The sequence below is a fragment of the Mixophyes fleayi genome, chromosome 6 (assembly GCF_038048845.1).
Source record: "Mixophyes fleayi isolate aMixFle1 chromosome 6, aMixFle1.hap1, whole genome shotgun sequence".
NCBI lineage: Eukaryota > Metazoa > Chordata > Amphibia > Anura > Limnodynastidae > Mixophyes > Mixophyes fleayi.
This window is the reverse complement of record NC_134407.1, coordinates 143,758,926-143,887,482: the sequence shown is the minus strand read 5'-3', so window position 1 is coordinate 143,887,482 and position 128,557 is coordinate 143,758,926. Positions and strand designations below refer to the sequence as shown.

Sequence of the window (128,557 nt, the reverse complement as noted above, 5' to 3'; positions counted from 1 at the left end):
GGAGATGAACAGTTCAATAAATCCAAATGCAGCTGCGTAGAATCACAGCTCACTATAAAGATGTCAACTAGCCAGTATAGACAACAATGTAGATGAAATAAATAGCGAATGTTGTTCCCATGGGTAACCGCCACAGGATAGTAGAACAAGCAGCAGTAGTCAATAATGCAGGCCAAATAGGTAGCAGATGTTGATCACGGTGATTACCATAAATAGTGGAACTGGTGCACGGAGAACAGTAAAGTCCAGAAACACACAGCAACGATGAGCCACAGCTTAACACAGATGTGGAACGGAACAGCAGCAATCAACGGTGCAGACGAGATGAATAGCGGGCATTGAACATAACGATTACCACTGTAATAGGACTGGTGTACAGCAATTAACAAAGTCCAGATACAAGCAACGATGAGGCACAGCTTACCACGAAGATGTAGAACACAGCAGCAGGAGTCAAAGGTGCGGACCAGGTGGACAATGGAAGTTGATCACAACGATTACTCGGAGATGTAAAACAAAACAGTAGTAGTCAGAGGTTTAGACCGAATAGGCAGTAGATGTTGATCACAGCGATTACCACAAGTAGTGGAACAGGTACGTTGAGATCAGCAGAGTCCAGACACACAGCAGCGAAGAAGTACAGCTTGCCACAGAGATGTGGAGCACAGCAGTAGTAGTCAGTAGTGCAGGTCTCTGGTAACCAGAGACGAGACAAGTCCTGCCTACAAGACTTGTCCCGTGCTGCTCCCCACTTATGGAATTCCCTACCACGCTCAATCAGACTTGAAAGAATCTTTCAACTCTTTAGATGCTCTTTGAAAACCCATCTCTTTTTAAGAGGTGACCTTGTCCCCGATAATAATATTCACACTAATACACCCTCACAACTATCCCAATCTCCACTCTGAACCACATTTACTCCTTTTGTTTCAGCTGTGCCCTCTTCCACTTAGACTGTAAGTTGTTTAATGAGCACGGTCCGCCATACCCTTTGCTTTCATGTCTGCATTTATTGTGTCTACCTTGTATGTCCCTGTTTTATGTATGTACTGTTTTCCCTACTGTACGACACTGCGGTACAGTAATAATAGTATGGTATATACGACTTTTGCATACTCTAATATCTGTCAAGACAATATTCTCTTGTGTATATAACATTTTGTTACATTCTTTATATAATGTATGCTAGGCACAAATTCTGCTGTTTTTCAGCTTGACACATCTTGACATTGTAAATACGCTTTTTTATGTGCATCTTTTCCCTATGTACATTCTAATCACATATGCGTCCACCTTTGAATGAGCCCTAGTATGAGCTCAGGGTGAGGTGTTTACTTCCTTTTACATAATATATTTGCACAGTTGGGGTAATGTGGTTTTCGTGTGTTCATATTAAAATGTGAACTCAAACCTGGTCCAAAGTGAATATTAAAAAATGTGTGGGTAATCAAGCACGAGAAATGCCTTTGTGTGACAAGAGTGAAACTACTAATAGTGTCAGTGGTGCCTCAGCACAGGGGCACAGAGGATAAAGGGTGCCCTGTGGTATTGCGTGTAATTTGTTGTCATTTTTTTGTGTTCAATTTTTTTAATCTACTTCTATCATCCACCACCAGAATAATCAGAATAATATACAGTCTTGATGGGGGAGAGCCTAGCACCATTAAAACACTACTTCATGTGATGTAAGTGTGATCCCTACTTCTAATTGGCTGTGATCAATTACAAGCAGTTGTCATGTCAGGTGTGACAGTGAGACCAGTGCACCATATTGGTGAAATGAGGGATTAACATTAACCCACCATTGATGCGCTTATTTTGCACAAAGTATGAACGCCTTTTGTTGCCCAGACTCCACAGGTTCCAGGAAAGATAAAGACCATCTTGAAAAAGGTGAAAGCTGAAACCCATTGTTGTTAGGCTGAGAGTAAGGAGAAAACTACCTGAACATCAGCAGACGTTTGACAATCAGCACAGGATATTTCCAGGATATTGTCACTTAATAAGTACTGTACTTTATTATTATATTGTATTTGTATTATACTTAATATTGCACTGTTCGTAAACTTTGGCTATAAGATGACTGACTGCATATTGTAATTCTGTTACCTATGACTTATGTTAAAACTGTTATAGTGTGGTTTAATCCTTTCATGAAAGTTCTATAGCTCTGTTGGTGATTTGACTTTAATAAATTTAATTTTTTTTATTCAGCCTGGGTGTAAAAATATGTTCGTATGATCACAGTATTGAAGTGGTGGCAATTGTTACAAAATGTGCACTTAATTTGCAACTATTTCAAGGGCCATTTACCTCCACCTTTTCCTTAATTTTATAGGATCAATTTCTCAAAATTTTATGGATTATAAGAGAACAGCACATTCTAGGCCTCATTTAGATTCAGACGCAAGTCCTTCTGTTGAGCGCCAAAAGCTATTTTGGCCAAAGATCTGTTTCAGTTTGGACTTCGTCTGAGACGGATCTCTCCATTGCACGTCTCTGCGCCTAGAGAGGTGGAACGGAGGAGGTAGTGGGCGAGCCTAGCAATAGCAATATAAAGTCGTGTTCACTTTACCTGCTAATTTGAGTTGAAAGCAACCGTAGATAGGTCTCTAGGAGACCTATCTTTTGCGGGTGCTTTCAGCTGGTGCAAGAGACCATTATGTATTAAAAAAAGGGTGTGTACCCCTCCCAAACAGCATAGCCAACCCTTTTGCTGTTGTGCTGTTTGGGGGGGGAAGGGGGGGGGATAAAAAAATGTATTTATTGATTTATTAATTTTTAATTATCTGCTTTACAGGGCGCTGTGCATGATACACTTGAACACCGGCCCATGCGGCAAATAAAGAGGCGGGTTTGTGCAATTTGCACAGTATTCTAGGTGGCATGGATCTAAGAATCAGCGCCACTCTAAATACTGTGTAAATTATGGGATGCAATTTACACTTATGATTTCACTATAAATTGCATCCAACTCTAAATGAGGCCCTCTATGAGCAAGTGTATATTGGCCGGTCTAATTGTTATATGTGCAAGACACTCCATTGGCAACTACCTTTTTTGGTGTTCAAGAACACTTGGCGGCCCAGAGCAGTTGCGTGCTGACACCATGGAGCCCAGAACATTGGTGCACTAACATTTGGGGGCCCAAAACAATGATACTCTGACACTTTGGGGGTACAGAACTATGGTGCACTGACCTTTGGGGACCCAGAACAATATTGTCCTGACACCTGCAGTCCCAGAACAATGGCGCGCTAATACTTGGGGTCCAAGAACAATGGCGCGCTGACGCTTGGGGACCCAGAACAATGGTGTGCTGATATTAGGGATCACAGAACAATAGAACAATGGCATCATTACACTTGGGGACCTATAATAATGGCACACTGACACTTGTGGTCCCAGGACCATAGCATACTGACACATGGTATCTCAGAACAATTCCAGACTGCTACCAGGGATCAGAGAAAATTATCACACTGACACTTGAGGTCGCACCTCAAAAAACATTGAGTACCACTGGCTTAAACATGTTGCACTGTATTGTTACTTATCTATTCTAACTGCCTGTAGGTTTTCTTTTTTGTTACTAAAATTTAAATATATACAACTAAAAAAAATGCTGCATATCTAGGTAAACAATATATCTGACGGTTCCTCCCATCTAGCATGCAGTATAAATAGCAATTGGATTATGTTCAGAGCCCAGCTATTCTCAATGACATATATACTGCCAGCAAAACTCTCTACATCAGCCATCCCAGTTTCCATAGTTACTCTGCATTTGTGGCAGAACATTTACTTTCTCATTGCTCAACCTGACCAAGATTATAAATGTATAGCCATAAACAAGTAGTACAAGCACAGAATGCATAAAACACATGGTAATGTAAGGGCAATGTGTCAGTTGTATCCCTTATGTTTGCTGTAAATTAACTGTATTAGGAATAGGCAACCTGTTGCTCTCCACCTGCTGTGGAACTATACGTTCCCTCATGTCCTGGCAGTCACTATTACACAAAAACGCAAGTTGTGAGAAGTCAGTGGACCTCATTTACAGTATGGACTGGATGTGCCCCACGAATTGCTTTGATTTTGCAGCTATACACATCAAGGGGTTCACTTACTCACAGTCTCTTTGGAGACTTCTCTGAAAACTAGAAGTGTGCCTTGATTTGCAGAAAGGTGGAATAATCTGAATAAGTGCACTGTACAAAAGTGTAAACCTCACATCAAAGTTCAATCTCCTACCAGTTTAAATCCACACCTTTAGTGGAATACATTTTTTACATTTTTCTCAAAATACTGTTCAGTTAACTTTACTGATGACTTAATGATGATGCTAGTGAGGTGACATTTTCTACTGTTTTTGATACATATGGCATTTTTGAATGTGTGAAGCTTTTTATTATATTGATTGAAGTACACCTGGAAATGATACTGTACAAAAGGACAGTGCAAATTACGTCTTTACAAGTAACTGGCAGCACATAGCTGGTGTCAAAAATCATGTGTTTAATAATCTCGCGTCACAAAATCAAATCTCATTTTTGCACTGCTCCACAAAACCAGGTGCACTGGTCAGATACTACTCATTGTCATTCTACCTTCTTATTGCTCTTTTCTCCTCCTTTCTCTTTATCCTTTTAAACCCTCCACTTTCCTCCTGTCCCTCTCACCCTCTCCCTTTATACCCCCCCCCCCCACACACACACAACTCTTTTTCTTTTACTCTTTTTTTTCTTCTATTTCTTTACCTGATACATATTAAATTGTGCATTGCTGCTGGTGGTAACCAAAAAGTCGCTTTCACTTTATGTATATGCATTCCTAGGGCAAGACTGTTATGGGCACTGTATGATGTTTTCTGTGAAATTACCTGCCCTTTGTCTGTTTGCTTATAAGAAAATAAAAAAAAAGCTAAGTGCATGGGCAGCACGATGGCTAAGTTGTTAGCACTTCTGCCTCACAGCGCTGGGGTCATGAGTTCAATTCCCAACCACGGCCTTATCTGTGTGGAGTTTGTATGTTCTCCCCGTGTTTGTGTGGGTTTCCTCCCACACTCCAAAAACATACTGGTAGGTTAATTGGCTGCTATCAAAATTGACCCTAGTCTCTGTCTGTCTGTGTGTATGTTAGGTAATTTAGACTGTAAGCCCCAATGGGGCAGGGACTGATGTGAATGAGTTCTCTGTACAGCACTGCGGAATCAGTGGTGCTATATAAATAAATGGTGATAATGATGATGATGGTATACCTATTTCATACATGGCAACCAACACCCTTGCTTTGCCCATATCCTCCCATTGGCCTGTGCTCCTGAGACCCAGTCAAGGCAAACATTTTGTGGACTAAACCAATACTTATGAGAATAAGAACTAGTGACATCACTGAGATATGAGACACTTTGTGAGTAGTGTGTGCCTCATGCCTCAGTGATGTCACTAGTTTCTAGCTTCATCCTGGACCATTGTAGACATCAATCAACTGGCTGGATCGGAAGGAACAGCAAGCTCCAATTAATTTTCTGTTGTAGATGACATCATTTAATCCAATTATTGAATTAATACAAAAACACGCCTATTTAACAAAACCAATATGGCCTGTCTCAAACCTAAAGGTAAGAAAAAGGGAGTGACTGAACAAACATTTAGATGTTCTTTTGCTGTGTGCACAAATCGTACATGTTATGTAAACAAAGTAATTTACAAATGGCCTGGAAAACCTGGGGGTACAGCATGCAATGGGCACAGGCGTGTTGATCAGATTTCCACTGTGGTGGATTGGTCCAAGGGAGTTTTCTCAATAGAAAGCCCCCTCTAGATGTCATTGAACCATTTATTGTTTAACTTTTTCTGTTAGGGCTATTTATTAAATTTTAATGTTATTTAATTTCAGTGCTGGTTTGGGGAAAGTAGACCTAATTATTAAATGTGTGTGCTATTGATGTAATGTCAGGGCAGGAAGGAGGAAGGCCTAGAGTGTTCACTTGCTTCTCGGCTTTCCAGGAGGTGAATATAACAGCTGTATTCTGAAAAGAGCTCCAACATTTCATGATGCATACAAGGAGCAACTGAGCTTAAGACACAAGCAACAACAGATAGTCAAAGCTGCAGGAACAGGTAGGAAAAAGCTGTCTGACAGCTGTCCTGAGTGTGATGGGACAGTCACAATTTTATGGCACTATCACACAGTGTCAGGACTACAGGGACATTTGGGAGGCATGTGCCGCTTCTCGCATATGTCTTCCCACTGAATTAATGGATTACTTGCATTAGATGAGGGTCTTCATTAACAAAACTCTACATTGAGAAACAGCACTGTTTGTTATCCATATATCGTAAGCATGTACACTTTCCTAGCTATTGCTGCTATTAGCAAGATATTTCTTAAAATGGGCCTAAGCACAGCATATTTCTCAACTGTCCCAAATTAGGGGGGACTTTTGTCCCAGCTGCCAGAATGTTCCTCTCATCGCCACTCTGCACAACAGAACATCAGTGTACAGGTGCACACAGCAATGCAGGGGTGTATTTAGAGTATAGGGGTTAACTGTGGCCTATAGCTTCAGATTAGCTAGACATGTCCTAGGGAAGGTGGCGCACCTACAATGTAATGTGACTATGCCCCCAATGTGATGCATTCCAATGCAGGTGTTTCATAGAATTCCTGTGACAAAAATCAAGACGCCCCAAGCTTGAAAGACTGGATCAGGGAAACGCGTCGGTGGGCATGACCAATTTAGTTACAACATTTTGCTCAGGAATACTGAGAAGTATGGGGCTGACTATGATATACCTGATTGCCTCCTGAATTGTATATCATCCCCTCACCCATGGCTTAGGTTCAAGTTAGTTTTTTATAGCTGCACATATCTCTCTTTTGGACTCTATATTGTCACTCCTATAGATCTGGATTGGGATGGAAGCATCATCTCACTGTTTACCAAAAGGGACTTTTTATACCCACATTCAGAACTTTAGTTAAAACTGTTTATTGTATTGTTAGGTTTTGTTAGAGGGTTTGTAGCTGTAAAGTGAAACTGTTAGCTAAACACACTGGAGGCAGCCATGTTGTGTACTGAATCAATGTTCATGAGAATTCATCTTATCCATTTGCTGGGAACCAGAGACACCTCAGGCCACAAATGACTGCCACTATTGTGTCCATTCGACAGGTAGAGTAACAGTACTGTTCCGTGTGAGCTGATAGGCTGCATTCTTGTGACTATTTAACTCATAATGATTGTCTTTGCTGTGTGTAGGCAGCAGCTGAACTTTAAATTGCAAGCTATGTTTTGAATTAATATGTTTCTAGAAGTTTGCAGAGTTGTAGTTGTAACATACAAAGTAAAAGTACATGTTCTTACAGGACTTGATAAGTGTCCCTCTTTATGCCATACAAAATATTTTAAAGTATGAAAAGTAAAGTAAAGGCTGTAGATGTTCATACTTACTACAATATGTTCCAGATGGAAATATTTTGGAGTAAGAATTATACCATATTCAATTAAAAAAAATTAAAACCACTTTCAAATTTTTTGTTATTTTAACTTGTATGTCAGCTCTGTAAGAGTGATTTAATTTTGATCTTAATCTAAACCATGCCTTTTTACCTTAGCCTATATTTCACATTTTATATCAGTTTTTCTTAATATTCCCAATACTTGTATAACACGGCTGATTTAAAATAATTTCTAAAGGTGACCACACAAGCTGTGATGGTTTGGGCTCCTGGGGAGCTATCAGATGTAACATACAGGATCATTCATATAATCAGTAACTTAAGACATCATAACTCACTGATTATTTATTTTGTTCATAAGTATTGTATAATATATACTATTATATTTAATTTCAAAATAAATCAGGTAAAACAAAAAGAATAAGAAAGACAGATATCCAGAAGTAGAACTTGAGTTTTATTTCTGAAGTGAAGTCAGGTTGGTTTTTGAAAGTTCCCTGAGGCCGGAATCACAGTATTTGAAAGATTATCACAGAACAACAGCTAGTCTGCATCAGCCTTCAATGCAACCTTTTATTATTATTATCATTATTTTTTTGTTATTTTACTTTAAATATTAACAGGAATTTCTTCACATAAACAATCACATAACAGACTCACAAACATGACAAAATAAATATACAAGTTCACATGTTCATTTTTTTTACTTAAATAATCAATAAATAAATACAGCATTTTATATACTGTTATCAGTGCCTGGAATATTGTGGCCTTTTGTGGTAGAGAGGACTACAGTGAATTGCACAAAATATCACAGAAGTCTTCCCTAGCACATAAGGGATTACATAAATTAAAGAAAATCAATTACAATAAAACAAAACAAAAAAATTATTTTTTTCCCTTTGCCCAATAAAATTAAAATAAACAAAAAAATATCAAAACTCCTGCTTTATAAAATATCTTTAAAAAAGTCCCATTGTTTAAAAGAATAAATAACAAAATATATAAAAAATAACTAGGTTTCATCAAAACTATTAGCTGTAGATAGCGTTTTTATTTTTTATTATTTTTCCCATGGAATATAATTTGTCAAGTTTTTATTTATTGTTTTCACTTTTTTTTATTTACTTTTTTTTTGGTCTTTTCCCTTATTACCATGTGGTCTCCAGTTAAAAATAAAAATAAATTAACATTACATTTAAATAAATATCAAATGTTCACATATGAATTTGAATTAATAAATTATAACAGAACTTGCTAAAAATTAAATAATTTACACAATAATTAAAACTAAAACTATGTCTCCGTGGAAGTGCAGCTGTTCTATAGGTAATATGCTAACTGGTTTGCATTCACAAACAGGGTGGATCCTATTTACAAAAGCAGGGATTCCTTTTCAAGTGCAAAGTACACTTGATCTTAAAAACTAGAAGTTTATTTTTACAGAGGTTTAAGAGTTCTTTATGTCCCTTACTATTTTCCCCATGGATTTAAAATCTCCCAGTTAAGATTCTGCACCGTATAATGCGCTCTGGATGATTTCCACGGAAAGCCTCAGTGCACTAGTTGATATTCTTCTACAGGCCATTACTTGGAGCTCACGCAGGTCTTAAAGTGCACAGTGAGAAGTTAAATAATCTTTCGAAACCTTTAGTGCTGTATGTCGTGCAAGAGACTACTCCAAACATCCAAGTAGTATTCTAGCTGTTGGAAACTATGGATGGTTCCTTAGAAGGAAATGGTATAAAGGCATAGTGTATATTGAGACGTAATGATGCACCATGGGAATATTACAGTGTATTACTTTATGCTTTGTGGGGCATGACAGTGCATATCTGTAGAAATTTCCTGTGAAAATAAATATAAGCTTTCTCTTCTATTTAATCTGGTGAGAAAGTTTCTTCTGTCAGTTGTATTATTCTTATGTCTAAACGTGACAGGTCTGGACGTTCTCCTGAAGCATAGATTTACAAAATAATGATAAAATAGACATGAATAAATCTCGGGTTGGGTTCTGAAATGTTTTTAGATCTAGGAAGATCCACTTCATACTAGTAGTTGAAGGCTCTACTGCAGAATTCTGTGGTGCATTGAAAATAATCAATAATCAGCTCTCCAAATAAATAAAAAAGTACAAAAAATTCCCTGTGATTACAATAAAAATGTCCCAAAAATAAATACAGTTCAGCATGTGAGACGTCAACATGTCAGGTACGGCAGACATTCATACACCGTGGGGGGTGGAAATAGCCCTGGATGTTTTTGCTTTATGTGAAAATCCACACAGAGTACGGATTGCTGAATAATACCAAGCAGATTATTTCTGCTGAGCCGGCAAACCAATCCAAAAGGCAAGCCACCATTCCTTTAGGGTGCATAAATCTGTCTGCTTTACATTTCCTGCATGTAGCACACAATGGACAAACACAATACATAATTCTAAAAATGAGAGATACTGTATCATGACACAATGAGCTGGCCCTTCCACAATCACATTTGCCATTTCTTTCTGACTGCAAAATCATCTTCACTGCCAGATCGATCAGCAACACATTTCGCCACAGCTAGGTACTGACCTCCAACTGCTTAGGCTAGGGTTAAGACACAAAAAAAAAGGACTATGCAGTTGGTAACTCCAAAAGCTTTCCCTGAGAACCTTTAATCCTTTGCGCTTCTGTTGGAATTAAAGAACTGCTCTTCAAATGTTTCTTGTGGAAAACAAAATAAAAAATATTGACAACTCTTCTCATGAATAATACTCGTCTTTATCTTCCCCTGCCAGATAATTTGCAAAAGACACAAGGAGTGAGATGGCCCAGACAGAGAGTCAGCAGAGATAAAGCTTCAATTTTGGCTTCTGGTTGCGTTTGGTCCATGTACAAACCTCAGGGATTTGCTGCAGTTAATTGATTACTCTGTGTTTTTCATACACAGGTAGCAGGGACATGGGCCGGTTTACAGTCATTTGTCAGCACTAATTACAGGTGGGAAACTCCTTTTTGTGAATGACCCCGGACTACCTGTCTGGTATCCACATTTGAAAGACAAAAAAAAGTTCAGTTTCTGTCCAGCTTTTTGGGCTTCTTCATTTTCATTTTTTTTTTTTATTATTTTGGTCCATTAAGTTTTGTGATTTAATGCACAATGCACAAGGTCTGTGAACCTGAACACTAGACAAGAGAATCCTCATATTCTCTCATTAGACCTGGATACCTTTGACTGCTTGCTTGATACTCTCAAGCAATGCTTTGTTCTCTGGGTTTTGGTAACACTCTTGGTTACTGTACATGTCAGTCAGAGTATTCACATAGGCATCAAAATTCTGTTCACTGATTGGTTCCTGTAAGAAAAGATAAATCTCCTTTACTATTCACCATATCAAAATTGAACAGTTACAGCAACATATTTGACAGGTCCTATCACTGGATATTTGGGTGCCTGGTCCCTGAGCTTTGACACCCATTTGTCTCCTGAACCTCCCACTTAGTAAAACTGTGTGTGGCCACGAGTGTGTGTCACTGGAGTAGCATTGGTTACAGGCACAGAAACCTAGGATTTCTGATAAATGCTGGGGACGAAGTATTCTGTAAAGTAAAATATGATGACAGACTGGAGTAAGGCTGGACAGTACTCTACTTTATTTCTACTCTAGTACTTACCATGTGTGGAATGCGGATATTTGTAAGACTTCGTATGAGGGCCTGGCTTAGCCCGGAAAGTTCTACAAACAGGGCATCATTCTGCTCCTCTATAACCTTATTCTCATCTTCAATGTTCTTCAGATTTTTCTCCATTGAGGTTATCTGTAGTAATTACAAAAATAATAATTATATTAATCAGAAGCAGGTTGTCATTGTGGCCTTCTTCTGCTTCACTGCTGCTATAGCTATAGATTTCATTGTAACAATGCTCCCCATCATCGTCATCATCTATTAATATAGCGCCACTAATTCCGCAGCGCTGTACAGAGAACTTACTCACATCAGTCCCTGCCCCACTGGAGCTCACAGTCTAAATTCCCTAACACACACAGCCAGAGAGAGACTAGGGTCAATTTGAAAGCAGCCAGTTAACCTACTAGTATGTTTTTGGAATGTGGAAGGAAACCCATGCAAACACGGGGAGAACATACAAACTCCATACAGATAAGGCCATGTTCAGGAATCAAACTCATGACCCCAGTGCGGTGAGGCAGAAGTGCTAACCACTAAGCCACCGTGCTGCCCAACATTGCAGCCAGCTATACTATGTGTCTATTTTCTTGTACAGTTTACAAAACAAATTAGATGTACAAACTTTGTTTTATATAAATGTGCATGTGTCACCACAATCTTCCTGCATCAGTTTTATAGGAACTACTCACATGAATCCTCTGTGCTATTGTGAACCCTGCTCCTTCCACTCTTTACCTCTCAGTCTGTGACTTTTCATTTCTCCCCATTCCCCTCCTCACATCATGACACTGCTCATGTCACATGCAGCCCTGTCATCACATACATAATCTTACATGTGCACACTGCCTTCCTCCAGATTACCGCACTCAAAATAGATGAGCAGATGAGGAAGTTTGAATAATACAGTAACTAAGGTGTTCAACATACATTAATTAAATTAAATAGTTGATTAGTTGCTATGGGCAACACCACATTTTCATTTTGCACCAGTTTTGATAAAAGTCTCTGACTGCTTCTTCGCACACTTCTGTGGTAAGCATTATGCACAATGGAGGAGAAGAGAATATATTTGGTGCTGACAGACTATAAGACACACAAAGCACTGACCTGAGACTGTAAATTCACCATGTCAGCTTCCATCTCTGTGTTAGATTCTGTGAGTTCATTTATTTCCTTGTTGAGCTGTTTGATTTCTTCATCATTTTCTAAGACTGTGAGAAGAATTCTGTCAGAATGGTACAGTAGAGTGACTCAAGGTCAAACACAGGGCGAAGCAGCTGCTTGATCGGACCACCAAGCCAGATCTTTACCAGATTTGTCCATACATGTACAGGTATGTGCGATTGTGCTAATTGCAGGGATGTGACATAACACAGTTGGATAATGAGCACATACACAATCAGATGAAGTCATCGTCCAATTGCATTTACCATCTGTGCTAGCCTACTTTAAAAGCAGTCTAATTGGGCGTGAAAATTGCTGTGTGTCTGGGCATCTTTATCTTTCTATAGGGGCATGCTGGTAGATTATATTAAAAGCTTTGGGTGCTACTACTTTAAAAAAAATGGACTGTAAACATGATCAGCAACTAAAGCATTGTGAATTTGTGACTTACCATCACTGGTCTTGAATTTTGTCCCAAGAAGCTCATCCCCTGACAGTTTTCCTTTTTTCCCAGCAAAAGAAGCCCTCGGACAACCTGATAAACTATAAAAAAATAGAAAATGGGGTTTCAGTATCGTTCAGCATAAAATGCCCAGTGCAAAGACTTTTTATATACTATACAATATAATGACACCACTGGATTATGTAGAGTGTTAATTGTTACAGATAAGGATAGCGGTAGGCTCAGGTTTCGAAAAACAGGTTTGGAACAATGTTGGTCCTCATACTGACTGCTGCAGAATTGTCACATAGTCCTGCATTAGCATTTCCACAAGAAAGTTCATTCTCCAACCATTTTGCCATACACAAAAAGTTAGAAGTCTTTAAGAAACTTTTTTTTACCTCCTGTGTGTTAAGAAGCTCCCGTTGGCATGACCTGATCCATCGCAACCAGGGGTGGGGCATGTGGGACCCTCATTCTTAAGGGATTTCCAGGAAAATGCAGATCCGTTGAGGGTGCCCTCCTTCTGTCTTCGAGCAGCCAAGGGGCATCCAGACGCACTGCGATGGGAAGCGTATTTACCACTGATATGTCCGAGTCCGTCACATCCTGGCACTGGGCATCTGAATAGAGAAAGGACTATATTTAGATAAATGTATATTCATAAATATATCACATTTTACAAAGACACATTTAAAACCAATGTGAATTGGACAACGTATCAGTGATGGCACAAGTTCTTAGTGAATTGATAGACAGAATATTGGATCCACCTACCAAATAGCTGCCTCAGTCAATTCTGGAGCTCACCCAATATGCACTGTAAAATACTCTGATTTCAAGATGCACACCCCCTCTCAGCACTGGAGAGCAGCATCCATACAGTGAAAGACCAACTCACTATGCAGAGGTGCACTGTACAGAAGTCACATCAAACGCAATTATCCCATCACTTTATGATCACCCCTTTAAATTGAACACTCCTTTCTGATTTTCTCCTACAATAATGCTCGGTTTAGCCTTATTTATGGCCTAAATAAACCATGAGATCATCATCTTCATCAATTTATATAGCGCCACTAATTCCGCAGCGCTGTACAGAGAACTCACTCACATCAGTCCCTGCCCCATTGGAGCTTACAGTCTAAATTCACTAACAAACACACACACAGACAGACTAGGGTCAATTTGTTAGCAGCCAATTAACCTACCAGTATGTTTTTGGAGTGTGGGAGGAAACCGGAGCATCTGGAGGAAACCCACACAAACACGGAGAGAACATATAAACTCCTTACAGATAAGATCATGATCGGGAATAAAACTCATGACCCCAGTGCTGTAAGGCAGAAGTGCTAACCACTACGCCACTGTGCTGCCACGAACAGCGTACATTACATGTGTCATTTTTGTGTGTGTGAAGCTTTTCATTAAATTGCTTGGACTGTATCTAGAAACGTGTGTCACCGCTGACATGCCGGATGGCTGGTGATGGGGAGTTATTCATCTTCTCATCCTTTTGCCATAGTGTATGGGTGTGGTGTGTCATTTTTTAATAGGGATTTTTAATTTTTTTTTTCAATTTTGAGTACATTAGACCAAGAAACAAGAAAAGAAGATTTATTTTAGTTTCGTTTCCAAACTAGATTACATAGAATCAAGAAAGAAGAGATTTATTTTTATTCAATATAGTGGTGAACAAGAGTTTTATTTCATTAAAGTTTATTTGAATATTGTGGCTTTTTTTTTAAAATCTTTTTTTGGTCTAATGAGCAGATGTCTTAGAAATGGTTAACTATACTGGTACCACTGCGGTGGTAAAGTTGTTTATTACCTTGGCCACAACAGCACAGAGGGCTAGGGAAGAGCCCCGGTGCTTTTCAGTTTAGGGCTGGTAACCTCTGGAAGGGGTCCGTCTGAAGTTGTTTTTTGTAGCCTTCTCCCTCGGAGCGCATTTGGAAATGCTCTTCTGCGCCAAAGAACATCATGCAGGAGCAAGATGGATCCTATTAAAAGTATAGGATGCAATCCAATCGTCCCTTTGTGGAGTGGCTGTACATGGCGAGGAACACCCCTGATAATCTCACTCAGAAAAATGATAGTTTGTTTCGGCACTGACCTGCAAAATGGAGAGCAGCTATGTGCCTACTCTGTGCTTCATTAGAAACACCTTGACTCCTCCCTGAATTCTTCCCCTCCGCTGGAGCAAAATTCTGCTCTTTCGCAAGTGATACTATGCTCCACAAACCTATGCGGCCTGTTACTTGAGCAAACTAAGGGGCCTATTTATGAAAGGTTTCCCCCCTGTAAAATCCCCGAAAACTGTTGTTTATTGATTAAACATTAATTTGCTATCTATGATAGCAGCATCACAGCAGATATCATAGATATCTGCTGCTTTGCATCTCCTATCGTTTTACTGAGCACTCCCCATAACAATGTATGGGGAGTGCTCAGTAACGCTATTTAACAATGAATGTAATTAACTTTTCAAACATGATAATGTACGTCAGCTGAAGCTGGCGTACATTATCATTAATGAAAAGTTTCAGTGCTGTCAGCTCTGCTCCGAAGAGCAGAGCTGGACAGCGCATGTGTGGAGGGATCACATGATCCCTCCCTGTCACTCACCGCTCACTCTCTGCAACTATAGTTGCAGAGCGAGAGCAGATATGTCTGTGCGCATGCCCGAGGGTTTCACTCGGCGCATGCGCACTGGAGTCAGAAGAGGAACCCCGTTCATCGCATGCTGCTTCAGAACCGAAGAGACCATGGTCAATGCGATAAGGATTGAAAACTATTTTTCATATTCTGCGAGTTTTGATAAATGTGCCCCTTTGACGGACAGCGCATTTGCGCTGCAGAGATGCCGTTTTGCGCTAAGTAACTTTCCTTGCCTGTGTGAGTCCACCTTAAGTCACTGGCTCTGCTAGCTGTATGAGATTATATTATTTATTTTTCTAAAATCCTAAGTGCTTTCTGAAGCAGAAGTAAAGAAATAGAGTCATTTTTATCAAGTTAATCTGAGAATAAAATGCTGATCTTGATTTTAATTGTCTGTAAATGCAGCACAATTTTCTACTAATATCCTCGCCAGCAGGAAACTTGGAAAATGTCATAAGAAAGCTGTGTGTTTGTACGATGAGGAGAAAATTAGCAAACCCTCTGGAGACAGAGCCCGCTTTCACAGTCACACCTTAATGGCACTTATGCTACCAGCCTTACGTGGTTAATATAACTTTCATTACATCTTTGTGCAAGTAATAAACAGTGTCAAACATCTGTCTGCTCTGTGGTAACCCCTTAGAGGGTTTTCTCAGATGAACTTAAAAGGAACATGGATGTGTGCGCAGAAAAGCTGCTTGTCATGTTCTTGCCCATTTGCTGCTGGATAATTATAAAAAGAAGGATTTGCTTTAACATCTGCCGTCGTTTATTTGAAGAATGATTAACATCGCAATGGATCCTGAACTGCTCCTCTCACAATGGGTGGTCTCAGAGCCCAGTCTTGTTCCAAGCAGCTTTTAATACCCTGATGGAGCGACAGAATAGCTTCCATTCCAGAATGCTTGGCCCAACCGCTGGGGGTAACTATTGATAGAAGGCCGGTTGCCTACCACCCAGTGACAATATGCACTTGGCAGCCACGGGAGATTATAAATATGTCGCTGTTGCGCAACACTTTCACCATAGCGACTGCCACTCATCGCCGATGGAAACTGGGATTTAAAAGCATTTCATTTTTCATTTCTGGCTGTAATCACCCTGCTATACACAGTCCTTGAGAGATGCAAATGCTTTCAAGGTGACACTCACATTAATACAAAAAACATCACAGAATAAGTTATGAATAAACCAGCTACACTGCAGACTTGATGCAGCATGCTCTCTGGAGTTTACACACACTTCCACGGGTTTGCAAACACAGTTGTTTGTCTTGAATTTAGGCAGTGATATATACAAAGGTAACTGACGTGATCTCAGGGGTCTCCACATTAAAGGGAAAATGTCCTTTTTGTAAGCAGTGTTTATTTTTCTAAAAATATTTACGGAAACATATCAGTGTAAGTCACTTTACACAAATGTGATGGATCAACATAGCAATCTGGCTCTCATCCAAGGATAATAAAGGGGACTGGAAGAAAGTGACCCTGACACCTGAATTCCACTATGGTAAGCTGGTGGTTTAGCAATGCTAGGAGAAGCAGTCACACTGACTTCTAAGACTAGCACTTGTGCAGGGGCAGGCTGGGCTGGGGGCAGGGAGGCTACTGTCCACCGGGCTAGTCCCATAGTGGGCCACCTTGGGCTGGGTCACTGGGCCACCTACATTTTTTTTTCCTTTAAAATGTTCCTAAAAGGCTGCTGAGTTGAGTCCTGACCCCCGGGCTAAAGATCGCCTACCCTCCCCTGCACATGCGATTATATTGTTCTGATGATCAGCCTATGCTAATATCTTCTGGGTTGTAACCAGCCACTACCGGAAATCACTGCATCCTCCATCGTTAAAAATTCCTACCAGACCACCAGATATTCAGGCATTAAAAATATATTACTTGTGGGCACTGCCAGTCTAATGCTGAGTAATTACCGTATATACTCGTGTATAAGCTGAGTTTTTCAGCACATTTTTTACGCTGAAAAAGCCCCCCCCCTCGGCTTATACTTGAGTCAATAAGTTTTCCCCAGTTTTCTGTGGTGCTCGGCTTATATTCGGGTTGGCTTATACTCGAGTATATACTCGTGTATAAGCCGAGTTTTTCAGCACATTTTTTACACTGAAAAAGCTTATACTCGAGTATATACGGTATGTGGGGCACTGTTGGTAAAATGTGTAGAACAAAGAAGTGACCAACAAGGGCACCAGTTGGTCTAACTGGAGCTCTGATCTACTTATTTGTGCCACATGAATTGTGTTATGTTAGGTAAGTGAGATAACTGTTATGAAATCCAAAGGAACAACCCAAAGTGAAACAATCAAAAAAATAGTTTGCAATTCAGCATTGCTGAATTATAGAAGTAAATGTATTCTACACGGTAAGAACAGTCCAACAAAACAAATATCACCTTTTAAAGTAGCCCTGAGGCTGCCAGTGAATCAAAATGTTTCAGGTATGTAGTGTTGTGTGCAGTGCCAAGCTGAGATATGGAAATGAAAGGGTTAAAAGCTAAATCTAATTTGTATTAGTGTCATACCTGATTTTCATGGGAAAATCCTGATTTTTTTTTCGATGTGACTTACCGGGAATGGTCCCTGCCCTTGCCTGAAATGAGTATGGTGGGGTGTATTGTCCCCATTTTCCAACAATTCATTTATTGGCTGTTATGGATTGTTGGTTTAGCATAAAAAAGGAGACTCACAGCCTGCACTGTGTGTCTCAGTAAGGTCACTGGCTTCTCGCAAAATGATAGGCTGCATTTTCATGACTATAGATGGTAGATCCACCAATAGTATATAAATATAAATGCACATTTCTCCTTTATGTAAGTCAATTAAGGTCACTTTTCAATTCTAATATATACAAAACATATTTTGTCAGTTTTAAATTGTCTTCATCTTTAATTTGCTTTCTCTTGCAATTATTATTTATTCTAGATAACAAAACAAGCTTTTGTTCTCTCCACATTCTTATGTTCTACTCACTTCATTAGCTCTGGGTCGTCCTTGTCATCTTTCGTGGGTGTAACTTTCATTCCGCTTTTCTTGGCACGAGGACAACCTGACAAGCTATAAATTCAGAGAGGAGGATGTAATTATTGCCATATGCTGTGCTCAGATACAGTGCATCCTATTCCCAGACTGTTCACCTGAATGGCCTCAGTGAAGCTATATTGAGAACATACTACAGAATTAGCTCAGTGAATTAAGCATTGCCGATTCCCTGGGGCTATTATACAGATCACTCTTCACATAATGGTTAAAATGAGAATTATGCTGTTTATAGGAACATCTTACATTCAGAGAATTCTTATTTTTAAGACCAGCTCCACCAACATCGAAAAACTGAGTTCTTGGTGGAATTATGTGAGATATGTAAAGTAACAAAATGTTACTTACAACACACCAGTTCATCAGGTCCACTTTGCCTTTAGCGGTACAAGCAAGAGATCATCTCTGATGGCTTGGGGTAAGATTGTTTTAATACTTCCCATTGGTTGAACGCTGCTAGGATTTTGATAAAAGCACACTGGGATCTCCTGCTTGAACTGTTAGAGGCATTGCAGGACGTAACCTGACACAGATAAGTGTTTCAGGCAACTAGTTTACAAATCTGTGTATGTTTATCAATATGTAGCATTTAGTGGAACAAACAACTTACAGTGGTTGTCCATGCTCTTTAGCTAACCTTCCCATGTATCTCTTCCCCCCCCTGCCCCAGAATCAATCCCAGTGAACCACTGCCAAACTGAATTCATTTTAGACATACAAGCGGCTCGGATGGGTGTGTGCAGTGTATGTGGCATCCCAGTGGATTGGCTGTGGCTCTTGCCTAGTTGGATAATGCAATCACTAGACACCTCTAGTCCTGGCCCAGATATCTCCCTGCTGTTACATGCATAATACATGCATTGTGATAGTGCATCTAATGCTACATGCTGAAATGATGATTATGTCATTATTATTTTCTAATTGGTTCTAAAAGTATAATCAACATCATCACAGTATTACAATTAGTATTATAACACAAATCCTTTTTTATGGCTGTATTCAGTGAGCAATAATGTAATAAGGGGGGAATTCAATTCCCCCCGAAGTACCGCCGCGTTAAAGATATTACCGTTATTACGGTAATATTAACCCGGCTTTCTGCTCCCAGCTCAGGGAGCTGTGAGCAAAAAGTCGGCGTTAAAACTACCGTGCTAACGGTAATTATGCTCAATATTACCATAATAATGGTAATAATGCGCAGGTCGCATTACTTTTAACAGTATCGCGTACAATTGAAATCCCCCCTATTAATGTAATACTGGTGGCTAAAAATACTTCTGCCACATACTTACTCTACCACTAGCTACAATTGTTATTCCACTACATTATGCATTAATTATTCCTAGCACCTCTTAGATTGTAAGCTCATCTGGACAGGGCACTTTTAACTTCTGTTTCATGTCACTGTACATAAGTTGCTTTTATTATGATCCCTTCAATGTGTAGTGCTGCCTAATACATCTACTTTTATTAATAAAGGATAATAATAAAACGCATATTAGAGTGTAGGGTAGTTATTAAAAAAAGAACTATAATTAGTAATTAGTATTAAAAGCATTGTTATAACTTATGCACTATAAGGAATATCAAAGTTATACATTATAATAATGACAGTTGAAGTTTTGTGCTTGTGGCCTTGTGCTGAGTGGATTCTATAGGTTACAGAACGCCCGGTGACTTATACCAAGAAATAGGCTTAGGCAGCCTGTAGCTCTCCAGCTGCGGTGGAGATACAAGTGGCTGGAGAGTCACAGGTAGCTTCCCTTTAACCTGCATACCTCCATCATACCTGACAATGCAATCAACTTACAGGAAACAGGGACTTAATTGTGCACAGTTTTACCTTATGATATGTGATTCCAGCCATAAACATCTCACTTTAAATTAATATACATATTTTCGATAAATTTCCTACTAATGAGTCCTTTTTCCGACACCAGCCTCTCCTGCATGTATGCTATCCAGCTACGATCAGGAACATGATGCAAGTCATGGAAAGACCTCGTCCCAATGGATTTTGTTACTTAAATCAGGAAGATGGCCTAGGAACATAGTGTGGCTTATAAAAAAAAGAGGGTAATTACTTCCCAGAGGAGCTTACCTCCGATGAGATGCATAATTTCCTGTAATGTGTCCGGAGCCGTCGCATCCTGGGGTGGGGCACCTGGAGAAAACAAAACAAAAGATGAAAGTCAGAGAAGAGGTGGACATTCTCTATGTTCTCAAAGATTAAACTCATCATTAACATACATTTTCACTTTTAAACAAGATTTTTATACATGTAATAATACAGACATAGATATTATTGTTACTCCTATAGATAACAGTCTCTTGAGGACTAGATCTGAAACTGTAAGTTTAATTTACTAGCCTCAGATTCATATTATATTGACTGCACTGCTCAGGGCTGTTTTAGAGTGTACCCGTTGCCTACACAGCAAAGGGCTGAATATTTAGGAGAATGCACTGAGATTCACTGTGAACTAATGACACCACTGTGCTTCATGCCTCAGTGTGCCTCATGCCTCAGTGATGTCACTGGTTCCTAGTGAATTGACAGGCTGAATAATGGTTTAGCCCACAAAATGACTTCTTCCAGTATGTGTACATTGGGTGCCAGGCATGCTCAAAACCACCCTAGCACTACCTCCCACAGGAGCAGAAACAGCTTAAGGACTAATATACATATATGACATCTAATTTGCAGCAAAGTAAGAAAGCAAAACGTGCAAGGAGTGCAGAGATTAGCTCTGAATAAGTTGAGACAAAATCTGCTCAGAGCTCAAATGACAGAAGTTTGGAGCTGATATCTAACATCTCTCACATCAATCTTTTGTTTTTTTGGAAATGTAACCAATCAGTTCATTGGGTCAGTCTCAGCAGATTTTGCAAGCAGGAGGGGCAGAAGAGAGGGTTAAGTGGAAAGGCAGGAGTAAGAGCAGCAGTTCAGCTCAGCGCAAACATACTTGAGATCAGCAGAGTGGGCAGCCATGAGGTTTCTGAGACTCTTGTCAGCAAGAGGACAACCAGAAAGGCTGAAAGAGAACAGATAGAAATCTGGATAAGCCAAAATAAAAAAAATAAAAAAAGAGGAGTGCGGGATAGTACTAAACAGCCTGCAAGCCAGAGCGGAAAGGAGCGGTCAAGAGATGTCTAACCTGCGGTGAGAGGCATAATTTCCAGTAATGTGTCCGCTTCCGTCACATCCTGGGGTAGGACAGCTGTGTGGAGAGAAGACTGTATTTTAACATCAAGCGCTAGAACAAATCAAAGGCCAAGAAAACGTCCAAGAACTGTTGGAGCTTCACAACAGGACATCTGTGGGAGCTGTCCATCAACAGCGTGCTGAATGTCTTATGGCATGGAGACTGCAGTGCTGCATTATTTCCTGGGGCTGTGATTTGCAAAATCTCCCAGAACAAGTTACACACAATGAGGGACATTTATGAAAACTTGTGCACAGGTAACTGCAAAAAAAGTATATAAAAAAACTAACCTATGGCATCTAGTAAGATTTTAACTGTAATTTGTCTAATACACGTTGGGACTTTTGGTCACCAATGTTCATACATGTCTCTCATAGTGCAGACTTATGGTCTTAATAAGCACAGAAGAAGTGCTCTGACGCTTGTATATGGTCATCAACATGCATGTTCCTATCAGGATATATCACTGACTTTGGCACACAAAATCATGGCGTTCGCAAAGACATGTGGATTTTTTCTCAAATGCAGTGAATAGGTCAACACAGGCAGCCTGGAAAAATTCCCCATCTCTTTGGTTGCAACCAAAATTTTAGAAGCATTTATCCAGGTGAAATAGGCAACCGGGGCCTGTCCTTTATTTTACAGAGTGGCGAATGAATTGCTCCGATATACAGGGACAGCAAAATGCTAAGCTCTAACACTTGCCACGTTTGCTTTGTTGCTGTCCTGCCCCACAATATTTTATAAAGTTTGACCATAAATATCCAAACACCATGTGACTCTTTGAAGGCCATGAAAACCATCACAGGCTCGCTCAGTGTAAAGTTAGACAACAGCTGTGTGCTCAGAGCCAGAAACTTCGTACTTAATCACCAGACACATTCAATGCACAGATCACCATGCACACCAAAACACAACAGAAATAACAAGGATAAAAAAAGAACATACAAAACACTGTACAAGTGTAATACAACAGACACTGAGTTCCCAGCCTGTGGGACCAAGGGCAATATGAGACTGGCAAAGACACAAACTACAGAAAGAAAAGGCAGCAGTCTACTCGTGGGGGGAGGGCAAGGCAGGTGGCGTTGAAGAGATAAAAACTCAAATTACCATTTCCATCAGTAAAACGTTCTAAAGTTTCTTGGAATCCTAAAATTAAATACTCTCTTGTCTACAATTCTTTGTTCCAGACAAATAACTCTGTGAATGTCTAGCTTCAATCGTAAGTTTTCACACTATTCTAAATCTATTGACTCACAACAAGCTATACAATCTCTTCTGGTTAATTGAGGCAGGTAGAGGATGATGCATTGCTGGCCTGGATAATCCACTAGGTAACTGAGGCAAATGTCTAGAGTCTACAACAAAAACTAAGCTAAGGTGCAATAATGCTGGGGATAAATTAGTCGTTTATTTGTGTAATATGTGTCTACAGTGAAACTTATACATTCCGGTAATACATATGTGAGTGGAACTAGAAGTTGTGATTAAGACTGGAAAGGGGAAGTTAAAAGTTTTGAGTCCCAAAAAGGACTATGCCTAGGGCCCAACAAAGCAATGATCTCTTGGGGAATGCTGAGCTTTTTTTGGGGATAATCTTTTATAAACATTCTACATATTTGAGCATTTTTCTCTTGTTCCTACTTCATTGCTGATGTTACCTTTAAAGTACCATTTTGACTTGGAAACCACTACACAGGGAATTCATTGACGTCAGGTAACCTCAATTTTCATGGAGCATTGCAATTCATACATTCTCTGGAGTGTGTATCAAAACACCAAGAGTAGCCAACTATGCAGGACTGGATAATAGTGGCAAATTGTTTAATTCCACAAATAAGCAAATTTGGCATTGCAAGGCCTTCCAATATCACTGGTCCTCTTGCTGTAAAGATACATCACTCACATTGCTACTTAGTTGTGTTCTAAATTAAGGATTTATGCAGAACTTACTCATTCAGGAGGGTTCCTGCTTTTTTTCCTCCATCGCCCCCTTTTGGACTTGCGCACCCCCCATCACGTACTGGCCGAATATCCCGTTGTGCAGCAAAATATCTAGGAAAATATTTTTCAAGTAAGTCCAACGGGAAAGCCATGTTCTGCCAGACTTAAAGTATACCCATTGCCTGCACATAGAGGAGGAAGATATTATGCAGGCTAAACCAATGTTCATGAGAACAGAGCTGATCAGTTCACATGGAATTAGGCTTCAGGTACATCATGCCATATGCCTTAATGATGTCATTAGTACATTGATAGGCTGCGCTCTCATGAATATAGATTCAGCATACAATATGGCTGCCTCTGCAGTGTGTAGGAGATGGCTAAACTTTAATGCAGGGGTACGTCTGGGCAAAATGGGGACCCTTTACATGACTTGAGGGAAAAAGAAACCGACTTACCAAGCTAAAGTGCCCTGTGCTGCAGAACATTTTATCTGCCCCATTATTCAGCTTAGAGCATATGATCCTTGTTATTGTATTTCCAGAATCACAAAACATTATACTATAACCCCAGTGATTGTATGCAATTGTGTATGCAATTGTGCTGTAGTGGATGAAGTGCGGTAACTCTCCGTAAAAATGTCTTCATGTCCCTAGGTGTTTCCCTGATCTCCTCTTTTATAAACTGGTGTTAAACAACTGCACCTTAGACAATGAATGGAACGCCAATATTGCCAGTAGACCCACTTACCTGCCCTCCCAACAAGAGTATGTTATGTAATAGTTGGGCCCTTCTGAACAGTTTTACAAATTTCCCTACTTGCCAAATCAGTACTCATGTGTCTGGTTCTCCATCTAAGCTAGTGTGTCTCACATACTTTAATAATTCAAGGGACGTTTTACTTACGTCAGCAGCTCTTTTTTGCTGTCCTTGGAAAGAAATTTCAGTTTGAAATTGCTGAGTGTGACATCGCCAGGGTATTTACGCTCTTCAAAGTTCTCCTCCTGCATCTCCTGGTCATCAGCTTCCGATGAAGCAAAAGAGGCTCCTGCAGGTTCGGACTTCAAAGAAAGATGGAGTTTAGGATTTACTTTTTGCTTAAGTTGAAGTTTTCAGGTGAGTTATGAAGAACAGCCACAGTAAGGCTTGAAAAAGCACAGAAGTCATACAGTTTATGGCAGCAAATGGCGCAGAATATATTTTGCAAATAACTGAAAATTGCTAGGGCTGAATTGTATGAGTAGAAGAGAGGAGGCTCTTACTTCTCCTTCCTACCCAGTACCTTCATATCAATGGTATTAGATGACAGAATTACAACTGACCATGCTGCACCAGGTGCTGCAATAAACTTTACCCAACAATAGCTATTGTGCTTTAAGTATCAGATTATTAAAATGTACCCTTAGCACCACATAGGGTGTTCTCCACAACCTACTTCTTCATGCTCCTCTTCTCGTTGGCGATTTGGTTTGGTATAGTCAATCGGCCCATCCCAATCATCTTGACGAGAGGTCTGGCTGGACTGGGGTGAGGTCATGGTGCTACTTGTGGCACTGGTACAGTTTTGGCGTTGAGATTGGTCTGGAGATTTCATACTGGGACTACTACTGCAACTACTGCTGCTGGGGAATGTGCTCTCACGTTTCCGATGCTTGTTCATACTCAAGTCCAAAGTGCCATTTTCATCTACTTCAATGTCCATAGACTGCAATCACATAAAAATTGATTTTTTATACCACAGCATCTTCAGTAGAAGATGATTTTAAGTAGAAAAAGGAAAGAGGGATATGCCCTCCACAGTAATCAAAGAGGGATAACAACCAAGGTGGCAATGATTAAGAGGTGAACAGAGCTATGCCTACCAGCAAACACAGCAATTTCAATTTTTAACTGAGCATGTCATGTCCATATATCATTTTGTTGACCATTAGACAATCTGGTAAAGATGCACTGGAACTCTTATCGGAAAATAATTAAATTAAATTTACGTGCAAGTTACAATATAATTAAATAATTTAATACACTCGAAGAGTACCTGTCACCTACGTATAGCTGCCCATTAAACAAGAATCTGAAGAGACAACACATAACTTAAGGTATGATACATTCCTGTGTGTTATAGCTGTATAGTTACATCTGTATTCACCTGTTTACATGTCAGCAGGAAGTTATTCATCTTTTGGACAGCTATAAATAGTCAGGAGAATTAATGAGATTGTGGACATCCCACGTACTGGCAGGAGCATGCTCACTCTGCTCCTGAGAAACTTTCTGTGACATCAGCTTCCAGTACATTGATTTTGGATGATCACATGAGATTAGTGTCATTTCTGCCCACACCACAAAGCCGGTGGAACATGGTAAGCGGGGTAAGCAAGGCGGGAGGGGGAGGGGGCTCACCATGCCTGTGAGGCGCTCCCCTCCGCCTGCTATCCCTGTTTGTCCGCCAGCACACAAAAAAAATAGAAAAAAACCCAGAGGCGGCCTCCCCCTTCCCCTCTGCTCCCTTCTCACTGACAGTGTCGGGCGTAACGTCATGATGTCCCGACACTGTCAGTGAGGAGCGGCGCAGAGAGGAGCCGCACACAGAGAGAAGAAGAAAAGACTGAAGAAAAGAAGACAGAAGAAGAGGAAGAGAAGAAAAGGTCATAGATAGGTAAGTAAAGAAAAGAGGGGACTATATTGGAGGGCGTATGTGTCAGTGACTTTATGTAAACTTTGTTAGTGATACAGTTTACTTGTGATGTTTACACTATAGGTTGCTATAATTATATGGCCTCTGAGAAAGATTCCTTTACTGTCTTGCTAGGTTGGCTAAAAAATTTCTAATTTGCATAATCCTGAGACCATCATTAAGTGTAGTTTTATGTATGTTTAACACAGCGATAACTACATTTTATGTAAAATAAGGCTAACATACATTTATTTTTTTTGTTATGACAGAAATTAAGTTATTATCCTTGTGTCTTAATTGTTATACACTACTTATATTGGCCATTACAAATTAAGTAAACTTCCATAAATGATGATGATGATGAGGGCGCACAATGTGATGAAGAAGGGAGGAACAGTGATGATGGTGATAGCAATGTTATGCAGGAGACAGCAATGGAGGGCGCACAATGTTATGCAGGAGACAGCAATGGAGGGCGCACAATGTGATGAAGGGGACAGCAATGGAGGGCGCACAATGTGATGGAGGGGACAGCAATGGAGGGCGCACAATGTGATGAAGGAGGGAGGAACAGTGATGATGGTGATAGCAATGTGATGCAGAGGACAGCAATGGAGGGTGCACAATGTGATGATGGAGGGGGATAACAGTGATGATGGAGAGGGCACAGTGTGATGAGGAGAGGGCACAGTGGGATGAGGAGTGGGCACAATGAAGGAGGGGGATGATGAACTGCCACATGTGATAAGGATGCACAGTGTGATGAAGGGGCAGTGTGATAAAGATGGCACCATTGCACACCATGTGACGTTGAAGAGGGCCCAGTGTGACGTTGAAGGGGGCACGGTGTGATGAGTGTGATAAAGATGCAGGGTGTGATGTTGAAGGACACAGTGTGATGATGAAGAAGCACAGTGTGATGATGAAGCGGCACAGTGAGATCATAAGGCCGCACAGTTTGATGTTGATGGGGGGTCCAGTGTGATGATTGAGAGGGCACAGTGCAGAGGAGGGCTGGCAAATTTTAGCCCGGGGGCAAGACTGGACTCAGCAGAATATTAAGAACATTTTAAAGGAAAAAAAATTCGGGTGGCTCAGTGACCCAGCCCAAGGTAGCCCACTCTGGGACCGGCTGTGTCCCCCAGCACAGCCATCCCTGGCACAGTGTGAAGGAGGGGGCATAACCAAACTGTTTTGCCAAAAATTTAAAATCTTATTACTGTGAATATATAATCTTTATTATATTAATCATATAGCAATTCAAGTTTGCTGTTTAATGTATTTATTTGTATTACTCTCTTTATTAAAGTTCATTATATGATTTGCTTTAAAAGAAAAAGCAGTACTGAATGAACAAATAATTTGTAAAAGAGGAGGGCGCAAATTTATTTTTTGCAGAGGGGCGCCAGACATGCTAGCACCGACTCTGCCACACCAACAGCTAATTTAACTAATGCCTAAGGCATTTAAAACACAGAGAGGGAGGGGCACAGTTTTACAGCTGATATTTCTCAACAATGATATGTGTATTAATAACTGTACATTGCAAATAGGCTTTTACTCAGGCTGCACTATAAATGTTAGATTTTTCAAAACTTCAAGAGAGATATGCTTTAAATTGTCCAGATTTATATTGAGATACCCAGAACTCGTAAATCACTTCCATGGGTACAGTTACGTTGTACTCACTTTGCCTGGCAGGTCCTGCTGCTTTGTACTGAGATTCTCTGGCATCTCCCAGCATCTAGTGGAAAGATTCAAGATGGCTGTCGCTGCCATATGAGCAGCCTCCGCATCGTGGGTATAATCAAAACCAGACGAGGAAGAGGAAGTACTTTTAACGTAGCTGCTGGATGGACTGTGACTGGGGGATGAGGCCTTTGGAAATGGTTTAGCTGTGCAGGTAACCCAAAGGAGACACAAACAGATATTAGCAAACTAAGCTCTTTCTGAAAACACACACACACAGTGGGGGTAGGAGGAGCTCATTAAGTATCATTATGCAATGTACGTACATACACTGGAACCCATAGCAACCAATCAGATTATAGCCATCATCTATTGAGCACAGTTGAGTAAATGAAAACAAACATTGGTTACTACGGGTTACAGCATGCTTCTTTCAACTGCACCATGTTATTAAATAACCTCTTACGACATATTCCCTACAGAAAGACAGAGGTTTCTAGACTGTGGTGACCATTTTCCTTAATGTGACTACAGAATATTCAGCTGTGATGGTAGAAGCTCATGTGTGTAGTACCACAACTTTCTAGTAAGGTTCTTAATTTCTGTTGTGATAGATATTCATACCCCTAGCAGTCCAGTGATATAATCCTAAATTACACTGGGCAACGTGACTGAATGGGACTGCTTTAGCAGGCAAGGGTCGTGTCCTATTTGTCCTGATTTTTAATTTTGGAACGTTAACCTGCATGGCTATTTGGGGGTCACACAAAACATTTTATTTTGCAGTCTCTTCTTTGTGCTCACAGTATAGAGTATAAAGGATAACTGCCCACTTCTTCTATTGTCTCATGGTGTAAAAAGTACCCCCAAACACAGGAATAGGATACATCCCCCTTCATCATCATCATCATCAAAATTTATTTATATAGCGCCAGCAAATTCCGTAGCGCTTTAGAATTGGGAACAAACATTAATAAGACAATACTGGGTAATACATACAGACAGAGAGGTAAGAGAACCCTGCTCGCAAGCTTACAATCTATGGGTCCCCCTTCCATTATATTAAGCTTTCACTGAGCACCAGAGATACAATGACTTATTTTATAGATAACAGACTTTAAAATAAAATCAACTATCATTTAAATTAGCTATTTAATGGGAATTATAGTTTTTGTGTATTTATATTTTTAAAAAAAGGTTTTGAAATGCATGTTTGTGTTGCACTAGGTGTTGTGTAAAAATACAGTGTATTGAATACAACAATATATAATCACTAGCAACTTACACAAATATCTAATAAATTGCATTCTGGGCTACCTCTGCTATTGCATATATAGTATAAACTGCCTCCTTTGGGAAATTTAAACAGTGGGAAGTGTCATCTTCAATTTGCTTCTGCTTCCTTGATTAAGTTTTTCATTTAAGAAAGCTTTCCAGCTCAGATGGATTTTCAATCAGTGAATTAGTATGAGAACAGGAGGTTGGGACGATCTGTCCTCGCTATTTTGCAGGAATTTATTTTGTCAGTACAATTACCTGGAGAAATGCTCCCCTAATGTTGCAAATGAGGCAATCTTATTCAGCAAGAGAATTTTTTTTTGCTGAGGAACAAATGACTTTTCCATCAGTCCTAACCCGGACTGTCAGCGGCAGTTCCACATCTGGCACCTGGCCAACGTCATCATTCTGTGCTGTGTGTGTTTGTGCTCAGCGAAAAGGAGTGCGTCCCATTGTGCTGCAAATAACCAGGCTGTCTCTGAGGCATGAACACATTTTACTGAGCCAGCTGTGTCAGGATTACACAAGGATCTTGGAAAGTAGGATTTGTTATGAAGAGAAAGCACTCTTGAGGCTACTGACATCTGCAAACAGTTTTGCTAAACCTTTCTATACTCTTTATAATGCTCTAAACACAGATTATGTATGCAGATTGCAATGCCATTCCCCAGTTCTACCTTAAAGGGAGTTTCCACCTGCAGTCGACTTTAGTTTATTGGTTTCTACATGCTCACCTGCAACGGTCTACCACATGCATGGCTTTATCTGTTTTCATCAAACCATTTATATCATCCAGGTTGAGTTGTTTAAAGTAGTGTATTAAATAATCATTACAGTGCAGATACAACCAATGCATTAAAGTTCCCTGAAGGTGGAAACCTGTTTGGTGGTGAATTCACCCATACATAGATTGCAGTTTCCTGTTTAGTTTGTTACGGAGAGGGTTTGTTTACTGGATATTCTGAACTATGGAGCATATTTAGAAACGGTGAAAAGTGGGTTACCACCGGTGATAACATTAGCTGGCCCGGCAAGGTTTTAAATTAAACCTTATTTTATCCCTCAGCTGCACAACCAGTATTTAATTGATAAATTGAGGCAATAAGTGATTTTTTTTTACAACTGCGAAAAGCAGAAACAAAAAAAAAAAATCAGATATGTTGCAGCATATTGATAACTAAGCTCCTATGTGTTTTTGTTTTTTTTGCACCAAGGTCTTGGACCTATGATAACTTCATTCACGATCACCATTAATTACAACCATGCTGCCATATTCTAAATACAATCTCTCTTTTGCCCCCTGGATCCCATCCCCTCCCACCTTCTTCGCTCCCTTTCCCCCACCACCTGCTCCCACCTCGCTCACCTCTTTAATCTCTCCCTCTCCACTGGCATCTTCCCCTCCTCCTTCAAACATGCTCTCGTATCCCCCATTCTTAAGAAACCTAATCTCGACCCCACTTCTCTCTCGAACTATCGCCCCATATCTCTTCTCCCTTTTGCCTCCAAAATTCTCGAGAGGCTCGTCTGCAGCCGTCTCACCTCCTACCTTTCTGAATACTCCCTCCTTGATCCTCTCCAGTCTGGTTTCCGCCCCCTCCACTCCACTGAAACTGCCCTGGCTAAAGTCACCAATGACCTAACTCTCTGCAAAAGCCAGGGGCCACTTCTCCCTTCTCATTCTCCTTGACCTCTCTGCAGCCTTTGACACCGTTGACCACCCCCTCCTCCTTCACATCCTCCAGTCTTTCGGCCTCTCTGGCCCAGTCCTGTCCTGGTTCACCTCTTACCTTACTCACCGTTCCTTCCCTGTCACCACCTCTGGGTCTCTCTCCCCCCCATCCACCCTTCCAGTCGGGGTCCCTCAGGGCTCTGTTCTGGGACCCTTACTCTTCTCTATACACCTCCTCCCTGGGTGAACTCATCAGCTCCTTCGGCTTCAGCTACCACCTTTACGCTGACGACACTCAACTATACCTCTCCTCTCCTGATCTCTCTCCCTCCTCTCTAGGGTGTCCGCCTGCCTCTCTGCCATCTCCTCCTGGATGTCCTCTCGATTTCCTCAAACTTAACCTTGCCAAAACTGAGCTCATAGTTTTTCCTCCCTCTCATACCCCATCCCCTTCTGACCTCTCCATCACTGTCGACAACACCTCTATCTCCCCTGTCCCCCAACTTCGCTGCCTTGGTGTCATCCTCGACTCCTCTCTCTCCTTTGGCCCCCACATCCTCTCTCTTGCTAAATCCTGCCGCTTCCAGCTGCGCAACATCGCTCGCATCCGGCCCTTCCTCTCCCAAGATGCCACCAAATGCCTTATCCACTCTCTGATCATCTCCCGCCTGGACTACTGCAACCTCCTCCTCACTGGCCTCCCCCACTCTCATCTCGATCCCCTTCGATCCGTCCTTAACGCTGCAGCTAGGCTTATTTTCCTCTCTCGCCACTCCTCTTTTGTCTCCCCCCTCTACCTAGCCCTTCACTGGCTCCCATTCCCCTTCAGAATCCTCTTTAAGCTCCTCACACTCACCTACAAGGCCCTCGCCAACTCCACTGCGCCCTACATCTCCACCCTCCTCTCTATTCATGCTCCATCCCGCCCTCTCCGTTCTGCCTCTGACCGTCGCCTCTCTTCCCCCCTTATAACCTCCTCCCACGCGCGTATCCAAAACTTCGCCCGCGCTGCCCCCCTCCACTGGAACAAGCTCCCTCCCTCCATCAGAACTTCCCCTAATCTGTCCAGTTTCAAACGGGCCCTAAAAACCCACCTTTTTCTTAAAGCCTTTCTGTCTCCCACTTAACTTCTTACCTTATCTTCTGCCTCTGTCCCCCTACTCTCCCTCTCTCCCCTGCGTCTCTCTGTCTGTCCACCCCTCCCCTTAGATTGTACGCTCCTCTGAGCAGGGCCATCTCTCCTCCTGTTTCCACCACTTCTAACTCTGCTCTCCAGCTACTTAGCCCTCCTCCTCGAGGGTCCTCCACCCCACGTCCACTCTCGCTCCCTCCTCCCCCCTGGGGGTCTCCCTGTCTTCCGCGCCCTCCTTCTTGGGCCTCGTCGTTTGCGGATCCTCCCTCCCCCTTCCCCGCCCTCTCTAGCTGTGCATTGAGCGTACTGAGTTGCTGTGTTTACTGTACTGTGCTGTCTCCCATTGTATTGTGATTTTGTTTGTCTCTGTACGGCGCTGCGGATGCCTTGTGGCACCTTATAAATAAATATTAATAATAAATAATAATAATAGGTCTCATCATGGAAAATCATGACCTCAAAGTGTTCATTTGCTTTGTCAAATGCTTGCTCATACTTACATTTAAAGGCTTTGGGTGAGGTGTCGCTTGTCTGAATCTTTGGGGCAAGCAAGCGTTTGCCGAAAACCTGAGCATCAAAACTTGCATAATCGAAGGTAACCTTGGAGTACTTCTCCAGTTCCTTGGCTAAATTGGCTCTTGGCGTCGCAGGAACCATGTTGGGTCTATAGCTGCCATACTGGGGAATCTCCAGCTGCTTTACAAAGCACATGGGCCTGTCATATATGAAGCACAAACAGAGTGTGTCAAGAGGTCTATAAAATGTAATACAAATATTCAACAAGTGGCTCTTAAAGGTAATAGTGTAGGACATTTCTATTGTGGAACTGTAGCTGTCATTTTTCAAAGTAAACATCTGAATGGGTTACAGCTCCTTATTTTGCACAGTCAACTCTTTACCGGTATGTACAATGCTCTTTTGCTCTTACCTGAGTATCCTGTCTGAGTTTGAACTATTTTTGGTGAGATCTCCAGGCTGTTGTTTCTCATGGGATCTGGCCAATTTTTCAGCTGCAGCAATGGGGCATCCAGATAAGCTACAAAAATAAAATGACATAAATTGAATTAAAGCCAATGCCCACTTTATTCTGCCATAAAAGGCACAGTTAAGTACTTTTTATAAGTCCCTTGACTAAATCTATTAGAATTTCCTGTCATAAAATGTTTTAATGGGCTTGAGTTCCCATCGATGGTACCTTCTGTGGGTGTTCCGGTTGCTGTTCACGTGACCCTGTCCTGTGCAACCGGGGGTCGGACACTTTAGTACATTCTCGTGCATGGCCAAAACTGTGCAAGAAAAACACAGACAATATGTAACAAAAGCAGTTTTTATTCTACCATACATGAGCTTTGGCGCTCCTGCTGTTGTGGAAATTTAAGTAATGCCTTGCCAGTCTGCTCTATTACCACAGGACTGCTTTGGTGCCTGGCTTTGCATGGTAAGATGGCATCTTTTCCAAAGGGGCAACTGTTTGTTCTTAAACGAAAGCAGATTGGAGCAAACACCATGCATAATCATCTAGTCTTATTTGTGCGTTATTCTCAGTGCCAAAATTGTAAAAGCAAGATTTTGTCATGCATGCAATATATTTAAATGAGTTACAAGAGATGGAGCAAGCTTCAGCGCATTCCCTACTTTGAAGGGTTGTGCAAGGCTTATTCTCCACGCAAAAGGCCTTGATTCAAATGCCAGCTCTAAGGTAGCGTTAACCACTACTTTCATTGGAGTGTTGTTGGTGCACAAGATAGACTAGATTGTACAAAGTACCCCATGCTTCAGTGATGTTACTGGTGCCTAGTGAATTCACTGGCTGCATTCTCAAGAATTAGGTTTAGTCCAAGATTATGTACAACTAAGAGCTTACTCTCTGGTGGTATCCTGTCTTTGTGGGGACATCCTGAGAGGCTCCTGTGATGGGGATATAAGCCTGTAACATGTCCCGTACCATCGCAGCCCGGCGTGGGGCATTTGATTTCTCGCTTTTCCGGCCTTGCTGCATCTGAGAAAGAAAATATAATCATCAATATGAGACTGTCAGGGAAAAACACATCTACTTTTCTGTAAAACTGGTACATAAAAGGAAGAGACTGACTGTATTTGTAGTGAAGCAGATCCGTTTATTGACACATTGGTTCGGTCAGTGAAGCGGCCATTTTCAGACACTTGAAAACACTGTGTCAATAAAAAGCTTTAGCACAAATACTACTATATTATATATACTATATTATACACAATATTGTCAAATATTCTGGGTACCAAAATATTTAGTATCCTGAAGGATGCACCCAAACACATAAGAACATATATTTGGAGCAAGAAGAAAAAACAAGGAATGGGTAAATCAGGGCACTCCGGGATGTTTGAAAATTAAAAATTACAATCCCTATTAATATTCCTTAAAATGAGTACGTATCTCTTGGTTCCTCTCGGTTCCTAGGAAGAAGCTAGATAAAGTTAAAAACAATGGTGTTTCCATGACGGGATTTATATAAATGTGAAATATAAGTGAATTAAAAATTGCAGAGTATCTGGCAATAGCTCTGCCACCAATATTATATGTATCAATAAACACTTTCATTTGTGACAAAAAATGTGTTTCCGCTTTTATTCCAATTCAAGATTTCTACAATTGCTATATCCTTTTTTGATAAAGATTAGTGATGTGTACCGGCCACTTTTGGTGTCTCGTGTTTTGTGTTTTGGATTCGGATTTGCTTGAGGTTTTGGGTTCGGATTTGTTTCGCAAAACACCTGACGAAAGGTTTTGGATTCGGATTTATTTTGAAAAAAAACATAAAAAGTGTTAAAAACAAGTTTTTTTGTTTATTTTCACTCCTACGCTATTATTAACCTCAATAACATTCAATAACAATCATTTCCACTAATTCCCAGTCTATTCTGCAGAATCAGTGAACTTTGTAATATTGCAGTACCAATGGACTTATACTGCAGGATTGTTTTTGGATATTTTGTTTTATAACTTTTTTAAAAATTGCTGTGCTGTGCTGTGCTGTTTCCCCAGCACAGCACGAGATATAGCAGGACAGAGGACCACCTAACACACCCTCCCTCTACCCTGATCAATGCCTGAGTGAAGATGGCGGCGACTAGCGGGGAATTTATAGGATCCGAGTATCGCGAGATCCGACAGCGGGATTATGACTCAGAGCCTCAGTTTCAGTTTTGCAATTGGCGGGAATACCCGGATCTGTCTCGGATCCGGCTCGGATCGGCAACGTTCGGGTGGGCTCGGATTTCAGATATCCGAGCCCGCTCATCTCTAATAAAGATATATCATTACTCATGACATTATCTGTATTGCCATAATCATAAAGAGCCTATTGCAATTAGAATCATTATTCAGAGCACTCATATATTATATAATGATTTTTCAGGAGTATTGATATAATATGGCATATAATGGTGTCGTTGGTCTATAATATCATGATGCAGATTGCAAATGTCGTATTTTGTTTTCATCCCTGTTTCTTATTATTGCTTAGGCATTTGAGTGCTGGTCTGAGAGGAAAATATAATGGTCAGACCACTGAATAGATCGTGACATCTCTCAAGGATTTTAAAATAATAAAATTAATTATGTAATAATTAAATTGAAGGCACTCTTCAGTGTGCTAATTTTAGACACACTTAGGTTCAGATGTGACTGAACTTAATATTGTCCAATATTCTGAGTGTTTAGATCAATTTAGATACGAATATGATTGTCTACTGATCACTGTCACGACAGTCTGAATATTCTGATAGGTAACGAAATGACCATGCCGATCACTATAATTAAATTCTAATCTGTCTAAACCCTAGGTCTATAGACTAGAGCTATCTTCCCATATTAATAAGGGTATTGGTAGGCATTAGGATTTGAATATTAGGAAATAGCAGAGCGAGAGTATATGAATGGTGGCATGTAAAAATGCTGACACGCGTTTCACTTATTAAGCTCCAGGGTTATTTCTATTTTATAAGTGTTCTTGGCCATTTTACTTTTAATATGAAAAATAATTTTACAATTTCCAGGTAACATCTTTTCTTTCAAGCATGAAATAAATTGCTTCCTGTGGTTCAATTTGCATATGCTAATATGGTTTGCAGATGCTAAAGGTCTTGCTAAGGCTAGTAGGGGTCAGAAGCAGCAAGCTAAAAGGTAAAAGGGACATAAGGTGCTCTAAATAATACACACATTCACTTGTGCAGTATTAAGATCTGATAACATTAAAAAGGTCCTGTCATCTGCTCACAGTCGAAGCAGCCATTTTGTGGGTTGAATGAATATTCCTGAAAAAGCAGCCTATGAATTCACTAGGAACTAGTGAGATCACTAAGGCGCATAGTAGGGGCAGCCAATTTGTGTGGTGAACCAATATTTATGAATGCAGGCTATCAATTCTCTATCAATAACAGGGGCAAACGCAGGATTTGTAGAGGGGGGTTTCCACACCACGCCACCAGTGAGCATGACCAGCATCAATGGGGGCGTGGCTATAATTTTAGACAGTACTTGGCTGCTCTCCAACTCTTTCTATCCCCATAATATACATGGGCAATGCTGCACGCGCTACTGTTAGGTGCACACAGCTCTCCCTTTTCAAGCAAAGCTGGGTGAAGTGGAAACAGGGTCCAACCACCCCAATTATACAGTGCCCTAAGCTTGGAGGGGGTTTCCAGGCGCTAGGAAACCCCCCCCCCCTCCGTTTGCCTATGAATAATTAGCCAATCAATGAACTACAAACTAGCAACATCTCTGATGTCACTAGTTCCTAGTAAGTTGTATAATACCCTCCACTATTTGCAGGTGAAAGGACCACTTTAAAGTTCTTTATGATTGCCTTTTCAGAGTCAGAGAATATGCTGACAACATTTTTTCAGATTTTTAATAAAACTTGTATTCACAGTAACAAGGTAATTTAAGTGCTGAAGCCGCTAAGCTGAGATACCGAAAAATGTCATGTCAAAGCTAAAAATGACACAGGAAATCAATGGGCAAGATCGTTTTCCCTTTCACGTTGGCTAATCTGTTTCCGGTAAACTAGCAGACAGCCACACATAGATTATCTTACATTTTCGCAGCACTGCTGTGAGAGTCATATTCTTACAGCTCTCAAAAGGATAAGGGATAGGAAGTGAAGGAAAATAGCAAATGCTTGTAAATCGCTTATGAAGCAGAAAATTTTACTTATCACCCCTGGCAACAGTATAATGAACTTCAATCAGCAGAAATACATTACGTACATATTTTTTGTAAAGCATGTTAACATCTACAGATAGGTAACACAATTTTCTAGCACAGATTTTTGCATTGTTGGATGTGTTTGTGAATGTGTTTAATTTTATTCTAATTCTCAAGCTTGGTAGGATCATTTTTACTTTCCGAAATAAAACTAGGGGCTATGCCCCTCCAGCCCCCCCCTTGTTTGATTAATGACTGCTTCAGATTTAGGAAAACATTGGTTAAAGTGTATTTGTTACTTACTACTGAGGCAGCCATTTTGTAGGTTTAGCCAAAATGAGTAGGCAGCCAATCAATTTCCTAGGAATCAGAGTCATCACTGAGGGTTAGGCACAAAGTTAGTTCAATATAGTACAAAGTGCTTTATGTCTCAGTGATGTCACTAGTCCCTTATGAATTGATAGGCTACATTCCATGAATATTGTAAAATATTCATGGAATATGTAAATGTTAGCAAATAAGATATTAATTGAAAGGAGATCATTTGTTTTAGTTTAAATATTTATATTCAGTGACGTTATCAGTTATAACGGATTAGAAGCAAAATCATCACTATACTATAGTGCAATACTACATTAAATGTTAGACTATCGGTACTACAGGGAATAATGTGTAGTAGAACCATATAAAGATATGAGATTAAAGATCAAATGATTTTCCATGGGTAACTGAACACACAGGTACATTATATTATCCTTATATTTCACTACAGATGTACATTATTCACTGCGCAACTTTTGTTTTTTGATCTACAATAGGTTTGAAGTAACCTAGAAAGAGGTTTACCGTAAAAGCTTTTCCTCATGGTGTCTATTGATCGATTTTGCTTGTCATCGGTTTGGAAATTCTTGATGTTGTCTGTGGTCGTTCTGCTTGGCTCCCGAACAACTTTAACTTGTTCAGCTTTCAGAGCTATCGCTTGTTCTAAAAGCCCCAGATTCCCTCTCGTCATCATGTCGTACATCTCAGACTCATCTGTTACAGCTGATTTTTGCGAATGGCTGTCATCGTCCTTATCATCATCTGACCTGACCTCCACAATTACTGAAAATTCAGGTTTTGGGCTAAACTGTCCGTCACAGTGGATTTTAGGGGAGTCCTGAGAAACATGGGGCATATCTTGGCTCATCATTTCAGAAGTGTGTTCTTCTTCTTCTTCATCATCTTCCAGGTCATCATCATCATCATCTTCATCAACCTCCTCATCATCCTCTTCATCGTCGTCTTCATCATCCATGTCCTTCTTGCAAGCTTCCTCACACATAACATCATCTCTGGGCTCAAGACATGACTCGCTGCTCGGCTCGCTGGTTACCTCAATGACTTCTTCAGCATCTTCTGTCTGTATGATGATCTCTTTGTCACATACCTCTTCCACTGCTGTTTCCTCTACCGCCTGCTGGACTATCTGCAACACGCCAGAGCTCGGCTTGGGGGTCTCCAGTTCACTTTCTGGCAAATGTCCTTCTGATACCAATGTTTCTTTTGCTATTTGGCCCAAGTTTAAAAGAGAATTGGCAATGATTTCCTGATAACTGCTGTAAGTGGCTTTTGTGGACGTCTTGGTGTTAGGTGGAAGTTCTTCGTATGCTGCTGTAGCAGAAGAGCTTTCAGCTGCAGCTGAGAAAACACAAAAAGAAATAGGTTATCTTTATCCGGCCTGTAATTATTCTGTGAAATACACACATCTTGTAATTATGTCGCTCGAGAGCACATCTGGAGCAAAACCCTGATTAGCAGCGTCACAGACTAATAATAAGAAGACTAGTTAGTGAATACCCAGCAGGTCACAGAGATCCTTTTTCTATGAAATCAGATTGCACTTTCAATTAATGTCTTTTGTACTGTTCTATATTCACAGATAAATGAGTATATGTTAAGCAAAGATGATACATAACAAGCTGATTTTATGAGTTCTTTTTTTGCCTGCAAATTATGGACATTTTTAGAGATGTTACCCCACGATGGTGTGTTTATCATTTCTGGTAAAGCACACCCTACCTGCCTTATTGCTAATACGATCAAATGATCTCTATATTGTCATTGTAGGTAAAGGATAGAGAAGCACCTTCTCTGGGGTCTGGGCTGGGAGCCTCTTTGGGTTCTGTGCTCTCAGATTCCTCTTCTGTTTCCACCAATGTTCCTTCAGAGTCTTCTGTCCCAGACTCATCGTCTTTTGCCTCTGTCTCCTCGCTGACATCACTGTCTATGTTGTACCCCTCATCCAGGGCAAGCTTGAGAGGGTGTGACTTCCTCTTTGATGAGAGGAGGTCAGTCTCTGCTGGGTCTTCCAACTTGCGTTTCCGGGCCAAGGGGCAACTTTGTAAACTGCAGGATGACAACAGGAAAGATCCTGATGAAATAATCCATAACTTATATTTACAGACCTATTCAATTAACATTTTATGGTAAGTCTTATCTCTTCAAACAAAAGCTTACAGGAACATTACATGTTTTCATGGATTCAATGAATTACCTTCTATGTCTTGCATACTTTCCACTGATGTGTCCTGAGCCTATACAGCCTGGGGTGGGACAGCTTCAGAGAATAAAAATGAAATAGAAGATGATATCAGTTTAGCAGTCCCTTCCCAGCTTCTTCTCCTGCTGCTCATTCTCTAGCTCAACCTGATGAACCATATGACCTGGTCTCCGTGTGCTTCAAAATTAATGAAATACTTCACCTCCCTTAATTAATTGAGTGCTACATTATAGTTGTATAGCTACGTTTAATTAAAGATTTGTATGTGCCTGGCTACAGAGTAAAGACACCTTCCGTGTCTACATTAACTCTGTGACTACAAAAGGAGACAATTAATGAATGCTATCTGACATCAGATGTAGAGGATTACAGCGAGGGTAAGAGGAACAAGGCACATGCAGATTACCGTGTTCTTAACATCTGCCTCCACTACAAGTACTGTGTTTATGTTCTATTGGAAGACCAGTCTGTGCGCATGAAAGCAATTGTCAGTGACATTTATGCTGCCCTTAGTCTTTTTGATTTTCACAGTAGTGGTTTGCTTTATATTTAATAACAAAATCCTTACAGAAGGGCTGCAGGGAACATATTTTTGCTAACTACAGACTAAATCTAAATAGCCAATACATATGTTATCAAGTACTTTAACACAGGGCTATTGCTTGTGATTGTATTATCTGCAATATGGTTTATTAACTAAAACTTTTATCAATATGTATTTTATCTTTATATGCATATGTTGCCTACACACAGTGGGGGTCATTTATGAATTGCAGCCAACACACACCGTACATTTTCACAGTTGCATCTGAATCAAGAGCACATAAAGATGCATGTCTACACCCTACTCTATGAAGACACCGCTGCGACCTGCGACCTGTGCGCTTAAGTCTGCGGAGAGGCTGGAAAATCTCCAGTGATGCATTTTGCAAACGTGCAGTGTTAACGTCACATCAAAGTCCGACCTCCTACAACTTTAGTATCACCACCTTCATTAACTAAAACTTTCACTGAAAATGCTGCTCAATTTAGTCTCATTCATGGCTTAAATAATAATAATAATAAAAGTGCTGAGACAGCAGGATTGCCCTTAGAGACAGCATGTGCGGAAAATTACATTGCTTGGAGTGCCTTCGTGTTATACCGAAGTAAAACATATAGGCACAAAATGAGTGCCATTAAAAGTATATGGTGAAACTCCAGGATACCAGCTCTGGCCTTGTGCAAAGCCAATCTACTTTTGTGAAGTGGGCTTGGTCTTTTGTCTCAATGCACAACAAGGGACACTTCTACAAAGACACCCTCTCCATCTCTTTAACTCATTTCAACAATCTCCCTCCACTAAATTTCGTTTCTCACTGCTCTGCATAACGCTGTGAATCCGTGCGCCTACTCTGCACTCTACTAAAAACACCTTTACTCCTTCCCTCTGCCTGTACAAACCTCTGCTGCTCTGCAAACCACACCGCCTTGCTCCATAACCCTATACACCCCAGCAGGAACCTATGCAAAAGGAAACACGTAGCAGTTCCAAAGCTACTTTTGCACTAATCATGAGACATTTTGCGCTGTGTAAATGACTTTCAATGGAGGAAGCCAATTACCAGCTGAACCAATATTCATATGAATAAAGTTTTTGTGCCTCAATAATGTCATTAATTCTTAATATTTCAATAGGCTGCATTCTAAAAGCACCAGCAACTTAGTAACTAGGCGCAACATGGGAACAAACACTAAATATTATCAAAAAAATCATGTTCCAATGAAACAAAGATCATCTATTTTCTTACACAACATTTATTACATTTACTACAAAGCTGCAGTTACCAGGCTAGGATGGTAAAAAACAGTCACCACATTTAGAAGATTGGAATAATACAATTATTTGTAAGATAGTCCCATAGCCTGACTTGCGAGAGTTCATTCCTACCTCACTTCTGGTCCCATGAGCTCGACTGCGATGCCTGGGGAGAGACCAATGTGCATCAGTATGGCAGTTACAATATACTGTTACTTATATCAACATATTGCTTCTGTATGATATGTCAAGTTTATATATAACAAAAGGCTGTATTGAGCAAACCACTTTCAGAAGGGGTAGGGTGAATTTAAAGAGGACGACGGTGCCGATGACAATGTCTGAAAGGAGCAGGAGAATACAGCAGCATTGTACAGGACCACAGGAGGCATGTGGGTTTAGTATTACTACTTTACTACTATACAAGCAGTAAACAGTTACTTTTTATATCTAGATGGAGAACATTTGCATTAATTGTGGGTTGTTCCATAACCACACATTTATTTTTAATACTACTCTGAAGTTCTAACACAAATGAATGTGATACTGATAATATTCTGTTCAGGTAGTAGAAAGAGGCTTATGTGAGTGTCTACCAAGATGGGAGGCAACTATTCTGTTCAATTAATCAATATTGTTGACAATGCAGCCTGTCAATTCATTAGGAACTGGCAACATCACTGAGGCAGGAAGCACTAGTTCCTTGTGAATTGATAGGCTGAGTATGTGTCAGTATCTGTCAGTAGAGCTCATGTCCCCATTAATAACATATATGTAAACTGCTGCAGAGGGGTGTGGTCTTAATGTGGCTACCATAGGAAGTGCCAGAGAAGCAGTAGGCTAGGAGGTAGTAAAAGAACCCATAAGTTTCCCCACCTCCTGGGATGTGAAGCCTGGTATTCAGATAACAAAGTGTTTGCCATCCCACCTCCCTGTTAGTTTTGTTAAGATTCAGGCAGATCTGTGTTCTGTGTTCTTCTCACAGAACCAGCGTGTGTGTCCTTGCATCTCATACTAGTGAGGCTTTCAAAGGCAGCCCCCAGAGACCCCTTTACATCCTTCTCTCTACCGCCTGCTCTCTGTAGATGAATTCTTGTATAAAATTATGAGCTTTCCAAAGTTCACATTGAATTAATTATAAAGCAGTGTATTTTGTGGGTGCATTTTGTGAATGAATCTATTGAAGTGTGATGTGACAGAGACATCTGAAAGGAGATTGAGCCCTCACCTCTGATTTTGGATCGCGTGCGAGTCCTTTTGTCGTCATTTTCTACATTCATCTGAAATGAGAGATTTCCAGGAAATATTATAGAATTTATAAAAATGATACAAAAAATGGAGGTGAAACAGAATTGTATGCGCTGAACTGGGGCAGCAGCAGTAAAAGTGTGCTATAATGTATAATAGTTGTTTGCAGAGCCTCTTGTGAATCAAAATCTACCTGTTGCCTCCAGGTAGAGAGCACCCTGCTCCTAATGGCTCACTCACACCAACACTTTCATTATATGCAGACCTGGACTGGCAATCTGACCATTGTGGTCTTTGCCTTAGGCTATTAGTGGGCTGCTCTGGGCTCCCAGACTTTGTTTCCCTTTCTTGGCCGCAGACCTGTTCTTAACAAAAAACACAGGCCCAGATAAAATCCTCTCCTGAAACCTTTGTTGTGTTACCCCCTCTATAGGTTATTAACAGGCCATTTACCCTCCACCCAACAAGTCCCTTGTATGCTGCAACACATTAGTTTCCTTACACTCAGCACAAGCAATATAAAATGTCATAGCGTTCTGCAGAAAAAGAACAGGAAGGTGGTTTGATTCATGTAAATGGTGAAGGACAGTTATGGTTGCCTACAGCTAGTTCAACTTTCATATCTCCAACTTCCACTATCTCTCCTCATTCCAACAGTACCACACCACCATAGCTGCACAGAAATGCCAGTTACCAATGGCTTCATGATTCTGCCTTACAGTAGCCGCACACACTTCCACTAGCATCAACAATTGTTACTATAGTATATTATATTCAAATTGTTCCTAACACCTCTTAGATTGTAAGTCCATTAGGGCAGGATCGTCTTTACCTTCTGTTTCATGTTATTGTATGTAATTGTTTGTATTATGATTCCCATGGTGTACAATGCTGAATAATATGTCAGCGCTTTATAAATAAAAGATAAATAATAATAATTATAACAATAATAATAATAATAAAGCTTTACTTTTCCAGCTTAATGAACTGACTAATGCTGCTGTCCTCATCGAGGTCTACAGGGACAGTGGTAAGCTCCAATAATTAGGTTAATGCCAAAGAAATCTATGATTTCTCCTACACGAACGCTTTAGTTAAATAACAAAAAGAGGTGATAGAGTGTTGGGCAGGTATTTACGCCGGTATTTTGGCTCTTCAACCCTTCTTAAATAGACCCCACAGAGAAAAGGGGTTAATACAAACAAGATGTGGGACTGGGCAGTGAGTTATAACTAATAAAACTGGTCTCAAACAATGTTTAGGAATTTGGGAGTTACTATAGTGTTCTACACAGAAAAGATGAGCCAGATTAAGAAAAATGAACTGGACTGAAGGCAGGTTACTGTAAAAGAATGGTTTGGCAGTGAACAAAAGACAATAATTTCTACAGGTGGGGTATACAATGGGGTCATCTAGCAAATACATTATATAAAATAATTAGATTTATATCACAGTTTATAAACCCTAAGGCTCATTTTGTAATTAAATGAGCTGTTTAAGAGACAAGCAGGATTATAACACAGTCATCCAAGAGAGAATTTAAGCAAGCGTTCTTCAATTCTAACACTGATTAGAAGTGTCTCCATATTACTCTCTCCAGGGCACATCCAGTAAACTACTGCTTTCTATGTGTTTGCAGAGTAGAATGCATTCTTTTTAATGTATTCTATTAGGACGTTCTCTGGGCAGTTTCATTTCCTGGGGAAGAAAATCCTGGGGAGCGATCTTCTTTGTAATTATTGTGTATGCTTGTATAGTAGAACACTGCCTGATTTGCATCATATGCTCCTGTTGTCACTAACCATTACAGCTACTGAGGAATGGGTGCATAAAACTCACGCCCATTACATCTGACTTTACAGAGGGTTCCTTATTAGTAAACACAAAGAAAATATTGTGACATTTTGCATCATAATATTGAATTTAATTCCATACCAGAGATAGTTAAACAACAAAAAAATATGATGTTTTTTATCTGTGGGCAATTAATTTAGAGCATCAGTGGCCCATGGGCAAAGATCACCCCCCATTTATTGCCCTCCCCAAGCTAAACCCTTACAGACATACACAAATTTGATTATCCCTAAGCTGCCGAGTTCATTAATCATTGATTCCTGCCCAGCTCATTTACCTCAATAATAGATGCATTGTGCTACTTTGATGGGGGCCTTGGGCAATTGGCCACTTTGGTCTCAGATCCACTTGTCCTGTCTGCAATCCTTGATGGCACACTGCCCTAAAACCACACATCATAATATGTGGCCTCATGTCATTTCTTCATGGAATACTATTCATTTTAATTAAAAATGTACATTGTCCCTGGGATTACACATAATAATTTCAAGGAATAACTAGAATTAATGTAAATAAAAGTAATGATGGTAAATAGTAACAATACAACATCAATATTGCTATAGCCAAGCAGCAAAGAAACAAAATAACATTTAATTCTAAGGTACATACAAGAAACATTGAATGACAGCTCTTATCTTGCCTTCATTTCTAAATTATTAAAAAAACAACTAATGAAATATTTTAAATAAGTACAGATTGAATTATTTTATGAAACTGTGAAAATAAATATATGTGGATCCATGGCAGCAACATATAGATATAGATCCTGATGACAACAGGAATCAAAGTCACAAAAAAAGTAATGTTTTTTTTAAAACACTCCTGTGACTGTAAACATGAGCTAACTTTTTCACTTTTATTGTATGACAAGCAGTTTTTTTAAAATCTAATTGTGAATTTGAAAGGTGTAAATTTGGTTTATTTTGATAGTATCCCCCCAGGGTGTCCTCCCTGCAGATTCATTTAAATATCCCACAGCAGGCCATTGTTAGCTTCATTCAGAAGACAAATAAACAGCAGTCATATCCTGGTCAGTTGACACAAAGGATTCCTCTGCTTCCTCACTTCACATGACATTCGTGTGTGTGCGTGTGCACATTCATTTGTGTTTCACTGCGTCTTTACTGTAGAGAGCATATTCATACACACATTATTATATCCTGTTTTCTTTAAACTGCTATTTTAACTACATGGAATATGATATAACGCTGACAGATACTGTTTTCAGATTCAAAATTTAGTAAACAATAACTGTATTGTTTTTTATAATAGACTAGCATTAGTGCCTTGAATTATGTATATTTCATTGAACGCCAAGTATTTTCCATGGAATGTATCCTGTGACCACTGGGAGAGTAACAATGCAGGTATATAAATAAGATCAGTGTGTTTACATAGTGTTCGCAATAAATAACAGACTCACAGAACTGCGTGTCTGTTTTTAGCTTTGCAATCACAAAGTAGCCAGATAAGGATCTTTTTGGTAAGAGCATAAAGTGTGGACCCACAAGGCTTTTTTATTTGCACAAATGGACCTATTGGCCTGCCAAGGTGCACACTCGGTCATCAGAACTACTCCTGGAAAATCATTCTGCACCCAGTTTTGTAGATCCATATAAAAATGCACATGATGAAAACATACCTCCCAACCGTCCCTATTTTGGCAGGAGATCCCAACTCGCAGGGTGCAAAGGGTTGTGACTTAACCACAAATAGGTGGAGTCTTACAGTAATTTGCCCAGTCGTGGGCGGAGTTTCTTTGAGCAGGGGCAGGGCTTATTTTGTCCCTATTTTGTCATTCTAAATATTGAGAGGTATGTGAAAAGTGTGAAAAAGTCACTTCAAAGTCCAACATACTAACAGTTTAGTACCTCCCTCTTCATTGATTTTATGGTTTATATTTGTTCTAGATTGGTTCCGTTTAGCCTCATTCATGTCTTAAATTAATTATAGGTGACAATGGGAATGTATCACTTTTGTGATGAAAATTAAATTGCACCAGGAAAAGTGCACATGTTAGGTGCAAAATGAATGTCATTACAAGTATAGGTTTAGGCTCCATCTTCGCTATCAGTTTTGGTGGAAGACTTAAGTTCTTATGCAGGGAGACTAAGGCTATGAACCCTCAGAAAAAACAGGGAAGGTCGCTGTAAATGTGACTTTTCCAGCCTTTATCCAATTCAAATGATTTCATCCTGCAAAAGTAAACACCTCTAATACGCCTACCTCCTCCATCAGGCGGTGACATTTTGCACCCCACAGACACTGCAATCCTGGCCTGCAAATCCATGCGCAAAAACTGGTTAATTAGTGCAAAAGTAAGTGTGTACCAGTACAAAAAAACATTTGCGCTTTCTGCATATCTAAAAATGGGCCTTCATGTGTTGCATCTCTTTCCCAGTTGCTCTTTTTCATGTAACAATGTATTCCTAATCTCAGCACAGAATGACCTTTCACACTTGATACATTTCTGCTATATTAATATAGATAAGATAATATAGATAATCTATTTGGATAATAGATAAATAGATAAATAAAATAAATAGATAATAGATTAAATAGATAATAGATAAAGCCAGCATAGTTCAACAATTGTGGAAACTATTGTATCATGCATCACTCGCCTCTAAGTGCTAAATATTGTGTTAATGAGTTCTCTGTACAGCGCTGCGGAATCAGTGGCGCTATATAAATAAATGGTGATGATGATGATGATGATGTTAACTGTAATTTTAACTAGGCATGCAAACGTTAGTTTCTGGCTAAATGTACAGACCAATAAAAGCCTTCAGATGTTTATTTTATATACTTATTTTACAGCTGTGGATTGAACGCAATTGACAACTCTCTATCTGCTAAAGAAACATACCAGAGAAAATAACACAATTTTAATTAATTAGTAGACATGATACAGCAATAAGCTGATTGTAAAAGGTTATCCTCATGTCTAAGTGAATTTTGCCTCCTATAACATGACTCAAATTGAGTCATGTGACATGAGTAGGAGGGGCTTGTTTTTGATAGATAAGTGAACAGAAAAGGTGTCTCTTGTCCCTGAGAAAATACACCTAAAAAGCATTACTGACATAAATCCACCAACCGCAGTGACTGCTGAAGGAACGATACAGTTTTATGCCACCCAGAAGATCTGGAGCAGCTGTGATCTTTGTCCTCACCTTGGACTTCCTGCTGGTTAATCTTTGTTTTGTGTGACAGCTGTTAATTTTCTCGCCACGCGTCCACCTTTGGTTCAGCAGCTCACCCCGGAATTCATTTTCTGTGGGATCCAAGAAGAACAGAAAGTTATTAAGTGGGGGAGACATAAATAAAAAGTTAAATATTCTCCTCCCTTCTCATTTCCTTTATTGTGATACTTTACAAACATCTAATTTTGCTCTTTGTTCCATACCAACTTTTAGGACCACGCAGAGTGTAATAACTGTACAAATTCAATAACATATGAAACCAAATGATCAGCATTGTTTTATTTTTACAGTGAAAAAACTGAAATGTTGAAGTATCTTTTACAATAAGGACACATCTGGTTATTATGCCGTCTGGCCATAATTTAATCTTCTGCAATCCAAGTGAAATGTTTTACTGTATTTAATTGTTGTATTATATATTTAACAAGGGCACTCTGAAGCTACTACAAAAAGAGAGAAAAGGCAGGTAGAAGGGAGAGCTGCATACGCTTATGTTGGGATTTATATATAAAGGGTAAAAGGACAGATTCATGATGTAGAGTGACACTTCAGTGGTGTTGTTGGGGGTTGCATGAAGCTGGGGGGTTGGATGTAATGAATACTGAATTCTGCACAGTGATTTGCTTGCCTACAAATCTTTCACAGCTGCATTTATAAAACCTGAAGGATCATAGTGCAGCTGGGGGGTGGGGGCTCAGCTATTATATTCGCTCTGCCCTCCTTCTTCATTCCCTCTTTTGCATTCACTGTAATGAATCTCGCCTGCAGTAAAAATGGCATTTTCCTCCAACCAGTCCCAGAGTGCCAGACGCCTTCACTCCTCTTACTGTTCTTATAACATCAAGTGTTTTGTTGTGCGGTAAGATATCACAACATGCCAGTCACTGAGGCTTTAAATGCTAATTGTGAATTTTCCCTGTTCACAAACATAAGTGTTGGTGAGTGACAGGTGCCAGCACACCTCCATTCATACCAGGCTCAAAATGTATTGTCTGTTCAACAGTAACCGATTGCAATCTTTGATCCAGTATCAAATATTAGCTTGTCTCATGCTTTTGTTATTATTGATTTTTGCATAGCAAACAATTTTACACAGAGTCGTACATATGGGATTTGTCAAGTACAGTTTCCCTACCTAACAGAGCTGACAGTGTATTTTTTGATGCTTTGGACTCAAAGTGACTTGTACAAGGTCACGAGAAGATGACAATGAGATTTGAACATGAGCTTCCAGCAAATCTTTTAGTGTCAGTCAACCACTGAGTAAGAAAGGGTTAAATTATAGCACAGCATGTGAACAATTGCCCAAGAGAGTAACTGCAACTGGTCCCAGTATCTGTACTTTCACCATTTATGGAACAAAGTTTCGTTCATCATATTTATGATTAACAGCCTTTTTTTGTCAAAGGTTATGCACCTTTTCCTTTCTGTAATGCACATGCTGGGGGGGTATAAAGTTGCAGGGCAGTATCACCAAATGTAAGATTGTGTCTAGCTTTAAATGACTCATTCTAGCATTCAGTGCCAACAAACTAAGACAAAACTGTATTCATTGGCACAAATGGAAATCACTTTACAAAAAGAACTGATGATGAAAAAATCCATTCAAATCAATGCATCAATCTCAATAAGCCCACCAACATGTAGGCTGTCGCTGTATTTTAGTAAAACATATGATATAACCATGAAAAGCTGGGTTTCAGTTAACTGCCTGTCCACAAACCTCCCACAACTGGATCTGTGAATATGACAACAGTATTTTCAGCACCCTGGAATAATGTGTACATGCCCTCCCACGGATATTTTCCTGAATCTACGAGATGCACATTACACTTTGTGAGAGCAGTGTTATGACTAATAGTAATAAAATGATAATAAAGGCAGAATCATGCAGAAAAAAGGATTGTTCATCAGCCTGAGGGTGGGTGGGTAAATCTATGAATGAAATCTTTATAATGACTTTCTACTCATAGAAATTAGTAGTAATGTTTACATTCTTCATATATATATATATATATATATAGTTAAGTAGATATCTATATATATATATATTTATATATATATATATATATATATATATATATATATAGCCATAACTATATATATATATATATATATATATATAGATATATATAGATATATATAGATATATATATATATAGATATATATAATATGTGCACAATGTTCTTTCTATGTCGGGGCTTATCTGACTTCATCTTCACTGCCTACTTGCCATAATTTGATATATACTCAGCTTGTTTGTAATAACTGTCGACAAACTCGATACAGATCTGATTTTTCAGCATTCAGTCTGAACGACTGGATCTCCCCAATTCTACATGTCTGTTGGTAGTTCAAAGAGTAAATAGAGCCACCATTTGACATTGGTATACACGTAAGACTGTGTATCACACATGGAATAACTGGAGTGTTTATATATAACTAAATATGCTCATCTTGCTCTCTGCCACTCCTCTGCACCAGGTTGCTATGTTAGGAGGGAGGTGCTTCTCTAAGTCAACACACAGCTCTACAGACTTGCTCTACAGAAATGCAGTGTGTGGATTGGTTGACTCATACACAGGGGCAGTTTAAATCACTGCAGTCTCAGCTTTTTGACCTGTATCCGATCCAAACAGGAAACTGTACTAAAAATAAGGGGGAAGCTTCAGCCGTCTGTAATGGAGTTGGAAGGTGCTGGGTATTTTTTATTTGTTAACAGAGCTGCAGTGGATTGTCAGGATTATACTGAACAATGTATTACACCTCTATCTGAACTTTTCAATTATGTGGCTTAACTTCGCAGCAGTCTCTTTTTCCAGACCTTTTTACTAGTTCCATGTAAACTAATAGGCGTAATAATGACTCACCCTACAGAATGACTGCATCCACTGTGTGTTACACAAGGTTCAGCAATGTCACATGGAGACATGTTGCCATATGGAGTAAGCACTGCTACTGTACTCAGTGGACAGTAAGTTTGATGAAACCAGTTAATGCACTTCTACGTGAAGGACACCAGGGAAACGTCATAGCTTGCACTGCATTCTTTCAAAACTCCACAAATTATAATATGATCTGTCATTTGGCAAAATATATTTTGCTGTGTTTTCAATTGAGTCTCATTTTATGACAGCTGAGAGTTCACAACTAAAATAACATGAAGCCTGAGCTACAACATTCACAAGTATACAAGAAAACATTTCCATACCTTGAGAGAACCTTAAGACACATCCACACCATACCTGAAGCAAGACAGGCTTGACTTGAGGTGATTTATCTGTGTGGAGTTTGTATGTTCTCCCTATGTTTGCATGGGTTTCCTCCCACACTCCAAAAACATACTGGTAGGTTAGTTAGCAGCTGAAAAATAAACACTAGTCTGTGCGTGAGAGAGAGTTTAGACTGTAAGCTCCAATGGGGCAGGGACTGATGTGAGTGAGTTCTCTGTACAGCGCTGCGGAATTAGTGGCGCTATATAAATAAATAAATGATGACGATGATAACCATTCTACCAACCAGACAGTCAGGTCTCTTGTTCTGACAGCCGGGGAGTATGTACCTCTAATGATTCTAATGCGCCAACCGCAACCATGGGGGACGTAACATGCACCAAACTGGCGTGGTCATGTCCCAGACGTAACATGCACCAAACTGGCGTGGTCATGTCCCAGACTGGATCACACCAAGAGTTGGAAGTTTTGTCCCGAAGTGACTACTTGAATTATGTGCCAAACTGAGTAGGAGACTGCAAGGAAATGATGTCATCCGTCCAGGTCTACATAGATGGTAATAGAGGAGGCTGCCTGTAAGAGATTACTGACAGTATGAAGGAAAATAACTGCCCCATTGATCCCAACTGTACCTCAAATATCTTCAGTTCTACTTACTTATTGAAACGTTTACATATATATTAGAATTTTGTTAGTAGCTCCTTTATATACTCTAAGTCAAATCATATTTTAGTTTTTGTAGTCCTGTAAGATGTAGACTAGGGATCATATAAAGTGACTGCAACTTATTATTCTCTTTTGAACTAAACCTAAAGTTAATTTGCATATATAATGTAGCACATTCATTTATAACCAAATGCTGAATCTACCCTTTTATTTATACACATTCTATTTTTTGATAAAAGGGACATTTTTTAATGTTGAATGTTTCCTGGCCCCTTTTCTTCTCTGTTAGGTCTCATAAGAACACCCCCCTCCCCAATAAGTCAGTTTGTTGATATGTGGAACAATTTACTAACGAGAGCCATGTCTGTAATGTGAATATTTAGCGGGCACTGAGTAAATATTAGTTTAGTGCTGGCAGACAGTTACACCATAAGACATAATTCTCCTTTATTATTGATAATGCACATAATTCAGCAGTTCTCACCAGTGAGGACAAAAAACTCTCCGACGCTTCTCGGTGAGTAAACTGTAATTTCTCTGCCGAAATACATGTATTTTATAGGAGAAATGCTGGCTGTAAAGCAACATGTAGATATTGAGTTACATAAAAGCTGATCTAAGATATCTGGTTTCAGGGATATCTTGCTTCAGGGATCAGATGCAGCCAGATGGAGCTGCATGGTGCTGGATGAGTGAAAGTTTCTAAACTTAACAAGAAACAAAGTTTACCTCAGAATTCACATATGTATACATGAAAAAGAAACATGATTGACAGTAGTTGGTCCTTCTATAAAAAAATACTTCTCTGGGTATAAAGAAATATTTTTCAGAGCAATAAGCATAATAAGTAATTTTCCATACCTAATCTGATGTGGTATAAACAAACTATGGTGCAGCAAGCCTATAACATGTCTACATATGATATCATGTATTTTACCATTCACAAACATAGACTGAAAAGTTCCTATACCAAGATACAATTTGAGATATGTGTTCCTGAAGGAAAGTTACTAAGAAGTGTGATGGATACATCAGATGAGAATTCAAATATACTTTAATGTGTAGCTCCTCTCCATAGGCAAACCAAGGGGTGGGGGGGGGTTCCTAGTGCCTGGAAACCCCCATCCAAGCCTGGGGCACTGTATAATTGAGGTGGCTGGACCCTGCCCAACTTCACACGGCTCTAGCAGTAGTGCATGCAGCACTGCCCATGTATATTATAGGGATAGGAAGAGTTGGAGACCAGCCAAGCACTGACTAATATTATAGTTACGTCCCCATGTATGCTGGTCACGCCCACTGGTGGCGTGGTGTGGAAACCCCCCTCTACAAATCCTGTGTTTGTCCCTGCTCTCTACATACAGTAAAGGCAGCCATTTTGTAGGTTGAATACAGTTTACCAACTCACTGGGAACCAGTGTAGAGGAATCCATTTTGTAGACTGAATCACTAGGATCCAGTTAGTTCACTGATGTGTGAGGTACAAAATATGATGTTCACTTCGATATTGGATCACAGAGCCCACAAAATGTCTGCCTTCACTGTGTGCAGATGATGTTTCTACTTTAAATAAACCTCTAAAACGGCAGACTGTGTATGTGACTATACTATTACAAGGTCTAAACTATTAATATTAAGGTGAACGCCAATACTTACATTAATAATATATTTATTATGCTCAAGTATATAACAATAACAAGACCCTGGGAGCTTGAAATTAATTTCATGTATTCTAGCTGCTAATACAGCATAGTCATTTCTTTGTATATATCAGACTCCTTTGTAGATGTTAATGTTTTATTTAGCTTTCTTGAAATAGATGGTATTATTGCAATAATAAATGTATAACTACATTTGCACTGTACTGTTCTGCCTGCCTTGCAGCAGAAAAACATTGATTTGGTTGATGTAATATTATCCGATATCTCATGGGACGGGGGCTTCTTTCTAAGACCACCTGAAATCAGAACTATTGTTTTATGCTTCTTAGCGCACTGACATTCACAGGATACAATAGCCCAGAACAGTACAAAGTGCAATGTATCAATTTAGCCTTCCAGCTAAATGCAGAAGCTATGCATCACTGTGTACTTTATACAGGAGCTGAATGAAACCCTGAGAGACCTTAATATTAATCATCAAAGTGCAGAAATAGATTTTCTCAGTCACTCTCTGTGTGCACACATCCATCCTTCTGCTGGAATACATTTTCCACACTTGCTTGTTCTATTATTCTGCACGCAGTAAAAAAGAAAAAAAAAAGGCAGGAAGGCGTGAAAGCACCAATAGGAGGGGGCGCCTAACAATCTAGCGCATTGTAACAATAAATTATTACTCCATATTTCTCTACCCACTTCCTCGATGATATTTGTGGCTTGCGGACAAATTAGGAAGAAAATGCATTGTTAGTGTGCAGGGGGGGAAAGAAGAGGTTTATCAGTATTCCTCTCACAGTTATGGAAAAACTGTCCTTTTACAGGACTGATCTCTAACCACTTCCAAGCAGCTCTCTTTCACACAGCTATCTGCATTTAATAGGGAATAAATAAGAATACTTTCCTTTAAATGCATGTAATATGCTGCTCACACTCACAGGATTTAAGTTTTACAGATATATAAGTTTCTTACAATCTGTGTCTTATATGTTGATAGGTAATTGGTAAAGAGGTTTGTGACACAATTGTATTTATTTGTGCTCTAAAAATATGTGTATACAGCAGTTAGATTTAATCAGGATACAGGATATTCTTGCTGGGTGTCTGTAAAAGGCTTCTGTCTTGTCTAAAATCACATTAAGATACAAACAGCTCTATGAAGAGGACTCGCCAACTACACACAGTGGAGGCAGCCATTTTGTGGGTCTAACCCAGTGATAGCTAACCGGTGACACTCCAGGTGTTCTGAAACTACAAGTCCCAGCATGCTTTGCCAGCTATCAGCTATTTATCTACTGGCAAAGCATGCTGGGGCTTGTAGTTTCACAATACCTGGAGTGTCACAAGTTAGCCATCACTGGTCTAACCAATATTCAGCCTATTAATTCACTAGGAACTAGTGACATCACTGAGACATGAGGCAATTCCTAGTGAACTGACAGGCTACAATTCCATGAATATTGGATGACCCCACAAAATGGCTGCCTCGCCTGAGTGTAAATGATAGATCCATGTTAACCCCAAAAATGTAATCTGTTTTTCGTGGTTATTTGGACAACAGGTGGCACTCTATTTCTGTCTATGGGCTTCCCACTTGCCTTGATATGATGCAATTAAATATTTTTTACTTTAATTCAGCAGAAAAATTAATATGGCAGATCCGAGGTGCAAGTCAAGATGAACAAAATAATTTGCTACGTTTGTCGGATAGTAAATATTATTTTGTAAGTGATATTGTTTAAAAATGTAGTTTAAATTATTCTTAACATAGTATATATAGAAAATTGTAAAAGGACATAACTAGCAATTTACCCCCAAAACATCTCTTTTTACAATAAGAAAACTTTTCTCTGTTTGAACCAGAATAACTGCTCTCTGGGCAGAATAACTGGATATTTGAAGATGAAGTGAAAATGCTGCTATGTATTAGGTATATTTTCCTTTTGCAGTAACATATTTAGAGGGAGAGGCATGTAGTAAAGACTATCCTGTGATGGAAAGTTTATGTACTAGTGAGAATAAATAACAGGTCACCTTCAGGTATATGTTCGGCCTATAAATGTCTCTCTTTTATTGTCTCTGAAATTACATGACACCAGAAATATGTTATCTGAACTGAGGGGGGGAGGAAGTAGGGACAAAATAAGCAATAGAACCTCCGACAGCAGGTTGGGAAATGAGAAATTGGCAGGTGGGTCAAGTGGTCCTTATCTCCTGTCACTCTATGCCTTTGTAACTGGGGAATAGACAACAGACGTTAACCATCCATCTGTCCGCTGCTGACAAAGTAAAGGTGACAAGAGGAGGTCTCCTACTACAGGGATGACAAGAATACTCCCTTCCGGGCCTTGTTCTGCATCGTTTTGCCTGCTGTCAGAGCCCCGCCCCGCCTACCTGTCTGCTCTCTGTCCATCTGTCATCACACACAGGGAGGAAGAAGAAACTAATTTGCAAAGAATAGGACAGATGTAAGTCTGATCAAACATTAGGCACGTTCAGGCTGATCAACTTTCAGAGCACTGCTAAAAAGCAAACAGAGGGAGGAAGACTATTTTTCACCTGGTAAATACCTTATCACATTGGACTGCATATAAAAACTACCTATACCATTTTTTAAATAAAAAAATAATTGCTTTTATTAATATTCTTTATCTATATTCGTCATTTCCCATTGGTATTTCCTCTCTAATGCCAGAATTTCCAATATGCAAATCACAAGTAGGGGATCTAGAGCCAGCATGTATTTTTGTAGTCTACAAAAAGAGTTGGATGCTGAATTTTCAGAGCAAGACAGAAAATATCATTGGAAAAGTTATTTTATTTTTTTTGATGGCTAACATATAGGCATCAATATTTGGGACTTTTTAGGTTGTATGATGAGGCCAAATTATTGGCCAACAAGCCACTGAACGTGGTCCTGCATTATTCTCTTTCATCAATTGTAATAACTGCTCCTTACTACTTACTAATGCCTTTACATTACTGAGTTGTACATGTCCCTGACTTACTTTTTTATTGCATTCTATACGACAACAGTCAATATATAGGAAGACCATTATTAATTATAAATACAACAACTGATCACAAAGCGGATTCACAGACATCTTAAAATGGTCAACACAAATCCTTATATGATGTTTTAAAGACACCAGTGGTCTTTTTTTTAAGTTGGATTGAAGTGATGACTTTAATGGTTGTGAAACGTCAGGTATAGAAACAACGGCAGGCACAGCTACACAATGGGTGGTGCGGACACAAGGCAGGGGCAGGTGGTCAGACATAATGGGCCACTGCTTTTCTCAAGAACATTTCATACAATCAGTACAAGAATTATGATGAATTATACAGGTCACAGTGTTGAAGCTGCTGAGTGATGCTGTGAATTACACACACTAATAAGACAATTTAGACAACAATCGATTGTACAATGCTTGTGTCAGTGCTACTTTAAACCAACGTTTCTTAACGAAGACCGAATTATCTGGAATAATTAGATATACTGCAAAGTTTATGATAAAACATAGGCACTGTAGTGCAGAGTTTCTGTCTTCTAGTTAAATCTCTACACTTCAGAGCAAAGTAATGGGAAATTCATGGACACCAGGTATTGGTACTTACTGTAGAATATATAAAGTACAGAAACAGAGCCCACAGTCTTATCATCTTTGTATATTAAGAATGATGTGTAGGTCAGCTTGATAATGGCATATACATGGATGGAAATGAAAAAATCATTTAAATACCTGAGCTGCCCACAAATTATATCTCCGTACCTGCCTATTCTTCAGATATCCAACATTAATCTCCACCAATGCCACAGATTTTTTTTTTTCCCCCTAGTACTCTCCTTCATTACTTTGTCTCTGATTTAGCATCTGAACCCTTTCACGTTTAGTAATAACCAAATGCAAGCTGTGTACTTTAATCTTCCAAACACAGGCGCACTGCTGTGAAAATCATACACATGCAGCTCCCCGTCATTGCATGCCCCCATCCTTTTCCATTTATATGCAAATGCTGACCTTTCACCCCAGCTGGCTACATGAAGAATTTTCCTAAAAATGCAAATAAAAGCATGCAATTTACCCTCCTCCAATGTTCTATTCCATTTTTTTTTATGTGAGTGAGTGTACGAGAGGCTGAGCGTTGATGGCAGAAGTAATTATTTTTATAAATCTATACTGTCGGTAGAGTGAAGCAGTCAGCTGCTCCTTGCTCCGTGTGTGCTAGTTGTGTGGATGGTGTAGTTTGCTGCACACAGTCTCTCTGAATACATCTGATCCAGCTCTATTTCATAATGTAAGAGCTGTGCTCAATATTTGTGTATTTTTTTAAATATTAATTCAAATTAATAAAGCACCATCAATACCAGAGGCAAGCAGGTGTAAATAATGACATATTATAGGATAAAAAGTTTGTCTTAATCATTAATACTACCTTACATTGTATTTACCTGTATTTTACTACTCCTGTACCTTATGAGAGCCCCCACATCGGCTGGGCTACTGGTCCATGCATCTGACTCTTGCAGACAGTCCAGTCCCCCTGTCCTGCTGTTTCCGCCAGCCTCTGAAAAGTGCAGCACTTTTGCTCTTTTTTTACATTACCTAAATACAGTTGGATTTCTGTGTATCTTTGTGAACAATGTTCATTATTATTATTATTATCTATTTGTTTTGTTTGTGCCAGGGAAAAAAGTTTGCAATCTAAAGGGAGTAGAGATCATTTCTGCAGCAGAAATAATTTGCATGTCTCCGTCCACCATTCATTCAGTGATGATTACATCCCTCCCTTTAGCAGGTGTATGCAAGTACTTTTTGTTTAAAAAAGGGGTTTACTATATTTATGTAAATTGGGGGCTTTTTAGTTCCCTTTAGTACATCTCAATCACACCATAAAACGTTCTTGTCGGCAACTCACAATGTAGGCTGCTATTTTGTGTGCTGAACCAATATACATGAGAATACAAACTATCAAAGAAAGTGACACTTTGGGCTAGATTTACTAAGCTGCGGGTTTGAAAAAGTGGGGATGTTGCCTATAGCAACCAATCAGATTCTAACTGTCATTTTGTAGAAAGTACTAAATAAATGAAAACTAGAATCTGATTGGTTGCTATAGGCAACATCCTCACTTTTTCAAACCCGGAATTTAGTAAATCTAGCCCTTTGTTTCCAATGCTCCAGTAAAGTCATTAGTTCCTAGTAAATGGATAGACTGAATATTGGTTCAGCCTACAAAATGATGTATTATAAATATACAGCCACAGAGTAAAGTTTTGAGAAACGTTGAATACCCTCAAGGACTGGTATGAAACAGATTGATTCAATTGCAGATAATTTCCCGTTTAGATGATATGAAAGATAATCTGCCTCAATGCTAAGAATGAAAGCTGCCCATTACTGTGACAGTGTAACTCCAGCCAGAATTTGCAGCCTTCATATGTCAGCTCTTTCCAGAGTGACAATATCTACAAGCTAAATGAAATACAAAATGATTTTCATGCAGCATCCTTGGGCCAGAAACCGGGACAGTGCTTTGTCACACAATAGCGTGACATGTTAAGGAGTTTGGCTAATCCCAAGTATGACAGATGTATGAGGCAGGTCTGCTAAGAGCAGATTATAATTCATCTGTCCTTTCTACACCCCCTTTTGTTCTCTAATGTTTTGGTTTATAATTTTGTGAGAAACGTGTGAACTCTCTAGCAACATAAAAAGGCAAAAATTCTCAAACAAATATATGTAAATAAGCCACATTGTATACTTTTAAAGATTTCATGTAGAATATATCTCCTCCTTAAAGAGGACCTGTCACCTTGACGCAGTGGAGGCAGCCATTTTGGTTGTTGAGATTATATTCATGAGAAAGCAGCCCATCAATCACTCAGAACTAGTGACATCACTGGGGCATAAGGCAGCTTGTGCCTCATGTCTCAGTGATGTCACTAGCTCCAGGTGACTTGATGGGCTGTTTTTATCATAAACTGATTCAATCCACAAAATGGCTAACAACACTGTGTGTTTCTGATGGGTAATACAGCAGGCAGTGGTTTATCTAATACAGTGCAGATTGCAGAGGTGTTTTGTAACTTGTATTAGCCATTCCCATAATAGCTTTTATTTATCTAACTTGCAGTAGGAGTCACAAAGCGAATAGCTGATTGGTTTTCAAGTTACAACAACAACTCAATGAGCCCAACTGTGTTCTCATCTCTTACAGAACTCTAATACCAAACTAAAAGTATTTTAGAATACTGAAAGTTTCTTACAAATGTAGTCTTCCTGAACAAATATTTAACAAAAGGGAAACCAGCCTGTGATGTTAAATGTTACAGAGAGCTGATATAGATTCCCACTTCCTGATTTTGGAATTAGAATTTAGAAATAGAAGCAGCCATAGGCAGAAAGAATGCTCAGCATATTAAATATTATATAATATGGGTATTATATGGAGATGACAATCCTCCAGACATTAATAAAGCTTAAATATTTAATGTGAAGAGTTCATGTTTTGGGGGCCAGATTACTTTGTTTTATGAAAGAATTACTGCAGTAGCGCAAATCACGTTGTTATGCAAATAGGTGCAAGTCTGCTATAAATACACATGTACTGGCCGAAATCTAGTAGAAAAGTGTCATGCAACAGAATCTAGGAGGATTTCAGGAAACATGTTTAAATGGTGAAGGTGGCTTGCAGGCTGACAGTTTCACAGCCCTGCACAGGATGGCCAGGTATAATTGTCCAATATATTATTATTTTTACCAAATTGGCTATGTACTGTGTGTGGCCCCACCATACCAGATCAAAATCAATCTTCCAGGGATAAGAACTGAGTCAGCCCATAACCACGGCTAGATACACATATATCTGGTTGCTAGATCAAGCACCTAAATGGTTAAATCTGTGACATTTGGAATCCACACTGCTCACAGATCCACACACATGGCAACCTTATGCTGAGAATCATCTAAGGTACATAGTCAATCAGTTACTATGTTGGTATAGAAAGATCCAATAATATTTACATTATTAATCAGATGGGTCAAAGGATGTGTAACCATATGACCGTTTCAAGGAACCTTATTCTGAAACATGACCTATTGTTATATGTAAAATAAATGTATGTGTTGTAGAGGAAACAAATGGCTAGATTGTGAAAAAAAAAAGCATTATTATAAGAGTTTTGCTAGTTCATGTAAGATTTATAACATTTCCATGACCATTGGGGGCAGTTTGACATTGGCGTTTATTGATGATAAGTAAGAAGCATGGCAGCTTCCATTCATGTTAACGCAACATTCTGAGTTCCTATACCAACCACTGAGGGAGCACTGTTTGGTCGACTGCAAAGCTCATTCAAGGTATGTGTAAAGTTTGAAATATTCAGTAAGTATAGCATAGCATTGTGCGTTAAACAAGTTGGATGTATGAACTTTGTTTATACAGAGGTGTATTTGATGCTACATACTTGCTACAACTGTTTGACAAGAACTATTGACTACTGTGTGCAACTGAGGGACCTCTCAGTCTGTGACTTTCTGTCTATTTCCAATTCCCTCATCAAATTATGACACTGCCCTTGTCACATGCAGACCTGTACTCACTAATATGATCACAGGAGTGGACAGGTCACTGCCTCCCACAATATCACCACACTCGTCTCCCGATAAGATGCTAAGACCCTAGTCAAGAACACTCTAATAAAAGAAAAGACATTAATTGTATAAGAAACACTATATTGAACACAGTGTGAGATTAACATGAAAGCTGATAGAGCTGCGTCAAAAAGTAATCATTATCATTGGGAACTCAGTAAGAAGAGGCACTCTTAAGCCATAGAAAGAGGCCACATTTTTTCTACTGGATGAATAAGCCGGCCTGGGACGGAAGAGCAATTCCAAGTAGGAAATGAAAGACAGCTGTGTTCATTGAGCAATCTGGACAAGCTGATTATAAAATGTAATGGAAATGGAGGCATAATAGGGGCTGTTTATCCAGTAAATACTGGCTTTTAAATAAATGACTGCAGAGGGATAAAAAAAACGGTTAAATATTGAAAATGTGTAAATACGGTAAGCGTGTGTGCTGTGCAGAGGGCGGAAATCTGCACACTCAGCTACCTCTGCCCATCATGTGACTTCCAGCAATAATTCACAAGCTTCTTGGGCAATTTCATCCCTATCTAATTACACTCAGGCGCACAGCAGCCTCTCTGCCTCTCATATTGTTGTTTTGAGGTTTTTTTTTTTCATTTCAAACTAGCATCAGTGTTAATAAAAAGGATCAGCCTTGAAATGACAGAGAATAGAAATTATCCGTCTCTCCCCCCTTTAAAATATTCTGCAAACTGCTGCTTGCTTGAAACTGGCAGATACTATTGCCAGGAAGGAAAGTTCTCCAATGCCGAAAACAGGAATATGCGCCATAGCTAAGTGCTGTATTATTAGTTGTCTCGGGTATACACAACATAAAGCTCTCAGCCAAGTGTCCATTTGTCATCAACTAAACTTATTTAATAAATAAAGATCATCATCATCATATAGCACCACTAATTCCGCAGCGCTGTACAAAGAACTCACTCACATCAGTCCCTGCCCCATTGGAGCTTACAGTCTAAATTCCCTAACATACACACACAGACAGAGAGAGAGACTAAGGTCAATTTTGATAGCAGCCAATTAACCTACCAGTATGTTTTTGGAGTGTGGGAGGAAACCAGAGCACCCGGAGGAAACCCACGCAAACACAGGGAGAACATACAAACTCCACACAGATAAGGCCATGGTCGGGAATCGAACTCATGACCTCAGTGCTGTGAGGCAGAAGTGCTAACCACTAGGCCACTGTGAATCGCCAGGTGTTACTGAACTACATCTCCCAGGTGGCAGATCATACTAAGAGCTGTAGTTCAACACAAGTTTTTTAGCCAAAGCTTATGGTTTTATAGTAGAGCAAACAAACAAAAAATGTAAGACATTCAGTTCATGCCTCACATCTTGCATTTTGTAATTGTGGTCATGTCATACAGTTTATTTGCAAAGAGCAATGACATGCTGTTTCGCATACCAACCAATGAGATATTAGTTTTTGGCAGTGTACCATAGTCTGTCTAATGAAAGCTGAGACCTGATTGGTTGCTTTAGGTTCATTTACTGCACATGTCCACTATTTTAGCAGATGTTATTATATTGCCCAATACCAGCTTCACATACAGTTTTACAGATATATTATTATGTTTGTCATTGACAATGCACAACTATGGAATGTTGTGGGAGCAACAATTTACTGTGGCAATAGCAGGAAAATGTTGGCATATTGAATGTGGTCACACATTGTGATTATTGTTGCAATGTCTTTGGCCAAACAGGAAATGGTATATTTACTTTCATTTAATAATGCCAACAGTTTCAGTATCAAGGAAGATGGTTGAAACCTGTATTTACAACCATCTAATGGCAATTTCTATATTGCCCACAAAATATCATTGCTATGGCAGCAGATGATAAATTATGTATATTTACCCCCCTTAAAATGAATAAAACATGATGCACTTTGGTGTCATTGCTGAGCCAAGCCCTGCAAAATACAGAGCAATTATCTTAAGTGACAACAAAATAAAAACTCTTCTAAGCGGACACTTTGATGATGACTAGTACTGTCCATACTATGACCAATAATTTGTCTCTATCATTAATTATGGGTTATCATAGTTGAATCATAAATAAGAATATGACTGATATATTATAGTACCCTCATGCTCATGAGGAAAGCGACTGACCAGCAATGTGTACTAACATTTTGTGGCAATCTTCGGATTATAATCAGAATTACTGATTATAATTATAATAAAATAATTATTTTTACAATAATGTACTTTATTTTGCTTCCAGGTAAAAAACATATGTTGATTTCCTCACACTGATGTGAAACGGTTAACTTAACTATGTTTTATAATCCAGAAGCAAGGCCTCTAATTCCAGCAACATAAAAAGGCCCTTCCATTCTGTAGAGGCTTGGGCCTCATTCCTCAATCAAGGCCAGGTCTCTCTCTGAAATTCCGGGCCTCTCCTCTTACTGCTTTCAGTTTATTGGTGTCTGATGAAGTCTCAGCTGTTTAATTCCCAGTAATTATGGATAGCTTGAAAGGTCCGGTGTCACCTGGTCCTACAGCCACCTCTCAGCCCCCCTGTAACCTCGCTCCGAGTGATGAGCCGTGGAAATCAGCTCCTGGAGAGTTCATTTGTAAAACAATGGAGAGCAGAGCCCGGAACAGCTATAAAAAGCTTATGAATGTATCAGGCAACAAAGGGAGATTGAGATTGTCAGGCGCTCGTCCTTTACGCCAACATAATAAAGACACAAGTGGGGTACAAAGAAAGACACTTAACCCACAGCGGTGCTTCTGGGTCTCCATGTACTCTGTTGTATACTAGTGATATGAACAAGCTGAACAAATTATTTCTTCACGCTGAGCTCATATTCTTTCAGGTCCCACATATTACATATGTTTCTAAACCAGACCAAGATATCAGCATCAAGGGAGACTGGCTGGTAGTTGTTAATAATATTATGCTGCTGCTTCCAACAAGCATGCTTCTGTCACATGTGAGAAAATGGATGCCTGTTCCCCACGATACAGTAATAGTTACACGTAAGAACAATGGACATATAGAACCATGTGCATCCACAGGCTTTTCTACTGAACACAAGGACAAAGTGCAAACATTTAACTACCTTTGTCCCACTGTATTTTCATGCATGACTGACATGGGACACAGTCGCTCTGGGTAACTGTCAGGTACTGCAATGCAGTCAATGCTTTCAGCTATAGACCATTAATCCAGAGATCTTTGGAACTTCTGGACAAGCCCTCAATGGGTAAGACCATCTATGAAAACTAGCGAACATAGAGATACAATTCCACAGACTCATTCGAATTAGGTGGACTAAATAAATACTGGTTGAAATGTAAAATATATGGGCACAGCAACACATTGGCATAACTAAGTATAAATTGAGAGTTCTCATGCTGGATGAGAACCCCATTCCCCGGAGACTATAAGTAAAAGCCTGGTGTGTCACTTTAGAAATCCACTCCAGGGGCGCACGCAGGGGGGGTTTCTGGGTCTCCAGAAACCCCTCCCTTCCACTAAAGAAGTGCCCCTACATAGCGGCACTGTACTATACAGCAGCCGCAGCACTGTATTGTATATAGCACCGCCGCGGACGCTTCTTTGACAGTGCCGCGGCTGCTGTATAGTACAGGGCTGCCGAAATGGAGCTGCTGCGAGGGCGCATGCGCAGCAGCTCTCTCGCTTTTTTGCTTTTTTTGGGTGGGTGGGGGGAAACTCCCCCTTAAAAATCCTGCGTGCGCCCCTGCACTCATAGGTACACTTGTTCATTTTAGTGAAAATAACATAAAAGATTAAAGTGTATCTGTCACATATACATTGCAGAGAAAGTTATTTTATGGGCTGAACCAATATTCAGCCTATGAATACACTATAAATATGTGACACCAATAAGGCATGATCTAGCTTCCTAAGATGGACAGCTTCTAGTTATCGGTTTGGACAACTAGTTCCTAGGGATGTTTTAAAGTCTTAACAAAGGTAAAATCCACTTTGACCCCCAAGGTCCCACATTTGATGTAAGAGAACGTGGCTGGTCCAGGCTGACATAAAGGTAGTGGATGTTGGCCCTTAACTCCGCACACCTGTGAGCCTCTGGAATCAGAGCAGGGAAGTGCGCTTTAGTTATAATGAGTGAACAATTCTGTCACGTGGTTCGCTCAGGAACAGCGGGGGTAGAGTGAATACAACTGCCAATGTTATAAAGGAAGACCACGTTCTTAGGCGTGTAAGTGCTACTGCTGCCCTTGGGGTTGTTCAGCAGGCCCTCTAGAGTTACTACATGAATCTCATCAAACGATTCATGCTATCACTGAGCTGGCAAATGGGTGTAATTACTGAAGAAACTGCATCAATGTGTCCAGTTCTGACTAGTGTCCAGTCCTGTATATGAGTGTACATGAGAGAGTGAAAGCATGATGTTGGGCCCTAACAGAGTGAAAGGCTGCTTATGAATAATCCGCAAATTATTTTGAAGATTTAGAAAAAGCAAATGGAGCACAGTTATGCCTTATATCGCAAAATAATATTATTACTATTATATTGTGTTACTACCCTTCTTGACACTGCTATAAAAACTGTCAAAAGTATGCCCCAAGTTGAGTCTCACATAAAACAAGCCTAATAAACACAAAACCTAGACAAAAAATAATAATAGTATATCCTAGTGCTACGGTATCATCTACACATGTCATATTGACCTATGATTACACAATATCATTAAACTACAAATAAATGTTTAAATGTTTTGAAGCTACAGAAACTTGTGTTTCAATGCCCCCAAAGGAGGAACTCTTATTGGTCAGGGTATAGTTAAAGACCTAACTAAGTCACTGTACATGTTGAGATGGTGGCAGAGTTCCTTACTCTTAGCCACAGGCTCTGTGGTGTGGATTCCTCATATAAAAGATTCATGGAATACCTCACGTGAACGATAACAAAGGTTATACTTTATTCTTGTCTGTTGAAAATTTTAAAATCTTACAACTAAAACCATATTTTAAAACATAAACACATCTACAAAGGCTTTCGACTAAAACCCTACAAGACCAACTTTACCACATCTCAAATCTTCTGAAAATTTTCCCATTATGTTTATTTATTTATACATTTTTATGAGCATTATCTTAAACTGCTATATGTATCTGATAATAACAAATACATTTAAGTAAGCATGTAACTCTGTGGCCCGTGAATGTGTAAACTAAAAAAAACAAAAAAACTAACTAAAAAAGTAAAACTAGTGCTGCCTAAAAAAAACTATGTGTTAACAATTAATATAGCCACTGAAAAAGTTAAAGAGATATTTAAAATATATGTCAAAAGTTAATTAAAATATAAATGACATAAAAAAGTAAATAGAGCACAAAGCACAATATAAAACAACTTTTGTTTAGCAAAAAATGTTTAAATCGATGCATACGTAGAAGGAGCACCTGCAAATACACATGTTAACTAGGAGATATTATAGGAGATATTATAAAAATACATGAAATCAGTGCCAATGGTAATGTATATAGCTAGTATATTGCTATAGTATGTTTCTTGAACTTAATAAAATGAATTTCTGCAGGGGACAAACCATTGTATCCTGTACACATACACTCACACACAGATGAGCGATGGCACTGTTGGTTGCAGCGCTTGCCTCTCGACACACAATAATCACAGGACACAAAGCATTATGGGCAGGGAGGCGGCTCACAGCTTTGGTTTCTATGACAGCATAAAAGGCTCAGAGTGCAAACCTCTGATTCCTGGATTCCTGCTTCTTTGTTTGCCATTAATTAAAGTGACCATATGGAGCGAGCTGATAATGGCAGCAGATGATCCAGAGGAGAGAAAACAACAATGAATTTGTAGCAGGAAAACTGGCCTGCAAAAGATTTCTAGCCCTATGTAGATATAAATATGATCTAGGGGGCCTGACAATCAATGTCAGATAATGTAGTAACGCAGATCACACAAATGAGAACACGCAGGCGCACTAATGGCAGCATAGACAGATAATTGCTACTACTGGTGAGAAAAAAACCTTAACAATGAAACTAAATACTTTTCCTGATTTTAGACAGAAAATAGACTTAATGCATAAATGATGCAAAAAGATTTTCAAACTACCAAACATCAATAATTCTAAATACACTAAAAACCACTCCATAGAACACAAGCAAACTTTACCTTACTTTGTCAGATGCTAGATTTTCTGAAACTCTGCTTCACAAATTTTATCACAACATTTGAAACATAACAATGTAAACCTTCCATTCGGTTTTTACTTTCCCATCCCATTTCCTCTCAATAATACTGCTTACAGTTACGTACTTTTAACCAGGAAAAATGTTAACTGTTTATTTCAAAATTAAAATAATTTTTTTTTTGTAAACTATCCTGAACTACAGCTTTTCAGAACACACTGACTGGTACAAATTATATTGCAGAGTACAATACAAGTAAATTAGTAAATTTAGCTGTAAAACAGAAAGCTGACAAGCATGGGAGGTGACTCCCTCTCTATAAATGTGTTTCCATTTATGTTGTTGCTCTAAACACCTCCACGAGTTATAACAGGGTTTGCATGACCCAGAAATCAATAAGGCCCCAAACACAATATTTACCACTATTCTGTAACTCATCCATAGAGTTTACTCAGATAAAACTCCATACTGGGGTGTGATGACAGTAAACCTACAAGACGATATATAGGGCCCCAAAAAGGAGATCTTAGCGTCCCTACTCCTAGGTCAAATAGGAGGTTATCACTGGTCAGGAGCTGTCCAAGGTCTGAATTTTTTGTTCTCTATATGTCAGCCACACAACACAACGTGACTTACCTTCTTCACAATGACATCAGAGGGAGCAGTCATGGGATGTGCATGGCTAGAGGGCTGTGATGGAGAGCAGTGCTTACTCTAATAGTAAGCTGTTTGTTGGTCCCACTTAAAGCTTTCTTCTTCTTCCAGTGAGCAGTCCTGATGGCTGGGGGCTCATTCCCTTGATGACCAGGGTCATTAACAGACTAAGATGACACAGGGTGGGGGGCTCCGGAACTCCAGCTTTGCAATGTATCTGTTTACTCTCCGAGGTGAAGGAAATTTACAGTACAGCATCAAAAAAGATGGAGCAGCTCACTTCCTTCGGGGAGACAGTGGGCAGGCCCAGCTCTTCACATCAACCTATTACTGCCTCTGCTACAGTCAACAGAAGGTGCCTGGCTCAACCAAGCTGATTAATAATTAATATGCAACATTGTTGGAGCTTCTTCAATGGGGAGGGCAAACAGGGGGGGCTGTACACATTACAACTGTCATCCTGGCTCCCCCTATGCATTGAGAGCTTTTGGTATAGCCCAATAATTTCTAACAGAAACACCCAGCGGATGATAGATGTCTTGTGTGTGCAGAGCTCAGGGAAAGTTCCACTCTGGGTCCATTTCTGGTGAGCAGGGGTGACCTTTCCCCTGAAACAGAGGGCGCAACTTTGCAGTGGTCCTTCACGATACTGAGAGTCTCTCTACCAGCTCTTTAAAGTCCCAGCTGTACAGTAAACAACTACACATGTCACCAGAATCAAGAAAATGGAGCATTTAACTCTTTATTGGCTACCCCTGTACAAATAGTCCTGCTCTAGAAATACATGAGTGTGCTGATCACTTTCTGAATCACTTAAAAATTGCTATATTTCTCTGCAGACAACAAATACATATGATAGGGCAGATTAAACTGACAATTTGTATGCATTTACATTTTTATGTCACTATCATATGTCTATATGCAGTGCTATAAATATTTTTTAATGTGATGTTACTTAATTTACATTTTCTGCATTGTTTATGAACAAATGTAGAAAAATTAACTAAATGAGTTTATGCACAAATGATTTGATCACCCCATGTTAATTTCAGATACACAATAGAACAACATAAATATAAATTGCTAATTAAATCAATCGACAGTAACAAAAACAATACTAAGCATAAACAACAAATTAAAATTAATATCATACAAAATGCAATTAGAAAAAGAACATAAGTAAACAACCCACTAAATACATAAAGAATCGCTTTGTTGCAATTTCAGCCAAAAGACCTATGTAAGAAGTAAGCCTGTTCACCATTAACTCTATTGCTAATAAAAAATACACATAATAATAATAATAATAATAATAATAATAAAAAAATAAAAAAAAAAAACAACCCAAAAAACTAGGACATAGGGACTTCAGGGTCTTAAGTAGATACTACAAACTTTTAAGAAACATCCAAAACTAGCTATTATTAGTAGCTCTGAAGGTCACTCCTCTGCTGTTAAATAGTTATTTATTTTGCTGATCTAATGCTATAAACGTCTTACCAATACACACAATCTTCCTACTTGTAATGGTGTATACCTAAAATATTACTGGGGAGGATGCCAGTGACAGTATACAAAACAGGAAAAGCCATACAACTCAATCCTAAACTAGATCAACCACACATAGTAATTACAGCTTTATTTACACATTTCTAATATACTTAAGTAGTAACATAGGTAGAATGCATCATATTTAAAACAATGCACACTTATGAATGCACTGTGCTATGATTATAGGGTAATTTTTATCAAAGCACAGATGTGACAATGATCATTAGTTATTACACAACAAACTAATCAACTTGTGTTTTTGTACATTCTGGGTAAAGTAAGTCGATATGCTTCAGTGCCAGTCTTCATATGTACCAAATCTCTGTCCAATTACTTTTTTTTTTAACCAAAAAAAGCAAATTTATCCCTGATGCAGGGATGTTCATCACTTAACTATATAATATTTACAACTTTAAATCCAATCTTTTGTCAGATATAAATATGTGCATGCTTAGAAGCACTAAAATTAAATAGGTACACAGTCTAGTAAAGCATATAATCAATGATACAGCATAAAAGATTAGCTGATATATATATATATATATATATATATATATATATATATATATATATATGTACTGTGATAGAGGAATCAGGCCCGTACATTTGATTAAAACTAAATCCAAAATAATATGAACACAATTGGTGCAGTTAAAAATACAAATAACCTGCAGAATGTATTGCTTTAAACACTTTAGTATGTACAGATTTCCATTTAAGCTGCGGTTGAGAATCTTAGGAAAGATTCAGCACCAAGTTGCTGTGGACAGCTCTCTCTCTCTTTCTCTTTCCAACTAGCTATCCACAGACTACTCTCAGCTCTGCGCTAAGCTGTACAGTATAAAACGTTATTCAAGCACAAAAGAGAGAGATAGATAGATAGATAGATAGATAGATAGATAGATAGATAGATAGATAGATAGATAGATAGATTAGACACTATAGTTACATCTTTACAAAATATATTTACATGTGTAAATAATATATATATGTGTGTGTGAATTTGTTAAATAAAGGTAGCTATATGTTTATGAAAAAGTGTCTTTTGTATCTGAACTGTATGGTTATAATGAGTATATATATTAGACGATCTAATGAATAGAAATTATATATATATATATATATATATATATATATACACTGTGGTATAGTATAACAGTTATGTTATTGGGTTCAATTATATAAAATCGGGTAGATAATACGTGACTGAGATCCCCTCTTTATAAAGCTGATGGCACTGAATGGGCCACTGAGGCAGCAGATTTCTGAGCAGACTCACTAACTTCAGACTGTAGCAGCAATAAAGACAACTTGAGTCTGCAGTTTGTCTAATTGGCACAAGTCTCACCGGTTAGCAGCTGGGTGAAGATTTGCCTACTCCTTTCTATGCTTCTATGCAGATGGGCGTCCTTAATACCGCAGACTACAATTAATGCTGTTGTATTTGATGAATTTAAATTGGTTTGCATTAATATTGTATATGGAACAGCTGAAGGGCTGAGTATACCGGCAAGGGGAGACCCCTGGCAGATGGAGGAAACAAAAAAAAAAGTTGTAATAAGCCCCTGAGGCTAACACTGTCATAATGCCACCCCTCCCCCTACCAATATCCCACCCCTCAGGACATGCAATTGCTTTGTCTGCAAAGAAAGTACAAGTCTAAAGTTTTTTCCTCTCAATGGAATGACAGACTTGCATTCAACTTTCTTTTACATTAAGCAAATGCTGGGTCTGTGTTTGTGCAATGCATAGTGAAACTTGGCAGTCATTCATCCAGTCTGCTCTGTCCTTTGTATAACTTACTGGGATAGTAGGAGAAAATCACCTTGTATCCTGGGCATAGACAGTCACATCACAAAATAACAGCACAAAACAGACAGTTTGTTTACACTTTAGCTGCAAATTAAAAGTTTAAGATATCGCTGTGATTAAAATGATACAATATTGTTCAGAAAATTTTAAGCACAAAAACACAAGATAACAGGAGTAGAACTTGACAACTTTGTGTTATTAAATTGTTGATTATGGAAACGAAATTGACAGAACTAAAAAAGTCAGTGGGAATAGTAATATTTTATTTTTGCAGCCCAGTTTAAAAGTCTAATACATTTCTGAATAATCTACAAACTCCCAACACCTTTCAGCAATGACCTTAACTCACAGCTCACCATCTATGTTGAATTACAAACAATTTGAAAACATACAATCAAACTACGTATCCACAGCCAGGACACAGACACAGAGCGCATGAAGAAGAATCTGTCATATGCACTCGCAACGTCGCTAAACACTAAACACCCACTCATGTAGAAGCAGTAACGGCAGAATAAAAGTTTGCAAACAGTTTACGAACCTAGAAAAGTTTCACACGGCGTCATCTTTGCTGCTTGTCTGTGTCCCAGTATCCACTTTAAAACAGCTCATTCAGAAGTTACTTCATTCCTGAAAAGTTGCAGCAAGTACCAAAAGCTTATGTGTCCAGGAGGCCAGCACTTGCACTGTCCAGTCCAATCACAGCCGGCCAATAATAAGTGCACAACAATAGCTTCAGTAGGCAGCCAATCCAGCCCCTGTATACACAAACAATTACTATAGACAAGGGAGACAATGACAAGCTCCTGCCCATAGACTATTCAGAAACTGGCTGCTGCAACTAAGGAGCCCCTTGCACCTCCCTCTGCTTATAGGGACACCACCAGGTCACTTTACCATATAGTAGGCACAAAGTTTGTACAAGTAGACTTTATATATCTATCTATCTATCTATTTATTTATCTATCTATCTATCTATCTATCTATCTATCTATCTATCTCTCGCTATACATTCTTCAAAGTTTGTGTGTAGCAGCGCAGTATATGGTCACGTAGCCTGGTAGTGTAATATATATATATATATATATATATATATATATATATATATATATATATATATATATATATATATATATATACACACGTATATAAATATATATATATATATATATATATACTATATATTTATATTATATATATATATATTATATATATATATATATATATATATATATATATATATTATATATATATATATGCTTTATATATATATATATATATATATATATATATATATGTATATATATATATATATATATATATATATATATATATATATATATATCAGAATTAGTACATTCTCTATACAGCTTAGCATAAACGGTTGGTGCTATATAATAAAGTACTACAATAATAATAAAATAGTAGCAATTTAAATATATAGTGTAAATTAGTTATCAAAGGCTTGTGATCATGGATGCAAGGCTATTCTAGGAGTTATTCACTAGCAAAGTGCAAATGTATCCAGGGGCGGGCTGGGCCAGGGGGCTGGCAGAATCATGTCTATTTCGGGCCGGTGTCTTTATTGATTTGTGGCTGGCCCCTCCTCCGGGACCAGCCACCTTACATTACTATCTGCGGAAACTCCCTCCCTCCCAGCAGCTCATCTGTAATTGAACAGATATCACATGGGACGCGCACCACGTGCCATCCCATGTGTGAAGAGGAACATTCAGCGCGGTGCCGCGGCTGGAATAAAGTAAGTTCCGGCGGGGCCTGGGAGGTGGTGTGTTAGTGTACAGTGTATAGTGTGTCTGTCTGTCAGTGTGTCAGTCAGTCAGTATATAGTGTGTGTGTCAGTTACATTGGGTGTCAGTACATATTGTGTGTGAGGGGGCCACTACATGTTCTGTGTGCGTGAGGGGGCCACTACATGTTCTGTGTGTGTGAGTGGGCTACTACATGTTCTGTGTATGTCAGGGCCGGATTTACCGCTAGGCAACTTAGCGGCTCCCGGGGGCCCAGCTGGGGGGGGACTAGTGAAAATATAAAAGCATTAAAAAAAATAAAAAAAAAATGGTGGCCCCTCCCCCGACTCGCGGCACCCCCTCGCCCCCCCGCGACTCGTTCGCGGGGGGTGGGGGGGGGTTTGGGTTGTGCCGCGAGTCGGGTCTTTCATTTTAAGAACTGTTTCTTGTCACTGGGGGCGGGCTTGTGATAGAGCCGGCGGCTGTATTCTTCTGTGATGTCCGGCTTGTGGGACTGCCTGTGCTGACAGCTGCTGTTCCTGTCTCAGCTGGCGCGCTGAGTAGAAGGTGAGCACACAGGGGGTTCCTACACTATGCACATATGTAAATGTAACAAAAATAATATATATTGAGGGTATTATGTGTGGCGTGATATCAACTGGGGGTACTATGTGGTGCATGATATGATCTGGGGGTACTATGTGTGGCTTAATATGATCTGGGGGTACTATGTGGGGCATGATATGATCTGGGGGTACTATGTGGGCCATGATATGATCTGGGGGTACTATGTGTATGATAATATGATCTGGGGGTACTATGTGTATGATAATATTATCTGGGGGTACTATGTGTATGATAATATGATCTGGGGGTACTATGTGTAGCATAATATGATCTGGGGGTACTATGTGTATGATAATATGATCTGGGGGTACTATGTGTAGCATAATATGATCTGGGGGTACTATGTGTATGATAATATGATCTGGGGGTACTATGTGTGGCTTAATATGGAGTCAATGTAATATACCCCGCACTATACATTGGGAAGGGGGGGCCCAGACTCTTTCGTTTGTACTGGGCCCCACAATTTCTGATGGCAGCCCTGCGTGTGTGTGAGGAGCCACTGTGTGTGTGAAGGGGGGGGGCCCAAACTGATATCTTGCCTAGGGCCCCATGAGGTGTAAATCCGGCTCTGGTGTATGTGAGGGGGCCACTACATGTTCTGTGTGTGTGGGGGGCCCACTACATGGTGTGTGTGTGTGTGTGTGTGTGTGTGGACCACTACATGGTGTGTGTGTGTGTGTGTATGTGTGTGTGTGTGGGGACCACTACATATTCTGTGTGTGTGTGTGTGTGGGAACCACTGCATGGTGTGTGTGTGTGGGGACCATTATATTAATATAATGTGTGAGGGAAGGGGGATCTTAATATAATGTGGGAGGTAGGCTATTAATTTAATGGTGGAGGGCAGGTTGAGGGCTAATTATGGGTGCTATTTTATTTATGAGTGGTGGAGCAATTTAATTTAACAGTGGGGCATATAAAGTTATGGTTTGGGAGCAATTAATTGAATGTGGGCTGTTTGGGGGAAATTAAGTCTATTTATTAAATGTGATTATGAATTATTTAATGCCTGGGATGGTTGTGGGAAATGGTTATATTTATGAAGTGTAAATGCTATTTAATTTATTGCTGTTGCTGTTGGGTGGGAGGGAAATAGGTTTGTTTATTAAATGGGAATACTATTTAATGTTTGGGGGAAATAGGTCTATTTATTAAATGTGTATGCTATTTGAAGGGAAGTAGAGCTATTTATGAAATGTGAATACTATTATTTTAATTTCGGGCTGGAGGGAGGCTTTAATATAAAATGTGAGTGTTATATTGATTTAACAGTGGGGCTAGTTGGAATTTTCTAAATCTCATGTACCCTTTTTTTTTCCAAATAGGGCATCCAGCATTCCAGGATCCAGACAAGCAGCAACTGATCTAAAGACACCAGCAACCACAAGTGGTGAAAGTGACAAGAACAGTTAGGAGAGAGCAGGACAATCTACCAACTGTCCTGAGTCTGTTGGAGCAGACCAGAATTTGGGTGACTGTCTCGCTTAGTCAGGATTTGGTCTGACTGCAAGGACAGTTGGGAGGTATGTCCCGCTTCACCGTATACTGCTCATGAAGACAGAACTGCATGCACCTAATAATAGTGCACACAGTATTGTCTGTGTATTGTATAAAATTTGTCTAAAATGATAACAATGTTACACCATAGGGGTCCTCCCTGTCTAAAGTACCCCAGGCCCCCCAGAGCCTTAATCCAGCTCTGGGCCAAGGTGTCAGATTGACACCTAGTGCTCTGCTCCTCCTACCAGTAGCACCGCTCATATTATTTGTTTTAGGTTAACCTTCAAACAAATAATAACCCTATTTGTATATAGTCCAAAGCAAAAACAACCCTTTTTGCTGGAAAAAACATCAGGGGGTAAATGTATCAAGCTGAGAGTTTTCCAGTGGGTTTGAAAAACCAATCAGATTCTAGCTATCATTTATTTAGTACATTCTACACAATTATAGCTAGAATCTGATTGGTTGCTGTAACCAACATCTCCACTTTACAAACCTGCCGGAAGCTTGATACATTTACCCCCAGGTTTTTAAAGCAAAAGGGCTTTTTGCATTTTGATAAATCAGCCCCTGTGTTCAGTACTGTAATAGAACATTATATAATCTATTGCTATAATATGATTTATACCCCATTATAATCAGCGAGGTATGGAAAAAAATACAAAAAATACAAAAGTGCTGTAGGGAGAAGGAACATATAAAATAAAATGAAATATAAAGTGAGGTTTGTTTTTTGTTGCAATTTTTGTTTTCATTATTTAAGATTTATAATTTATAATATAAGTATCGCTGCATTAAGCAACACTAACAGTGCCTCTTTTTATACTGATAAATATATATTGTACCGAATACCACCCCTTAAGGATGGGCCGCTGCTTATGGGCCAGTGCTGTGTGCTTGCCCCCCGGGCTAAAGTCTGCGCCAGCCAGCACCTGATAGTAACCCACAACAACCAATCAGACAATTGCTTTCATTGTGTCACTTCCACTAGCAGTGTTTGTGTGTTGTATAGTGTAACTTCAGCCATTCTGCTTTGTCCTTTGTATACTTTTCTAAGAGTGTGTGTAAAAATCAACCAGTGTTCTGAGCATTTACGGTAACATCACCAAAGTGCAGCACAAAACCTTAAAAGTTCTTTACAGTTTAACTAAAACTTAAAATTTGTTTTGTATGGGACACAGCATATTTGCACATTGTTTCTTACAATTACTGCCTGTATTAACCAGTAAACCTGTACTATCCCAAATCTTCTAATTCCTTTTTTATAATAATAATGACATGCAAATGTTACCAACTCCTCTAGAGATATTGTTCTGATCCAGTTACTGTTTGAGAGGTACATACTGATATAGTTTGCTAAGCACCCCATACTTACAAATACAGGAATATCCAACAAACTAGCTAAATTTTGACTTCCCACTTCCCTTGTTCTGCTCATAAACTCTATTCCTGCATATAATTTCTTAACAGAAACAATATTCTGATCTGGACCCAATTACTGGCACAACTGCTCTGTGAAACTGCAATTTCTAACATACATTTTCCAGAGACCCATCAGCAGATGTGAGATGCTATCCTCCAGGGTCCATTATTAGATATAAATATCTAGTCATTATTACTGTAAACACAGGGCTATGCCACTGGTCTGTCCTGCTGGTAGTATCAGGCAATATGTTTTGTGAGCAGAAACTTCTGATAGATGAATGAGGAAAGTTGAATGGCAGCTGTTGGGGTGCAGGGATATGGCAAAGCTCAAAGATTTCATTACTGGAGACACTCAGCAGATGCACCACATTAGTCTCTGGGGGCTCTGTCCTGTGTCATCTGAATCTCACTAACATTACATTGTTTGTTCCAATGTTTATTGTCATATGGAGCATAGAAGGCACATGTTCCAAATAGCCAATTTTAGGATGCATGTGCATGTTCAGTATAGCAGCCTCAATAAGGCATTAATGCGCTTAAGTATGAAGGATTACAATTAGACTATACATATCCACCCAACTTTCTCTTAGAGACTACACAATCTACACTGATTGGTCAGAGTAGGGACCTTTGAAGTCATTAGAGTCATTACTTATTTATACTTGCTGGCTGTGGATCAGTGCTGAGCCAGTCTCCTGACGAAGCACTAGAACATGGCTTGGCGCAAGTTTTGAAAACCTTTTAGCTCAGTGTAGATGTCCCAGCGAGTGTGGTATATATATATATATATATGTCCCAGTGAGTGTGGTGTATATATATATATATGTCCCAGTGAGTGTGGTGTATATATATATATATATATATATATATATATATATATATATATATGTATTTGTATATACATAAATATATATATATATATATATATATATATATATATTTATACACATATATATATATATATTCACACATACATATATACACCGAAGATTTGGTATCTTTCATTACAAGGTGTGTGTCTGGTGTACTTTACTAATCAGTGCTATTGGTTGGGATAGGGAGAATGTTTTTTAAACACTGGGGAGATATTAATATTAGGAGCCTACTTCTTTATGTGTTATAACCGATGATAAACTGTACGTTGTAATGTCACTATTGAACAACTATAATTCCTGCAATTTTAAGTAGTGAAACCATTGCAATTATTTATAGGGATATTCAGGTCCTGTGCAATCCCATAATTACTTCCTTGGATTTCATACTGCCTGATGAAAGACAGACAGTGTGGCCACAAAATGACAGCAATGCTTGATATGGATCCTATCAAAATCACCAGGATGATTATCAGGCATGGCAGAAAAGTTAGTCAGAAAATAACCACTGTCAGCTTGCCTGTACTGTCACTTTCCGGTGGAATTAATAGAATGCAATAAAGCCAGAAGTGATTCTGTTGATCAATCTGAGAGACCAATGGCCCAATGTTGTTCAGTTTAGTTTATCAAGTGTGTGGCTATATTGCATATTGATCTTGGTGCTTAACTTTTGGGTCAAGTGGCAAGATTTGCTCTTATGGGGTCATTTTAAGGCAACAAAGTTCACGAGGCAGCAAGCAAATGTTTTCTATTTTTCTATATAATTTGTTTTACATTTTGTATTTTGTTCTGTCTCAATTGCTTGTCACATAGGGTAGTCACGTAGCTAATTGCACATATACTTCTCTGATTGTCCAATGCTATCATTTGTTATCTAATTGCCCACATATCATTTAGTGTGGGAAAATATGATCAACCAAATTGTTTATAAAGTCACTCATACAAATCTCTGTTGGCTGTTGTTTATGAGACAGTTGGATCAAAGCATCATCATCATCATCACCATTTATCTATATAGCGCCACCGATTCCACAGCGCTGTACAGTGAAATCATTCACATCATGTAGTTTACACATGATTAAGGTTACTGTGCTGTGTTTGGCGTTTTGCAAAGACAGTTACTAGAAAACATTTGCTGAACTAACTATGACGTTCATGTGATGCAGGTGCTAGAAACAAAAATCTTTTTGTTTACTTCAGTTATTAGTTTTACATTTTCATCTTCCAGTCTGAATTGCTGTGTGTTTATGTAGTGGATAAAAGCACAATCTATCAATGTGATTGCTGAAAGATCACAGCACTCTAAATGTATTTGTCGCATATGTGTCTAAGTTGGTGACTGATAAAAATGATAGGGTCATTGACAGGGAAACAATTGCATTGCCACTTCTGTGACTAGCTGATACCTGTGCTGCAAGCAATAGCAGCTGTGTTACTACAAAATAACTAGTTGTGTCTATAGCATGGGACCCCAAGTGTCAGAGTGCTATTGTTCTAGGACCTCAAGTGTCATTGCAGTGTGCCATTGGTCTAGGACCCCAAGTGTCAGTGCAGTGTGCCATTGGTCTAGGACCCCAAGTGTCAGTGCAGTGTGCTATTGGTCTAGGACCCCAAGTGTCAGTGTGCTATTGTTTTAGGACCCTAAGTGTCAGTGCATCATTGTTCTGGAACCCTAAGTGTTAGTGTGCCATTGTTCTGGGACCCTAAGTGTTAGTGTGCCATTGTTCCGGGACCCTAAGTGTTAGTGTGCCATTGTTCCGGGACCCTAAGTGTTAGTGTGCCATTGTTCCGGGACCCTAAGTGTTAGTGTGCCATTGTTCTGGGACCCTAAGTGTTAGTGTGCCATTGTTCTGGGACCCTAAGTGTTAGTGTTCCATTGTTCTGGGACCCTAAGTGTTAGTGTGCCATTGTTCCGGGACCCTAAGTGTTAGTGTGCCATTGTTCCGGGACCCTAAGTGTTAGTGTGCCATTGTTCCGGGACCCTAAGTGTTAGTGTGCCATTGTTCCGGGACCCTAAGTGTTAGTGTGCCATTGTTCCGGGACCCTAAGTGTTAGTGTGCCATTGTTCCGGGACCCTAAGTGTTAGTGTGCCATTGTTCCGGGACCCTAAGTGTTAGTGTGCCATTGTTCTGGGACCCTAAGTGTTAGTGTGCCATTGTTCTGGGACCCTAAGTGTTAGTGTGCCATTGTTCTGGGACCCTAAGTGTTAGTGTGCCATTGTTCTGAGACCCTAAGTGTTAGTGTGCCATTGTTCTGGGACCCTAAGTGTTAGTGTGCCATTGTTTTGGGACCCTAAGTGTTAGTGTGCCATTGTTCTGGGACCCTAAGTGTTAGTGTGCCATTGTTCTGGGACCCTAAGTGTTAGTGTGCCATTGTTCTGGGACCCTAAGTGTTAGTGTGCCATTGTTCTGGGACCCTAAGTGTTAGTGTGCCATTGTTCTGGGACCCTAAGTGTTAGTGTGCCATTGTTCTGGGACCCTAAGTGTTAGTGTGCCATTGTTCTGGGACCCTAAGTGTTAGTGTGCCATTGTTCTGGGACCCTAAGTGTTAGAGTGCCATTGTTCTGGGACCCCAAGTGTCAGTGCATCATTGTTCTGGAACCCTAAGTGTTAGTGTGCCATTGTTCCGGGACCCTAAGCGTTAGTGTGCCATTGTTCTGGGACCCTAAGTGTTAGTGTGCCATTGTTCTGGGACCCTAAGTGTTAGAGTGCCATTGTTCTGGGACCCTAAGTGTTAGTGTGCCATTGTTCTGGGACCCTAAGTGTTAGAGTGCCATTGTTCTGGGACCCCAAGTGTCACTGTTTTTTTGTTCTGGGACCCCAAGTGTCAGTGTGCTATTGTTTTAGGACCCCAAGTGTCAGTGCGTCATTGTTCTGTAACCCTAGGTGTTAGTGCGTCATTGTTCTGGAACCCTAAGTGTTAGTGTGCCATTGTTATGGGACCCAAAGTGTCAGTGCAGTGTGCCATTGGTCTAGGACCCCAAGTGTCATTGTGTTATTGTTCTGGGACCCCAAGTGTCAGTGTGCTATTGTTTTAGGACCCCAAGTGTCAGTGCGTCATTGTTCTGGAACCCTAAGTGTTATTATGCCATTGTTCTGGGACCCCAAGTGTCACTATTCCATTCTTCTGGAACTACAAGAGTCAATATTCTATTGTTCTGGAAAGTTGGTTTAGCCTCAATGCTGAGGCCTCTGCACCCTTCTCCCCAGGTCTCCTAAGTGATGCACTTTTCTACCACTACTTGCCACTTGCACACGTAAAAGCAGCCATTTTGTGGGCAGAATCAATAATGCAGGTGAATGAAGACAATCAGTTAAATGACATCACTAAGGTAGAAAGTAGCTAAACCAATATCAATGAAAATGCAGGCTATCAATTTACCAGAAACCAGTGAAATCGGAACTTTGCCTGTATTTGTGAAAATCGGTTTGACAGACAAAATGGCTGCCTCCACTATGTGTAGGTGACAGACATTCTTGAAAGTATTTTAAAAGACATCGAATAGTTTGAAAAACAGAATACTATTTTATTATAATCCACTTACCTTAAACCAGTGTAGCTTATAAAGAAATTCTGCTCCTGGTAATGATTTCTTACAGAAACTTTGTTATCATTCAATACTGCTCAGGTGCATTGCAAGCTTTAACTGTTTTTATACTGTTTGAAGCATTTTATTTTTCTATCAATGATAGGATGTAATTTCAAACATGCATAATACTCAAACTAAATATTGGGTGTCTCTGTATATTTATTTCCCCTCCCACCTTTTAACACCAACACCAATTGTCCCATAGACCTGACAAATGTTTTATATATTTTTTATTATCTGTAATGCACAACTGCAGAATCACTGCAATATCTGGCAGACTGTTCCTCCTGTACTCAGCGGTGACAGAAACATGTCAGAGATCAATATGGTAAGTGCAGTCCCACGCTGCTGTAATGGAAGGCAATATGGGGTGAACAGAAAATGAAAATATATCTATAGGATGTGAATCAAAAGCAGCAGTCGGGCTTGGCCTTTGAATTGCAAGGGCAGATGGATGTATTGCCAAACCTCGATCACAGCTGGGGTGAACTGGCTAAAATTCTGTGAGAACCACTTTTACCAGCCTCCCATATGGAGTGAGAAGGGGGCTGGGTTGCCGAGGAATGCTTGGAACAAAGACTTCAACTTGGTACAATTCAAAGGAGAAAACTTGCCCATTTATCGGACTTATCACTAATTTAAGAGGCCAATATCTTGCTTGAACAGATGTTGTTAAATAAACGCTATAACCAATTGCTTTTTTTTGTTTTAATTATAGGAATGCGTTAAATCAAAAAATACGCTCAATAAAGGAATAACATTTTTAAAAATAAAAATAAAAGAATTTAATAAAATAATTTATTTTAAATATTATATGTTGTGATGTTGGTTGTACACATTAGCAGCTTATATCAACTGAAAACAAGAACATTTTATTACCCAACTTACTGCTGCTTGTTTGTAGGTGGTTGCATAATACAATTGAAAAATCAAGAATATAGATTATTTTTGAGGTAATAAACAGAACAAAAAAATAGCTAAGTTATATTGCACGACCTAAACTCTATCCTTCTGTACTGTAAATATTATTATTTTTTAAAGTTGAATTGCAGAGTTACGAGTTATGTTACTGTATATGCAGGTGTCTTGAAATAAACAACACAACATACGCACTCTGCAAAATGGTCAACAAAAATCAAAATGGTAAAAAAAACTCCAACACAATGTTTTGTTGTAAATATGCACTCTTACCAGCCATGGTAAAGAGAACATCTAACAATTTCTGCAGATTGCAAGCTGCTCTCGTGATAAAAAAAGAAAGAGAGAAAAGAAAGTTTTTGTAGGGTAGGACAGGTGGCAGAAGTAATGGGTGGTTAGAACAAAGCTGGGTTATTAATGCAAGAATAGGGTATGGAGTCATTTGGCTCAGCGGGGCTGGGGATCCTGGGTCTGAAAAGACGTTCAGTAGATAATGGGGCAGTGGGCATGTCTGGGGTGGGGATTCGAAGTTTGTGGAGGGCCGATAAGCCCACTTTTAATTCCTCTTGTTCTCAGTCTCAATGGTTTAGCCCTGCTCAGCAATACATATTCTTGTTTCCAGATATGTAGTTGCTAGACAGAGATCAGTGCCCTCTCCTAAACTACCAGCCTTAGACTGAAAAGAAAAGACGGTATCTCCCACCTACCACTGTGACCCTAGAAAGAGCAACCAGCCCAACAACAACTAAGTAAACTATAAAGAGCTGAATTACATATATATATATATATATATATTTTACATTGGGTAAATCTTACATCTCCAATTAAATTAGTCTTGAATGAAACAGGAAAAGCATTTATGTCTAAAAATAGAACTTAAAACTTAACTTTAATAATGAATCAGCAAAATATTATTTTGCTCTTTTATATCACTAACCAACTTTAGGAAACTTATTTATATGCTTATTTTTAGTGTTATCCCATTTTTTCTTGCATATCGAGTATTAATGTGATGGATTCTGTGACACAAGGCTGGGAGGCAGAGCTAAATATCTTTAGCTATATAAAAAAAAAGTTATACGTCCTCAGCCCACTATAATCTTTTTCACAGTCTATAGGTCACCACGGCTTGTAGATTGAAGCTTACATGAAGCAATCCAGTCTGAGCCTGTTGCTAATATAATTTAAAGGGACAATCTATGACTGATCTGGGCTCGGGGGGAAAAAGGGACTATGAGCAGTGGGGACAGGCAAGTGATAACCAGAGCAGATGGTGTGTAGAGAAGAGGTCTGTGAATCCACTCACTCACTGGCCTATCACAGGGATCTCTGGCAATTTAAACCTTTTAAAGCAATCTGCTACACACAAGTTTTTAAAGCGCTCACCATAAAAAAGGGCTTGACAAGGTGGAGCATGCCAAAATACAGCCAGGGGATCACATATTTAACTTCTTATAGTAGATTATGGTCCAAAAAAAATATAGCAAAAATAAAATAAGGAATCATTTCACACCTTCATATAGCAAATAGATTTCCACTTTTGCTTATGCAAAAAAGTAAGGTAGACATAATTACATAATTACTGGGAGCAATTCCTTTAGTTTCGAAACTAGACAGCAAAGTCTGTAAATCAACGCAGCTTGTAATTCAGTTAAAATGTAAGGATTAAACCATTGGTATCACTGTTAAGAAGATACATTAGAAAGTATTTTATTATAAAAGAACATATGCTAAAAGAACATATGCTATTGCAACTATTTTTGTACAAAATGAAGTTTTGAGCTGCAGATGACTTCCAGGACAACGCAAATACTTAACTCTCTCTGATGTTTTCAAAATGTGGCTAAAATAACTACAAAAGGAAGCTAGTAACTATTGGTTTAGTAAAAGTTGCAGTAGACATGTACAGTGAAAGGTAATAAACTAAAGTCATCTTAAAATTTTAAATCTCTTAAATTCAATTCTTACAACTGCATGAGAAACCTCTACTGAGGCTTGTAGTCGAATAATCTTCTCTATGCTTTTAATAATAAGTATTAAGCGGTAAGGGAAGACCGTTAAGTGCAGCCATTTTTTTATGCTGATCCAATATTCACAAGGCAACAGTCTATCAATTTTATACCGCTCAACAATCCAATTTTCCACTTTTTTGATTCAGGCTGGGGCGTGGCCCTCTCATTGTGGGGGACATATTTGTATGTTGAGGGGAGAGTGACCACATCACAATGGGGGAGTGGTCACTCCCTACTGGGGCATGTTTAGAAACTCCTAAGTACTAGGCTGCTGTCAAACCCCTTTCCTCCCCCGAAAAATCCTTGCACTGCCACACATACCAGTGGCAGGTGTGGACAGCATCCGCTCATTGAACATACCTCTATAGGAATGCTCATTAAGTTCAAGTGCATTGTATGCAATGCTACAAGAGAGTTGTTCAATGCCCTGTTAAAGCCCACGTGTTTGAGACCAAAAGGAGTAACTTATTACTGTAAACTTTCAAGAAATGCAATTTGCAGCAAATAAAGGCAGATGTGTGATAACCGCATACCTTTCAATGGTCCTGTTTTAACTTGGACAGCCCAGATTTTCTTACCTTGAGAAAGCTATAGTCTATTGAGATGGTGAAATGGAGACATTAATTGGCGCATCAGGGTTGTTGTTGGGAGAGTTAAGGCTGTGGATTTGGGGCATGGCTAATTTTATCCCAATTTCCCCTCTTTAATTATTGAGAGATAACAAGATGAAATGGTGTGCACAGAACTGGCCTGTAAATTCAGTATCTCACTTATAATTCAATTAAATTTTATTTAACTGTATTAGCAGTTTGCTGTGTCCTGATCCCTGCAGCTCCAACTATAGTCGCTCTTGCCTAAGACAGTTAATGGTTTGTTCTCCAGGGATCAACGTTGTAACCTTAAATGAATACAGCAAATGGTGTCATGTAATGAAAATACTAATTGGATAGGCTGCCTTGTCGTCCACTCAGCATTCTTCACCACTCGCTGTATTCATTCAAACTTCTCCAGGGTGTATATCCCAGGAGAAAGTATTATTAATGGGCTGAACAGGAGTGCCTACATAGAGAAATACAATGGTCCCAGGATCATGCAGTTTATGCTAGTAGGGGAAAGATTGGTTGTGTTAGTTAATACACATTGTCCTGGAGTATAATTATCATTTATGTATATATAACCAATCATATTACATTGCAGAGAATATGTAATCATTCACAACAGTCCCTGCCCCAGCTTACATTCTAAATCCCCAGCACACACATACTAGGGTCCATTTTGTCAGAAGCCATTTAACCGACCAGTATATTTTTGGGATTTTTGGAGGAAACCAATGTAAATACAGAGAGAACATACAAACTTGGAAAGGGCCCTGGTCGGAATGAAAACCATGACCTCAGCTCTGTGAGACAGTAATGCTAGCCAGTGTGCTCAATACTTTTTTTACTCAATATCAACATTGGAAGCCCAAGAACAGTGGAATCCACCAAGAGCTTGGAGGACTGGAGACATATAGTGAAATTTTAAAGGTTTTGCATAATGGCTGTAAGTGAAGGCACCACCTGATTTGTCATGCACTATAGCCATCCAATCAGATATCATCTTTACTTCCAGACCTCATATGGCATATTTTTATTTTCACTATAAGGCTCTGGTTCTCTGCATGAGTTTGAGTCTTTCAGAGATGATATTTGAGAGCGGGGCCATTGCCTGGGGAAAGATTGGTAGACAAAGGTGGACATCTCCTATAATGAGCAATGTCTACTGATGTTTGCATAGAAGCAAAATGTCTGATCCAAGCACATTTTTTTGGAGATAGTTAGTGACAGCAAAAACGAATAATATATCAATATATTTCCAATACCACGATCCCTAACAGTCTCATATTTTGGCAGGAGTCCCATTTACTTAGGGCAAAGTGTTTTGGAGGATATGGTCAATGAATATTGTTAGTTTGGTGGGGTGGACTATGGTGGATCAATTCATGGTGTCATATGTCCCCATTTTTAAATCAGGAATTGGGGGGGGGGGAAGTTGGAGCTAAGATCACCAGATTAATTATGTGTGGAAAAAATGGCTAGTGTAATACCCTGCAAATCACAGGTATATTACTGTATGCACTCATTCAGAAAACTTCTGTTTCCCACAGTGTCTCTGGGAAGTTAAATGTCAATTGTGTCTGCCATTGTAGGATGGGCAAACTGCAGTGATTGAACTAGGAGATTCTTAGGAAAAAGGGGACAAGCCAAAAATGGACTGGCTACTTTGAGAAGTGGTTTGTGTGACTGCTAGCTGAGCTAATGAGGGATTTTCCCACAAAGATTCACTTAATGCTATGGCTGAATTGTTGTACTGAGGGATGTTTGCAGCCAGCCCAGAAAGAATCACCTTTGCAGTGTAGGAAAAGATCTAACTTGCCACTGCCCATGAGTTTATTTTGCTTTGCTAAGTTCAAGATATTTAAGTGAGACATCAAACTGTGTTATTAAAACCTCTCACCAGGACTTTAACATTGCTATTGGGAGGTATAATAACACTAAGGGAAGAGTTTGTTCCAGGGAAATCTGCTGTATTTAAAGTTATCTGCAAGCTGACTGGGACATTGAAAGAAATCTTTCACCACAAGAGTTGGTCAAAATTGCATCAGAAAGCTGCTTATTCCATTAGACGGATTGCTAAATGGATACTGTCCTTTACACTGGAAATAGTTTATTATGCAGAATTGATGTTGTTTATGGAGTGCAGAAGTCACGCATGAGTTAAGTTGATTACCGATTTCATCTTGTACAAATTAGGGATCACCGGCCACTTTTCGCGTTTTGGGTTTTGGGTTCTAAGTTCTGATTAACTTCAGGTTTTTGGGTTCTAATGGGTTTTGCCAAAACACCCCCTCAAGGTTTTGGTTTCTGATTTTTTCTTAAAAAAGCATAAAATCTGCTAAAATCCAGATTTATTTTTTTTCACTCCTACGCTATTATTAACCTCAATAACATTCATTTCCACTCATTTCCAGTCTATTCTGTACACCTCACACCTCACAATATTGTTTTTAGTCCAAAAGGTTGCACCGAGGTAGCTGGATGACTAAGCTAAGCGACACAAGTGGGCGGCACAAACACGTGGCCCATCTAGGAGTGGCACTGCAGTGGCAGACAGGATGGCAGTTTGAAAAACTAGGCCCCAAAGAGCACATAATGCCAAAAAAAATAGGTGCAAGATGGAATTGTCCTTGGGCCCTCCAACCCACCCTTATGTTGGGGAAATAGGACATGCGCACTTTAACAAACCAATCATTTCAGCGACAGGGCCTACAAAACTGTGGCTGAAATGATTGGTTCATTTGGACCCCCACAAAATGAGCTGGCAAAGATAAAAAAGAGGTGCAAGATGGAATTGTCCTTGGGCCCTCCCACCCACTCTTATGTTGCGGAAAAAGGACATGCACACTTTAACAAACCAATCATTTCAGCGACAGGGCCTACCAAACTACTGTGGCTGAAATGAATGGTTTGTTTAGGCCCCCACACAAAAAAAGCAATTAATCTCTCCCTGTACAAAGTAAACGGGCTCTACTAAGGCAAGATGTCGTCCTCATCCTCATCCTCTGATTCCTCGCCCCCTTCAGTGTGTACTTCCTCATCCTCACACATTATCAATTCGTCCCCGCTGGACTCCACAATCACAGATCCCTCTGTAGTCTCTGGAGGCCATTGCTGGTCTTCATTGAAGAATTGATAATTCATTTTGATGAACATCATCTTCTCCACATTTTGCGGAAGCAACCTTCTTCGCCGCTGACTGACCAGGTTCCCCGCTGCACTAAAAACTCTTTCTGAGTACACACTGGAGGGGGGACAACTCAGGTAAAATAGAGCCAGTTTGTACAGGGGCTTCCAAACTGCCTTTTTTTCCTGCCAGTACAAGTAAGGACTGTCTGACATGTCTACTTTGATGCTGTCACCAAAGTAATCCTCCACCATTTTTTCAATGGTGACAGCATCCAATGCAGCGACAGTAGACATGTCAGCAATCGTTTGCAGGTCCTTCAGTCCGGAACAGATGTTCAAATTCGCTCCTGCCTGCTCTGCATCCCCTTTTTGCCTCGTTAAAGCTAATAGCGAAACGCGCGTCGGCGGACGCCGCGATCGCTGCTCAGCTTTCCCCATAATAAACTGGAATAGTCCAGAATCACTAAGCACAGATGGTAGTTGTTCAATCCTCAGGTTAGCGCCCATTTGCCTTGTCAATTGTGGAGGCATAGTAGTACAGCGACAGTTAGAGGCTAATTGAACCAGGTAGAATACAATGTAACAAAACTCCAGCCTCACTGAAAGGATTAACCCTAAAAGGTTATGCAGGCAGTTATATAGAGTGAAAATCAGAAACAATACTGCTTCTATCTATACCCTAATTCTAAAACATTAGATGGTTAAAGATATGTTATTAGGAGTACCTGATAATGGGAATTATCTTATCATGAGTAATAGGACTGATATATATATATATATACCTAGCTTATACTAAGAATACAATTTAGAGGGATTATCATAAACTCTATCAGCCCTAGTGAATATTATCAATAAAGATTAATTATAAGCTATATGCGATAGATTACTCATTATTCTCATTATATTGAGCATACATTAAGTAATATCAATCATGTATTAGTGATGTGTAACTTTAGAATCAGAGGACTATCAGTATTCATCAATAGGGGAATTATTTAAGAACAGAATAATTTTGATATACTCAATAACAAAAAGACCATTTATTCTGAGCAGGATAGCGGTTAGACAAGGAATTATTGTCTATTTTATCAGTATTCTGTTAATTTCAGTGTGTCAATTCATTACATTTTTTATATTTCGTTACTAGACCAATTTTAATCTATTTACAAATAAAGAATTATTTTAAAGATTTCAATATACAGCAACATTAAGTATAAGTTTATGCTGCGTTCATTCTGAGTGCCCCAGATGATCATTCTTTTTTCTCTGTTTGATATTTGAAAAGTGCTCTGCATCCCCGCCAGCAGGTTGTTTAGGAAATCTCAGCTGTTTCCTCGCATCCACAGGTATGGAAGAAAATGAAGGAAGAGCTGTTGCCATGTCACGATCCTCTTCAGATGACAATCTCCTGATCAGCAGGTCTTTGCACCGCTGTAGACTTGTGTCTGCCGGAAACAGAGACACCGCATACGCTTTAAACTGAGGATCGAGCACGGTGGCCAGAATGTATTCCTCTGACTTTAAAAGACTGACCACCCTCGGATCCTCGCAAAGCGTACGAAGGGCTTCATCCACAAGAGCTACATGCTTTGTGGAATCGCAATGCTTTACCAGCTCCTCCCTCACTTTCTCCAGCTGCTTCTGCAACAGCCTGATCAGGGGAATCACCTGACTCAAGCTGGCAGTGTCGGAACTGACTTCTCGTGTGGCAAGTTCAAATGGCTGGAGAACCTTGCACAACACGGAAATCAGTCTCCACTGCACTTGACTCAGGCGCACCCCCACACCTTTGCCTATGTCGTAGGTGGCTGTGTAGGCTTGAATGGCCTTTTGCTGCTCCTCCATCCTCTGCAGCATATAGAAGGTGGAGTTCCAGCGCGTCACAACCTCTTGTTTGAGGTGATGGCAGGGCAGGTTCAGGCGTTTTTAATGGTGCTCCAGTCTTCGGTAGGCAGTGGCAGAATGGCGAAAGTGTCCCGCAATTTTGTGGGCCACCGCAAGCATATCTTGCACACCCCTGTCACTTTTAAGATAATGCTGCACCACCAAATTTATTGTGTGGGCAAAACATGGCACGTGCTGGAAAATGCCCATATGTAATGCCCGCACAATGTTACTGGCGTTGTCTGACACCACAAATCCCCAGGAGAGTCTAAGTGGGGTAAGCCACTGCGAGATGATTTCCCTCAATTTCCCTAAGAGGTTGTCGGCGTTGTGCCTCTTACTGAAACCGGTGATACACAATGTTGCCTATCTTGGAACGAGCAGGCGTTTTAGAGATGCTGCTACTGATGTTGCTGCTGCTATTGCTGCGGAAGGCGATGCATCTACCCAGTGGGCTGTCACAATTCATATAGTCCTTAGTTTGCCCTGAACCACTTGTCCACATGTCCGTGGTTAAGTGGACAGTGGGTACAACTGCATTTTTCACAGCACTGAGGACACTTTTTCGTATCGCCTGCCTAGTGAAGTGGAATCTAGACGGGATTTGGTACCGGGGACACAATACCTCCATCAACCGTCTAAATCCCACTCCACTGATGGCGGACATCGGACGCACGTCTAACAACAACAACATAGCTGTCAAGGCCACAGTTATCCGCTTTGCCATAGGATGACTGCTGTCGTACTTCGTCCTCATGGCAAACAACTGTTGTACGGTCAATTGCTTAGTGAAAGACGTAGCGGTCTTACGACTTTCCCTCTGGGAAGATGACCGACTCCCAGCAGCAACAGCAGCAGCGTCAGTAGTAGGCGTAGCACTGCAGGATCCTCCGGAAGAATCCCGGATTGAAGAGGACTCAGTCATGTCGGTGACATGGCCTGCAGGACTGCCTCCGATCCGGATCGAGGAGAATATTGACGAGGAAGGTGTTGCTGGTGTGGATACAACAGGACCAAGGGATTTAGGTGTCCCTGGACTGCTGACGGTCCTAGCCACAGTTCCTGAACTAAACACAGAATTATGAAGGGTCTTCAGATGACGTATAAGGGAGGATGTCCCTAGGTGGCCAAGATCCTTACCCCTGCTTATTGCAACTTTACATAAGCTACATATGGTAATATATTTGATGTCCGGATTGGGATAGAAAGAGGTGCATTTTTTGGTCTTCTGCCCAGGCATGACGATGGGCTTTTTCATCCCATGGACAACAACTGTTTCCCCCTCTGGTGCCTAATTTAAGCAAACCACATCAGCATCCTCCTCGTCAACTTCCTCCTCAGCGCCAGCTACATCAATATCCTCCTCCCGGTGTACAACATTGACACCTTTATTATCCAAATCTGGAACTGCACTGTGGGTGATCCTTCCAGCATATGCAGAGGGCATGCTGCAAATCGTGGAAGCAGCCACCTCTTCCCGTACAGTGATGGGAAGGTCAGGCATCGCAACCACCAACACCCTTGGACTCTCCTTGGGGATTTGTGATGCCATGTCTTTAGAAGGCAGAGTTGTTGATGACAGCTTAAGTCTCTTAAATTTTTTAGAGGCGGGGGGAGGAGGGCTTAGATCCTTGGGTGAAGCAGAACCACTAGTCATAAACACGGGCCAGGGCCTAAGCCGTTCCTTGCCACTCCATGTCGTAAATGGCATATTGGCAAGTTTACGTTTCTCCTCAGATGATTTCAATTTTCTTTTTTTGCTAATTTTAGTGAACTTTGGCTTTTTAAATTTTACATGCCCTCTACTATGAGATTGGGCATCGGCTTTGGCAGACGACGTTGATGGCATTTCATTGTCTATGTCATGACTAGTGGCAGCAGCTTCAGCATTAGGAGGAAGTGGTTCTTGATCTTTCCCTACTTTATCCTCCAAATTTTTGTTCTCCATTATATGCAGCACAAGAGAGCGTACCCCTAAGCCACACACACTCGGCAAAGCCTTTAAAAATTATATGCAGCACAGGAGAGTACCACTGGACTGGAGTTATACGGCTGTACCACTGGACTTATACGGCAGTATCAGTGGACTTATACAGCAGTACCACTGGACTTATACGGCAGGATCAGTGGACTTATACGGCAGTACCACTGGACTTATACGGCAGTACCAATGGACTGGACTTAAGCAGCACAGGACAGAACCACTGGACTTATGCAGTACAGGAAAACACCACTGGACTTTTGCAGCACAGGACAGCACCATTGGATTTATATGGCTGTACCACTGGACTGGACTTATATGGCAGTACCACTGGACTGGACTTATATGGCAGTGCCACTGGACTGGACTTAAGCAGCACAGGACAACCCAAGACAGCACCATTGGAATTATGGCAGCACCATCACTGGACTGAGCAGGACAGAGCACAGGACAGCACCACTGGACTGAGCAGGACAGCACCATTGGACTGAGCAGGACAGAGTACAGGACAGCACCACTGGACTGAGCAGGACAGAGCACCAGACAGCACCACTGGACTGAGCAGGACAGAGGACACCACCACACACCCTCCCTCTTCCCTCTCCAATGCCCGAGTGAAGATGGCGGCGGGAAGCGGGGAATAATATGAATCCGGATCTCGCGAGATCCGACAGCGGGATGATGACGTTTTGCCTCGTTCTGAGTTTTGCGTCGGTCGGGAATCACCGAACAGTACTCGGATCCGGGCTCGGATCGGCACTGTTCGGGGGTGTTCGGATTTCAAAAATCCGAACCCGCTCACCCCTAGTACAAATAAATAAGCTTCATGTGTCAGCTGAAACTTCGCATAAACCTGTGGATTATAATTTACCCCCTTGGGTTTTGTTATCATAAAGTGACCCTAGTCTACAGTCATTTCTTCAAAAGCATCTAACCTGAACTAGCTGGATTACTCCTTATTGCATCTCTATTAATATTTATGTGATCTGTATAATTGCACTAAAAGTATTGCGATAGATTGGTCTATATTATCTGCTATTTCAGCATTTAGCGTAATGGTGTAATTAACTTGTAGCAACCGATTGTCTCCTAAAATCCAGTGAAATCTATTTCACTAAAGCACAGTGCCTAAATATAAAGTAGGATATATTTATTCAGTGACCTATGTGTTGTGTCGATTTATGTTTGCATATTGTTGAACCAACATTCCTAAATTGTTATTTATTTTGTGGCATGTTGAATAACATTGCATGTTGATGGTATCGTGGTATTACTTCCCTACACTACTGCCAGTTATCTGCTGCTGTAGTAAAGCCTTATGCCACAAGCAAAGATAATAAACCCACAAGTTTATGCAGTTTTAGCCTTGTGTTTCTTGTTTTATTCCAACACAACTGGGGGGACCTTCACCTCTCTACCATACCACAGGACCTGTAGAATCCTTCCTTACACTACTTTTGGGGTGCCGACCATCCGCCCCGTTACACTAGCATGATATCATATTGTGTAACAATTCTTCCCTTTAAGCTGAGCATTTAAAAATGACAGTAGTAAATACAAAACTTGTTATAAAAATTCCATTGTACAGGATTGCACGGCACAACAGTTTCTCAATGTAGCACATCAGTGTAGATCACTCTTTAAATTAAGCTTTTAACTCCAAAATTACTCAATAAGGGGCTTATGTTAAGTAGAATGCAAATTGCGTTTCTGCCGTATAAAACATATTTTTTTACTTCTGGGCAAGCACACAAAGCACTAGCTCTGAAAATAGTTGTGTGTGCGGGTGCTCAGATGTAAAACACCAGAAACGCAATATATACAGGCTTAACTTACCATGAGCCCCTAAGAGAAAACATGGTATGATTTATATTTTTATTACTAATTGTCTCCTTTATATTCCAATTGGACTATTATCTGCTATAAACATAGCACCCATTTTATATTTTGTCGAAACAAAAGTAAGACACTGAATAGTATATATCTGTTAATTGTATATTTTGTGGCTTTTATGCTGTTTGTAGTCATACATAACAATATGGTTATGTTAATATCTATCTAATATCTGTCTGCTTTGCATGTTAGCAAAACTGTGTGCGTTGCATTTTCTGTGTTCCATTAAATACGTTTGGAGGCAAGCGTGATATAAATAATTTTTCATGGTCTATTGAATAAAAATGCCATTTTCTAACAATCATGTCAAATAATTCTAATTTACGCTTTTGCAAACAGAGTATGGTATCTTCTGTTTATTAGTAAGGCTGCCAGCCTAGTAATAAACCAAGGATGTGGGTTGTTTAGCACTGTTTCAGACTATGTCCATATGAACATTTTTTTAGGTGATTTGGAAGTGTATTGAGTACTGGTAATCTGCTACACCTCATGTTAAAAAATACATGTATGTACGTTTGATTTTTCTCTACGCATGTTCGAGGGAAAAATAATGTCAGATTCATTTTCTACACACAAAGACGTGTGTAAACAAATGAATTACACATACAAACATGGTTAATTGTTACAAAGCATTTTTAAAGGACATGGAATCCCCAGGCTGCTTCACTGTATTTATTGTAATTGGAGGAGGGTCTTGGAAGACGTGGGACGTACTAAGGTAGAATATGAGCTGATCATGTAAGGCTCAAATACGATTCTAACACACCCTTGTGCATTACATATAAAGCAAAAAGAGCAGGGCTTTCCCCGGGACTGTTTACCTGGACGATCATTTTACCCAGCTCAGGGCTACCTTAACTAAATTATGGGCCCCCGGGCAATGCAGTGCAAAGGGGCCCCTGAATATATATATATATATATATATATATATATATATATATAATGTGTGTGTGTGTGTAAAAATATATATATATATATGTAGAAAAAAGTGATTTTACATAAATATATATATATATATATATATATATATATATATATATATATATAATCACTTTTTTTTTACATATATATATATATATATATATATATATATATATATATATATATATATATATATATATAGGGGCCCCCTTAACTTACCTTAAGTCCGATCCCCTTCTCTTCTTTTTTCCGCACAGAGTATCTCTGTTCTCACGCTCCTCCATGCTGTGTTTGCAGTGAATGTTGGGCGTGACATCATGCCCAACATTCACTGCAAGCACAACACGGAAGAGGGGACCAGGGAGGGAGCCGGAACACCAGCTGACGTGACCGCAAGGTAAGTTTTTTTTTTGCAGGAAATTTTTTTTCAGCGCTGCCTCGAACGGGCCCCCTTGCCTGCAGGGCCCCCGGGCACCTGTCCATTGTGCCCAATGGAAGAGATGGCCCTGACCCAGCTGGCTTCATGTGCTAGACTCTCACCTTTAACAAGCCAGTGAACCAGTGACATGTAGAGGAAAACGGCCCATGAGTGAGCATAGTGCAGGCTGACTAATCAAACTGAAAGCCAAGTCAGGCTCCCTGATTACGGTTCATTTGTTCATGGCTCCGCTTTTTCAAGTCACAGTTCTGCTACTGTGAGGGCTTGAAAAAGTATTTTCAGGACTATATAGTGCGCAAGGCAGTAAAGAAAAAATAATGCTAGAGGACCTGCCTACATGAATTATATGTTCTCATATTAAAGCCTGCTAACTGCCTCCATCACCAACGTAAGTGCAAATATGTTGCAGATCACACTATCCCTGGCATACACAGTAGGTATCCTGTCCAGGTGATGTCTGTTTGTAACACATACAGGATCTGCTGCCTAGGCAGAAGCAGAAGTATCTGCAATATGCTCTCTGCAGAACCTGTTTCCCTTACAAGCAGTAGAAAAAAGGACAGCACAAGCGGTCATCAGTGATGAGCTTTCACTACTCTCCCTGACAGATTCTACAGAAATGCCTGACCCTATAGCTGTGCTCCGTTTTAAAAGGTTCCTCTACACACAAGATTTACATGCCAGCTGGCAGAAGCTTTAACTGTGCTTCACTCATTGTATTAAATCAAATATATGGGCATGCTCAACATCATGACAAGGTAGGTGTTCAGAATCCCGCCGCCACCAAAAGACGTCCTGAATTTGTTGTATTGACCTGCACAAGTCAGCACTTTCAAGCAAAGAACATTTGGGCCCATTTACAGTAAATGGTACTAAAAAATATACAAAGAAGGTAGTTTACAAAGCCTTGGATTTGTGCACCAAGATGGAGAATCTGTAATTCTTTGCTGGATAGACATGGGTTGTGCAATAGGCGTTCCTTAAATATATGGGTTAAAAGTAAGATGCACAGATCTGCAAAAATGACTTTACCTTAACAGAACAATACATTTAAATGAGTTGGAAATGGTGGAGATTGGGTATATTTGGGTATGTTTGAAGATGTGCCTGATTTCATGGGCTATGATAAATTAAAATTAAGGGGGTTATTTAGAGTTGGACTCAATTGCGTCCAGCACAAATGGCGAATTTACATGTTTGTTTTGAGTTGCACCTGTCTTATGATACATGCATTTGCCAAATGAAAACGTAAATGTATTCTACGTGGGATCTACCTGCAATTAACCAATCTCTCACCAGTCAGAATGAAGCAGCTCTTTCTTGTTAAGTTGCTGTCATGCCTCCTAACCTATCAGTCAGGACTCCAAAAGGAGTAGGTTAGCGTTATCAATGTGTATTTTTTGGAGCACACTTTTTTTTTCATTTATTTATTTAAATCTCTTTTTTTACACTGCAAAGGTCAGTGCTGTAGATTGGTTCTTTGCTCCAGGAGCTGACCACCCACAACAGATACAACTCCTGACAGACATATCTACGGCTGCTTCAACCTTCAATCACCTCACAACTGAACACGTCTTTACAGTACTCTGAACACACACTTGCAATGCCATTCCCTCCTATGTTCCGCATCTCCGGGCGCAGGCATATGCATTTTTGGTGCACCAGCGTAGTGCAACAATACGTATTTTATGCTTAAAATAAAAGAATTTGAGTCCATTTCAAAATGAGCCTATAATGTCCTGAAACGTGATGAAGTCATGACAGTGTGCTGGTTCCTTATCTATTTATGATATTTGAGATGATGTAGGGCTTTAGGAAAAATAAGTAATGTGGAATCTGTAGATATGAGCGCAAGTACGACAATGTATTTCATTGCAAAGCTTTATATATTTGATCCAGAAAATTAAAAAACCCTGATATCTCCCCACATTGCCGTTGTAAATTTGCTGGCAAAGTCGCCAAATATCTCCGACTTGCTAGAATCGCAGATTAATACATGTACCCCCAGGTGTGCAGGAGCAAAGGGAGTTCCACAGTGTTTGTAAATGATCCGTCAGATCTTTATATTTGTCTTAATTACATAACACACAGCTAATCTGCAACTAGTCCCTGCTGCAATTCATCTGGCGAAAAACACCTCTTTGAAGGGCCAAAGAATGTTTCAGTGAGTTTTCAATGTAACTTCACATGGCTCAATTGACAAAAAGATGACTTCCTAACATTGCTATTAATTTTTCTGTACCCTTAGGGCTTGTGCAGATGTGTGTAGAAATAAAAACACAAGTTAAAAGTATAGACAAATCCTTGTACTTTATCCTTGCTTAAAACAGAGTGTTGATTAACTTTTCTCAAAACCTCTATGTACCATAGTATAGTAAACACTTAGGACCTCATTTAGAGTCGGACATAAACTTTGTGTAAGAAGTGTAGGAGTGGGAGTGTGCCGCAGCTTGGTAGGGTATTACGAGTCGCAAGCAACCCCAGTTGCGTCCCACTCGTAATACCCTACCGAGCTGGGAGCAGTTCCTGCAGATAGCTGTTTGCGCCACCTAAATCCTGCCGCACAGTTTTAGCCCTTTTTTGATGTGTGTTCCGTCTGCGCCTCACTGCGTCTAGGATTTACTTACATGGTCATGCCTTTACAATTCCGCGTTCCGCCCTTTCTCTCGTAGTGAGCCGCATGCTGTCGCAAGTGTTAATTGCGTCCAAGATGCAGGCGGATATGGTGCTTGCTGCACATGCATGATAGTGTTTTTTTGTTCGGTGCACCTAAAACGGACTTTGCGTCCAACTCTAAATGAGGCCCTTAATGATCATTCCCATAACTCTCCATTGTATTATGTTGAGTGTTAATGCTGCAGTTAGTGTCTAACTTAATGCAAAGCAAATACTTGCCAAAATGCATGTGTGTTTATGTTTAGGTCTATTTACTAATATTATTTTTTGGGCTATCAACATCAAGACATTTAAATTCACGCTTGTGTGTATGAGGCCTTATGGTTGAAAAACAATATATAAACTTAATAGTCTCTCTGCAGCAATACGGCCGGATACCCACTGGTGTTTAAGCGCTGTGTTTTTCTTTGTTTTAATCGCAAATGCAATTTATGTAAAAATAAAACCCATTCTATTCTATGCAACAATACCCCTCACCATTTTTTGATGCTGCTTGTTCCATTTCAGCACATTTAAAGGATGTCATTGCATTTAAAAAGTCAATTGAGCTCTATGAGAGCACATTTTGTACATATCTACTAGGGCTTAATACAAGTGGTTTACCAGTGTTGTGCTGCATTTTTCCCATCCATATCAATGGCCCATTCATTCCTATGGCATCTTAATTTTAATAGTTGTGCGCTACATGGAGAAACCCACTTGAAATGATTTAGCCATAGAAATGAATGGGCCATTGACACGAATTGAGCTGCACATGATTGGTAGTTGGTTTGTACCACTTCAATAAAAATGAATGAATTTCTATTGATGTATGATCAATACAGGGAGCTCCGTGTAAACGGCATCACATCATAACTAACATGGGAATCTGCCTGTTACTGGCTCCTAATCAATTTTCTTCTTCTTTCTCTCTGCAGCTGGGTCAGCTGCATCAACCCTTATGTTTTATCTATATTTCCAGTGGACTAAAATAAAAAGATTTTTTCCTTTGGATTACAAGAAGAAAATCAACTTGGAATATAATAATGATATCTTTAATAATAATTTGGTGGGCTATCGTTTGTTTGTTTCTATTTCAATAAGTTAATTTACTAATTATGTCTGTGTTTTAATAACATTTTATTACTTTTTAGATAATGGGGAATGGACCAATTAACATTATACTTAGATCTCCTGGGGAGGCAAATTGTCACTCCAGCAGTCACAATATTGCTCATAATGCCGGTACCCAGGGATGTTTTTAGTGTGTAGCTGTAGTCTTTGGGAGGTAAGGGCACTATGTTGTTTTGCGAGCCTCCTCTATAGTGGATCCAATACCGTACTGACTAGCCAGGGTTAGTTTTGTTATACCAGGTATATCCCATGCTGCAGGTTTCCCTGTTAATAGTGGGAACCTATACTTATTGTCCTTCTGCTTTAGTGGGAACCAACCTAGGCTGTCTTGCACTTTGTCTGGTTGAGTTTGTGAGTTTGTAGGAAAGCTAAGATTCCTGTAACGCACATATTGGAAACCACACTAAAATGACTGGGATGTTGAAATGAATGGGAAAAGCTTGATACTGTTTGCGTATCGGATGTATTCGCAAACACTTATGTGTTTTCACACAAGGATTAAAGAGCTCAGATAGTACTCATTGCGTGGGTGAATACTAATGTTTTTAATAGAACTACACTGTCGGTATGATGACATCATTAAATATATATAGGGTGATACATTATATTTATTTATATTAAAATTATATTAAAAATAATTGTGGCACATATATCTCAAACAATCGCAACAGATGACTAATAAATGGTACGATATGAGACAAAACAAAAAAATAATCACTTCTTTTAGAAAATAATAATCCAACAAACTACCTCAACCAAAATATATTCCTAGACGCTCTTCTTGGATTCTGATTCGGTACAGTCTCTGCTCGCTCGGTTCTGACCCGGATTGCCTGACCATTCTGTTTCTGCATCACTGGTGACTGTTCTGGAGAACCGCAACCTGCGTGTCCCTCACAGTTAAATCCAAACTTCTTTGCGGGGTCCCTGGTGAAGACCAGGGGCGCATTAGACTCCACTCCTCCAGTTTCAGCTGCGTTAATACCAGCAAGTAATCATTAATTATCATTACTTACCTGCATGTTAAACCGATTTGTCATCAACATGAGTGCAGCATTGTAACCAGAAATATTCTACGTCAGTCACTGCTCTGAACTCTCTCAATATGCTAATGCATTTCTTCACATTACAGGTGATTTCTTCAGAAGCACAGGTTTATGTATTTTCACATGTTATTTGCACTGTGTTTTTTGATGCAAAGGCAACACCAGTGGGTAACTAGCCTGAGAACTTTAACTGTTTTACAAGGGTAGGAACGTTGTTTCAACAAAGTAAAGAAACTCCAGTTATTTCATGTATATTATCCAGCTCAGTAACAGAAACAGGCCTATTTAGCATTATGCAGCAGTAACAAAGATTTTCTAACGCCACTTAGCAACACGATAAGACTTGGGCTTCCAATACCACATTCACCTACAACAAAGTGAAAAATAGACTTTAAAATATATAAAAATAAAAAAAGTTTTAAAATAATTCAACAATAGCAAAACAGGCGTTATCAAATTAATAAAGCATTTTTCTTTCTTTCTCCCAGAGGTTGCAGTAGCCTTGTTGCAGCCATGAGAGGTGGGGGCTGGAGAATACATAGCAAGTCACAGTATCTATGGTTTCTTCATATTTCTCCCAGGTATCCCCCCTATCACCATCCTGAAATGGTAATAGAGGTATGAGAATTGCGGTGGTACATATATACGACTGCGATCATTCTTAAATAAAGGCAAGCTCGCACAGTTACCTGGACACCCACCTCTGCCCAGGACACATTGATAGGCTGGTCCCTCCTTTGGGACCAGCTACTTCACTGCTGCGGATGCAGAGATTTGTTGTGTCCCTACTTCTACACTATACATTGCGTCCTCCTCTTTTTTGATATGTACAGGGAATAAGAGAAGCAGACAGAAGAGTCTGCCTCTGATATCTACGTAGCCGGAAGGTAGAAGATAAGTGTGGGGGGAGGGCTCCTGCTGTAATTGAGGTGAAAGATGGGTATTAATTTAATGGTGAGTGTCTGTGATAATCATTTAATAGTGGGTGGGAACTATTAATTTATTTGCAGTTGCCAATTTACTTAATGATGGGGACTATTTAATTTAATAGTGAGTCATAGTAATGGTTATTAATTTAAGGCGGTGTGATGGTATTATATAATTAATGCCAGGGTAGTTTAGAGGCTATTAATTTAATATGGGGCTGAGTTTAGGGAGGAGGACTATTTATTAATTATGTATACCAATTATTTAATATTGGAGAAATTTGGGAATAAATAGGTTTAGTTATTAAATGGGAATACAAATGAGTTACAATTGGGGCTGTTTATGGGGAAATAGGTGTATTTAATAAGTGTGAGTACCATTAATTTAATGTCAGGACATGTTGTGGGGGGGGGGGGGGGAGAGAGTAGGTCTAGCTAAAAATTTTGAATGCTAGTAAATATAATGTTGGGGCTTATTGGGGGGAAATAGGTCTATTTGTTAAATGTGACTGCTGTTAATTTAATGTTCGAGTTGGTAGGAAGGAAATAGGTCTATATTAAATGTGAATGTTATTCATGTAATGTCAGCACTGGATTCAGGTAGGGAGGCCTAATTAAACATATTTTATGCACCTATCTCTTTTCCCAAGCAGGTCCCCAACATTCCAGAACCCAGACATGCAGCAACTGAGCTTAAGACACAGACAGCAAAAGGTAGTGGAAGCCTCAGGAACAGGTAGGAGAGATCAGTACAATCTGCCAACTGCCCCAATTCTGGTGGGTTAGTACCAATGCTTTGTGACTTTTCTGCTCAGACATGACTTTGTCCAGACTACAAGGATAGTTTAGAGGAATGTCCTGCTTCACACTGTACTGCTCATAAAGGGCCAGCTGTGTGCACTACAGTTAGATGCAAGCAGCTTGCCTTTAATAAGCAGAGCAAGATGAAGCAGGACATACATCCCAACTATCCTTGTAGTTGGAACAAAGTCCTGACTGAGCGGAACAGTCACACAAAATTAGGACTGGCCCACCAGAAAGAGGACAGTTGGCTACCATTTCCTGTGTATTTGAAGGGGATGGGAAGAGTTGGAGAGCAGCATAGTACTATCTCAAATGATATCTACAGCCCTTGCAAACACTCTGAGGGCGTGGCATGGAAACCCCCTCTATAAAACACTCAAATTTGCCAGAGAAAGGGGATATATCTAAATAATAAATAGACCTCAGACTCTTTGATTGTACCTTAATGTCAAATAGTGGCTTTACTTCTCCTTAACTATTTTTTATTGTCAATTATGAAAGAAAACCAGTCAGTATTATCTGCATAAAATCAATATTATCCATGTTATAAGTTTGTCTATCATATAAACAGTATGTTAAAGTTATATAAAAAAGAGGCATAACTCTTCACTTGATTATTAAAGCCATGTAGTAAATGAGCTGTGGTGACAGTTTGAATAGCCAGTTATTCTGTCACCTGGAGCAATATTATTAGGCATTGTACATCCATCAATGATGGCTTACAGTGCTAGTTTCACAGAACAGACAGCCATAACTCTGAATACTTTGGAAGTCAGTGACCTTGTAACAGATGTCTCCAGCTGAGGTGCACTGTTTTCTCCACCTTACTACTTGTGTTTGAAGAGAGCGAAAGCTTGTCCTTTGTCAAAGATCCACTCCTTGCGGCTTTAAGATCACTTCTCCTTGTTCAGGGGGAATTCCCATTGCTAGGATGACAGTTACAAGACGTGTAAGGCAGCCGCTAAAAGCTGTTAGTCATTAAACTTCTCAGCTGGGCTTCTCTACTACCTCCCCAAAAGTCACCCTGGAGTGTGCGATAAGATGTATGCAGAACTTTAGGGAGGGCTAATTACAACTCAAGCTACAAATGCTAATTAATACAAGTCGGAAGTGTCAGTAATGTACATCCAAGATACTGCTTGTTCAGGAAACTAGAGATTGCAGAGAATGTTAAATAAGAACTCCTGCTGGCTAATTCACAATTCAGTGTTTATCAATGTATGTACCTGGACTGGCTTTACTGTTTAGTCTCTAATGTGTATAAATACTTTGACTGTGGAATTCTTTTCATGGTACTAGATTTGTATTTGTGGCATTCTTTGTCAAAACTGGTGTGAAATAGTGGCCTGCTTTTTATTCATCCCTAATACTTTCATAAAGAGATATTTCCACTTTTGTCATTTTAAAAATGAGTTACTCACTTGCCATGCCTGTATTGCCTCTCTTGGGTTCCTGTATCTCTATGTTGGGGTTTCCCTGAAGAAGTTAGATCTTCACAAAGAAGGACCACAATGGCATCATGTGATTACTTAATTTAGCCAACATAATTTGAAAATACAGTAATGGTATTTTGAAGTCTTATTACTTAACGGACATTTCTAAAAGTGGACTAAACACTAAAATTTCGATTATGGAAGTGTAGGAACTTTGCACTAAAGCTGTAAGAAAATGAGTATTTACATTAATTTGAAGGAATCCTAAGGATTTAATCAACCCCAAATCCTGCTAAACCCTTAGTATTTGACCAAACTCTGATCTGTATACTGGTGTCAGTGCATGGCAATACATGGCATTTCTTTGGGGTTTTGTTCATATGTGGTGTCTGTGTATTATTTTAATTAATGTGGTGAACATTTGTGGGTTTTAGTCATTTTTGGTGTGACTGTGGACTTCAATGTTTATCTGGATACACTTTTACATATTTTTGCAATTTTTCATAGTTAGTGCTAGCTTCTGGTCTTCTCTGGTGTGAGTTTTTTTGTATTCAAAGTTAATATTTTGTACAACTTTTCAAGTTTCATCCTTGGTACTTTTATGGACTTACATGTTACACGTTTGGTGTCACAGAAACTTTTCATTTCATTCTTTGGATATGGTGGTCTTTCTCCATCTGTAGGGTGAATGTGGTCTTCTCTATAAGCACTTGCTGCAGCTTTTCTCTTTTCTATGTCCTTACTTAGTGTGGCATATTGATCTTCATGTTTGGTGTTGATTTGAGACCTTGACCTATTATTATTATTAATGTATCCAATCATTGTAGCCAAGGTTATTGTTTGTTCTTACATGTTTAGGTTTAGTTTGAATGTGTCCTTGCAATATAGATCATTAGTGTGAATCTAAGGGGCACATTTATGAAAACTACTCTACAGGTAACGCTGTAGAAAAGGTGGTGTTGTCCATACCAACTAGATGCTTGCTTTCATTATCTAAACTATGTTAGGGAAAAAAATGACAGCTACAATTTGCTGTGTGCAACATCTGCTTTTCTACAGAGTAACCTGTAGAACAGGATTTCATAAATGTCCCTTTGGTGTGTAATGATGTGAGTTTATGCTGAAGCCTGAACCTGAAAAAAATGGGACAATTTACATAAACATCAGTAATCATTTCAGATAGAACATCAGATGATTTATCACCAGGGAGACTACATCTGGTGCAAGCAAGTTGCATGAAAAGTTCATATATAAGTGGGTCAAAAGCAAAGCTGAAAGTTCTGCCTATAGTGTGATCTGAGCAATCTCACGTCAATCATTTTATAGTTTTGCTGCATAAAACATTATGAGTAAAGATTTAAGAGCCCATTGAGATTTGTACATGCATCAAATTTATTTGTGCAACACACACCTATGTATTGAGCATGTACACCAAAAATGTGCACGCAAAAGTCTGTATGTACATTTTTGCATATCCCCGACTTGCGTCTCCTCATACCTGGAACAGAGGTGGGAATGCTTAAGCCAAGTACAGTAAAGGAACGCTCATGTAAGTGCAACACAATTAGAAATGGACGAATCCGCAGATTTACATTTTTATGTGTATGTCTTTGTGATTTATTACCCATTGGACTCAATGTCACTCGCTTGCAAATAGGCTGCAATATGATGCATATACTGGTCAAAGGGCATCAGGGAGTGAGTCTTGCACCCATAGTAGGTTATGCACCGGACTGAAGGGCTCATGTAATGATATGCTATGATGATGATGATGATGATTATTATTATTATCATATCCTCCGCTATAGCTTTGTGATATATTATATCAGGTTGTGGTTATCTACTCATATTACTTAATTGATATTTCTATTTGAACTACTGCAGGAAAGAAGATTCCCATTTAATCTTTAAAGGGGAAAACAAATATTTTATTTAATTTTAATTGAATTGATATTTGTGTTTGCATTTAATTACAATTGATATTGAAAATTTGACTTTTGCACGTATTAATAACCCAAGGCAATATTCTTTTTTGTGTATATGACACTTCATTAATATTTTGTGCACAAATAGAGTAATGCAACTTTTACATTTACTACTAACACTGTCAAGCCACATATCTAGGCTATTGTGAAGCATAACTATACACACTTGTACACATGACGTACATTTGGTACAAATGCTATTGCTTGGAGACGGACACATCTTGAGATCTGCATAGATAACCCTGCCATTAACGTGCATCTATCATGACCTCTAAAACAGAAGAGAATATCAGTTGCATAATTTAATGTTTTTTCACTACTAGAATGATTTACAGATTCCCTTCAGGAAAAAAAGATACTGCTCTTTAGCCTTTATACCCCAAACTAGAACGGTTGTTCACTGACCCCTGTGTTTTGGTTTTGGATCTGTATTAACTTCGTGTTTTGGTTTTGATTGTGGAAAAACCGCCCTCACTTCCCAACCCTTATGTTGGATATTAAAATGGACTAGTACAGTTTAACAAACCAAGCAATTCATCGACAAGGAGTGCCACTTTTGTGGCTGAAGTGCTTGGTTTGTTTGGGCCCCTACAAAACAATCTATAAATAGCTTTGCTGTCTTAAGTCCAACAGGGCTGTCAATTAACTCTACAGTGGCAAGATTTTGTTGTCATCATCCTCACCCTCATCAGTGTGTACATGATCCTCACGCAATATTAATTCATCCCCGCTGGAATCCACCATTATAGAAGTCTGTGTAATTTGACGTAATTGCTGGTGAAGGCCTTCCTCGTGGAATTTGTAGTTCATTTTGATGAACATCATCTTTTCCACATTTTTAGGAAGTAGCCTCCTATGCCGATCACTGACAAGGTTCCCAGCGGTGCTGAAAACTCTTTCTGAGTATACATTGAACAGTGGCCAGCTTAGGTATTACAAAGCAAGTTTGTACATGGGTCTCCAAATTGCCCTTTTTTCATCCCAGTATGTAAAGGAACTGTCTGAGGTTTCTATTTTATGTTGTCATTAAAATAGTCCTCCACCATTCTTTGAATGTTGATAGTAGGATCAGGTGAATTGTGGGCAATTCTTGTAGACCAGTGCCAGGGGGTAAATGTATCAAGCTGAGAGTTTTCCGGCGAGTTTGAAAAGTGGAGATGTTGCCTATACAACCTATCATTTTGTAGAATGTACTAAATAAATGATAGCTAGAATCTGATTGGTTTTTTAAACCCGCCAGAAAACACTCAGCTTGATACATTTTCCCCCAGATGTCAAAATGTTGTGCTGACTCATCTGAATCACCACTGGGTCTCTTGGAAAAGATAAGTTTTGCAAAGCACACAACAGTTTAAGGCACAATTTTAAGACTGCAGCAAGCTGACTAGTTACTAATCAACAGAGCAACGGCACAAACGCACGGCAGTTCATAGCACATCTAGGAAACATTGGCACACAACAGTGGCAGAAAAGAAAAGTGGTGCAAGATGGAATTGTCCTTGGATCCTCCCACCCACCCTTATGTTTGATATTAACATGGAATTGTACAGTTGAACAAATCAAGCACTTCAGCAACAAGGACTTTTGTGGCTGAAGTGCTTGGTTTGTTTGGGCCCCCACAAAACAAGCTAACAATGGGATTAAGGCAGCTAAGCTAACAGGGCTATCAATTAACTCTTAGACTGCAGCAAGCTAGCTGGTTACTAATCGACACAGCAACGGCACAAACACACGGCTGTTCATAGCACATCTAGGAAACATTTCCACACAGCAGTGGCAAGAAGAAAAGTGGTGCAAGATGGAGTTGTCCTTCGGGGCTCCCACCCTCCCTTATGTTGGATTGACATAATATGATTGATGAGCTGCAGACTAGACAAGGTTATAAAGCCAACAATATAGTGACATTGACAGTATTATTAGGACAACAATTGGAATGTAGATAGTATTTATTAGGATGACAATTAAAATGTAGATAGTATTATCTCTAACTCTAACTCTGTCCTAAACCTAGACCTGTTCCTATCCCTAGACCTGTCCCTAGACAATTCCGTAACCATATCCCTAGCCCTATAATAATAGTGTCAACATTTGAATAGGCTACCTAATCATACTGTCCACCATGTGAATTGGCGACCTAATAATACTGTTAACACCTGAATTGTTGACTGTTACACAAGCTGATAGACCAAGACAAAATGTCAAACAATGCAAGATGGAACTGTCCTTGAGCTCAACCACCCACCCATATGTTATGGCCTGCTGCTGGTGCTCCTGTTGCTGGGGGGTGGATCTTCATCCCAGAAGCAGACCAAAAGGAAGACTACTAGTAGTTTAAAACAACAATTGACTGAATGTTTAACAAAACAATCCTTTGCAAGCGGAAGCAAGTATGACAGCTGTCACCCAGTCGCACAGCGGATCACAGACACTATGGTGACTATGCTAGTATTAGATCTGCAACCATTATCCACCATTAAAGCAGCAGGTTTTAGTCAGTTAATTAAGGTCATGTGTCCCCGTTACCAAATTCCATCTCAACACCATTTTACTAGAAAAGCAATTCCTCACCTGTAACAAAAAACAAAATTATTAGGCTACAAAATGCCATTCTACCCACTGTGCACATAACCACAAATATGTAGACAAATTGAACTGGGCAAAGTAAATATTATATGACTGTGACAGCCCACTGGGTTGGTGAATCACCTTCAGCAGCAGGAACAGCAACAGCATGTAACAAACAATGCCAGATCTTTCAGAGACAGTGTATCACCGGCTTCAAACTGGCTGTCAAGAGGCATACCTTTAACAACCAGTTTGAAAAACTTAGGGATTTCATTGCAACTTGGCTTATCCTGCTTGGACTCTCCTCAGGATATGCGCCACTAATATTGTGAGAGCATTACAGTGAGGTGAATTCCATCACATTCCCTGTTTTGCTCACACATCAACTAGGTGGTACAGAGATTTTTAAAAAATGACAGTGACATGCAGGAGAAGCTGTCTATTATTTCAGGACATTTTCGGCATTCTGTAACAGCATGTAGGAGATTGCAGCAGCTACAAGAGGAATAGAATTTGCCCTGCTACTAACTGAAGCAAGAGGTGGTAACAAGTTGGAATTCCACCCTTTATATGTTCAGAGGATGGAGGAACAGCGAAAAGCCATCCACACTTACTCAACAAGCCATGACATTGGGAAAGGAGGGGGGATGTGCTTTAGTCCAGCGCAGTGGAGAATACTTTTCGTTTTGTGCAAGGTGCTGAAACCAATCAAAGTAGTCACCTGTGAAGTGAGTTCACACACTGAGTCAAGTGATTCCCCTAATTAGACTTTTGGAAAAGCAGCTAGAGAAATTGAAGGAGGAGGTGAAACAACTATGTCGGACTTGTATATCAAGTACTTAATTCGCTTTATCAGGATCCAAGAGTTATGAACTCGGATCACTACATCTTGGCGACTGTGCTTGATCCTTGGTTTAAGTGTTATGTCTTCTCTTTCTTTTCAACTGACCCAGATATCAAGAGATGCAATGAGCTCCTGCTGAGCAAGTTGACAGCTCAAGTGGAACATGACACAATGATGTTTTTCAGACAATTGCTGCTAGGATAAACTTAGCTTTCATAAGAGACCCAGTGGTGATGCAGATGAGTCACCACAACATTTTGACATGTTGTCTAGTCTAAAGGAATTGCCCAAAAATCGTGGCAGCTCTGCCATAAAATAAACAACAAATTCCATGAGGAAGGCCTTTACTGGCAATTACATCAAAGTACAGAGAACTCTTTAATGGTGAATTCCAGCGGGGATGAATTAATAATGTGTGAGGATAATGTGCACACTGATGAGGGTGAGGATGAGCGTGAGGATGATGACAGTGTAGATTACAGGTGCTGGGATATAGTTGAGAGAAGGGAGCTAGCTGATGCTTGACTGCTTGTTGTTATTTTGGGTAGAATGGCATGCTGGCAATTTTATTAGACGTGTTTTTTCTTTACCAATGTAAAAGCTTGTGTTTTGGATTTCAGTTTTCCTGACTTAAACCCATTATACCCTTGCATATAGGCTTTAGTAGATGACTTAGAAGGACTAGTATCATCGTGAATAGTGCCAGCAGTTGGTTGGTGCTCCTGCTCTTCCGTTGACTGATCATGATTCATATTGATGGTACTGAGCAATGGCACTGGAGAGTGACAAGAACACTGCTACCCCTGTTTCTGTGCGAGCAATGGCACTGGAGAGTGACAAGAACACTGCTATTCATTCTATTTTTGTGTGAGCAATGGCACTGGAGAGTGACAAGAATACTGCTACCCCCTCTGTTTCTGTGTGAGCAATGGCACTGGAGAGTGATAAGAACACTGCTATCCCTTCTGTTTCTGTGTGAGCAATGGCACTGAGCAATGGCACTGGAGACTGGAGAATCACAAGAACACTGCTATCCCTTCTGTTTCTCTGTGAGAAATTGCACTGTATAATGGCATTGGAGACAGGAGAGTGACAAGAGCACTGCTACCCCTTCTGTTTCTGTGTGAGCAATGACACTGGAGACTAACAAGAACACTGCTATCCCTTTTGTTTCTGTGTGAGCAATGACACAGTGTAATGGAACTGGAGTGTAACGCTTCGGTCCCGCAAGTAGTACCTGTCCCATTACCCGCATTTCATTTATCTGGAAATTGCCATGTTCCAGCATCAGACTAACTTCATTCATTCATTCAGCTATATTCAGATCGGTGCAGGTGCAAGCCTATTGCACTTCAGGACCTCCTCCCTCTTTTTCATTGGCTAAGCACTTCTGGAGCACTATTTAAACCTCCTGGATTCACCTGTCCGATGCCTGTTCTTCAAGCTCACTTCCTGTAGCCTGTGGTTCTGGTTCCTGTTCTCCTCGTGGTTTGCCTGTGTTCCAGCATGCTCTCAGTCTCCTGCTGTGTTGAACTATTGCTGCTCCAGCACTGCTACTACCATCTCCAGTGTACTTCATCGTGACAGCTTCAATTCTCTCATCACTACCACTCAGAGCTGCTACTACACCTGTGACTCATCAGCTGTTACTACGGGTTACCTCCGTTACTTCAGTTTGCTCTCAGTGTCCTGCTGTGTTGAACTATTGCTGCCCCAGCACTGCTACTACCATCTCCAGTGTACTTCATCGTGACAGCTTCAGTTCTCTCATCGCTACCACTCAGAGCCGCTGCTACTAGTGTGACTCATCAGCTGTTCCTACGAGTTACCCCACTACTTCAGTCTGCTCTCAAGTCTCTGGCTGTGGTGAACTATCGCTGCTCCAGTACTGATATTACCATCTCAACTGTACTTGATCGTGACAGCTCCAGTTCTCTTACCGCCACCACTCAGAGCCGCTACTACTACTGTGACTCATCGGCTGTTACTACGAGTTACCTTCACCATGTCAGTTTACTCTCAGTCTCCTGCTGTACTGAACTATTGCTGCTCTAGTACTTCTATACCATCTCTGATGTACTTCATTGTGACAGCTCCAGTTCTCTAACCGCTATCACTGTGAGCCGCAACTGCCTTGGTGACTCATTGGCTGTTCTCCCTCAGCTACTTCTGCTTTCCCGTGTGTGCTCAGCATACTCCAGTGCTTTACTCCCACTGATCCAGTATCTCTACCAATCACCATTGGATACACCATTGTGACAGCCTCTGCTTTTCCTTGTTGTACCACAGGACATCTATTCTCCTTGTGCCTCATTTGTTCCTACCCGTGTTACCTGGCTCCTCCACACCGAAGTAAAAGCTTGTTTTTTGGATTTCAGTTTCCCTGACTTAAACCCATTATGCCCTTGCGTATAGGCTTTAGTAGATGAATTAGAAGGACTAGTACTGAGCAATGGCACTGGAGAGTGACAAGAACACTGCTACCCCTGTTTCTGTGTGATCAATGGCAGTGAAGAGTGACAAGAACACTGCTACCGTTTCTGTTTCTGTGTGAGCAATCGCACTGGAGAATGGAGAGTGACAAGAACACTGCTACCCCTTCTGTTTCTGTGTGAGCAATGGCACTGGATAGTGACAAGAACGCTGGTACCCCTCCTGTTCCTGTGTGACCAATGGCGCTGAGCAATGGCACTGGAGACTGACAAGAATGCTGTTACCTATCCTGTTTCTGTGTGAGCAATGGCACTGGAGAGTGACAAGAACACTGCCACCCCTCCTGTTTCTGTGAGAGCAATGGCGCTGAGGAATGGCACTGGAGACTGACAAGAATGCTGTTTCCCCTCCTGTGTCTGTCTGAGAGGCACTGGATCTCTGGTGGAGGGAGGTACTTATGGAATCCAAAACCCGCGAGATCCAACGATGCGACGATGACGTTTTGCCTCGATTTCAGTTCTGAGGAAGCGGGAAAGTACTCGGATTTGTGATGTTCGGGGAGAAGGGGGGGGGGGGGACTTGGTTTTTAGTTGAGTCTGAGCATATCCCAATATGTAGAACCTACACATCCCTTTTGTAAAACTCTACTCTACTTTGTCCTCAATGCTACTTACTGGAAATCCAAACTTTTCCAAAAATGTTGGAGTGGTTTGATCTAAACAATAATAATAATACCACATCATTTTAAATATGGATGTAGCAAATTTAGAAATTTTATCAAGATTCTTGTTTAGCCAAATCCTTACAAATTACCCAACCAAATTCAAATCCTGATTTCCCTGAGATGTAGAGAAAACAGAATTATGTATATTGTAAATGTCAGTTTGAGCTGAGCGTCTAATATAATACATTACTTATATTTCATCTACCAGCCTCTCGTCTCCCCCCTTTCACATGTCTTTTAAAACAAACGAAAAATAATACATAAACAGCAAGAAGTGCAGAAAAAAATTAAATTGCAACTAAAATGCGCATACATTCAGAGTATTGAAACAATTAAACACCCCTTCTATTCTTTATTATTATTAAGAAATAATTAAATGCTTTTGTAAGAGTGTTCGTCTACACAAACATTTAGTAAGACTCATAAAAGATTATAATAAAACTTATAAGGAGCTTATACTGAATAACATAATATACAGCATTATATTGGGAACGCATTAATATGCCCCTTTATGTATGTAAATGAGGCTTTAGGTAGAGGTGGAGAAAATGATATACATTAGGTGCCAGTCAGAAAGATCTAGGACCACCACATTCTAAAGGGTTCCATCCATTCTTATATCCAAACCCTCATTTGCACAACCCTTTCACTCACTCACCTTCAGACACCTCTGTACAGTAGCAGGGGCAAACACATAATTCTGATATGAGAAATTGCAGTATAGTGATTTGTGTACAATCTCTATATGATCTCTATAATGCTACCTTATGTGGGGCATAACTCTTTACTGGACCAGGTCAAGGAAAAAGCTGACAAGGCAGCTACTTAAGTCTTGAACTGAATAATTATTTTTCTGCTTTGGAGCTTCAGAGGGGAAACCCTAACACCTATTAGCAAACTTATTTTTTTTTAATATTCCATGGCCTGTTAGATTAGTTTAAGGCAGGGCCGGACTGGGACTAAAAATCAGCCCTGGCATTTAAAGCACACAGGCCCACGTGGGTTCCATGCACTATATTGTTGCACACTGATGCTGGCGCAGTACAACATGATGTAGTATGAGTGTGTGTGAGGGGGGGAGGGGGTATTTATTTCTCCTAATGACCCTCAACATTACATTATTAGCACCCCAATTACATCAATAAATACCATGACAATACATTATTAGTACCCAAATTACAGCAATAAATAACCCCCCACACACACTCATACTACATCAATCACCCCCACATTATAGCAACCGGCATCACCCCCCACATTACAGCAACCGGCATCACCCCCCACATTACAGCATCCAGCATCACCCCCCACATTACAGCGTCCAGCATCACCCCCCACATTACAGCAACCGGCATCACCCCCCACATTACAGCATCACTCCCCACATTACAGCGTCCAGCATCACCCCCCACATTACAGCGTCCAGCATCACTCCCCACATTACAGCGTCCAGCATCACCCCCCACATTACAGCGTCCAGCATCACCCCCCCACATTACAGCGTCCAGCATCACCCCCCACATTACAGCAACCGGCATCACCCCCCACATTACAGCGTCCAGCGTCACCCCCCACATTATAGCAATACCCTCTCCTACTTATTAGCAATACTAAGCACCAAACACACTACAACATTGCCACCAGCACGCCACCCCATACTACAGCAATACCACCAATAATACAGACGCCACTGTAGGAAACAATGTTTTGCTTTTTTCAAATCTCCCACAAAATAGCAACTACGAACAGAGTACTTACACACACATATAGGTAACAGGTACCCTTTTCCCTCAATGAAATAGTAATGGCAGAATTTTCATGAATCATTCCACATGAAATAAAACTAACATATATCTAAAAAAAACATAACTATTGAATGATCAGTTGAACCCACACGGCCGCATTAAAAGTATTTCCATATACAGCAAAATGTCAGAGAAAAATATTTTTGTTTTACTACAGTAATTGGATATGCGTCTTTTCTATTCATTTTAAATAACACAGTATATAAATTAAGGGGGATAGAGGAGGTGGGTGAGAAATAATTGGATGTGACCCATCATGATCCATCAGTTTGATTAGATAGGAAACATTTAGATTATTTACCTGGAGACGTCTACCCCCTTGACTCACAGGCATGGCTGACAAGAGGAATTTTGGGCCCTGATACAGCAACTTCTTTGGGCTCCCATCATATTCAACAATGAAAAACTTGCCTTTGGCAGAAGTTCATATGATGCCACACCGTAGTGTGCCCAGTTCATATTATGCCACATAGTATTACCCTCAATTCATATTTGGTCATGCAGAAGTGCCCACAAATCATATTATGGCATAGTAGTGCCCCCAAAACATATACCATGCACAAATCATATTATGTCACAACAGTGCCTCCAAATCATATTATGCCACAATAGTGACCCCAAATAACATTATGCCATAGTAGTGCCCCCAAATCATTAGTAAAGCTCAGACAAAAACTCATTCACAAATAAAAATTGGTACAGCATATCAGATACTGAATGTGAGTCCCAAGAGCAGCTTAATACATCATTTACAATGCAAACAAAAATAGATATATTGACACAATTACAGATAAAATTTATGACAAGCAATGTTTTTTCCTCTTAATTAAAAATCTCTGTACAGATAAATATGCAGAAAACATTACAGCGCAATGATGAGCAATACATAGTGTTAAACATTATTGGATATGCTGTAGTGTTCCCAGTTCAAGAAAGGATGGTTAAAAACATATTCCACACGAGAAAATATATGGACTTACCTGATTATGGCATCCTGTGTTCTGTTCTCCTACTGGGCACGCTGGGCGAGGAGGGATCAGCAGCTGTCAGCTCACACAGGCAGTCGGGAGCAGGAATAGAGGGCAGTGGTCGAAGCAGAAATTTAGGAGTGGGGGTATAGAAAATATAAGTGAATGGAGTATGAAGGCTTGATTTTTAATTTTTTTTAACACTTGTCCCCTCTGTGCATTTCCATTCTTCATTACTACTTGAGTTTTATGATGGCTGCATCCCTTACATTCCCATTCTTAAGATGTCTCTCCCTTTACACTTTCTTTTACCTATGCCCCTGCACCATCTTCTCCTTAACCCCCTGCACCACCTTCTCCGCTGTCTCTCACACATCTTCCTGTACCACCTACTTCCCTGGCTCTCTCACACGTCTTCCTGCACCCTCTACCCCCCGGCTCTCTCACCCCCTCTCCCAGAACCCCTTTCCCCTTTGGCTCTCTCATCCCCTCTCCCAGCACCCCCTTCCCCTTTGGCTCTCTCACCCCCTCTCCCAGCACCCCCTTCCCCTTTGGCTCTCTCACCCCCTCTCCCAGAACCCCCTTCCCCTTTGGCTCTCTCACCCCCTCTCCCAGAACCCCTTTCCCCTTTGGCTCTCTCATCCCCTCTCCCAGCACCCCCTTCCCCTTTGGCTCTCTCACCCCCTCTCCCAGCACCCCCTTCCCCTTTGGCTCTCTCACCCCCTCTCCCAGCACCCCTTTCCCTTTGGCTCTCTCACCCCCTTTCCCAGCACCCCCTTCGGCTCTCTCACACCCTCTCCCAGCACCCCCTGGCTCTCACCCCCTCTCCCAGCACCCCCTGGCTCTCACCCCCTCTCCCAGCACCCCCTGGCTCTCTCACCCCTTCTCCTAGCACCCCCTGGCTCTCTCACCCCTCTCACAGCACCTCTTCCCCTTTGGCTCTCTCACCCCCTTTCCCAGCACCCCCTTCAGTTCTCTCACCCCCTCTCCCAGCACCCCCTTCAGTTCTCTCACCCCCTCTCCCAGCACCCTCTTCAGCTCTCTCACCCCCTCTCCCAGCACCCCCTTCAGCTCTCTCTCCCCCTTTCCCAGAACCCCCTTCAGCTCTCGCTCCCCCTTTCCCAGCACCCCCTTCGGCTTTCACCTCCTTTCCCAGCACCCCCTTCGGCTCTCTCACCCCCTCTCCCAGCATGCCCTGGCTCTCACCCCCTCTCCCAGCACCCCCTTTGGCTCTCTCACCCCCTCTCCCAGCACCCCCTGGCTCTCACCCCCTTTCCCAGCACCCCCGGCTCTCACCCCCGTGACCCCCCCCAGAAAATCGCGGACACTCCCCCCCCGGAAATCGCGGCACCCACGCGACCCCCCCCCCCCGAAAATCGCGGCACCCCCACGACCCCCCCCGAAAATCGCGGCACCCCCCCCTCTTCAGTAAAAGAAAAAACAAATTAAAAAAAAAAGTAAACTCACCAGTGTAACTGGCTCCACAGCATAACGGGGGAGGGAGCTGGGGAGCGCGCAGCAGAGGTGGCTGGTTCCTGGAACCAGCCACCAAGAAGACAGGGGGAGTCGGGCCGGCCCATATAGCCATCGGCCCTTCTGGCATTTGCCAGAAGTGCCAGATGGCCAGTCCGGCCCTGGTTTAAGGTCAATCACACAGAAGAATAGAATATTTGACTCATAATAATGCTATGAAGGGTCAATGTGATTATGGCTGAGGTTTTTGGTTCTGATTTGTTTTGCCAAAACACCCCACGAAAGGTTTTGGTTCTGATGTTGGGTTCTGATTTTTTTTAAAAAAAGCATAAAAAGTGCTAAAATCCATATTTTTGGTTTTTTTTCACTCCTACACTATTATTAACCTCAATAACATTCATTTCCACTAATTTCCAGTCTATTCTGAACACCTCACACCTCACAATATTGTTTTTAGTCCAAAAGGTTGCACCGAGGTAGCTGGATGTCTAAGCTAAGCGACACAAGTGGGCGGCACAAACACGTGGCCCATCTAGGAGTGGCACTGCAGTGGCAGACAGGATGGCAGTTTGCAAGAGTTTGCTAGAGGTGCAAGATTGAATTGTCCTTGGGCCCTCCCACCCACCCTGATGTTGTTGAAATAGGACATTCGCACTTTAACAAACCAATCAGGAACAGTGAACGTAGTTTAATCTCTGGTACTAATATTTCTGGACTGCAGGAACAGTGAACATAGTTTAATCTCTGGTACTAATATTTCTGGACTGCAAGAACAGTGAACGTAGTTTAATCTCTGGTACTAATATTTCTGGACTGCAGGAACAGTGAACGTAGTTTAATCTCTGCTACTAATATTTCTGGACTGCAGGACTATCTCTGATCGAGATCGTGGAGGAAATTGACGAGGAGGGTGTTGCTGGTGTGGATACAACAGGACCAAGGGATTTAGGTGTCCCTGGACTGCTGACGGTCCTAGCCACAGGTCCTGAACTAAACACTGAATTATGAAGGGTCTTCAGGTGATGTATAAGGGAGGTTGTCCCTAGGTGGCCAAGATCCTTACCCCTGCTTATTTGAGGCTTACATAAGGTACATATGGCCATACATTTGTTGTCCGGATTGGGATAGAAATAACTGCAGACCAAAGAGGTGCATTTTTTGGTCTTCTGCCCAGGCATGACGATGGGCTTTTTTTATCCCATGGACAACAACTGTTTCCCCCCCTGGTGCCTCATTTAAGATAACCACATCAGCATCCTCCTCGAAGTTCCTCCTCAGCGCCAGCTACATCAATATCCTCCTCCCGGTGTACAACATTGACACCTTCATTAGCCAAATCTGTAACTGGACTGTGGGTGATCCTTCCAGCATATGCAGAGGGCATGCTGCAAATTGTGGAAGGAGCCACCTCTTCCCGTAGAGTGATGGGAAGGTCAGGCTTCGCAACCACCAACACCCTTGGACTCGCCTTGGGGATCTGTGATGACATCTCTTTAGAAGGCAGAGTTGTTTGCTGTGTTGTTGATGACAGCTTAAATCTCTTAAATTTTTTAGAGGGGGGGGGGGGAGGAGGGCTTAGATCCTTGGGTGAAGCAGAACCACTAGTCATGAACACGGGCCAGGGCCTAAGCCGTTCCTTGCCACTCCGTGTCGTAAATGGCATATTGGCAAGTTTACGTTTCTGCTCAGATGATTTAAATTTTCTTTTTTTGCTAATTTTAGTGAACTTTGGCTTTTTAAATTTTACATGCCCTCTACTATGAGATTGGGCATCGGCCTTGGCAGACGACGTTGATGGCATTTCATTGTCTATGTCATGACTAGTGGCAGCAGCTTCAGCATGAGGAGGAAGTGGTTCTTGATCTTTCCCTACTTTATCCTCCAAATTTTGGTACTCCATTATATGCAGCACAAGAGAGCGTACCCCTAAACCACACACACTCTGCAAAGCCTTTACAAATTATCTGCGGCACAGGAGAGTACCACTGGACTGGAGTTATATAGCAGTACCTCATTTTTGGTACAGCAGCAACAGTGAACGTAGTTTGAAATTGCAGTACCTATTTTTTGGTACAGCAGCAACAGTGAACTTAGTTTGAAATAGCAGTACCTATTTTTTGGTACAGCAGCAACAGTGAACGTAGTTTGAAATTGCAGTACCTATTTTTTGGTACAGCAGCAACAGTGAACTTAGTTTGAAATAGCAGTACCTATTTTTTGGTACAGCAGCAACAGTGAACGTAGTTTGAAATTGCAGTACCTATTTTTTGGTACAGCAGCAACAGTGAACTTAGTTTGAAATAGCAGTACCTATTTTTTGGTACAGCAGCAACAGTGAACGTAGTTTGAAATTGCAGTACTTATTTTTTGGTACAGCAGCAACAGTGAACATAGTTTGAAATAGCAGTACCTAATTTTTGTTACAGCAGCATCAGTGAACGTAGTTTTAAATTGCAGTACCTATTTTTTGGTACAGCAGCAACAGTGAACATATTTTTACATATTGCAGTACTAATATTTCTTGACTGCAGGAACAGTGAACCTATTCATATATTGCAGTAGAAATTTTTATAGACTTTTTTTATAGTTTTTTTATATTTTTTAAAAATTATTTTTGTATATTTTTTTTTTTCAAAAGCATGTTGCCACTCTTTCAAAGGTCCTCAACCTAAATGGCAGAAAACTGTATCAGTTAGCAGACTTCCTTGGACACGGCATCAGGGTGCACTGGCAGTATTACTGCCTCCCAGAAGGTACACTCCAACTCGTACAAGAAAGACTGCACTGTGGAAGGTGGCTATGTGTGATAACTAACTGGTTCACCTCTTACCATACTCACTGATCCTTCTCTGTCACCACCTCTGGGTCTCCCCCCCATCCACCCTTCCAGTCGGGGGCCCTCAGGGCTCTGTTCTGGGACCCTTACTCTTCTCTCTATACACCTCCTCCCTGGGTGAACTCATCAGCTCCTTCGGCTTCAGCTACCACTTTTACGCCGACGACACTCAACTATACCTCTCCTCTCCTGATCTCTCTCCCTCCTTCCTCTCTAGGGTGTCCATCTGCCTCTCTGCCATCTCCTCCTGGATGTCCTCTCGATTCCTCAAACTTAACCTTGCCATAACTGAGCTCATAGTTTTTCCTCCCTCTCATACCTCATCCCCTTCTGACCTCTCCATCACTGTCGACAACATCTCTATCTCCCCTGTCCCCCAAATTCGTTGCCTTGGTGTCATCCTTGACTCCTCTCTCTCCTTTGGCCCCCACATCCTCTCTCTTGCTAAATCCTGCCGCTTCCAGCTGCGTAACATCGCTAGCATCCGGCCCTTCCTCTCCCAAGATGCCACCAAATGCCTTATCCACTCTCTGATCATCTCTCCACCTGGACTACTGCAACCTCCTCCTCACTGGCCTCCCCCACTCTCATCTCGATCCTCTTCGATCTGATCTTAACGCTGCCGCTAGGCTTATTCTCCTTTCTCGCCGCTCCTCTTCTGTCAACCCCCTCTACCTAGCCCTTCACTGGCTCCCATTCCCCTTCAGAATCCTCTTTAAGCTCCTCACACTCACCTACAAGGCCCTCGCCAACTCCACTGCGCCCTACATCTCCACCCTCCTCTCTATTCATGCTCCATCCCACCCTTTCTGTTCTGCCTCTGACCGTCGCCTCTCTTGCCCCCTTATAACCTCCTCCCACGCGCGTATCCAAGACTTCGCCCGCGCTGCCCCCTCCACTGGAACAAGCTCCCACCCTCCATCAGAACTTCCCCTAATCTGTCCAGTTTCAAACGTGATCTAAAAACCCACCTTTTTCTTAAAGCCTTTCTGTCTCCCACTTAACTTCCTACCTTATATTCTGCCTCCGTCCCCCTACTCTCCCTCTCTCCCCTGCGTCTCTCTGTCTGTCCACCCCTCCCCTTAGATTGTACGCTCCTCTGAGCAGGGCCATCTCTCCTCCTGTTTCCATCACTTCTAACTCTGCACTCCAGCTACTTAGCCCTCCTCCTCGAGGCTCCACTCCACGTCCACTCTCGCTCCCTCCTCCCCCCTGGGGGTCTCCCTGTCTTCCGCGCCCTCCTTTTTGGGCCCCGTCATTTGCGGATCCTACCTCCCCCTTCCCCGCCCTCTCTAGCTGTGCATTGAGCTTACCGAGTTGCTGTGCTTACTGTTTACTGTACTGTGCTGTCTCCCATTGTATTGTAATTTGTTTGTCTCTGTACAACGCTGCGGACGCCTTGTGGCGTCTTATAAATAAAAATTAATAATAATAATAATAATTATTAAATAATGGAGTATCACGATTCACTGAGACTCTTGTTGGATCGTTTTGATCCGCTGGGGTTTTGACACTACTCCCGCTAGAGGTGCAAAGTCTAACAGCACAGATGGTCTTCCCCAGGCATCCCCACAAGGAGATTTGGATGGTGCTGCCTCTATATTGCAGGTCGCGGCCGTCAGGGAGAAGCACCCCCACAAGACCTTGGAGAACTGGACCGAGAAAGATTAGACTTGATGTGATGTCAGACTACTGCGAGTTACCACTTAGGATAGTGGAGAACAAATTCTGGCCGAAAAGATCAATAGGCGGACACAGGGAATATACTTGAAATGATGCTCTGACAGCTGGTACCAAGAATGAACTAGGTGCAATATTCTGCAGGCTGATACAAGGAGTAGACTTGGTGCGATGTTCTGCAGACTGACACAAAGAGTATACTTGGTGCGATGTTCTGCAGGCTGACACAAGGAGTAGACTTGGTGCGATGTTCTGCCGGCTGACACAAGGAGTAAACTTGGTGCTATATTCTGCAGGCTGACACAAGGAGTAGACTTGGTGGGCAATGATTAGGGAAGCCAGTCCTAATGCAAGCAAAGCTAATGCAAAGTGATATAAAGAACCGACACTGGGAGAGGAAAAAGAGGTGCTTTAAATAGTGCAGGCAGTGATTGGGACACCAATGGGAGATCAGCAAAGGGTTTAACAAGGCAAGCGGTTCTGTGCATGTGCAGAACTGCCGGAAAGATGACCGCCGGGACCAGCCGCAAAGAGCAGGGAGTGGGGTCCAGGTAAGCACGCCGGACCAAGAGTCCGGCGTGTGACATGGAGAAATCCCCACACAAAATCAAATTAATGGATTGGTTCTTTAAAATAAAAACAAACATTTATTTCCACATATTTAAAAATGTACAAAAAAAGACATCATATAAAACTGATTAGACAAGTGACTCCTTGGTCAGGTTTTCTAACCTTTAGTAATGTCCCAGCTCCAGATGGTAAACAGTGACCATTTATTTAAGTGATAGCAAAGATGATTTCTTTCCACCAACCACTCCTCAAGTTTTCAAATGATAGTTCCAAGTAGTTAAATTTGCATAGGAGTAAATATTTTACAAAAGTTCCGATGCAACAAAAGCTCAAATTCTTGATATTAATGACACATAGGCATTTACATATCCTCGCCTTATGCCTCTTTAAATGTTGCGAAATAACCAGTACCAGTAAAAATTCTCCACCCTCCGGAGGGAATTTGGAAATGGCCAGCATTCACTGCGCGGTCTCAGACACATCTGTCCGTCGGTTAGATTGCACTGTGTTACAGGTGATGTATTCCCTCAAATGCTGTCTGACTGGAAACAGAGATTACAATAGAGATGCTCCTCCTATATTGGTCACAATAGGAGCACGGATTGAATCAAAAGACCATGTCCTTGTGTCGGTATCTGTATAGACGGCTGCCGCGTTTCGTGCTGACCTATGCTCCTTTCGTGCTAGGTGACCGGAAAGCGTGACTGTGTTGCGTGCCTCACGGCTGAATTATCCATACCGAAAGATCGGAACTGGTCGGGGGTTAAATTCTACATAAAGAACCGCATAACAGCATTAAGGAGGGATCAAACTTGTTGAAATGATGCACTGTGGTTGAACAGGGCTGTAACCTCCATGGCTAGGTGTAAGGGGGCATGCGGATGTCCTCAGATGGCCAAAATAAATGAAACTTTCCCCATTCTGCAGTCTGTGTCAGTACTATGTACTATGTACTAGAGTACTATGCAAAGTCAAAGTGTAAACGTCATGTGGTAACTCTGGTAACAAACAGCTCCTATACATAGCCATATGACTGTTCTGTTGACAGGGCATTAGGAAAGGGGTGTTCCTATGCTCCATGATCCAGACATGGGTCCTCATGGTGCAATAAAAATAAATATGTGTGTGTGTGTGTGTGTGGTTCTCTGGTGACAGAACACCTTTTCTCACCTCTTACAGTGACATATAGAGGCCCAAATGAAAGACCCCCACTCATTTGCTACCTGTGGGACATGGCCAGGGGGAAACATGGTTATGGGTGAAGTAAAGACCTAGGGCTAGATTTACTAAGCTGCGGGTTTGAAAAAGTGGGGATGTTGCCTATAGCAACCAATCAGATTCTAGCTGTCATTTTGTAAAAAGTACTAAATAAATGAAAGCTAGAATCTGATTGGTTGCTATAGGCAACATCCCCACTTTTTCAAACCCGCAGCTTAGTAAATATAGCCCCTAGTGAAGGTGCCACTCACTGAACTCCCTGAAAATGATTGACATCATCCCCATAAAATAAATATTAAAATATAATTTAAGTGTGTTTTTTTTACAATCTGTTACAGTAAGGTGTCACGTGATATTCTGGAATAGTTTCAGGAAGTCTAGACTGTGATAATACCTCTGTACTTTCAACAGCATTAAACCCCTTTTTACTTTTATGCTGAATTTGCTTTGTCCTTGATGATGGTGAATAAGGGCATCTTAAATTAAGGTGGGTAGTCCTCTTACTAAAACCTGCCATCCTTCTAGCAAATACATGGCCCCTCTCTGCTACCTGAAGCTGGGAGCTGGCTTCTCTGCAGCTCATGGTGCTGGAAAACTCCTATTATTGGTGAGGACTGCAAAGATTCTAGTACTGAGCTTTGAGAATCTCTGTAGTGAAAATGAGCAGGTTGCATCAGAATCTGGTTCACTGCTTCAGGTAACAGACAAATTACAGTATACACTTTTGTCCATGTGCATGCTGCTACTTATAGTGCCACAAGAATATACTTTAAATGGTGTCCACATCAGAAAATATAAAGTGCTGCCATATCAGAAAAAAATGTATTATGGCCCCACTGGTAATCAACTCGTATGCCTTAATAATATAATGTTAAACATTTTTACCATTACATATAACCATACCTGACATTTGGGCCACTAACTTATTAATAAAATAATTTTGCCCTCATAAGATAAATTAATAATAATTTTGCCCCTCTCAACAAGAATTGATGATTACCCTCATAATTAAAACTTGTATTGTGCTGTATTGTAACCAATCAAAAGCAGGTCTAAAAAAATGCAGCGATTTCTCTGTAGAATTTCTGGTGATTTTGACTCAACCGCTGGCAGGATAGGTGTTTTAAAATCGAAACACATCGCTGGAGATCCGATTTTGGACTCTCTAAATCGCAGTTTAATACATATGGCGACATAAAATCGCTGGCGATCTCGAGCGATTGCAGCGATTTCAAATCGCTGAAAAAAATCGCACTTTAATACATTTTGCCCCTAGCCTTGCAGTGCACTGAGAAATTGTGAGCAGGAAACAGGCTCATTGGAAAACAGATGTATGCATAATGTAAGTGCAGAACCTAGAAGTCAGCCAATACTGCAGCACTTATATGACATGAATATCTTATTGTTCAGCTAATCTCCGTAACAGAAAAAAAAGCCTTCCTACTGCAAAGTTATATATCCCAGAGAGTTTGCCTAGTATCACTTGTGTATATACCATACTAACTTTATGATTACCTGAACTCCCCTGAACTGACACTTCCTTAATTTCCTAATCTTTTTGTAACACCAGCGTGGAATAAGTTTATAGACCCAAACATTTGACCCAAAATAAGGTATTACTCCACTTCCGATGACTTGTATTCACACAATACTCTCCCAGAGTTATTAGATCAAGTGGTTCAGCATCTTATCTTCAGGATCTGCAGGAATTGTTGCCAAATGAAAGCACAAAGGTGCTCATTAAGTATTCAGGAAAAAAAACATAAAATGTAACTTGCCCTTTGTATGGCATGCAAGATCATTTATAAGTGAATAAGCAACAAAAATATTAAGTATTATACTCCCTCGCTTCAAGTACAGGACTTCTGCATTCTTGTTAATAGTACAGAAGCATGAGCTAATGAATGTGTGATTCATTTTGTCCAGCACTGACAGGGAAGTAACTGGCAATTTGATTGTTGTTTTTTAGTTCTGAAATGGGACAGAGACCTATTTTTACCTCATCTCAGGATGCTAATCTGGCCTAGATTTGTGGAAAGATCACATATATCATGACCTGGAGGATAAGAGGGAGCAGGAATATAAGGGTGTCAAGTACTTTTCACTTTGTAATTCAATATATATTTTTAAGTTTAAAAATGTTATATTCAGTTGAGGATGGGGGGATTCGGACATATCCAGAGTCGGACTGGCCAACTGGAGTATCAGGGAAATCTCCAGTGGGCTCTGCTGCCCGAGGGCCAGCCACCCTAGGCACATGGGGCACAACGTTCAGTGGCGCCTGGCTCCCTGCACCTTTAGGTGTTGTGGACATCAACTAATGATGTTGCGGCACTCCAGTGTAGATGAGCCCGTCCGACTGCCAAAAAGCTACTGCAGAAGAGAAGAGTTGTCTCAGTTAGTAATAGTAATAGAAGCAGGTAAGGGGGCTTGCGTTACATCTATACCACCTAGAGTGCTCGATAACCATTCATAATCTGAAGGAAGAGAGGGTACAGTGGGTTCAATAATTCTTTGAGCATTGTCCGCTTCAAAGGGACATATTGGTGACAGATCAGTTTAAAAGGCCCCATGGGGGCATATGGATAGATCTAGCTAATTATATTTATAGAATATAAACAGGTTTTGTGAAAATTAATAATTTATTTGGGGAGATGTGCAGAGGTGTGAGGGGAAATGTGCAGAGTTCTGTGAGGGGAGATGTGCAGAGGTGTGAGGGGAAATATGCAGAGTTCTGTGAGGGGAGATGTGCAGAGTTCTGTGACAGGAGATGTGCAGACTTCTAGAAGGGGAGATGTGCAGAGTTCTGTGAGGGGAGATGTGCAGAGGTGTGCGGGGACATGTGCAGAGGTGTGAGGGAAGATGTGCAGAAATCTGTGAGGGGAGATGTGCAGAGTTCTGTGAGGGGAGATGTGCAGAGTTCTGCGAGGGGAGATGTACAGAGGTGTGCAGGGAGATGTGCAGAGGTGTGAGGTGAGATGTGCAGATTTCTGCAAGGGGAGATGTGCAGAGTTCTGCGAGGGGAGATGTGTAGAGTTCTGTGAGGGGAGATGTGTAGAGTTCTGTGAGGGGAGATGTGCAGAGTTCTGCGAGGGGAGATGTGTAGAGTTCTGTGAGGGGAGATGTGCAGAGTTCTGCGAGGGGAGATGTGCAGAGTTCTGTGAGGGGAGATGTGCAGAGTTCTGTGAGGGGAGATGTGCAGAGGTCTGTGAGGGCAGATGTGTAGAAGTCTGTGGAGAGATGTGCAGAGTTCTGTGAGGGGATGAGGTGAGATGCGCAGAGTTGTGAGGGGAGGTGGAAAGAGGTGTGAGGGGAGATGTGCAGAGTTCTGCGAGGGGAAATGTGCAGAGTTCTGCGAGGGGAGATGTGCAGAGTTCTGTGAGGGGAGATGTGCAGAGTTCTGTGAGGGGATGAGGTGAGATGTGCAGAGGTGTGAGGGGAGGTGGAAAGAGGTGTGAGGGGAGATGTGCAGAGGTCTGTGGGGGGAGATGTGCAGAAGTTTGTCAGGGGAGATGTGCACATTTCTGTAAGGGGAGATGTGCAGCGATCTGTAAGATAAGAGGAGATGTGTTGAGTTCTTTGATCAGAGATGTTCAGAGTTCTGTGAAGGAAGATGTGCAGAGTTCTGTGAGGGGAGATGTGCAGAAGTTTGTCAGGGGAGATGTGCAGAGTTCTGCGAGGGGAGATGTGCAGAGTTCTGTGAGGGGATGAGGTGAGATGTGCAGAGGTGTGAGGGGAGGTGGAAAGAGGTGTGAGGGGAGATGTGCAGAGGTCTGTGGGGGGAGATGTGTAGAAGTCTGTGAGGGGAGATGTGCAGAAGTTTGTCAGGGGAGATGTGCACATTTCTGTAAGGGGAGATGTGCAATGATCTGTAAGATAAGAGGAGATGTGCAGTGATCTGTAAGATAAGAGGAGATGTGCAGAGTTCTTTGATCAGAGATGTTCAGAGTTCTGTGAAGGAAGATGTGCAGAGTTCTGTGAGAAGTGATGTGGGGAGTTTCGAACTACCATAAGTGTAGGGGATTCAGCTTCTATGGGGTCTACAGCTCAAAGGATGGTACATGGGGACCATTATCAAATTCTTGCTATGGGGCCCACAAAAGTTTATTTACGCCCATACTGGCTATCAGCATCATTGTTCACTACAGCAGGCGTTTTTTGCCTCCCTTCCTGCTTTCCATGTTGCACTTTTTAAAGATATTTAAAAACTGTATTTATATATATTTACAAATTAAATTATGTAGAATTATGTAAGTATTATATATTAGCCACTTAAGACTTCCAAGGTATATAAAAAGCTGAATTTTAGCAGGTTTTTCTGGGCTTAGTTATATAACTTTCCAACAGAGGTGATATTCTGACAAATCGCACAGCTATTGTGCTATTTGCCTGAGAAACAATATGTGTGAATGATCGGTACTGTTTCCAATTGTAATATACCTAAAACAACAAAATATTTGCGAATTTCACCGATTGGCATTAGGTTAGTTCAGATCGGCTGAAATTTGACAACACGCATGGAAATGTTATCTTTATCACTCTTTAACAATCATTGACCTGCAGAAACAAAAACTATAATTGTATGATTCACGTGTTCCATGATTGTATAGAATAAAAAATTGTCATCTGTGTGTCAGAATTAGCAAACGTTGTGACTATGTCAATAGAGTTTAATAATAAAAATAATAACACTATTAACAATATTGAGAACTTGGGGCATATGGAAAATAATAGGAGCTAAAGTTTCACAGCAAACAGAAAAAAATAAGTTAAACTGGCTCATATCCACAGTCAAATTCTATGTTAAAATGTCCATGAATAGATCTACTGTGAATCACTTTCAGTATATCAAGAACAATGCCTAACAAACAAACTACAGTGTAAAAATGGAGAAGAAACAAATTAGAAGCCCCAGCCACTATAGAAAGTCACTTTGAAAGAGGAAAGAAAAACTTCTTTAAACTAGTTAAAAGCCTGTACCCAGGAGTAAAGGAAGCACCCTGTGTAAAGTAATGTATCCGCTGCTCTCTCGCCACACAGAAAAGAAGCCGATGTATAAAGATTTTCTTATTAGACACAGACACCTCAGAAAAAAATGAGTAAATTAAAGGAGGCATTTGAATGGAGGAGTCTAGGAGGAAAAAAGGGGGTCTATTCAAGTCTAAATTATGCATAATGTTGTCAGAACTGTCCGGAGGCCAAAACTTCCTTCCTTGCAGCCAAGGGAGATGTTTGTATCCTGAGCGGAGGCCCGTCTTTGTGTGTGTCAGGCAGCAGGTGCAGGTTGGCGGTGGTATACAGTGATGCTTTCATAACATAACTGCTGCCTTATCTGAAATAGCTAGCTTCACATAGCAGGAAACCCCGGAGAGGCTTCAATGAAGAGTGGTTGATAGAAAGATGAGACTGATTGCAGCTAACACAGACCTTTATCTGAGGAGGAAATAAAGAGATCTTTGCCCTGATACTGAAGCTTCGGCCATGTGAACTAGCGTCTAGCTGTATGTGTGATGTCCCCTCCCCTGCTGGTGTAACCAATGGACCTCTAAAGGCTACATCCTGCTTATCTCTTGGCCACAGGCATTATAGTCATAACTGGGCCCCACTGTCACCACTCCTGACAACTGTCTGCAAAACAGGGTCAACAGCTGCTCCCAGATTTATGAATGGGGACCACAAGATCATCCCTGTCAAATCAGGTGCAACACAAAGGGGTATGAACTACGCAACGTGAATCTCTTGCAAGTTACACAGTTTACACATTTTAATATAATATCCAGAAAGGTGCAGATAGACATAACTTTTTACAGCTGTAACATAATATGATCCGCATGCATTTCTGTTATATTTTAAATGCTTCCTTTCGATAAATCATACCTTACTAACAATTATACTGGTCACACACACATATCCCAGCTGGTATAGGGCAACCGGCCTGATATTGTAGTGTGAATGGCTAGAAAATGACTGTGATGCCTGATAATAATAGGACAATAGGATTCTAATTGGATGGATTATTATAGGATTGTTGGTCAGAAAATAACAGTAGATCAGTGCTATTGTCATTTTCTGACCGCACTAACAAAACCAAGTCATGCCGGAAGTAATCCAGTCGCTTGGCCTGAACAGCTGGATATTGTGCAGTTTGGCCACCACAAGTGAACACAGTTCCTATCATCCTGGTATTCTCTCAGGGTTAAAGGAAAGACATGTGTGGGGCCCGCTTACACCAGAGTAATGAGTAATAGCTACTTTTTCACAGGAACTGTGGTCTCTCAAGATAGGCACTAACTTTAACAAGATACAGAACTCCTCACCTCACCTGCAGATACCAGTAAACACATGTAAGAACAGACTTTGAGAACAGTGTCAACTATCAGAACAAAGGATAGTAAAATATTTAGCATAACAGATACTAGGAATTATAATACATACATTTGTATTAACTAGGCAGAATAAGAGAACTGGTACTATATAGTGGTCAATAAATACAAAATAGTGAACATATACTAAGAACTGCAAAACCAAAAAAGCATAGCAGTGTGCAGGAGCCAGTACATACAAAAGATGAACAGATACTGAGTGTTGCATCCAGAACAAGATTCATGATAATGTATGAACAAATACTGAGAC

The 128,557-nt window shown here is 40.4% G+C and overlaps 1 protein-coding gene across 4 annotated transcripts; it reads right to left on the bottom strand.

The window, feature by feature from the left end:
* Window positions 1-9,188: 9,188 nt before the first annotated feature.
* MYT1 (myelin transcription factor 1) lies at window positions 9,189-68,191 on the bottom strand. 4 transcript variants are annotated; one of them, XM_075176675.1, is made up of 24 exons: window positions 67,908-68,191; window positions 47,856-47,956; window positions 42,806-42,857; window positions 41,710-41,743; window positions 39,774-39,836; window positions 39,366-39,625; window positions 38,084-38,917; window positions 33,917-34,051; window positions 33,248-33,338; window positions 32,981-33,088; window positions 32,553-32,767; window positions 27,971-28,176; window positions 25,043-25,312; window positions 24,514-24,668; window positions 23,617-23,718; window positions 21,613-21,675; window positions 21,421-21,489; window positions 20,556-20,618; window positions 18,389-18,472; window positions 13,149-13,370; window positions 12,757-12,848; window positions 12,249-12,352; window positions 11,127-11,270; window positions 9,189-10,807 (listed from the first exon to the last, which is right to left on the bottom strand). In XM_075176675.1, exons 3-24 carry the CDS (start codon window positions 42,855-42,857, stop codon window positions 10,667-10,669), a joined length of 3,507 nt encoding a protein of 1,168 aa, XP_075032776.1. In that variant the 5' UTR covers window positions 47,856-47,956; window positions 67,908-68,191; the 3' UTR covers window positions 9,189-10,666. The 4 variants fall into 4 exon arrangements, with proteins under 4 accessions (XP_075032776.1, XP_075032778.1, XP_075032777.1 ...); XM_075176677.1 differs by lacking the exon at window positions 21,421-21,489 and having other exon boundaries at window positions 67,908-68,190; XM_075176676.1 differs by lacking the exon at window positions 39,774-39,836 and having other exon boundaries at window positions 67,908-68,190.
* Between the last annotated feature and the right edge of the window lie 60,366 nt (window positions 68,192-128,557).

Bases quoted from the DNA above. Each gene is read 5' to 3' on its own strand.
- MYT1 (XM_075176675.1), bottom strand. From the start codon at position 42,857: ATGAATGTAGAAAATGACGACAAAAGGACTCGCACGCGATCCAAAATC. The intron at 33,339-33,916 runs GTAAGCTCTTAG...TTTCTTGCACAG, and splicing joins AGACAGGATACCACCAGAGA to TTTTGGCCATGCACGAGAAT. The intron at 33,089-33,247 runs GTACCATCGATG...TTATTTTTGTAG, and splicing joins AACCGGAACACCCACAGAAG to CTTATCTGGATGCCCCATTG.